The sequence below is a fragment of the Podarcis bocagei genome (assembly GCF_964188305.1).
Source record: "Podarcis bocagei genome assembly, chromosome: 4".
NCBI classification, from domain to species: Eukaryota; Metazoa; Chordata; class Lepidosauria; order Squamata; family Lacertidae; genus Podarcis; species Podarcis bocagei.
This window is the reverse complement of record NC_138128.1, coordinates 95,957,377-96,079,272: the sequence shown is the minus strand read 5'-3', so window position 1 is coordinate 96,079,272 and position 121,896 is coordinate 95,957,377. Positions and strand designations below refer to the sequence as shown.

Sequence of the window (121,896 nt, the reverse complement as noted above, 5' to 3'; positions counted from 1 at the left end):
CCGAGTGCAGAAAAACATGAGAGTTTTCCCCCCTTAATGATATAGAAATCTATGTATAACTAAGGGATAAAATAGAAATGACTAGCTACAGGCACCTGTTTCTTCATTCACAGTCCTTCTTTCTTATTGCTGAATTGCTATTAAACCAATATAGTTACAATGAAAACAAACATGAAAACCCAGGAAGGGCTGGAAGGGGGGTGAATGGAAGTGTGGGAGCTGTGTTGCAAACTCACATGTCCAGACACACCTGCACGCTAATCCAGAAAGAAAGACCGACAGACAGAATCGGGATTGATCAACCAGCTATTCCAGATGACCAGCTATGCAAAATTGAAGGTGGGCTGCATTGAGACTTGGAAGACTTACGAGTGCTCGGTTCCACACAAAAGGGGTTTTGCTCAATTTTCAGTATGTCTTTTTCCATTAAAAGGTCTCCAAAACCATTTCAGCAGCTTTGAACGGATCTGGCTTTGATGCCTATTCCAGAAATATATCGTCTTCTATATCTGAACACTGTAGCAACTAAAATCTGAACCGGATTTTCCCCTACTGTACCAATAAACACATAAATGCAATGAAACATCCGGAGTAAAACAGCTTATTCCAAACGGAAGAAGGCCGCTCACATTTTTTTTAAAGTGCTCATTTTGAGGAATCCCATCTTTTATATATTACATTAATGATCCACTTGGATTGTTTCTTGGCTTTGGTAAGTTTCTAGGACAAATATTTTAGATATTTCTCCTAGCCTTCTAAAAGACAAATTGGCAGCACTAAAAACAGTTACAAAACAAATGTATTTTTTTTTTAAAAAAAGAAAAACAAGCCTAAACTTAAATTGCAGGCTTATTAGCAGTGGACTGGAACAGTGACACAGGGACAGGATGGGGGGGGATAAATGGTAACTCTAATGGTTAAGCTGGCAGAACATACAGAAAATGAATATTATTACTAGTCAATGCTGGCTATAGCCTACATTGATTATTTTTGTTTTTGGGAGGAAGGGATACAGTTAAACACTATATATTTAATCTTATCATCAAGGAGTGGAAAAGCATGTACAGAAGTCTCAGCAACTTGGTCTAATTTCTTTTAACAGGTTTACTCCATGAAAGTCAGTGGATTGACAGTTCTGGGCGAAAAAATACCAATGTTACACAAAGATTTTACAGGCAACTTATGGAAGGCTGAAGAGGAACAGAAGTCACAAGCAGTCATGAAAACTGGTGTAGCCAATTGTAGATATCCATACTTTACTGTTTTTTAATTGGTGTTGTTTATGTGCATGCATATATATATATGTATATATGTATATACATACATACACATATACATACACACATGGCAGTTTTCTGGAATTTAATAAATAAGGACAACTTATAATATATAAAACAATATAAACATTTATATGCTACATGCATATCATATAATTTAGACATAATAATTTATACGACGGAGAGGCACAGACCTATGTTCGTCCAATTTTTCTGGATAATGCACACACACAAGAAGTGTCTATTCTTATCCATCGCCAGGCTACAAGTTTATTGTTTTCTGAAGTCAATGCTCGTACAAATGTTTGGGATGTTTTGCACTGGGAGTTCCAGTGCTTATCATCTATACCACGGCAGCCACTTTTGGCAGGTTTGGCTTGTTTACACTTTGTTTCATAAAAATATTGCTTGACTGGGGAAGGCCCTGTTCTGATTTCTCCCAGCACAGTAACCTGGTGTCCTCTAATGTCAATAGCAGAAGATTTGTCAGTGACCCATCGGCTCTCACTGTCACACACGGAATACTCCCCACGATGACTCTTGTTTTCAGCAAACCTCTTCTGCCGAGACGTCTGGTTTGCTGCCACAGAACTGCCAATGTAATCCTCCGTAAGGTATAATGGTGGGGGTTCCAATGGGGTATTGTCACTCAGGAGGACCCTGGGGGAGCTGTAGCGTTTCTGGTGTTTTAGTAGTTCTGTATCCATTGAGATAACCGGTTGGAAATCCAGTTTCACACTTTCATTGCCATCCATATCAGGCTCAGCAGTCTCTGTTTTCTTCATTGTGTCTTGAACACTATCCTTTATATCTGTGATTTGCTTGGAGATCTTATTTCTTAAGATGTCTGCTTGAATAAGTTTTATAATGAGAGAATTTATTGAATCTTCTGGTAAACTCCCTTGGTCCATGTTGGTAGACTGGATGCCACGGAGATAAGCAAGGAATATCACATAAAACAAGATGGACATCACCTTGTTCACGTGTAAGATCTGGGGGAAAAAACCAAGAGTCAACTTGGAGACAAACAAATGAGCTTACATAGTTAACTGGTTGGTGGTGGTTGTTTTTCTTTCCATCATTTTCTTTTCAATATTTTGCAGGTGGAAAGTTTTACAAACTGTGTGTGCAATACCAAACGGCCAATAAATTCATGCAAGCTTCCCCCCAAATTCATATGGTCATATGAAGCTTCTTTAGACAAACCATTGGCTCTTTACGCTCAATATTATCTACTGTGACTGGCCATAACCCTTTCCAGCCCAGCTGTTCTGGACCCCTATAGCTGGAGTTGCCAGGAATTAACACTGGGCTTTTTGCTTGCTTTCTGATTGAGCTAGGGAAAAAAATCTATGAATCTGCCTTATACTGTACTGAATAAGATCATATTGTCCGCTAGGAATGGCAGGAGCTCTCCAGAATCTCACATGGAAATCTCTCATATCCCTACTCTCTGAGATTCATTTAACTGGAGAGGCCAGGGATTGAATTTGGAACATGCATGTAGACATGAATGGCAAGCATATCATTCCTATTTTTTAAACTCTCAGAAAAATCTGACCTGCACCCTCAGGAGTTCTTGCTGTAAGGTTCTAATTCACACATACATTCCACTGATACCAGCTGAATTTTTACATGGCAAAACTGAATCCATGCACGATCCGTAAGCCTGTGTATTCACAGTGTCCCTCGTGGTGGAAACAGAGAAGAGCAAAGATGTGTGTGTTTATTACTAAGTGTACGGTCGGAATCAAATATTACAGCAGACTTACGACTACCACTAAAAACAAGAATCTCACACCATCTTCTTCCACTCTGCCTTTGTAACATCATGCAAGTTTCTCACTCCTGCAAATAGCAGCCAATGAAGTGGAGTGGGAAAATCATGTGTGATTATATAACGCAATAAGTATTTCAATAACAGGAGTGAGCAGAAGATAAAACCACTGGTGGGACACACCAGTGGACCAGCAGCTAGAGACTGCTGGTTGCTGGGATCTTGCAAAGAAGTCAGAGAATAGTAGACTGACCACTTCCAACACAGCAGATGTTCTAAGCTGAACATCTCAAGATGCCATATCCCGTATTAGTTATGCCTTAATAATGCAGAGACCCTGACTATGCACTTTTGCTCTGTAAATATAAAACTCATTTTTCTTTCTAGCAAAAGAAAAAAAGGGGGGTGAAGTAGCCTGTTAGCCCACAGTTGCCCTCATGTTTTTCGTAGCATCACTACTTTTAGTTGTAGACTCTGGTCCACAAAACTGTACAATATAGTAACAGTGCAATTTTAAGGATACTTATTCAGATGTCAGTCATACAGCGCTCCATAGAACTTACTCCCTACCAAGTGCGTTGAGAATTTCAGCCTTAATGTGTTAGCTTTTTGCAACTTGCATCTCTGGACCAGTTAGTAGAAGCTTTCTGCTCTGGATGGAGGAAGGGAGAAATTACTGTCAACGTGCAGGCTGCCCTTTTATGGTCAAGAAATGTGTTTTCCTCATTCCCATATTTTGTTATGAAATGAGCTCACCTAAGTCTAGACTACGTTTTCCTTAATACTTAAATGACAATTTCTTGCTGTTCTGTAAAAACAGAAGTCTGTGGAGAAAACATTGGGGTTTCTAACAGTAGATCACTAGAATGGAAGGACCGGCACTCTTGCTGAAGCAAGCTGCTTGCGAAATGGTAACCCAGACCTCACAAAGGTGGGAGGAAAGAGTGGTTAGAGCTTCTAGCACGGCTGATATCAACTGGAGAATGAAAATTGTCCAGCTGCTGTACTCCACCAAACTAAGCTTGTCCAACAGAAGGCATGGAACCATCAGATATCAACAGTTATGTCAAGTGTTGTAGACAAAGGTCAGGTGACCAGGCTTTGGTTGGAGTAAAACTGTTCCTCAACTATACAACATCAAATTTATCAGATTGCATTTTTTTTACAAAGTCCTTAAAAAAAGGCATTTATGCACATGCTTTTTATGAATGCTTTACCCCCAAATATACGCTCTTGTGCAGCTTTTGGCTGTCACAAAATTTGGAGGAGTGCAAATTTTGAAGGGCAGCTGCATTTCAGTGTGCAGTCTGCCTCAGGAAGCGTGAATTAGGTAAAATGCAAAGTGGACCAAGTTTCTCCTTATCCCAAGCTGCAGTCTGTTGCTTTCTATGTACAGGAATTTTTCTTTTCCCCTGTGGCGAACCATTTCCCAGTGCGGTCAAGTCCAGGGTCAGTTTTACTGCTTCAACCCCTGCCTGTGGCCTCTCTCAAATCTTTGCGCTCCACAGATAAGTGAATGCAAATAACTAATTAGGGATGAGCTTAATAGTCCAGTAGTAGAGGTCAGTCTTTTCCACTCTTGGCTGGATTGACCACAGGCTCAAAAGATTGGGAAGATACTTTGTTGTCATCGTCCGTCCCCCCCATTACAGAGAAAATGCTGCTATTGCTGTTTCACTAGTTTTGGGGATGTGTGTGTTAGTAATCTTCTCTTTTCTACTATAAATTAAGTTATTAAAATTTTACTGCTACTTTCCAACTAATATGGACACTTACTTCTTTGTAAAAAGAAGGAAGAAGGACATGGCAAAAGAAGATTCCCCCTTTCCGCCTATCCCCTGCCTCCATGGAAGAACAGCCATTGCATCCCCATTCCCAACCTCTAAGGAAGCTGCCTAGCTTGAGCAGAGGCGAGTTTATGAACTGGTTGCATAGTACAAAAACCAAGTGTGGCTGCTTCTGTTGCAGCACCTCTGCTACTGCTAGGAAGACTCTGCCAAAAGCAGAAGGGCAGCTGTAGATGTAACAGTCTTCTGTGTTCCATGGAGCCAAATCCAGTAGAAGCTGTCCAGCACCAATGGTGCCCTTAGGGCCGGAAAGAAAAGGTTGTCCACTCTTTTGGACTTCTTCCACCAATCTGCTGAGCAGCATCCAGGGGGAGGGGAGCTCACTGGACGACTGCATGTAGCATTTGCAAGATTACAAAGAAGCCGCAGAGACTGGATTAGAAGGAACAAACTTTACTCTGGAAGAATGGCAGATGAAGGTGATTGACTACATGGAATTGGCAGAAATGACTGGCAGAATCCGAGACCAGGGAGAAGAGATGGTGAAAGAAGACTGGAAGAAATTTAAAGACTATTTACAGAAATATTGTAAAATTAATGAATGTTAGAAGGTTGTTGGATAGAAACTAAGGGGTTTCCAGCTGTAATGCTTTAGGAGATACAAAAAAAAAAAAAAGGTTTACAAATGGGTAAAAGCTTAATGGTAAGGATTTGCTGAACTAACAAATTGAAGTGGAATACAAAGAAGGGAGGTATGAGGAGGTCTGGGGAAATAAGTGTAAGGAAGATATGTTATGGAAAACTATTTGTTTTTTAACTGTTTTTATGTTGTATTTTGTTTCTTTTTATTTTTCATTTTCATTGTTATATTTTAAAAAAACTTTAATAAATATCTTTAAAAAAAAAGAAGGAACAAACTTTACTTAGCAGTGTGCTGCTAGCAAACTTAGCTTTCTTTTCCTGCTGGTGACACCCAGAACTGATTCCTGCCTCCCTCCCCCCCCCCTCAATACAACCATTTCTAAATCAGTTTAGTTCCTGCTCACACTACAGCTGAAAGCTCCTCTGCAGGAGCTGTTACATTTGTGCAGCCCCAGTAAGCCCTAGTTTGGTTTATCATTAAAACAAACCAGTGTTTTCCAATCAAACGCAAATTGCAATAAGGAAAGTAAAAAGCCTGTCGGAAAAGCCACTTACTGATTGCAGTATCGCCATTTTGATTTAGCACCAGGCATTTCTTGTGCTTCCTTTAGGAGCAGAACGTCCAAACTGCAAGTTGGCAACTGATTAAGGACCATCTGCACAGGCCAGTAGGTCCGGAGTGAGACAATATTAAGAGCCTGGAAAAGGCTAAGGCCTTTGGCAGAAAATAAAGTGAGAGTCTACTAAGTGAGAGTCAACGTAAACACTGAAAGCTGATGCATCTGGAGAAACATTATCCTGAGCTTGAGATATTAAAAGGAAGGGAGAATGTTAGGAAGTAGTGATATCTAACCAGACCCCTGAGGATCTAAAACCTTTGCTTACACACATTTTATTAAAGTTAAACAAACATATATTGGGTGGGAAACGGATATGAACCTGAAACAGGAAATGGTCCAAAATGCAGAAATCCACACAGAGAGATAGGAAGCACTCTCCTCTCTCCATGAACAATTCTCAAACTGCATGAACACAAGAAACAAATAATTAAACACACCCAAGGTTCTTATCCAATGGGGGGGGTTCTTATCCTACCATATTTTTGCATAATTCGTTGTCTGGACTTGGCCCCTTCCAATCAACCTCTTCTGGAGAGTGATCATTCACTTGCATCAGGTGTGATTGATTGATTGATTGATTGATTGATTGATTGAGTTATTCCCAATGCAGAGATGCAGCAGGACCCACATTAAGAGGAAGCTGCTGCTATTTTCAGGAAAGACTACAAAAGTAATGGATTTAGTAACCTCTGCTTGAATCACCTCCTTCGAATCAAGAGGAATGCTCAGATCAGTGAACTGGGTGAATACAAAGAAAGCAGACAATTCTTACTCTTTGACTGAGCAAGAGCAAACTTTGGGGGGGGGGGGTATAAGAATGATGTGTCTTCATATGTAACTGCTAAAAAGTCTGCCCCAGCTATCAAAAGGAAAACAGCACTCTGCATGCTTCCAGACACGTCCAATGACTTATTTGGGTAAGGTCTTTTTTTAGAAAAACCTTCTTTCCAAATAGAAACGATCAAATCTCCCACCCAGCCCTTGCATTGTACACAAAATGTTCCTGCTATGCTTTATTCTTTGCTTTGCATGAAATTTAGTTAACAAATGAACATTGGCCCATACTTTACAGATGCAATATTCACTGTGAGCCATGGCTAAATACTAGTGAAATGCCATGGTTTAACTATGGCTTGAGATGATTTGTAAGCAGGGCCGATGAAATTAATGGACAGCAGGCCGAAGAAGGACAAAAGTGCTACAAACAACCCACTGTTATGGAATTCACTGCCGTAAGACATACTGCAGGGATTCTTAATGTAGGCGACTCTTTTTAAAAGATCAGACTCATTCATGTAGGAAATAGAATATTTGGGAGGAAAGTCCTATCAAAGACTATTCACTATCAGCTGACTGGGACCCTCCGTGTGAAGCAGTTTACCTAAATATCATCTGTTTCTGTTATGTACTGAAGTTCTCACCCTGGGCCAGCAGGGGGATACTGTAGATAGTTATGCAAATAAGGGATCGAAAGTGACGTTCAGTGATTGGATAGTTTTAGAAAATTGTTACAGTTACGTTGTACTGGAGCTCTATATAAGCAGGCTGGCTGAACCCTTCAGTTCAGTTCTGTTCTGGCCTGTGAATAAACAAGAGCTGTTTGAAGAATCTCTGTGTCGTCTGCTATGTCTACCCACAACTTAACAGTTTCCATATCAAACAGTCGGTGCCTATCAACATTTTTGCAGCATGTTCTCCTCCTTCGGAGGGGATCCCTATCACCATCACATGGATTGGTGCTGAACAGAGATTACTGTAGTTGCACAGTGCATTGCCCTACAACTAGCTCCAATAACAGTTCCCTTGTCATCATATTGATGCCTTTGGAGAACTAAGGGGAATCCTGTTCCCACAGTGGCCAGGCAAAAGCCTGTGGAAAGCCAGAGAAGCCTGCAAACAGCAGCAATCTCCTGCTCATGCAGACATATCATGGAGTGTAAAATCAGTGAGCAATCAAGAAAATAAAACCGGGTTCTATGGTAAGCCTTCTTGGAAGGGTTTTCTCAAAGTCAGCATATAAATGTTTTAAATGAGTTAAAATAACACCATAGCTGTCAACTTACAGATTTGAAAATAAGGGGCCAGCAGCCTTGAAAATAAGGGATCAACAATTACTTTGATAAAATACATATTTTGTTGTGTGCAAATGGCTTTAGATACCTATTAGGTCCATAAATTACCATATCACACATATTCAACACAAAAAGGCAACAATTTGTTGTTGGCAAAGGACAGCTGGAAATAGAAAGGGCCCCATTACCTTCAGTAGCTTATTTAAGGGACATCATCAATAAGGGACAGCAGCGGGACATGGCGCTGGAATAAGGGACTGTCCCGCCAAATACGGGACACTTGACAGCTATGAATAGCACAACCTTAACATATTTAAACACCAGAATTTCTTACCCTATCTCAAGATTCAGAGGTGTTCACAATGGCAAGGCTCTTGTTAACCTGCACCTGGCTGGAAGAAAAACTTAGCTAGTGAATAGGAATCGAGTCTCATACTAGGAAAACGGCACAAATGGTACTGCATAGCAATAATATCAACTCTGATTTATGCAACTGCGTAGATTTCAAAATACTGTTATGGGCTACCATGCCTGAATTCCTTCTAACACTGTATGACTTTGCAATTAAGAATGAATGCTAATTTACGGAAAATCACTGGCCATTTGAGAGATCAAATCATACCAGCAAGAGGGTGGGATGAAGTTATGAAATTTGTCTGTCTTAGTTGGGACCAAGATTCTTGGAATGGAGACTATGAATCTGGCCAGAAAATGATAGAATAGTTCTGGCTTTAAGGGTCTCAGCAAGCTACTGACTGCTGGTGGGGGCAGACAACCGACACAGTATGAGACATCTCTGCTAGAATATACACACTGGCTCCCATATGCTTCTGGCTCAGATTGGTATATAAAGCCCTGAAGAACTAGGGTCCCACATATCTTAAAGACCAATTGAACGCTTACATCACAGCTCAGTCCCTGAGAGCATCCAGATTTCCCCCATATCACAGAAGCTAAACTGGCTTCAAGTAGATACCAGGCATTTAATTTTGTTGCTCCCTTGCTACAGAATACTTTTCCAGCAGAAATTCGGCAGGCATTCTTGATTTTGACGCTGAGGCGTCTCTCAGTTATTTTTTTTATTCCGCCTGCAACTGCTTAAAACATTCTGAATTAGCAAGTCATTTTTCCGATTATGTTGTACTATTTCAAACGCAGTTTTATGTTTTATTGTTGCACACCACACTGATGTTTTACGATCTGGTGGCATATAAATACTTTTATAAATGAAAGAAACAAAGCACTACAGAAGAAACAGTGGGCAATATTTAATCATTCTCAGCAAATTTCAATGGGGCTGCTCCAAATATGACTTAGTTGTATATCACCCACTCAGTAAAGCAACATCTGCCTCCCATCCCAAATACCAACTTGGAACAAAAAGTTTCTGGAGGATAAGAAGAGAACCAGCGTGGCAAGCTTCCCTAGGGAGTGCATTCTGAAGAGCGGATCCCATTGCATCTTCATGCCACTCCCATACTTATGTAGGGTTTTTACTTGGAGCAGGTATTCTTCTGAAGACCTCAGCGTATGGGTTTCATTTTATTCTTCTTCCTGTAGTCTATCACTGCCACCAGACATCTGTTCTCAATTACCACTTCCTCACCCAGGCCTGGCAGAAAAAAGTAGAGCTGGGTGTAATCAACTTATTGGTGCCATTTTATCTATAGGCAGCTTTTTGCCACCCAAGTGGTGGTACGATCACGCCAGATCTCCAAATACACTGCTCCTAGAAGTTTCATGTAGATATTGAAGAACGTGGTGGACAAGATCAGATCTTGAGGAGCTCCACTAGACAAATTCCACAAAGCAGTGCAAAGCATAAATGCATCAAGATTATTTTCTGGGATCTTCCTAACAAGGAGACTCCACATTGCAATGCCTCAAAAGGTCACAACAGAGATCCAAGAAAATCAGCCTGCTTGGATAGGCCCCTATATATCTCTTGACATAGATCCAGTACTTAAAAAAAAAAATGTTTAGGGGTACTCTCATTTTCCTACTCATATTGAAATAAGGCCAAACTTAGATTCACAAAATGTTTACGGGTATGCGTACCCCTGCGCCCCTCCAGAAAAAAAGCACTGCATAGATCAGGGGTCAGTAAACTTTTTCAACAGGGGGCCGGTCCACTGCCCCTCAGACCTTGGGGGGGGGCGGACTATATTTTGAAAAAAAATAATGAACGAATTCCTATGCCCCACAAATAACCCAGAGATGCATTTTAAATAAAAGGACACATTCTACTCATATAAAAACACGCTGATTCTCGGACCGTCCGTGGGCCGGATTGAGAAGGTGATTGGGCTGGATCCGGCCCCCGGGCCTTAGTTTGCCTACCCATGGCATAGATCCACCAGTTAACCAACACAGTTGCCGACCAAAACTTAGCCTGAAGTCAGATTGATAACGATCTATATGATCATTTTCCTCCTGAATGTCCCAGAGCCAAACTGCTACCACCCCATCCTTTCAGAGGAAGGGTAAGGTAGAAATTTAACAAACAAACAAATAAACTTTGCCCATAAAACTGACCAGATTAGTTAGATTCAGGGGATAACTTCTAAAGTAGAAAACACACAATTGCCTCCTTCAAGAGAGGAGGATAGGAGTCCCTCCCTAAGAGAGGAAACCATCACAGAATGGACCAAAATGAGTAGCTCAACTTGACTAGCTACAGTCAGCCAAGAGTGTGTGTGAAACTGGCTAGAGACCCCCCAAGAACTCTGTTAATGTCCTCTGGGAAAATCACTCAAATTCAGCCAAGCAACTGCAGCCAGTGGAGGTCAATATGGCATTCGAGTTGTAAACTCAGGCCCCAAGATGTGGGGGAAGATCCAAAAGGCAAAGGGAAACACAATGAATTATATTTTTCATAAAATGTATATACTGCTTGACTATCAAAATAAAAACAAATTATGCTTGGCAGGTGAATTGCCATTTAGGCAAAAATGAGGGCGCATACAAAAAAGCAAAAAGATGAAAACAGCAATACATAATTATCAAAATCCCAAAGGCAGTCTGCGCATAGTAACTAATGACACAACTAATGGGCCATTTCAATTGGGATTTACACCCAGCTTTGGCACCTAAACTGCTTTGGTTGCCCTGTATGATGACCTCTGCCAGGAGAGAAAGAAATGCGTCCCTCTTAATTCTCCTTGACCTCTCAGTGGCTTTTGATACCATCAACCACGGTATCCTTCTGGAGCAGACGTCCGAGTTAGGCACCGCTTTGCAGTAGTTCTAGTTCTACTTGGGTGATCATTCCCAAAGGTGATGCTTGAGGAGTACTCTTTAGGCCCCTGAAGCCTTCAATGTGGAGTTCCCCAGGGTTCAGTTTTATCCCCTATACTGTTCAACATCTACATCAGGGGTCACCAAGGTTTACCATATATACTCGAGTATAAGCCAACTTTCTCAGCATATTTTTAATGCTGAAAAAGCCCCCCTCAGCTTATACTCGAGTGAGGTGGGCGGTGGCGGCGGAGGGACGAGCGGCCCAAAAGGAGCCCTCCTCGCCGCTGGTCCCACCGCCGCCCGCCTCTCACAAGGACAGGCACAGGAGCAGCGCCTCTCCCAACCGCGGCTCCTATGCCTGCTCTTGTGAGCAGCAGAGGCGGTGGCGGAGGGACGAGCGGTGCAAAAGGAGCCCTTTCGGGCTGTTCCTTCCTCCTTCGCCACCCTTGCCACCGTCTGCGATGGCGGCGGAGGAACAAGCAGCCCTTTTGGGCTGCTTGTTCTTCCTCCACCGCTGCCGCCACCACCAAGTTAATGGTGTGGTGAACCGGCTTATACTTGAGTGAATAAGTTTCCCCAGTTTTTTGTGCTAAAATTAGGTGCCTTGGCTTATATTCAAGTATATACGGTATCTTGCCTGGGCCGGATCGGTCCCGCGGAGATCCCTCCGTGGGCCGGATCGCACAGCCACCTGTGATTTTCAGCACCTGCATCTACACAGACATTATTTTTTGCGCCGCGGAAGCGAGTCCCTACGCCACACCGCACTGGTTTAGCGCAGCGCGTGAGCGGGCAGCTCAGTTCGGGAGCGGTTCATGGGCCGGTCAAACGACCTCCGCGAGCTGCTTCCAGCCCATGGGCCTTAAGTTGCTGACCCCTGATCTACATGAAACCGCTGAGTGGGGTTATCCATAATTCTGGAGTACATTGTCAGCAGTATGCTGAAGGCACACCGCTCTACTTCTCTTTACATCTGCAGGTGAGGCAGCGGAAGTGCTGGACCAGTGTCTTGCCTCAGTAATGGGTTGGATGAGAGTCAATAAACTGAAGCTCAATCCAGATTAAGACAGGGGCACTGATAGGCGGCAGTTCTCTAGACTGGATGGCTGGCAGGTTGCCTGCTCTTGATGGGGTTACACTTCCTCTGAAGGAGTGGGTATATAGCTTCAGGTTTCTTCTGGATCCATGGCTGCTCTTGAAACTTGGGTGGCCTCCGTGGCACTGAGTTCCTTCCATCAGTTCCAGCAGGTGGCCCAGCTGTGGCCCTATCTGGAGAAAGGTAAAGGTAAAGGGACCCCTGACCATCAGGTCCAGTCGTGGCCGACTCTGGGGTTGCGGCACTCATCTCGCTTTATTGGCCGAGGGAGCCGGCGTACAGCTTCCAGGTCATGTGGCCAGCATGACTAAGCCACTTCTGGTGAACCAGAGCAGCGCACGGAAACGCCATTTACCTTCCCGCCAGAGCGGTACTTATTTATCTACTTGCACTTTGACGTGCTTTCGAACTGCTAGGTGGACAGGAGCAGGGACCGAGCAACAGGAGCTCACCCTGTCGCGGGGATTCGAACCGCCGACCTTCTGATAGGCAAGCCCTAGGCTCTGTGGTTTAACCCACAGCGCCACCCACGTCCCGCCCCTATCTGGATAGGGATAGCCTAACGTCTGCCATCTATGCTCTGGTAGCCACTAGGTTAGATTACTTCAAATTATTAGACATGGGGCTGCCTCAGAAGACATTTCAGAAACTTCAGCTGCTGCAAGATTCAGCAGCCAGGTTACTCATTGGGGCAAGACGTTTTGAGCATATTACGCCAATCCTCACCCAACTGCACTTACTGCCAATTACCGTATTTTTTGCTCTATAAGACTGACTTTTCCCCTCCTAAAAAGTAAGGGGAAATGTGTGTGCGTCTTATGGAGCGAATGTAGGCTGCACAGCTATCCCAGAAGCCAGAACAGCAAGAGGGATTGCTGCTTTTACTGCACAGCGATCCCTCTTGCTGTTCTGGCTTCTGAGATTCAGAATTTTTTCCCCTTGTTTTCCTCCTCCAAAAACTAGGTGCGTCTTGTGGTCTGGTGCGTCTTATAGAGCGAAAAATACGGTAGTTTCTGTTCCGAATTCAAAGTGCTGGTCTTGACCATATAAGGAGAGCCGATTTAGATTTAGCAAGTTTATTTCTATTATATATGGTAAACCATTTAAGTCAGTGATGGCCAAATTTGGCCCTCCAGCTGTTTTGGGACTACAATTCCCATCATCCCTGGCCACTGGTCCAGTTAGCTAGGGGTAATGGGAGTTGTAGTCCCAAAACAGCTGGAGTTTGGCCATCACTGATTTAAGTTGTTTTAGCTGTTTTAATAAACTAAATTTGGCTTACTTTTATGTGGAGTTTAGAAATATTTTCTATATTGCCGTAAACAAAAATGAAAACTTTTGCCATATTAATTTTACATGCCATCCAAATGTCTCAACGGTCTAATCCAGTGGTTCCCAAACTTTTTCAGCCCCCACCCTACCCTGGCTTGGTTACATAAACTCTCCCGCTGCGCCACCCTAAAGAAAACCATTGTTTTGAACAGTAGTTTGCCTGACCCACTAAGGAAGATTAAAACACAATAAACTTCAGAACAGTAACAATTAATTGCACATTTGTTCAAAACCCAAATAAAACTACAAGACTGTAGCCCAGCGTGTCAGAACATTTGTTGTAATTTTATTGAGTATCCAAAACATTAGATCAGTGGAGGATGAATAATAATAAAGCCTTGAAGGGAAGGCAGAAATTGCATAAACACAAATTAAAGAACAAATAGCAGCAACAGAGGTTGCAGCCAGTGTTGGAAACTCAGATATACAAGCTAGGTGCAACACCTCTATCCTTAGCAGAGGCATTCAGTGTCTTCTGTTTAGCTATTAAAGGCACAAAAACTCGCCACCTCCCTCCTGGAGCCTACATAGGTTGCCACATCCCATTCACAGCCTTCCCATTAACTTCACTTTTAATGAAAAAATATTTTAAAGACATCGACAGCACATCTGGCTTTAGGATGGGCTTTGGATTGCTGTTTACCGTATTTTTCTGTGTGTAACACGCCCCTGTGTATAAGACGACCCCTATTTTTTGGGACACCAAATTAGGGAAATGGGGGGATTGCCCAGAGTTCCCTAGCTTTTGGGGGGGATTGCCAACAATCGCTCACCCGCCTGACCGCCGCTGCCAATTGCACGCCTTGCTGAAGCCACCAATCGTCTGCCCGCTCACCGCCAACTGCCCGCCCAATTGCCGCAGCAGCAGCAGCCAATCGTCAGCAGGCCTTGCCGCAGTCACCAATCACCCGCCCAATCGCCACTGACAATCTCCCGCTCGTGGCTGCCACCAATCGCCTGTTCCCCCATGCACTATCTGTGTATAAGATGACTCCCAATTTTTTACATTTCCTTACAATAAAAAAATAAATTGGAAAAATACAGAACTCTGCAACAATCCAAACTCTGCTTAGCTGAGAGCAAGTGTCACTGAATTCAATAGTACTTTCTTCTGCTAGACTTCTAATGTCAATTTTGGGACACGTTATATCACCCCACCAATCCTAGCATGAAACAGCAGTGGGTGAAATAATTTTGTGCAAGAACCTTTGCCCACCACTGAAGAGTGGACTGAGCCCCAGAAAGCACCATACCTTTTAGAAAGTGGTAGGAGATATTCAAAAGCTTGGGAGAAATCCCAGATCACAGGAACCCTGGAGAAGGCAGAACAGCAACTGCCTCAAGGGATCACAAAGGCACCACCCATCTTATATATGTTTACTCACAGAAGTAGGTTTTGCTGTGTTTTTTGGTGCTTGGACCCAAAAACAGGATCCAAGAATGGGAGTTGTTTTTGTGTGCCCTTGGGGCACACAATTCGCATTTGCAGGGAGATCTTTTTGGCTGGAATTGTAAAAATCAACACCAGAATTGAGTTCACTGTTGACATTCCAGGCTGAGGAATGAGACCATACTGGTGCAACAAGTTTAGCATCATCGTGGACTGAGCAACTGTGACACAAACTTGGAACACAAACCCAGTTAAGAAAAGTCTTGAGTCCCATCCCTATTCATCCCCAAGGGGAAATAAGCCCCAAACTTACACACACACAAACAAACACACACACACACACTCACTCACACACACACACACACACACACACAAACAAAAACATACCACCCTGTGAACCTTGGATGAAAGAAGAAGAAGAAGAAGAAGAAGAAGAGTTTGGATTTGATATCCCGCCTTTCACTCCCCTTCAGAAGTCTCAAAGCGGCTAACATTCTCCTTTCCCTTCCTCCCCCACAACAAACACTCTGTGAGGTGAGTGGGGCTGAGAGACTTCACAGAAGTGTGACTGGCCCAAGGTCACCCAGCAGCTGCATGTGGAGGAGCGGAGACGCGAACCCGGTTCCCCAGATTACGTGACTACCGCTCTTAACCACTACACCACACTGGCTCTCAATGAAATACACAAGTGATGATTAGAAACTGTAAACTAAAATGCTATGATAAACTTTGCACATTTCATAAGATAGCTGATCTAAGGAGGGGAGGGAGAGAAAAAGAAAGGGGGCCCCTCTTGTGTAATTTTGAATCATTTTCCACTGTGATCTATATTGGGCTGCAGTTTGTGTTCTTTCAAACAGGGTAATTTTATAAATGACATTCTTATTAGATTTTGTAAAAAAGGCAAAGATGCTTCCCTGGTGTGAGGAAAAGAGTTCTGATTGGAAACATATCATCAAGGTTGGGATTATTTTGTTACTAATACATTGTGGATTAGCATAAAATAATACTCAGTAAATTAAATTCAGAATAAAACTGAAAATTAAAGAAATGGAAATATTAAGTGAATTAGCTAAAATACACTCAAAATTCAAACACATTACAATTGTTTAATGATAGGCATTGGTTGCTGATTAGTGAGGTGTGGATTAGTGAGGCAGTAGATTGTATTATATTATATTATATTATATTATATTATATTATATTAATAGTTGTTGTTTTGTTGTTGTTGTTGTTAACACCTATTGGTTAGTGCCTAGTGTATTACTAGGGCTAAGTAGTACACTTCACCCCACTGCAACTATTTTTAAAGGGGGATGAATAATATTTGTTTGGTGAAATGCTATATAACTAATAACAAGAGCAGACAATACAAATGAGGCTCTTTAAAAAGGTGGAAACTATGCCAGTTCATTGATTTTGCAACACAGCAACGTGCCACCAGTTTGAGATTAATTTTCTTAAACATCACGTTCTTCATTAAGCAGAATATATCTGTCCCCTTCTAGCAACAGATCTAACATTGCCTGAGTTGTTAAAACATTCAAAAATGGTGACAGATTTGACTTGCCTACAAGCAGGGAAAGCTTCCCTTCACCTGAAACATCTTCATTATGTTTGTGCGATTATTAGACTATGGAGATCCTGGACTGAGTCATTACATCAGCCATGGGGACTCACTGTGAAAACCCAACATCTCACATCTTTTCTGCAGCTTTTATAATGAACTGTTACTTTGGATGGGAAAAACAAAAGGCCAAACTCCTGTGCACTTTGAGAGCAGAGTATGAAGTTCCTTCTACGGGCCTCTACCATAACATAGACCACAGAGCCACCCGTGTTCCTTCTAACCATTACGCCACGCTGGCTCTCCAGTGATTGAGCGGGAAAATCCGACAGGAGCTGAGAAGAGTCAGAATGAATCTTTCCCTGGGGGTGAAGGTGATAAAGCTGATGTACAGTTAATTACAGGAGGCACAGAACTAGGCATTGCAAATAAAAGGTCGCAGGAGAGCAACTGAGAGACAACTGCAGGCAAAAACCTAAGTGCTGCATGCAAGTGCTTATAAAAAGGTAAAGGTAAAGGGACCCCTGACCATTAGGTCCAGTCATGACCAACTCTGGGGTTGCGGCGCTCATCTCGCTTTATTGGCCGAGGGAGCTGGCGTACAGCTTCCGGGTCATGTGGCCAGCAGGACTAAGCCACTTCTGGTGAACCAAAGCAGCGCACGGAAACGCCGTTTACCTTCCCGCCGGAGTGGTACCTATTTATCTACTTGCACTTTGACGTACTTTCGAACTGCTAGGTTGGCAGGAGCAGGGACCGAGCAACGGGAGCTCACCCCATCGCGGGGATTTGAATCGCCGACCTTCTGATCAGCAAGTCCTAGGCTCTGTGGTTTAACCCACAGCACTACCTGCGTCCCTCGCAAGTGCTTATACACTAATGCTAAAAGCCTCTGAACCATGATAGGTGAACTAGAGTGCTTGGTTTTACAGGATGGCATCTAATGGGAACAATGGGAATGTGGTGGAGCACAGAAAACCAGTGGGACACAGTTGTGTCTGTGGACACAAAATCTACTGGAAGGGCCTATTGGAGGTGATGTCACTATGTACATCATAGAGAGCAGTGGGTCCAGCAAACTGGAAACCCCCAAAGGGACAGATGACTCCACATAATCATTGTGGTCACTGGTGCCAGGACCCATGAGTAATTTAGCACTGGAAACATGCTCTCATCCCCCTGTAATGCTTAGGAAGATCTTATACAAGGGTAGGCAAACCAAGGCCCGGGTGCCGGATCCGGTGCAATCGCCTTCTAAATCCGGCCTGTGTGTTTTTACATGAGTATAATGTGTCCTTTTATTTAAAATGCATCTCTGGGTTATTTGCGGGGCATAGGAATTCGTTCATATTTTTTTTCTTTCAAAATATAGTCTGGCCCGCCACAAGGTCTGAGGGACAGTGGACCGGCCCCCTGCTGAAAAAGTTTGCTGACCCCTGATCTTATAGAAGGCACCCCGAGAGTCATCTAGTCCACTTTCTGTAATGCAAGAATCGCAGCTAAAAAATCCCTGACAGATGTTGGATCACAGGCTTTGGAAAGCAGTGGCAAACACATGTGGCAGCAGCTTCAGAGGGAGGGAAGGTATAACTTGAGGTTTCTTGGAGACACTCCAACTCTGCTCTCTGAGTGTGCAAGGTGCATACAACCTCATTTGGCAGCACAGCTGAACCACCTATTTCAACACCCTGTTACAAGAACAATGCTTCCAGCTGCAACCATACTGCAACTAGGGATGGGCATTATCTGTCAAATCTGCTTTCTTATTTATGTGCATTTTTTTTTCTTTAAAAAAAGATCTCTACCCCTTTAATTAAAAATAAACAGCTATTTATTTGGTGTGTTTTTTAAGGGTTTCTCATTTTCGAGTCTTTCCAAAGTTCTGTTCTCAACATTAAAAAATAAGCATCATCACAAACTGGTATCAAAAAGTTCTCACGAAAATTCAGCAAGATTTTAGTGCAACTTTTAAATATACACAATTTTGCATGCAGTTTTTCAAATTTGGTGTATTTTTGTTCTTACTTCCACTAATATACATATTTATATGCACTCTTCCCCCTGCTACATGCATATTTGTACACATTACTAGGCTGGAAAACTGCACTGAAAAATTAGGAAACGTGTGAATTTTGATGGCTGGCTGTGTTACGGTTTGCAGATCGTTTCTGAAAGTGTGAGTTGGGTATGTTTGCCTTTAAACGCAAACTGAATCAAATTTATCCTCCATTCCTAGCTGCAGCCTCCACAGAGAAACAGCAACTGGAATTTAGAGACACCCCCCCCCCCGACTTGTTTGCTTGTCAGGGGCCTATAAATCTTCTACACGCTTCCAAAGCACTGTGGCTTTCCTTCAAGTTTTTATTCTGCCTTTGAAAAGTGATTGAAATTTTGCCAGATTATTTTATACGTTTGTGCATTCAAAACATTCCCACCATGTTGAGTCGAAAGCTCTCGAGAGGAACAGCTGCTCCTGTGAGAGTTCAGTAACTGGATAATTCACCCTTTCCACATTTGGCTCCTAGCCAGGCTTCAAGACTGCGCATTTTTCATTTGGTTCTGGGGGATTCAGATTTTGAACCTGCAACCATGTTACTGAAACCTGAAGAGGTCTGAGCTCAGACTGCGCTTTAAGATCCAATCTGCTTATGTAAGCGGAAATACACAGAACGGCTGGACAGACACTTTGTCACAGGGCAGAGAAGACTTCTCAACATGGCAAGCCCATTCAAATTTCCTTGGGACTTTCCATTCACCCGCTGCTAAGTAAGCCCTTCTTCCTCTCTCTCTGTGGCCGGCCACCTAGTTCAGCCTATTATTGCTCTTCATACACAGTTTCAAGAGCTCTGGCTAATGATAGCACAAAGTCTCATTCAGAATCAAGATCCAGTCCATGCCATGCGCGGCACTGTCGTCCATCAATCATGGATGTCAGTGCACATTACGTTTCAGGCAGAAAATGTTGGATTTGAAACACAATGCCAAATTCAGGAATGTGTCTTGTTCCCTACTAGGAAACACAGCTCGAGGCTTTTCAATTTGGGACGGAGGAAAGGAGACTAAGGTGTCTTCTTCGGTGGAAACAGGATATGCTTATAAAATTATTAATGTCGCAAGGAGAGTGTATAAAGAAATTTTTACTACCTCTCCTGAAAACAACTGAACTCAGGGTCACCAAATTAAACATACTGGCAATGGGTTCAGGACAGACAAAATAAAGTATTTCCTCATGCAATACACAGCTAAGTTTTGTAATTCAATGTTAAGACATGCGGTGATGGCCACTGGTTTAAATTACTAGAAGAAGCACAGACAAATTACTTATAAGAATAAATGCTGGTCATTGACCATAACAGGGAAAAATGATTTTGACTTGTAATATTTTTTATATAAACTGCCAACTCATAAAAAAAACCTTGAGGCAGTGTGCAATAAAATCATTAAACCATACAATGATAAAATACAAAATAAAGGACCAAATTGCTTCTTGCAATGCAATTTTTAGGATTTTAAGTGTTCGTTTGATTTCCAGTGTTCCAAATTACTGGTGCCATAACACTAAAGGCCTTGGTTCGTGGAGAAACGAAACCAATTTGAGGCATCTGTGAGAGGCCCCTTCTACATTACACATTTTTAAAAGTATCACACACCACAGTTATGGCTTCCCCAAAGAATACTGGGAACTGTAGTCTCTTAAGGGTGCTCAGAGATCTTCAATTCTTAGAGTTGCCTGGGAAGAGGGAAGATTGCTAACCCACTGAGAATTGCAGCTTTGTGAGGGCAATGCACACCAGGTTGGCCCCTCATCCAACGAGGCCTAATTATGGACCAAGCTGCATTCAATAACAATACCACAAAATTTAGGGGGCACAGTGGAAGAGCAACCAGAGTCCTGTGGACGAGGGGAAAATGGTGTGCAAGCAGCCATACCCTCATCAACCACAATTATCCTTCATTCCCTCACGGAGGGTGGCTCAATGAACAAGTAGTAGCTATGATAGCTACACGGAACTTATTGGAAGCAACCAACAGAACATTTTATCACAATGTGGTGGGAATGTAAAAAAGTGAAAAGCTTCTGGGAAATGATATATAACGAGATGAAAAAAATGTTGAAAGAAACCAGAAGCATTTTTACTGGGCATTGTAGGAAGTGATATACATAGAAAAGACTGTAAGCTGTTTTTATATGCAGCAACGGCAGCAAGAATATTATTGGCACAAAAATGGAAGCAAGAAGAATTACCGATGAAAGAAGAATGGAGGATGAAATTAATGGATATGCAGAACTAGACAAACTAACAGGAAGGATTCGAAATCTGCGGAACCAGAAATTCACAGAGGACTGGTGTAAATTTACAGACTATTTGAAAAGCAATTGTGATGATCAGACTACGTTTGTAGGTTTGCAAGAAGTTTTGTGAGGTGAATTATTGGAACTATTGCCAAAATGGATAAAGGGGAGGATGGTTAGTTAAGATAATTAAAGGCAATATGAATTTAAGAAATGCATAAGAAGTGATAAAAACGGTGGATCATCAGAGGTGCTGATGGAAGTCCAAAAAAGATTGTATAAGTGGTGAAGTTTTGTGGTATGTATTATAATTTATATATTAAAATTAATAAAAAAATATTATTAAAAAAAGGAAGCAGCCAACAGACAAAGGCCACGAAATCCATGTTGTGCTCATAGGCTTCCCAGAGTTATATTGTTGACCACCAAAGGAGACAGAATGCTGGGTTTTTTGGTCACAAAATCACAGAACCGAAGAATGCATTATAAGCTATCTATGATCCATACAGAAAATCCAGACCCAAGGCATCTCCAACAGATGGTTGCCCAGCCTCTGCTTGAAGACAGGGAACTGGTTCCTCTGTCTAACTGCTCTTACTGTCGAGAGGGTTCTCCATGCAGAACTTTGCATTTGTCTCTGCTGAATTTCATTTTGTCATTAATCCAAGTTCTCCACCCTGTTAACTTCATTTTGAAAATATATTTCTGTTCTTCCGAGGTGCCAAATTAGTCCTCCAAGCTTTATGCTATCTGTAAAAGTTTGTGCCATCTGCAGACTTTATGAAGATTCCTTCCACCTCTTCATCCAAGATAAAAATGTTAAAGAACATCAGGCATGACAGAGCGCTGCAGCACTCCACTCAAAATCTGCCTGCAGAATGAAGATGAGCCATTAATGAGCAGTCCATGTGTAGTTTTCCAACCAAAAGTGAATTCACCTGATGGTACTATCGCCTAACCCAGGCAGAGGCAAACTCAGCCCTCCAGATGTTTTGGGACTACAATTCCCATCATCCCTGACCACTGGTCCTGTTAGCTAGGGATCATGGGAGTTGTAGTCCCACAACATCTGGAGGGCCGAGTTTGCTTATGCCTGGCCTATTCTGTATTTAACGAGTTTGCTAACAAAATATCATGAAGGGCTTTCATTTCAAAGAAACCCCATAATTCAAGATGGCGACCAAGTTGGTGTCTTGAACTAATGCTTTCTATGGCTGTACAGTGGTACCTCGAGTTAAGTACTTAATTCATTCCGGAGGTCCGTTCTTAACCAGAAATAGTTCTTAACCTGAAGCACCACTTTAGCTAATGGGGCCTCCCGCTGCCGCACGATTTCTGTTCTCATCCTGAAGCAAAGTTCTTAACCCAAATTTTAATATTTCTGGGTTAGCAAAGTCTGTAATCTGAAGCTTATGTAACCTGAGGTACCACTGGACAGTCAAACAATTGAATTCTAGCCTGAATAACAAGAAAACCGCTCTCAAAGAAGAGTTCTATATTGGAATCAAAGAGAAAAAGCAAGGGGGACATAGAGGCATTGGGTCCAACTTGTGAGGGAGCTCTGAATGGGTAAATACGAGGCAGCTGCTGAAGAATTTCAAGGAATCACATCACTATAAAGTATTTATATACACCATGTTTGTGTTATTGAGTTTAGTAGGATAGAATCACTGGTAATCCTTCTGTTGACAGAAGATGGAAAAACCCAAGCCAGCAAATGAGAGGAAGCCTTCAACGTTTAGCCTCAGAAACTTGAATAAAGTGAAAATGCTGAAGATAATGAAGAAAGCAATGCAGGCCGACAGGGTCATTCTACAGCATAAAGGTTTACAAGGCCGGTAGAGAAGCAGACACTTGAGGATTTTGCCAACATGCAGGATCAGTGCTCAAGTGAGCTGATATTGCATTTGACAGAAACCAAGAAAAACAGAAACACATGCAGATTCACATCAGCGCAACAAATGACGGACAGCAACCATAGAGACGTCTTGGCAATGCCTGAGAAAGATCTTGCTTGCTCCCTTTTTATCACCGGATCTCACATTCATACCAGAACCTTGAAGTTGTTGTTGTTGTTGTTATTTAAACAATTTATCCGTGGCTTAAGTACTATAATCTCTAAGCGGTGTACAGTGGTGCCCCGCAAGACGAAATTAATTCGTTCCGCAAGTTTTGTCGTCTAGCGAATTTTTCGTCTTGCGAATCACGAAATCCCATAGGAATGCATTGAAAATCAATTAATGCGTTCCTATGGTCAAAAAAAGTCCAAACAAAGCCAAATTTGGTACAACAACAGTTTATTAACTGCTCTTTAAAGTCCCACATACTGTAAAGAGCAGTTCAAAAATTGAAGGGAAAATAAATTAACTTTATAAACAAAACATGTCTTTGTTTTTAGACAAAGGAAACAAAGTCGCGAGACGTTTTCGTCTTGCGAAACAAGCCCATAGGGAAATTCGTCTTGCGAGGCAAATCGAAAACGGAAAAACCTTTCGTCTAGCGAGTTTTTTGTCTTGCGAGGCATTCGTCTTGCGAGGTACCACTGTACAAGAAATAAGATGCAGGAAAGGTAAAAACTGGTTAAAACTACAAAACTCCAAGCTGCAATTAAAATGCTTCCGTGAGCACTGGGAAATCCCACAAGGAATTTCTGTCTGACCTCAGCTGGGCCCGTTGTTGTTCAACGTCTTTATAAACGACTTGGACAAAGGGTGTTCATCAAATATATCATCACTGTCTTGATACCATAAGATTGAATATCAGCCCTTACATTAGAGCTGTAAGAAAGCGTGCAGTGTGGAAAACCAAGCAGGAAGAGGCAGAGCGCCACACCTAATTTTATACTATATTGCTTTCAGACCAAACTTCCCCTTAACCATTATGCCTTCCTACTGAGATATATGGGAACAAATACAGTCCCAGCAGCCCTACCAGCCTTTGCTATGTCTTATAAAATTGTTATAATATTTGACTTCTATTATTTTGAATAATTTTATCATTTTGAAGTAATTAATACATTAGCATTGTTTTTTATGCATATATGAAATATGGACTGTAGAATTGACACACACCCACACACACCCAAGTGAAAATGCACTTAATTTTAAATCTTACAGTCACATCTTAATCTTATTTAGAAAATGTATTCATTTTTCTAGTGAGCTACGGCTGATTAAAAAGCGACCATCTGGAGCTCAGCACCGCAGACGAAAGGCAGCAAAGGCTATGGATCAAGCAAAGCCAGAGTTTTTCCTGAAATACCTATAAGAATATGCCTATATACTCTTGTTGAAACCAGCACTGAAGGAGCTGCCGTGGTGCTATACTACAAATGACACAAACTCTAAGGCAAAAAAATTGTCCAGTAGCACCTTAGAGGCCGAATAAGTTTGTTGTTGGTGTAAACTTTCTGTGTATCACAGGGGGTTGGCAGCCTAAGGCCCATGGGCCACAAGTGGCCCACAGGAGTTGTTTAACCGGCCCCCGAGCCGCCCGCTTGGCGAGTCCCCACACACTGCACTAAACCGGCGCAGCGCAGCAACTCACTTCTGTGATGCCGGATATAATGTCTGCACATGAACAGGTGCTGGAAATTGTGTCTGCGCAAATGCAGATGCCGGAAGTCACGGGTGAGTGCGCGCTCCAGCCCATGGAGGGATCTCCGCTGGAGTGAACCGGCCCAGGCGAGGTAAACCTTGCCAACCCGTGGTGTATCTGAAGAAGTGTGCATGCATACGAAAGCTTATACCAAGAACAAACTTAGTTGGTCTCTAAGGTGCTACGTGGTGGGACACGGGTGGCACTGTGGGTTAAACCACAGAGCCTAGGACTTGCGGATCAGAAGGTTGGCAGTTCAAATCCCCGCAACGGGGTGAGCTCCTGTTGCTCGGTCCCTGCTCCTGGCAACCTAGCAGTTCGAAAGCATGTCAAACGGCGTTTCCGTGCGCTGCTCTGGTTCGCCAGAAGCGGTTTAGTCATGCTGGCCACATGACCTGGAAGCTGTACACTGGCTCCCTCTGCCAATAAAGCGAGATGAGCACCACAGCCCCAGAGTCGGTCATGACTGGACCTGATGGTCAGGGGTCCCTTTACTTTTACCTAAGGTGCTACTGGACAATTTTTTATATATTTCGACTGCGGAAGATCAACACAGCTAACTACCTGAATCTAAGGCAGAAGTTTCACACATTAGACATATTTCTGGAAAACACACACAAGAGGAAAAAGAGGATGTAAAGCAAAATGAGAGTACTGAAAAGTGTGCAAAATAAGATTTTATTGTGCCTGACGGTGGCAGGCTACTGATAGGAGTTGCGTAGCTGCTGGCTCAACCCCAGCCAGGTCTGTAACTCAGTTCAAGCAGCAGCCACACACACACACACACACACACACACACACACACACACTTTGCCTCTTCCATCACTCCCTTTGGGTTGCTTCTGTTTGCTTAATGGGTTTCTTACTTGTGCTCTCCCTTAGAAATCATACATAACGTAAATACCACCAGAGAGGCTGAAAAGCAATTTTAGTCTCATATGCGGTATTAACTACCGTATTTTTTGCACCATAACACTCACTTTTTTCCTCCTAGAAAGGGGAAATGTCTGTGCGTGTTATGGAGGGAATGCCTACGGGTGGTGGTGGTGGGGATCTGCTGCAGTTGTGAGCAGAGGATCCATGGTTCCCCTTCCTTCCCTCCTCCGTGGCTCGCTTTGAAACAGCAAAGCGGGAGAAGAGCCGCTGAGTGGGGAGGAGAGAGGGACAGAGAGCCTGCTTGCTTTAAAGGAGCAAAGCGGGAGAGGAGAGGATCCGCTTACACGAGTGTAAGCGGCTCCTGTCCGGTTAGTTTCTTTAAAGCAAGCAGGCTCTCTGTCCCTCTCTCCTCCCCACGCAGCTCGCTAAATAGCAGCAAAGTTTTTCAGCTCGCTAAGCCGGGGATGAGCGGGAAGGAGGGAGAAAAGCAGAGCCTGCTTGCTTTAAAGGACCAAAGTGGGAGAGGAGAGGAGCCTTCTCCTCTTATACCCCTCTTCTTCATTATTAGCAGCATCCTTCTCCACACACCCCACTTGTGCTCCTTGTCCCTTGAGTGCTTTTCCTTCCCTCCCCACTTAAAACGTGGTTACAAAGCAAGGATCCACATGGATCCTCAGGATTTTTGCACTGGGTCACCCCAAATTCACCATCAGATCACATAGCATGCCCATGGCTACATCTTGCAACAAAAAAATCACGCACCCACTGTTGCCTGGGGCCGCAGAGGTGCAAAAATGTGGTTACAAAGCATGGATCCACATGGATCCTCAGGATTTTTGCATTGGGCTACTCCAAACTCACTGTCAGATCACATGTCTGTGGCCACAGCATGAACCACAAAAATCATACATCCACTGTTTCATTTAGAATATTTTTTTTCTTGTTTTCCTCCTCTAAAAACTATGTGCGTGTTATGGTCGGGTGCGTGTTATAGAGCGAAAAATACGGTAACAGCCTTGCCAACTTAAACACTGCTCTCACAATTGCAGAAATGGTGCTTAACCCCAGTTAAACTTTCATATATGCATAAACATACTTCATCAGTGTGCTGCCAGTGGTGGGGGACACAGGCATCTATAGGCACTTGTGGTGGACATGACTGACTGACGGTAAATTTGAGGGAACAAGCGTTTAATGAAATAAGTAAAATCACTCATCAGTATATCAAAAAGCCTCCAGAGCTTGCATTACTGAATCTGTATTTAAATGGGACTTGGGACTTGGGGGGGAAATCACTACAGTCGTACCCTGGAAGCTGAACACCTTGGCTCCCAAACAAATCGGCTTCCGAACGATGGAATCCCGGAAGTAAGTGTTCCGGTTTTCGAACAACTTTCAGAAGCTGAATGTCCGGCACGGCTTCCAATTGACTGCAGGATGCTCCTGCAGCCAATCAGAAGCCATACTTTGGTTTCCAAACAGTTCGGGAAGTCGAACGGACTCCCGGAACGTGTTCTGTTCAAAAACCAAAGTACCACTGTACTTGGATTTCTCCTAGTGGCAGCATTTTTGTTATACAGACACCCTGGAAAGACTTAAAGGTGCAAACTTGAACACTTGGTACAAGAGAGTATGGTTATTGCCCTTACAGAAGAACAAGCACAAACTGAGACTAGGAAGAGGAACACAGCATAAATACACCTTTGCAGGAGAATGGTGGACCTTTATTTCATTCACAAATACTCCAGAAAACCAAGTATCAGTTCCAGAGGTGAATCACTTACTAAGAACGTGTTTTACTGATGTATACTGTTACAAGTTGTGGTGTATTTTCTGGGGTCCCTGGGGAAATTTCATTGGTTTTGTTGGCTATGGGTTACCTTTATTTCCAGAATGTATATGTGATGATTCTGAAAATAATGCAAATAATTTTCTTTTAAAACCCAGCCTTATTGACTCATTGAAGTCGCCGAGTGATAAGGGATGACCTCTAAGTCACTGGTTTTCAACCGGTTGGTCAGGACTCCCTAGCAGGTTGCGGCCTGATCCAAAGTGGGTCATTAGAGGCATCAGCCCCAAATGTTTGTGATGTTAGAAAGGATCGTAGTTTCCTGTTCCATAATAAAATATGAAAGGGGGAAAGGACTTAGGTTGGTAGAAAATGAAATCACCATTAAACTATAGAAGAAGAAGAAGAAGAAGAAGAAGAAGAAGAAGAAGAAGAAGAAGAAGAAGAAGAAGAAGAATGCTCCTACTGGTCTGTGTCTCGGAAAAGGAAAGGAAATAAATCCCTTATTCCTCAAGCAAAAAATGGCTAGGCATATGCAGCTGCATTTGTGCAAGTCACTGCCTGTCACTCATTTCTCTTTTTGCCTCGTTTCCCTTCCCTCCCAAAGGAACGAGACCTTGGGGTCATAATGGATAGCTTAATGAAGAGCTTTACCCAGCTTGTAGCAGCCACCCAAAAGGCGAATTCCATGCTAGGGATCGTTAGGAAAGGAACTTAAAACAAAACTGTCAGTATTGTACTGCCATGATACAAATCTATGGTGTAACCACACTTGGGATGCTGTGTACAACTGTGGTTGACTCCTGTGAAGGATATTGATGGGGTGGAAAAGATTCAGATAAGGGCATCCAAAATGATAATGAAAGAGCAACTTCCTACTGAACTCAATGGGACTTACTGCTGAATATATTGAGATATATAGGACTGTGCTCTTAACCATCCTGCCATTCCTGTCTAGGCAGAGCAGCAACTCCATCAATCAATATCTGAACTCAAAACAAACTGTCTTTCGCACTTAGGGAAGAGAGATCTACAAGAGGCACTTTTAACAGTTGTGTAGAGAAGGCCATTTCAGCAAGTATGACAAACTATACCTGCAGAAGATCCCTTATAACTTTCAAAGATGCAGGAGCCCCGATCATTTCAGCCTCAACACTGAACATGTGAAAAAAGAGAATAATGTAATCCTTGCATGTGAGAATGGATTCTACAGGAAACTGGTCTGCCAACCAAAGCCACATTTTATATCTGTTTTGTTTGTTTTAAAATTGGCACTTTGCTTCGTTGATTTTCAGTGCCATTATACCAAAGTGGTTTGAGGATTACGGTCAACATTTGTGAAAGCAAAATAATAAACTCAGTCCACATGAGAAAAATATTGAAGACAGAAATGTCGGGGGGGAGGGGAATTGCATTAATTTGGAACACATGAAGACAAATGAGAAGGAATTCAAAAATGCAGAGCAAAAGAAAGAAACGGGAACGAGTAAACAATGCAAGGAAGGAAAGAAAAAGAAGGAAACACAAATATCAGATGCAAACTTGAATATATGCAATAAAGTCTTAAACTGAGCAATGAAATGATGCTACAGGGTGAAAAATGGGCAGCTCTTAGAATAAGGAACCTTTTCCCCATTGAGGACAGAATTCCTTCAAGAGGAAAGCAGTCGGGACCACAAGCCCCAAGTGGCCAAGGCCAGCCCCAAACAGGCCGGGGGCCAAATCACCCCCATCCACCCCCATTCTTACATACACAGTTTGTCACCACACATAACACTTCTCATTCATACACATCTTACAGGGAAGAGTCACATATTTTTCCTTCCGCGCTGAGAAAGGGCACGGAAAGCAAAACCATGGATCTGCCCACCCAGGATTTTTCCCGCCTGGGCAGGTCGCTTCAGGGGCCAGGCTGCAGAGGGGAGATGTTGCCTGCTACCATCTGAAATGATAAACCTATGGGAACAAAGCCTGTCAAGCACATTGTAGTTCTCAAAGTTACATCAGCACCACATCCTGTAAGACAGAGTTGTTCCGCCTGGCCTTTGGCTTGGAATCAATTTGATTCCCTCCCTCTCTTTCTTTTTTCCTTTCTCCTCCTGTGATGAGGCTGCATTTTCATGTTTTAATGTTGTATTGCAATCAACTTGTTTGTATTATTGGTTGTTAGCCACCCTGAGCCCGGTCTTGGCTGGGGAGGGCGGGGTATAAATAAAATTTATTATTATTTATTATATATCTAATAAGGGACGTGGATGGCACTGTGGGTTAAACCACAGAGCCTAGGACTCGCCTATCAGAAGGTTGGCGGTTCGAATCCCCGCAATGGGGTGAGCGCCTGTTGCTCGGTCCCAGCTCCTGCCAACCTAGCAGTTCGAAAGCATGTCAAAGTGCAAGTAGATAAATAGGTACCGCTCCGGCAGGAAGGTAAACGGAGTTTCTGTGCACTGCTCTGGTTCGCCAGAAGCGGCTGAGGGATGCTGGCCACATGACCTGGAAGCTGTACGCCGGCTCCCTTCGCCAATATAGCAAGATGAGTGCCGCAACCCCAGAGTCATCCGCGACCGAACCTAATGGTCAAGGGTCCTTTAATAAAGTAACTTCTGTGCAAATCAGCATTTGTACAAAGAAAGACACTGCTCTCGTTCCATGGGTGTTTTCCTGCCAGTGGGGAAGGTACTTAGAAGGGGAGTGGGTGAAGCACAGCCTAAGGACTCTGGGGGTCTCGTTTGGGGCCCAATCACCCCTCCCAAAGCGTGCTCCCTTATCCTGGGTCGTGGCAACAGCTGACTTCGCCCGCACTGCCCTCCTCCTCCTCCTACATCTGCTTGGGCAGCGGCAGAGCTCCAGGCAGACTGAGAAGGAGGAAAGTGGTTAGAATCAGCACCAGTTGGCTGGGACTCTGGATCCTGGGCATAGGGGCTCCAGGGCTGGAAGCGAAGCAGCTACTCTTGGGGTTTCTGCAGCCTCTTCTGGCTGGCCCTCCACAGCTCGCCCAGTCTGCCCACCCACTGCCTCTCACCCCACTGAGGTCAGCAGCAGCAGCCCCTGTCTACAGCCAAGCAAACTTGCATCATGACGACACGACTGCACATTGATTTAATGCAAAAAATAAAAGCCAGTTTTCTCTCTCCCCCCCATTTTATTGTTCTCTTCATTTAGCGTACAATCTTGACAACAAAAGACTTCACATCCAAAATCAAATCATATATGGCAAAACCTTGAGTTTCATGTTTTCATTTATACTAATCTCTTCTCAGATTCCATTACTTTAATATTCCTTCATGTTTGTCTCCTTGTTGTAATTCCTTATTTTCAATCCCTTCAATCCTATATATATATCTTTGACAATTTTTCAATTAGCACCCTCATCTTCCACCCTCCCCCAAGATCCATTGCTTCCCTCCACCCGGGTGCGATCTTCTTTACATACTGTAATTTTGTTGTTGTTGCATTACCTGCTGTTTATATTTGTTGTTCCATCTTTGTTATGATATTATCCTATCTCCTTGCACCCTTTAAGCTATTGCATATTAATTTTTAAGCTCCAAAACCAACTCTTTTTATGTAAACCTTTACACATTCCTTCTCTTTATAGATTTTTTGATTAGGACAACCTCTAATTGATGCTATTAACCTTGCCATTTCCACAAATTCAAACATTTTGGCTCTCCATTCTAGTAATTCTGGTATTTTGTCTGTTTTCCAATTTTTCGTCACTAATATTCTGGCCACAGCTGTTGTGTAAAGGAATACATTCCTTCTAAAAGGCAGTTTTCAATATTCCATATAACCCAGATGAGGTGCCATATTTCAAACCGTGAAAGGTTGTTGGCTTTCTGGCAAAGTTGTTGAGGGTTTTTTTAAAATTTTTGCCCTGTTGAGCTTTTTCCCATATGTGTCCGGGAAATTCCGGATGTACAGCAACCTTACCATACAAACTTTTTTCTCCACACTCTAGCATGACTCAAGAGTCTAAACTGGAAAAGTTGAAGTCCTTTATATAGAAGTCTTTGGGGGCCAACGGCTGAGACCGCAACTCTTCCAGTATTTTCACTGAAAAAAATTACAGATTTCAACAAGTAATTATTCTGAGAGAAAAGACAGTGTGGGGAATTAAGAGAGAATATGGTGCTCAAATTGTAGCAGCTGTTAATGGAACATGCTCACAACAGGGAACATCAGTAGTTGGAATACAGACCTAGGTTAACAAATAAGGGAAGAAATCGGAATATTTGTTCATGGAAATGTGTGATGTAGTGAACTAGGACCTTAGAGACCAGGGTTCAAGGCTCCCTGGGTGAGCTTGGGTCAGTCACTCACCATCTCTCAGCATAGTCCACACTACAGAGTTGTGGAGAAAATGTGGAACATTCATGTAATAAAAGGCAAATAAATAAATAACAGATAAGAAGAGAACCTCTATTCCTCATTGGGCCTTCAAATGGAGGGCAAATGTTACAGTGCATGTGGCCATTTTAAAAGTACAGTGGGTTACAAACACTTTGGGTTACAAACTCCGCTAACCCGGAAGTAGTACCTCAGATTGAGAACTTTGCCCCAGGATGAGAACGGAAATCGCGCACTGGCGGCACGGCAGCAGCGAGAGGCCCCATTAGCGAAAGCGCACCTCAGATTAAGAACAGTTTCAGGTTAAGAATGGACCTCCGGAGCGAATTAAGTTCGTAACCCGAGGTACCACCGTATCTCCCCACCCCCCAGGTATCTGATTGATACTCCAAGATTAGGACTTTTAAGCAAAATATTCTGGGCCTTACAGGAACCTAGTCACTGTATTAATTGGTAGCATGTTCAGCTTCTGCCCTAGGAATGCCCAGGAATGAACAGGTCTCCCAAGAAAGGGAGTGGAGAAGTAAAATACTGCACTTGTCCACACAGTCAACTGCCTAACCCCAGTGATTTGGCAGTCCAGCCCACATTAGGGACAATCACACATTTTATTATTTATTTAATGTACACGTCTCCTCCCTTGAAACATCCTGAAGTGCTTTACAATCCAACAATCCAATGTCTCACCTGCACACAGAGACGTCCTGCATCCCTTCTCCATCCCAGAGTGCCTTCACACTCCAGATGACGTACAGTCATACCTTGGTTCTCGAACGGCTTAGTTGTCAAACAAATCGGTTCCTGAACGCCGAAAACCCAGAAGTAAGTGTTCCGGTTTTCAAACATTTTTCGGAAGCCAAACTTCCAACACGGCTTCTGCAGCCAATCAGAAGCCGCGCCTTGGTTTCCAAACAGTTTTGGAAGTCCAACGGCCTTCAAAACGAATTAAGTCTGAGAACCAAGGTTCCACTGTATCTATGTTGGGCTTTTCAGGCAGGAAATGTAATAGTTGACCTCGCTTTCAACTGTGTGAAAATGTAATGGATCAACTAAACTTTAAAATTTGCCCAAGATTTCTAGGAGACATTTTGTAAAGGGGAAGTAAGTGTCAGCAATTGTGTGTAATATTTGAAAATTATATAGTGCACTAAAAGGGAAGCTTTTATGTTTTCTCCTTTTGTTTCTTTTCTTTTTGTACAGTTGCACGCTAGAATGAACATACAAAGGTGCATGAGGCACTAGCTGATGTGGTCGAAGTAGAACTCAATGCCGTTTAGCTGCTATGAAGTGGAAGCTGACTGTTAAGTCATTTGTGGTGGAAGTACAATTGTAGTAAGACATTTATTCAGGCCAGAAATCAAAGGAAAAATACTTGGATTACCCAAGCACCCCTTTCAGCCCTTATTTGACTGGTTTCCTAAACTGGATGAACACAAAACGGAACAAACATCCCACTTTCATCTAGACATACAGTCTTCCCATATAGCGTGTTCACATCAAAGAGAGCACGTGTTGCGGTTGGGGCCGAACAAAACCCCCATGTTAGTGACCAGGCCATAGATGGCTAGAGGCCTGGGAGCAGATTGGAGGATGTTGTTACTGGGGCAATTTGGATGTTGCCAATTTAGGGGTGGGATCAATGGCTTTATAAGCAGGGTCCACAGCTTTCTCTTTCTCTTTCGCTGTGGACACCGGATCTCCCGCCCGCCCTCCCTTGCTTGGGCTTGCGCCTTGACCTTGCTCTGCCTGTCATGGGGTCGTTCGCCTTGGTGCGGGGGCCCAGTAGGAATTTACCATTTGGCTGATTAGTGCGTGCCTTTTGGGTTTTGCCTACTGCTTAGCAAATCGTCACAACTTGTAAGGTTAGTGGTTAGGCATTGGTTTAAAATTGGTTGGTGGAGGGGTATGGATTGGCTGTGCCTGCCCCTCCAATGCTGCTGCTGACGGGTATTCCGTTAAAGGAATTCTGAAGCTTACCATCCCCTTCGTCCAAACCCTGACGGCAGGGTGCGGGCCGCGTAAGCTTCAAGGATCAAGCGCGGAGTAGCTGAGGGCCTGTGACGCAGCTCCAGCTGACTCTGTCCCTTGTTCTTCCGGGACTGACTAGGGAGTCAGTGCTGTCCCCCAAGGCGGGGGGTGACAGATAGTCATAACCAATGCCTAAGCAACCACTCTCAATTTGTATTCAAATAAAGTTGTGGCCAAAATTATGCCAAAAACCTTAAACAAAAATTATGTGTGATGTGTGAGTTATTGGGGAAGGGGGGTTTTGGTGGACCTCAACACGCAAGTACTATTATGATTTCTACATATGCCAACGTTTACGAAAACTCATATAGCGTAAGCACACTCCCTTCCCTTTTTTTGACCAAAATATGTATAAAAGACAGTTTCTCCAATATCAATAATAGGATCCAAATGATCACAAAGCGAAAGAGACAAAGGGGAAATGTTTAAAAGCACAAAAACTGTATTTTTATACAGTTATAAAACTATAAACTGATGTCTGTTTACAGACCCATTTCCAAGATGGAGATTGCAAATTTTTAAAAGTCCCTGCTAGGAGCTACAGACAGAAGCTTACAAACCTAGGGTCCTGTGTAGCTACATTCTGATGGGAAGGGAGCAGTGTGTTTTTTGAGGGGGTACTCAAAGGTACACAGTACCAGATCCTTTTTTTCTTTAAAAAAAAGCACTGGTGAGGAAGACAGGTCGTTTATCTGAGTGCCGCAGATGTCAAAAGTGAGTTTGGTGGGAACACAAAAGAGCCTTTTCAAGTCGTCACACCCAGATTTTGGAATTCTTTACCTTCGCTGCTTGGCCTCACACCTTTTGATGGCATTCGAGTATCTGACTGATTTTAATTCTATGTTTTCTGCTGCTTAAAGATATGATGAGGGGCTGTCTTTATTTTGGTTGGTTTCCTTGACTGTGATGTTTACGGTATATTTTAACTGATGTTTTTATAGCCACCTTGAGCAATGTTTTGTTGGAAAGGCAAGATATAAATATTCCAGACAAACAAATAATTGCAATTCCTCTTAATTTAAATAAGGGTGGTTTTCTCCTAGTTTCTATGTATACTACCTCACCGTCCTCATGCTTAGAAGGAAGAATATGATTGATTTTGACATAAAATGTAAGTAACAAAAACTAATTTATAAACATTCCCAAAAGACAGTCCAACATAAAACTATTATTGGACCCCAATAAGTTATTTCAGTCCCAAAAGGGCACATACAGAAGAGCCTTGTGTGCTGAGCATTTCTGTCACTATATATCAGAGTGCCTACTAGAAACAAATCTGTGGCTGCAGGTGGCTGCAGAAGAGATAAAACCCATCAATCCAGAAATTTTCATTGGGTTATCAAGGAGCCCTAGAGGGAAAAAAGAAATCAGGAGCCAAGAACAACCTAGATAAAATACTGGGCTCATAGCAAATATTGGAAGGGATCCGATAGAGTGGACCCTCTGGATATGAATTTAATTCGTTCCAGGGGTCCGCGTGCACTCCAAAAAATCTGCACCCAGAGGCCTGCTTCTGCACATGCGCAAGCGGCAAAACCCAGAAGTAGACTTCCAGGTTTGCTGCTTTCACAACCCAAAGTTTACGTTACTCGAGGGTAATGTAACCCAAAGGTCTACTGTATACCGTGTTTTTCTGTGTATAACATGCCCCCTATTTTTTGGAACGCAACAAAGATTTTTGGGGTAGAAACTGCCCCAAGTTGTTGAGGTTTTTTTTTGGGGGGGGGGGAGAGATTGCCCAGAGTTGTTGAGCTTTTACTGAGGGGATCACCCCTGCCAATCACCAGCATGCCGATGGAAGTTGCATGCTTTGCCGCTGACTATCTCTTGCTGGCTGCTGCTACCAACCACCTGTCCCCCCTCTGCTATCCATGTATAAGCCGAGCCAGAATTTTTGCCTATTATTCTAAGGGAAAAAATATTGTCTTGTGCATGGGAACATACGGTACCCCAATAGCCTAACAGGGTTCTCTCTTTTCAGAAGAACACAGCAATTAAGAAGTAATAAATGTGAATTGTAAGAGCACTAAGTCCCCTCTTGGAGCAGAACGTGGCTCTAATATACCATGCCCATTGCAGTTTGTCTCTGAAGCCATCTGTCTATGCAGGAGAAGGCGTACATGGACCGATATCCATGTTCTTTCTCATCCCCTACCTGAGATGCAGACATGTCAGCCTCCACCTGCCGTCTGAACCGATGTAGCTCCAACACACAGGCTTACATCCTCAGAACTAGGCTTTAATAATATTAAGGACTGTTCTGTGTGCCTTAGTAATTTCAGTGGAATTAAGCGCGCACACAGCCAACTGTGCTGGTATTCTTTTGGGAAATAATCATAGCATAACTATGTTTGATAGTGTAGCACAAGATAAAACAATTGGAAGTTGCATTCCATTTTTTAATAGGAATATTAACAGTGCTGATATACAGAAGTTCCAGTTTTAGGCAGTTTATAAAGTCAAAAACTACACAGGCATATTAACAACAGCTGCTACTGCATGTGGGATCAAGTGTTTTCACCGCGCCTGGGGTAAGCGACACTGGTGGGAAGCGCTTAAAATAAGCAGGGCTTACTTGCCACTAATATGAGGGCATCACCAATAAGATTAATTCTGTAACACTCAAGGGCTTATTGCTATAGATAGAAATAAAATCTGCCTTTTATTGAGCTCTCAAAAGTAACCAATAGTATGGGCACACTGTATCGAAATGAAAAAAGCAATAAAAGAAACAGAAAAGAGCAACAACCTTGCAGCAGGAAAAGTTGGATTATATGAATTAATGCACATTTATATGCATGCATTTTTTTTTAGAAAAACACCTTACTTTATGCATATTTTGTTCTGGTTTTGCTGCTCATGGAAAGAGGTGGGACACTGAAATCTGGAAACGGAAATCTTACTTAGCAAGTCCTCTAGCTTCTGAGATTTTAACAAACATAATTTTTTTAAAAACTACAGATGCAAGAAAGTTTCTGGCTTATTTTTTCATGACAATGCTGAGTTTTCAGAAGCCAAATTATCTCCCCCCCCCCGATAATTCAGCGGAATTACAGCCCCCATACTAACGCAGTGCAGATCCCCATCCCCAGCTTTCAAAATAAACCTTTGCTCTCCACACTTTCAAGGGGACCACAGAAAATTTGGTGAAACTGCAGGAGGGAGAAGGAGGTTGTACTTTTATTCTTAAATACAGATGGAAGAACTGTATGTTTCCCTTTTTGAAAACTCACTGCACTACCTCTCTGTGGTTCAGGGCTTTTCTCACAAAAGATTACCTGCTGGCGGCATTTTCTACACTTTCTGTAATGACTATATGGCCAGGCAACATCATGTAGTCACACGGTCATTACAAAAGTACAGCCGGGAGGTGATGCTTTGTGCCACAGGGAACGTGCCTGGGGAGTTTCTCAGCATTGTAAAAAGGAAGAAAAAGAGCACTCTGCCACCTCATAAAGTTTAAGAATGCAAGCATTGCCCCCCCCCACCCCACAAAAAAACCTCCAAAGTTCTCCCCTCACCCCACTGGCCTCTTTCCAGGGCACTTCTATTTGCCCCCACCCCACTGAACTACTGGAAAAGATTGGAAAGAAAGCTTTGGCAGAGCCTTGGGCTAAATGCTCAAGACCATGTTCAGAACAAAATGGAAGAAGAGTTCCTTCTTCAGATTTCTCTAATTTCACCCACTACAGCAGAATTCTAACTACACTGCCTACAAGTTTGAGCTATAGATAAATGCCATATGAGGGGCAGAAAAAAATTGATCCATTGGCTGCCTGCAGGAAGAATGGTGTGGCAGGATTTGTCCTGCCTTCTTGGCCTGACAGCAGCCACGAAATTAAAAGACACCTGCTTCTTGGGAGAAAAGCAATGACAAACCTAGACAACATCTTAAAAAGTAGAGACATCACCTTGCCAACAAAGGTCCGTATAGTTAAAGCCATGGTTTTCCCACTAGTGATGTATGGAAGTGAAAGCTGGACCATAAAGAAGGCTGTTCGCTGAAGAATTGATGCTTTTGAATTATGGTGCTGGAGGAGACTCTTGAGAGTCCCATGGACTGCAAGAAAATCAAACCTCTCCATTCTGAAGTAAATCAGCCCTGAGTGCTCACTGGAAGGACAGATCCTGAAGCTGAGGCTCCAATACTTTGGCCACCTCATGAGAAGAGAAGACTCCCTGGAAAAGTCCCTGAGGTTGGGAAAGATGGAGGGCACAAGGAGAAGGGGACGATAGAGGACGAGATGGTTGGACAGTGTTCTCGAAGCTACCAGCATGAGTTTGACCAAACTGCAGGAGGCAGTGGAAGACAGGAGTGCCTGGCGTGCTCTGGTCCAGGGGGTCACGAAGAGTCAGACATGACTAAACGACTAAACAACAACAACTTGGCCTGAACATTGTCACTTGGTCTGCTCACGGATCCGATCAGGGACGATGGCGGCTTTCCAGAGGAGGGACCACTCTCCAAGCCATAACTAGACATAACTACAGGCTAGTCCCCAGTTACACGGGGGTTACATTTCAAGGCACCACGTGCGCCAGCAGGAGACGCATAAGCCTGCCCCATTCTGTTCTGCCCTGCCCTCTTCCGGTGTTGAACAGAATGCACACGTCAGCGGTCGCACACAAACGGAGTGTTGCCTGTATTCAGATGCATTGAGAGCCAGTGTGGTGTAGTGGTTAAAAGCGGTAGTCTTGTAATCTGGGGAACCGGGTTCGCGTCTCCGCTCCTCCACATGCAGCTGCTGGGTGACCTTGCGCCAGTCACACTTCTCTGAAGTCTCTCAGCCCCACTCACCTCACAGAGTGTTTGTTGTGGGGCAGGAAGGGAAAGGAGAATGTTAGCCGCTTTGAGACTCCTTAAAGGGAGTGAAAGGCGGGATATCAAACCCAAACTCTTCTTCATTGCAAGAATGGTAACTTTTAAGAACTGTTGCCTGAGATTCCCTCCCCAACTCCTTTCTTCCCATCTCTTTTATATGTCATTTTTTTAGGCCAGTAAGTCTGGCAACAGGGACTGCTGTACTACTGGTTTCTGCAAGCAACTCTAAAGAACAGAGTAGAAATCCTTTAAATTAATAAAAACACAGAGCAGTCCAGAGTTTGCCAATCTTAATTCTCCTGATGCAGATGGTGGGGATAGCTTAGCAGATTGCACACTTGGACAGAGTACATTTCTCCTAGGGGATCTGAGGGTACAGCGTTAGAAACTGATAGGAAAGCTAGGAGCTAAATGGCACCTTAAAACCTAAGTTAGGGGCACAACAACTGAATGTCTAGGCATGCTTCTTTATGACAAGAATACAAAGCTGAAAATGAATGAACTGCAATATTATGTTCATTTTTCACATGGTCTTGTCCTTCCTCTGTCCACCCCACTAATATTCTTAAGGGGGTCTCTTCTCCAGTCTTCAGAGAGTAGCTGGAAGTGGGGAGACAGAAAAAGATCATCCTTGCCTTCCACTCTGCAGTTTTAATATGAAATCTTAGGCACAGTACTGCGCCCAGAGCGCAGAAACTGTTCGCCTTAATTTAATTCCCTGTTGCAAAATGCGCTGAGAACAAGGGGAGTTTTGAACACTGTGAGGGTATGGTCTGAAGTCTAGATGGATGACTGCCTAGGAACCATGTACACGTTACCTTGGATTCAGCCATGACAGAAAAAATTGAAATATAAATGCAAGAAAAGGGGGCAGGGACTATGGGGATAAATGTCCACTTACTGTTGCTGTCTGTGAAGAGCAACTCAAGGATGCTAGTGTCATAGCCATGCAAAAGCATCAGGGAGCTGCAACAGTTGAATTTTTTTGCTCAATGAAACAGTGTGGAAAAGGACAAACCAGTTTCCTGCGTTGCTCTCTTTCCTCTAAGACATGGGTAGGCAAACTAAGGCCCGGGGGCCGGATGCGACCCAATCGCCTTCAAAATCTGGCCCGTGGACCATCCGGGAATCAGTGTGTTTTTACATGAGTAGAATGTGTCCTTTTATTTAAAATGCATCTCTGGGCTATTTGTGGGGCCTGCCTGGTGTTTTTACATGAGTAGAATGTGTCCTTTTATTTAAAATGCATCTCTGGGTTATTTGTGGGGCATAGGAATTCGTTCATTTTTTTAAAAAAAATAGTCCGGCCCCCCACAAGGTCTGAGGGACAGTGGACCGGCCCCCTGCTGACCCCTGTTCTAAGAGCATTTCTCCTCTGTCCTTCCTCCAGTCACCCTACTCGGCTGCTTATCCATAGATGCTCAAAAGTATGCACTCCAGCAGAAACCCATCTCCTTTCCAGTTCTCGGAAATCCTTGGTAACTTACCCTAGCTCCTGGCTGCAGAAGGGGCGTCGCCCCCTCCCCCTCCCCGTCTCCCAAATCCATTTCTTACAGAAACTCCCGACCGATTATTTTGCACCATAGTACTGAGAAGCATGACTGCATGTGCATGTGTGACAAAGGAAAAGAAAGCACTTTATGGATGCCAGATGTTTTGCATCACAAGAAAGGACCCCTATTCCAGACCACAGCGCAGTCCATAGAACATAATTGGATACACATTCCCATGGCATCCGCTCTGCCCCCAGCATTCCAAGACCTGTTCCCCATTCACAGTATTTTATCAGACACAATGAAGTGACCGTTCCTCAGCTCCGGATAACAACAGTTCGGAGGGAATCCCCGTCTTCACAGACTTCTGTAAGGCAGCCCCTACAATTTGCATGTACAGTCCCACATATGCAGAGTATTCTGGATGTGAAAAGGAGGGAAAAAATGATTGTCGCCCCCCCCAAAAAAAATTACACTCCAATGCAGCATTCACTATCCAAGGACAAACTATTAATGTGAATAAAAAATTATTTGCACAGAACCCTGGGATATATAGATAAAAACACCCCTTTCTATGGTGGTGCCCTGGATTCTAAATACCGTAACCTCCCCTAAAATATTTATCTGGCACCAACCTTGACTCCTTTTCAACACCAGGTAAGACCTGGTCATGTTCCTTAGGGATTTGTGAATTGTTAAGTCTGCAATGCAATAAAATGGCAGTCAGCTCCTCCTTGCTTTAATATTGTTGTTGTTTGTTTTCTGTTGTTTATTTATTGTTGAGAAGGAAATTACTGTTTTAAATAAATTCTTGAGCTCAATTTGACATCTGACAAATTATAAATATTTTTAAATAATCAAAATACTGATCATTCAGTGGTAGAATTTAGCATTTAGTCCGGGTGGAGAATACCTTAGAGACAACTTCCCTTCATCAGACCAGAGCCAGCGCTATAGTTAGGCAAAGCAAGGCCACTCACCCCAGGCAGAGGATATTGTGATAGAATTAAAGAGAAGCAAAATGCAAACTATTTGGTTTATTCTTATATTTTTACTAAGGAGGGCATAATGCATGTTATGCTGCAGGCAGTAAAATGTTTTCAGTCCCCACTGTATCAAACAATGTTCAGCGCAGAGACTGCTGCCCTCCCAAGAAGCAGAGATTTTCCAACTGGTAGCATCCACTCTGTGGGACTCAGTGGCGTAGCGTGGGGGGTGCAGGGGGGGGCCGGCCGCACCGGGCGCAACATCTGGGGGTTAGGGTTAGGGGGCACAAATCCACGGGTTAGGGGGCGCAAATCCACAGGTTAGGGGCGCAAATCCACGGGTTAGGGGCACAAATTACTTGCCTTGCCCCGGGTGCTGACAACCCACGCTACGCCACTGGTGGGACTCACTGCCTAGAGAGGAAAGTTTCACTATGCCTGTTTGCATGGAATAATGATAATAATAATAATAATAATAATAATAATAATAATAATAATAATAATAATAATAATAATTTATTTGTACCCCACCCATCTGGCTGGGTTTCCCCAGCCACTCTGGGCGGCTTCCAACAAAGATGAAAAATATACTAAAATGTCACATATTAAAAACTTCCCTGAACAGGGCTGCCTTCAGATGTCTTCTGAATGTCAGGTAGTTGTTTATCGCTTTGACATCTGATGGGAGAGCCTTCCACAGGGCGGGCGCCACCACCGAGAAGGCTCTCTGCCTGGTTCCCTGTAACTTGGCCTCTCGCAGTGAGGGAACCGCCAGAAGGGCCTCGGAGCTGGACCTCAGTGTCCGGGCAGAACGATGGGGGTGGAGACGCTCCTTCAGATATACTGGACCGAGGCCGTAGAGGCCTTTTTTTAAATTCCAGAGGACTTCAGGGACACAAAGCTGACTGCTAGATCTTACGGCTCTGTTTTGAGCTCTTTAAATTCCCCTCACTATGACAGGCCAGGTTTCACTGTAGGGAGGACCTGTGTATCATAATAACAACAACAATAATAATAATGTATTATTTATACCCCGCCCATATGGCTGGGTTTCCCCAGCCACTCCGGTCAGCTCCCAACAGATTAATAACAATAAAGCATTAAAAACTTCCCTAAACAGGGCTGCCCTCAGATGTCTTCTAAAAGTCAGATATTTCCTTCACATCTGATGGGAGGGTGTTCCACAGGGCCACCACCGAGAAGGCCCTCTGCCTGGTTCCCTGTAACCTCACTTCTTGGAGGGAGGGAACCACCAGAAGGCCCTCGGAGCTGGACCTCAGTGTTTGGGCTGGACGATGGGGGTGAAGACTCTCCTTCAGGTATACAGGGCTGAGGCTGTTTAGGCCTTTAAAGGTCAGCACCAACACTTTGAATTGTGCTCGGAAATGTATTGGGAGCCAATGTAGGTCTTTCAGAACTGGTGTTATATGGCCTTGGTGGCCACTTTGTATATTTCGAGGATATCTTGAGAGTATGACAGCCCTCAAGCTGGGAGAAATTGTCGTCAGGGAAAACTTGGCCCTTACCTCAACAGTGTCCCCAAGTGAAGCATTTTACTTTGTGACATAGAAGTGAATAGTAACTTCAGTTGAGATTTCATTGCTGGGGGTTAGACTAGATGGCCAAGGGGTCCTTTCTAACTCTTCCATCACTGCACCTCTATTTGTTTTAAATGAAATTGTCCCTCATGCCCATTTGGCAATTAGCATTGTGTTGCATCCCTCCTAGTCACTGCATGATTCCATGTCATGGGGCAATGGTGACCATAAGCGCTGAGGAAGGGTGATGTGGTTCCACACCTTCTCTCCTTCCCTCGTATAAACACGGGTGACCATGGACACCTGTGCAGGTGGTTCCCTCCACAGGGCATTGTGAAGTTGGTGTCACTACAGCCTCTTCCAGGAACAGCCTCTGCCTTCCCCCTTATATTGCAGTGGCATGAGATACTGAGGTCTGGGGCTTGCTCTTGAACTCTGTTCTTCTGGGTCCTCCAAACACACAAACCGTCTCCCGGTGTCTCCATGGCACAGCTTGATATCTGAGAGTCCCGCCTGAGCCTTCTCCAAAGTTCTGCACGGCTATACACATGTCACACATTATTTAAGTCCTTGCAGTTGCTCGCCTTAGTGCTTACATGCAAGTATCAGAAATAAGGAAGACTGTTTTGAAATTAGGGCTTGACCATTTAAATGGCCGGCTGAGAAATGGGGGGCGGGAGTCACCTGCTTTCCAGAGCTGCATCTCGCCCTAAAGGCAAAAAGGAACAGCACCAAACAGGTCCATCCAGCTACCACCACCACTCCCATGTTCAAAGGTAACCGTGGCATATTGTTCACACTGCAATCACCTGCGCAAAAATAGCATCAAAGTAAACAGTCCTACACCAGCTTTTAAAAAGCGAAAACAACATAGCAGGTTGAATATTGCACACGAGTGTGGCTTACAAGTGAGGAAGACATTAAAGCTCTCCAGCTGCTGGGCTGTAACTACAGTGGTAAAGGTAAAGGTAAAGGTAAAGGTACCCCTGCCCGTACGGGCCAGTCTTGCCAGACTCTAGGGTTGTGCGCTCATCTCACTCTATAGGCCGGGAGCCAGCGCTGTCCGCAGACACTTCCGGGTCACGTGGCCAGCGTGACAAGCTACATCTGGCGAGCCAGCACAGCACACGGAACGCCGTTTACCTTCCCGCTGGTAAGCGGTCCCTATTTATCTACTTGCACCCGGGGGTGCTTTCGAACTGCTAGGTTGGCAGGTGCTGGGACCGAACGACGGGAGCGCACCCCGCCGCGGGGATTCGAACCGCCGACCATACAATCGGCAAGTCCTAGGTGCTGAGGTTTTACCCACAGCGCCACCCACGTCCCTAACTACAGTGCTACCTTGGGTTAAGTACTTAATTTGTTCTGGAGGTCCGTTCTTAACCTGAAACTGTTCTTAACCTGAAGCACCACTTTACCTAATGGGGTGTCTTCCTGCCGCTGTGCCACCGGAGCCCGATTTCTGTTCTTATCCTGAAGCAAAGTTCTTAACCCGAAGCACTATTTCTTGGTTAGCAGAGTGTGTAACCTGAAGCGTATGTAACCCGAGGTACCACTGTTCTGTACGATCAGCCTCAGTCAGGGGGGAAGGGGGCTGTTTTCCAGCAATGTCTGGGGCACCATGGGCTTCCCTACACTTGCATGAATGCAATCAACTAAGCTCAGCCTGGATAGTTCAGGCGGTTAGAACATGGTGCTAATAACACCAAGGTTGCAGGTTCAATCCCCAAATGGGACAGCTGTATATTCCTACATTGCGCTAGATGATTCTCAGGGTCCCTTCCAACTCTATGAAAGACTTGTTAATTTTATTATTAACAGAAGTATTTGCATACTACTAACCTACGTAAAATATCACATTCACAGCACAAAAAGAAAAAAAACACACAGCAGCAACAAAACAGAACAAAAATCATCTTTAAAAAGCTGCATAGTCCCATCAACATAAGAGGTCTTCAAGAGACATGTCAAAGTCAGTAGCCTGCCAAACTTCTGCCGGAAGAGTGCTCCACAACAGCCTGGCTTCCAGTTGAGGCCACTTGGGCTGCTGTGACACGGGAAACAGCTGGCAGCACTCTTCCAGATAATCATGATCAGTATGGTGCATAAGGGTTCGCCACAGCAGTGAGGCACTGGTCCACGGCTTGCAACCACTCCTGGTTCAGATGTTATGGAGAAACAGAGTGCTGCAAAACTCTGAAGGACCACTCCCAATGGGCTTTATGGCATCGGGTATGAAATGGTGCTTGTGGAACATCATGGCACAAATGTCAAGGGGAACAGAACACTCCACTAGTCCTCTCGTCTAGATTCAATCGTAAGAACAAAACCACTGGAATGTTGAGCCTTCACCCAGGCAATCCAGGAGAACACCTAGGACCCTCGTACTTACGGGACCGCCTCTCCTGGTATGTCCTGCAGGAGACCCTAAGGTCCAAGAATAATAATAGCTTAAAGGTCCCAGGCTCTAAGGAAGCCAGACTATCTTCCACCAGGGCCAGGGCTTTTTCAGTGACAGCTCTGGCCTGGTGGGATGCTCTGTCCCATGAGACTAGGGCCTTGCAGGACTTGATCTCCTTCCGCAGGGCCTGTAAGACAGAGCTATTCTGCCTGGCCTTCAGTTTGAATTAGCCTGATCCTCTATCCCCTTTTCCCTCCCCTTTCCTATGAAGAAATCCTTTCTGGGACCCCACATTTAAATTCTTCCCTGGTCTCCTTGCTGGCCCTAGTAGGACCAACTTGGCCAGTTAGCCCTGGTGATCATTTGGTGTCTACTGACTGGGTTTGTTTCCCCCCCCCAAAAAAAAATGACCCCTGGATTTTTGAATTTTATTGATACTGATGCTGCATTTTATGTTGTATTTTATGCTGTTTTATGCTGTTTTTAAATCGCATTTTAATCAATGTTTTATATTTGCTGTTAGCTGCCCTGAGCCCGGTTTTTAAACAGGGAAGGGCGGGGTATAAATAAAAAAATATTTTATTATTATTATTATTATTATTATTATTATTATTATTATTATTATTCCATGGCCAAAGGCCACTGAGAGAATAAGAAAGAGTTAATAGGTCACAATTCCTCATCCCTCTCTGAATGAAGGACACTCGCCAGAGCCACCAAGGCTGATTCAGTCCTGAAACCAATCCTGAACCCAGACTGAAGTGGATCCAGCTATTTAGTGTTATCCAGAAAGTTACCCTGTTCATAGAATTACAGAATCACAGAACTGTAGAGTTGAAAGGCACCTCCAGGACCATCTAGTCTAACCCTCTGCAATGCAATGTCTGCAGTACAATTACAGTTGCATCCTATCTTGAGTCTCTTGATAATGCTATATAGAGATGAAGTGTTGTGAGCCACTGTATGTGTACACACACACACACACACACACACACACACACACCACCTTTCTAGGCAAGAAATCTACTCAAAGCCCACTAGGTTATGATGGTGAAGTACTAAGTTTGAAAAAATTAATAAAATAAATATAAGTTATTTACTTATACACCACCTCTCAAAACATACTTTCCCAAACTGAAAGAGGACATTTTATAGAACAGTTATTCAAACAGACCCATTGCACACATGGGCAACAGAGCAACGAAGGGGACAGCCACTTCTAAAGGCTTACAAAGATACAGAGGTGTTAACATCTGCGCCAAGCATAGAAGCCTGAACTGTTACAAGCTTGTGGCATGAGGTCTGAGGCAGTAGAGGGGAACTGGGAGCTGGTGGAGGAATTCGAAAAGGGGAAATGACATGACCATACCCAAAGGCAAGAAAAAATGATCTCAGTTTACAACAGCGTTTGTCTGGAGGGAAGAGGAGGCAATGTGGGTGCATGGAAGCTATTAAAGTAATAAAATGCAGCTTTCAGACAAATGCAACCCCAGACACAATTTCTCTAATGCTGCAAGGCACCCACCCACCCACTCAGCACTCAAATGATGGGCAGCACTAAAGCATTCGCAGTAATGAAAAACAATAACGTCCCAAGACAGGGAGAGTGGTTGGGGGTATACCACAAGTATCAGAAGTTCCACTGGTATTTGTTTTAACAAGATGCAGAATTATTTCAATGTGACGAGGGTCAATGGAACATAGCTAAAATTTACAGACTGCATTCATCTGGGACACGTCGTAAACAATAGGGCAATAACCAGAAGAACAACAAGACAAACGGATCAGGGAAGGTTAAAAAAATATGGCTGAAAATCAAACATTCTAGGCTGGAAAAAATTTCAAACAAATACATATGAGAGAAAATAATATAAAACACAACCAGGCAAAATCTGTATGGCGGTATGGCAAAAAGAAAAAAAAAATTAGTAGGGAATAGTTGTCCTGGATATGATTCTGGGAAATGAATACTAGAAATGAGTTTCTAATGTGAAAATGGTTTGGAGGAAAAAAACCTCTGGCTCAAACTGTACGTTATGATAAATGCACAGGTGCCATCAGAACTGAAAGTTGCAAATCTATTTACTGTTCAAAGGTTCTTAATAGATCTGTTGGGACTCTGGACCATAATAAAGATTGTTGTTGTTGTTGTAATAGACTTGATCCCTCACAAAGTTCTCCAACATTGCATATTTACCTAACAACATTTTGTCCCTGCTTCTTAGGAATCTCTCAAAGTAGCCTATCATTATATCAATTAAGCAATATTCAAGTGACATAAAATCAAAAGCAACACAATTTAAACATTCTAGAAATATATACTGCTGAACCCGGTTTCTTCTGCAGCTGCTGTTCATTTCAACAAATCTTGCACAGAACAACTTCCAGTGTGCTCAATAGACCATTGCTGATGCACAATAAAGATGGGATATTGTAAGTGCAATGCTTAAATATTGACTTTTATAAATGTAAATTGCAGGCATTTCCTAGAAGAGAAACCAGGAGGGAATGGCTTATAAGGAAAAATTAGATGGTTACTGAAGAACTTGGAACCAAAAACGTGGATAACCAGAGAGGAGAACAGTTGCAAAACAGTAAACACCAATGTAGGAAATAAACTGTTTAGGATAACTAGTAAGCTGCATGAAGTAACAAGACCACTGTTGATTAAACAAATGCTCATTTATTTCAGCAGTGATAGTGGGTGGAAATCTAATAACAAATGCTGAAATAATTAAGAGTTGCAAAAAGAGAGAGCATTTTTAGTAATAAAGGTAAAGGTAAAGGTACCCCTGCCCGTACGTGCCAGTCGTGTCCGACTCTGGGACTGCACGCTCATCTCGCTGAAGAGGCCAGGGGCCAGCGCTGTCCGGAGACACTTCCGGGTCACGTGGCCAGCATGACGAAGCTGCTCTGGCGAGCCAGCACCAGGACAGCACACGGAAACGCCGTTTACCTTCCTGCTATAAAGCGGTACCTATTTATCTACTTGCACTTAAGGGTGCTTTCAAACTGCTAGGTGGGCAGGAGCTGGGACCGAATGACGGGAGCTCACTCCGCCGCGGGGATTCGAACTGCCGACCATACGATCGGCAAGTCCTAGGCGCTGAGGTTTTACCCACAGCGCCACCCGCGTCCCCCAATTACCTTCTACCAAAATACATTTGCCACACGTACAAGCCGCAGATGTAGTACTGTCATGCTTATTGAAATGCAGAGAAACCATTGGTCCACAGGTTGAATGTGGCCCATGACACCTTCCCGTCTAGCTCACAGCAAGAAGATGGAGCAAGCTTGTTTCCGCCTGTTCCGGAGGCTAGGACCCGAATCAATGGCTTCAAGTTACAAGAAAGGAGATTCTGACTAAACATCAGGAAGAACTTTCTGAGAGTAAGAGCTGTTTGACATTGCAACAGACTCCCTCGAGAGATTGTGGACCTTCCTTGGAGGTTTTTAAGCAGAGGTTGGATGGTCATCTTTCATGGATGCTTTAGCTGAGATTCCTCCAGCTCTCCAGGTCTATGATTCTATGAACCGCTCCTCAAAATGAGGAAGCAAATGTTCACCTTCCCCTCCCGCTTCGCTGCGTGCACACACCCCGAAACTGCCCTCACACTGCAATTAGGCTTGGGGGGAAAAGTCATCCGCTGGTTCCCGGAGTCTAATTTGTTCACGCCTAATTGTGGGGGTGGGTGGAATGTTCTTCCTGGAAAGTGCAGCTGGAGGGGGGAGGAATAACCCTCCTCCCCCAGCTGCGAGCTCCAGGATGATCACATGCCACCACGTGAGCAAATAGGCTTCAAAATGTGAAATATGTTTTTCAACCCGAAGTGCTGGGTGGGGAGAGAGAGGGCACGTTTGTGCACATGTGTGGGTGCACATGGTTTGTGGGTGGGTAGCCATGTCTTATGGGACGTGGGTGGCGCTGTGGGTTAAACCACAGAGCCTCTTGGGCTTGCTGATCAGAAGGTCGGCGGTTCGAATCCCCGTGACGGGGTGAGCTCCCGTTGCTCGGTTCCTGCTCCTGCCAACCTAGCAGTTCGAAATCACGTCAAAGTGCAAGTAGATAAATAGGTACCACTCCAGCGGGAAGGTAAACGGCGTTTCCATGCACTGCTCTGGTTCGCCAGAAGCGGCTTAGTCATGCTGGCTCCCTTGCCCAATAAAGCGAGATGAGTGCCGCAACCCCAGAGTCGGTCACAACTGGACCTAATGGTCAGGGGTGCCTTTACCTTTAACCATGTCCTACTTTTGTCTTGGCTACCTTCCTATTGGCAGGTTCCCCCAGTGGTCAAGAGAGAATGTGGCCCTAGGCTTGCAATAGGGCCCCCACCTCTGCTGCAATGTGATACACGTGACCCCAGCCTTGGGATGAGAAGGAGACTTATTTGCAGTTTTATGGGTTTCCTTCTCAGGAAATTCCACTGTCTAGGGGCTCTACGGGCCAGGAGTCAATGGAGGGGAGATGGGCCCTTCAGGATGGTGGGTGACAAACCCCTTGTTTTTTGCCTTGATTTGATGTGGAATGACCCCTGAGGAACTTTGCAATATTCTTGTCCCTCCACTCTCTCAACATCTGCCCCCTGCCCCAGGGAATAGCTATTAACAGTAACAGCATTTTTTAACATTAGAGCTAAGGCTGGAGACAGAATTGTTAATATGTGCAGTATCTATCTTTCTATCTGTAACTTTAAATTCAATTTTTTTAAAAACAGTTTACATGTGACATTTTGTTGGTGGGTAAGACAACAAGGGACGTGGGTGGTGCTGTGGGTTTAACCACAGAGCCTAGAGCTTGCTGAGACTTCCGGTCGGTGCCAGCGCTTAATGGCGGTCCTAGCTCCGAGCTCCGGAGAAGGACTGCTTCGCAAGTTCGGGTCTTACCCGCTACGGCAAGCGGGGGACCCCTAAAATCCCAGGCGCTGAAGCCTGAGAACAAGGAGACTCGGTGGGCACCTTCGCGCCCCCCGGTACCGTGAAAGAGCCTTTTTAAAGGCTACGGATCGACATCGGGAGTGAGCGCGGTGCTGAGAGTCGCTACCCAGCCTGCGAAGTGAAGCCGCGTCGCCATAAGCGGAGAGCGCCGATTCCTTCCTGAAAAGAAATTCGGACTGATTCCCCGTGAGTAAGAGCTGAAAAATAACCGGGACTTTTTCAATTTTAAAAATTGGGCTAAAAACGGGGGAGATTTAAACAAAGGAAGTCTGCCTCCCCCCGACCGCATGAAAGTGAAAGCAACGGAGCTCTAAACCTGCATCCGTTTAAATCCGTCCTTTGATCAGCTAAACCGGACATTTAAACCTTTGATCTCCCCTCTAGCAAGCAGGGCAGAGGGGAGGCGAATCTGACCATTAACTGCATGACTTATTTGGAGGAAAAAAACCTCTGCTGTCTCATTTGCTTGAAAGTACGAAACGGTCTGCCTTCTTAGTACACTGAACTGACTTTTCCCTGTGAAGTGATACTTTGATACAAAGTTTCCACACTGCCTGACTATTGCATATTATAAGAAGAAACAGTATAAATTGGGTAACTGTGGCAATTTGAAGTTACAAGTAATTAGTAACATTGACTTTGACTGTGTTAAGCTCCCTTTTTCTTACTTTTTGGATTGTCTCCTTTGTTTTGGTACTTGGAAATTTTGCTCTATGGCCATTTTGATTTGCTCCCTCTAGAGGACAAAGTAAAGTTTGGCACGGCTCAAGACAGTGGAATTTTCCAAGGGAGAACAAATCCCGTGGGAATTGACCTTGACATGAGTGGCCCACAAGAAGAGATAGTCACAAGAGCCAAGATTAAGCAACAACAGCAACAACAACAGTTGCAGCTGCAACAGGCAAAGAAAAGAGGCTCAATCTCAGGCGCAACAGCCGGATCAGCAGGAACAACAGGTCAAGACAAAGGAGCAGCCGTTTCTATGGAAGCTGTGACAGAGGCCCTGCTCAAGATAAACCAAACCCTGGAGTCTTTGACAAAACAGACTTCAGAGAACACACAAAAATTAACAGAAATATCAGCAAGATTAAACCAGAATACAGAATCTATAAATAGATTGGTAGAGGAGAACGCCACCACGCGCCAAATTGCCGAGGAGGCCAAAGCCACTGCCGGAGAGACACAGGAGAAGCTAGAGCCGCTTGCCAAGAAGGTCTATGAGCATGATGCAACTTTGGCCTTGTGGGAGTTGCAGAGGAAAGAGAGAAATTTAAAATTAAGACTGATTCCGGAGAACGAAAGTGACAGCCTTGTGGAATACTTGACACGGGAGTTTGCGGATTGTTGGGACCTTGAGGAAGACGAATTTAAAATTACGACTGCCTTCAGACTGGGTAAAAAGCAAGATAGAAAGACACCGAGAGACTGCTTGATTACACTCAGATCCAAGGAGGAAAGAGACAAAATATTAGGATTACACTTTGAAAAGGCCCTGCAAATTGGAAATTCAGCTGTACAGATCTTTAAAGATATCCCAAAATACATTTTGGATTTAAGAAACTTTTACAAGGACTTGGTTCTCTTGCTAAAGAAGAACACTATTCGATTTAGGTGGGAGTTCCCACAAGGACTGTCATTTGACTTCAAGGCAAAGAAAGTGAAAATAAAGACAATTCAAGATAAAGACAAATTTTTGGCAAGATACCAGGAGGATTTACAGAAGGGGACTGTGGACGTACTTGCAGAACAGAGGAGAGCACTGGACATCCTGAATCTCTCGTTTGGACAAAAACCACCACCATCAGAAGAAGAGCAACAACTTGGAGCTGTTGGAGGAGCCTTAAGAAAATAACAAGATGGCTCTGCAATTCCTTAGTTGGAATTGTAATGGGCTCAATGGGCCTTTGAAGAGAAGACAAGTATTTCATATATTGAATAAAGAACAATTGGACTTGATATGCTTACAAGAAACTCACATAACCAGAGCCCACAGGAGATTACTTTCAAATAAAAGGCTAGGACAAGAATTTATTTCATCAGACAAAGTTAAGAAGAGAGGAGTTGTAATATATGTGAAGGAGAAATGGGCTCCAAAAATGATATTCAAAGATGAACAAGGGAGATATCTGGCTGTGGAGATACAAGTACAAGGAGAAAAATTCTTAGTTGTTGGAATTTATGCACCAAATGAAGGCAAATCCGACTTCTTTAAGAGACTTCATGAAACTTTGACGGACTATTTGGATTACAATATGATAATTATGGGAGACATGAATGGCGTGGTCTCCACTAATATGGACAAGGCACAAAGACTAACAGTCACTAAAGAAGGGAGACTCCCTAAGACTTTTTTCGAAATGACAGAAAATATGGACTTGATAGACATCTGGAGAACAAGGAACCCTCTGGAGAGAGAGGGAACCTTTTTCTCCCAAGCAATGATGACCTGGACCAGAATTGACCAAATCTGGGTTACTAGTGGACTGGCTCCAAAGATCAAGAAAGTGGAAATCTGCCCAAAAACTTGCTCCGACCATAACGCCGTGAAGATGGAGATGAAACTCACAATAACTGGTCAATTTAGATGGAGAATGAATGACACCCTCTTTCGAGATAAGGAGATTCTCACGAAGGCCCAAAAGACCCTAAAAGACTATTTTGAAATAAATTTGAGGACCGACGTGGAGAAAAGAGTGATCTGGGATGCAAGTAAAGCGGTTATGAGAGGATTTTTGATTCAACAAAATTCAATAAAGAGGAAAAAACAAAATGAGAAAAAAGAGAAGATCTTGGAAATGATAAAGGAAGGAGAGAGGAAATTAAGAACAAAACCAAAGTCTCAGGACATTTTAAGAGAGATCAAGTTATATCAAACTCAATATATGGAATTGATGAACCAAGAGATTGAATGGAAGATAAAGCAAATGAAGCAAAAAACTTTTGAATCAGCAAATAAATGTGGTAAACTTTTGGCATGGCAATTGAAGAAAAGGCAGAAACTAAATACAGTTACAAGCCTAGAGGTGGATGGAAAGAACATATCTAAACCCAATGAAATCAGAAATTGCTTTTTAAGTTATTTCAAAAAACTCTACACTCAAGGCCCGCAAAATGAAGAAGATATAGACAAATTCCTTGGAAGATATGGATTACAAAACATCTCTCAGCAAAGTAAGATGGACTTGAACCAGAGAATCTCAGAACAAGAGATAGAGGCTGCCATTCAGAATATGCAACTGGGTAAATCTCCGGGACCAGATGGACTGACTTCTAGATACTACAAATCGCTGAAGGAATGGTTGATTCAACCATTAAGAGAAGTTTGTAATGAGATCCTTGAAGGAAAAAGGGCACCTGAATCGTGGAAAGAGGCATATATTTCACTCATACCAAAGTCAGAGACTGAAAAGACCCAACTCAAGAACTACCGCCCAATATCATTGCTCAATGTGGATTACAAAATTTTTGCAGACATTTTGGCAAAAAGACTCAAAAGAGTTTTGATGGAGATGATTCACAGGGATCAAGCAGGCTTTCTCCCTAAAAGACACCTGGCAGACAATGTAAGGAATGTTATAGACATTCTGGAAAAGCTAGAGGTGAATATAAACACTAAAGCAGTATTGATCTTTGTGGACGCGGAGAAAGCCTTCGACAATATTTCTTGGAGTTTTATGAAGAAGAACCTTCATAGGATGGGGGTAGGCCGGGGTTTTGAGAATGGTATGGCTGCAATATACTCTGAACAAAAAGCCAAACTGATTGTAAATAATGTTGTGACTGAGGAACTTAAGATAGAAAAAGGAACACGACAGGGGTGCCCGATTTCCCCATTACTCTTTATTTCAGTTCTGGAGGTGTTGCTGAATATGATAAGAAATGACCAGCAGGTTAAAGGTGTGCAGGTCGGAGCTAAACATTACAAGTTAAGAGCGTTCGCAGATGACTTAGTATTGACTCTGCAAGAGCCAAACACTAGCACGAAAAAGGTATTAGAAATAATACAACAGTTTGGCCAGGTAGCTGGATTTAAGTTGAACAAGCTAAAAACCAAAGTTTTAGGGAAAAACCTAACAGATATGGAAAAGGAGAAATTTCAAGAGGAAACAGGTTTGACTGTGGTCAAGAAGGTCAAATATCTAGGGGTTTATCTAACATCCAAGAATCAGAATTTGTATAAGGACAATTATGAAAAATGTTGGTCAGAAATTAAAAAAGATTTAGAAATATGGTCAAATTTGAAACTGTCAATGCTAGGCCGAATTGCAGTAATTAAAATGAATGTATTGCCTAGAATGCTATTTTTGTTCCAGACCTTGCAGATTATTGATAAGATGGAATGTTTTAAGAGGTGGCACAAAGATATTTCGAAATTTGTCTGGCAGGGCAAAAAGCCCCGAATTAAATTTAAAATATTGACAGATGCTAAAGAAAGAGGGGGCTTTGCCCTGCCGGACCTAAAATTGTATTATGAGGCAGCAGCTTTTTGCTGGCTCAAAGAATGGATGCTCCTCGAGAATACAGACATCTTGGATCTGGAAGGTTTCAATAACGCTTTTGGTTGGCATGCATATCTTTGGTATGATAAAGTCAACAGTGTCTTCAAAAATCACATTGTCAGAAAAGCATTGTTTAATGTTTGGATAAGATATAAAGATTTATTGGAAAACAAAACCCCTAGATGGGTGTCACCAGTGGAGGCTAATGCAGTGAAGAAACTCAATATGGAGGTCGGATGGCCGAAGTATTGGGAAATTTTAGAACAGGATGGAGATAAGTTCAAATTACAAAGTCAGGAGAAATTGAAGCATAAAGTGGAAAATTGGTTCCAATATCGTCAAATAATGGAATTTTTTAAACAGGACAGGAAAGTCGGCTTCCAGGTGGAAAAATCAAAATTAGAAACCGAATTGTTAGAACCCAATACTAAGAATTTATCTAGAATGTACAACTTGTTGTTGAAATGGAACACACAGGATGAAACAGTTAAATCGGCTATGATTAAGTGGGCTCAGGATGTTGGACATAACATTATGTCAGCTGACTGGGAATGGTTATGGAACACCGGTATAAAATTTACGGCATGCAATGCCTTAAAGGAAAACATTATGAAAATGGTATACAGGTGGTACATGACCCCAGTCAAGCTGGCAAAAATCTATCATTTGCCCGATAACAAATGTTGGAAGTGTAAAGAGACTGAAGGTACTTTTTATCACCTTTGGTGGACATGCCCGAAGATTAAGGCCTTCTGGGAAATGATCTACAATGAAATGAAAAAGGTGCTTAAATGTACCTTTTCTAAAAAACCAGAGGCCTTCCTCTTGGGCATTGTCGGCCAATTGGTGACAAAGAAAGATAGAGCTTTTTTCATGTATGCCACAACAGCAGCAAGAATACTCATCGCAAAGTATTGGAAGACACAGGACCTACCCACTTTGGAAGAATGGCAGATGAAAGTGATGGACTACATGACATTGGCCGAGATGACAGGCAGAATCCGTGACCAACGAAAAGAGACGGTAGAAGAAGAATGGAGAAAATTTAAAAGCTATCTTAAGGACTACTATAAACTTAATGAATGTTAAAATGTCGTAGTTTCCAGAAACAAAGGGGTACAGGGACATAAGGTCAGAGTGCAAGAGAGGACTAAGATGATAGAGATTGGAAAGTAATAACTGGGAGTTGCTAGTTGAATTATGGACATTGGGATGCAGAGAGGGAGGGTATGGGGAAGTCCTAGAAAGGAGGTTTATGAAAATATGTTTGAAACTATACGTGTATGTTTGTCATTTTTAATGTTTGTCTGTTTTTCTCAAAAATGTTGTAAAACCAATAAAAATTTTATAAAAAAAAAAAAAAATAGAGCTTGCTGATCAGAAGGTCAGCGGTTTGAATCCCTGTGATGGGGTGAGCTCCCATTGCTCGGTCCCTGCTCCTGCCCAGTTCAAAAGCACATCAAAGTGCAAGTAGATAAATAGGTACCACTCTGGCGGGAAGGTAAACGGCATTTCCGTGTGCTGCTCTGGTTCACCAGAAGCGGCTTAGTCATGCTGGCCACATGACCCGGAAGCTGTACGCCGGCTCCCTCGGCCAATAAAGCGAGATGAGCGCCGCAACCCCAGAGTCGGTCACGACTGGACCTAATGGTCAGGGGTCCCTTTACCTTTACGACAACAAGAGTTCAAGGTAGTATGCTAGAGTCATAATTACCGCCCAATATATGTATTTGAAGCACCACAAAAACCTGCAAAAATCATTTAATCATAGACCACAGTGGAAGAAGCATTAAGAAAAAGAGGCAGGAATCAGACAGTATATATGTGGACTGTTACTGGATAAAGTGACTTTTCTTCTTCAAGTTCTCCAAGTTCTTAACTTAGCTGAAGGTTGTCACCTAAACATCTAGTCAGTCCATCATTTGGAAAATAAAACTTTAGAGCCAAAATGGCAACTAGACATTCCGTTTTGGCGACTTTAACCCTGGTTTAAGGACCTATTTGGCACCTAGCTTATATATCCGAGTTTCTGACACTGCTAAGTGGTACACAAGAAGATCAATGCAATGAAAACAAAAAATGAGTTAAAACTATTAAAAACAGGGAAAACCAGCAGGACCAGACTTTCCTAAAGGAATGGAAGACGTTTTCAACATATCTGGAAAGCAATTGTAATCAATTGACATCGTTTGTAGGGTTTTAAAGAAGTTTTGTAAGGAGTAATTTATAAATTATTGTGAAGAGAATTAAGAATAGATGTACTGGAAATCTGAGTTTATAGCAATAACTATAGTAACAAAATGCATAATTAGAAAGACTTTAGAAAACCATCAGTCAAGGTTGAAGGAAGTCTCAGGCTGTGATCAAAAAAATTCAAAATGATGTTTAAAAGGATGTAATACTGGAAAATATGTGTAAAAACTAATAAAAAATTATTCGTAAAACTATTAAAATGAGAATGCCTGCTGGAAATTTTTTTAAGCCTTCAGTACTAGTGAGGGCATCTGTTTAACCTTACCTTGGCCCACAATTTCCGAGCACAATTCAAAGTGTTGGTGCTGACCTTTAAAGCCCTAAACGGCCTCGGTCCAGTATAACTGAAGGAGCGTCTCCACCCCCATCGTTCTGCCCGGACGCTGAGGTCCAGCGCCGAGGGCCTTCTGGCGGTTCCCTCATTGCGAGAAGCAAAGCTACAGGGAACCAGGCAGAGGGCCTTCTCGGTAGTGGCACCCGCCCTGTAGAACGCCCTTCCAGCAGATGTCAAAGCGATAAACAACTACCTGACATTCAGAAGACATCTTAAGGCAGCCCTGTTCAGGGAAGTTTTTAACGTGTGATATTTTACTGTATTTTTGGTTTTTATGGAAGCCGCCCAGAGTGGCTGGGGAGGCCCAGCCAGATGGGCGGGGTATAAATATTATTATTATTATTATTATTATTATTATTATTATTATTATTATTATACTCAATTCACAGCTCCTGGTGGAGACGAGGAGAGCATCCTGGTCAAATTATGGGATAGGCATGTTCCAGCAACACTAAAGTGCTCTAGGGAAGAACAGTCCAACCATTTTACCTAGCATAGAATTGTGGGTTGCTTCAAAAATAGAGCCCTTTAGTGCACCACGAAGAAGAAAGTCAAACTAAATTCTGTTGCTCTGAGAAAAAGACCTACTTTGCCGTTAGGTCTACTTGTATTTAAAGATCACATAAAGCAGGAGAGGCCACAGCCTTGCCTGTTCCACTCCCAATCTTTGCATGGTCAGCATAAAGGTCTAAGGAGGGATTCTGGACATCTTCAGTGCTTAGAATACCCCTTCAGGTCTTCACATTCAGTATGCAGAGATCTGAAGTGGAGCCTGTTATGTACTGAAGTTCTCACCCTGGGCCAGCAGGGGGATACTGTAGATTGTTATGCAAATAAGGGGTCGAAAGTGACATTCAGTGATTGGATAGTTTTAGAAAATTGTTACAGTTACGTTGTACTGGAGCTCTATATAAGCAGGCTGACTGAACCCTTCAGTTCAGTTCTGTTCTGTTCTGGCCTGTGAATAAACAAGAGCTCTTTGAAGAATCACTGTGTCGTCTGATATCTTCACCCACAACTTAACAGAGCCAGTGGGAATGTTTGTGGCAAGGACAGGATCTGTGCCCCTGCTTTCCCTCCATGCATTTGCTGAGCATCAGGAGACCAATGACTGGACAGAGCTGACAAAATATAGACCAAGACTTACCAAAAATTTAAAAAAAAAACTTAGACAAAAGCACATACCAAAGGTAGGTATTTTGACGGCACTAAGGAAGTGGTTGATTCTGATTAACAGGCAAGCAAATGAATTTAATTTACAGCGAAGTTTCAGGATGCATTCCTGTACGCCATTTGGTACATTGAAGTCCTACTGAACTATTTCCAGATCTAAAATGACTAACCAAAATGCTGTTTTGCTGGTAGGAAATAAAACCAAGAAGAGCATCTCATAAGGAGAAAAAACAATTGTCCAGACCAATAATGATATCTAATATTTGAATAATAATAATTTATTATTTCTACCCTGCCCATCTAGCTGGGTTTCCCCAGCCACTCTGGGCGGCTTCCAGCAGAAGGCTAAAAATACATTAAAACATCAACCATTAAAAACTTCCCTAGACCATCCAAAGCGTCAATACTTACAAAACCCTGCAGATGTAGGACTGAGGCTGAAGGAGTGGTAACATGCCTAATGTCACCTTGTGAGCACATGGCAAAAGAAATATGAACTTGAGATTTGTTTACCATCCAGACTTTCCCAACCCTACCGCACAATCTGAAGAATAATAGCTTTCTAAGTGATACACATTTTAGACCTTATCAAGGGTGGGTGGAAACTATTGACAAAATAAGGTGGCACAATCACAGATTAATATTTGATTTTTTTCCCCTCCAGGATTACAATCTTTGGAGAGAGAGAGAGCACTTACTGGATGCTGAGTGCAATGCTTACTCCTTTGGGAATAGGATAGCGGGGGGGGGGCAGCGGCTCAGCAAACGTTTGAGGCATACAAGCAAAATTTGGAAACTACACAATAAAATCTGCACCCCAAAACACCCCACCCAACCTGCTACAAACTGAACTCCCCCCCCACACTAAACAAAGCCAAGTATTTCCATAAATTTCATTAAAAACAACAACTAAGAAACCCAACGAACAAAAAGCATTGCCAATTTAAGATGAGCGTTAAGCGTCTCTCATGTTGGCTCAAGCCAATTCTTTCCACAAAGCTGGAAAACCGGAAGCCAAGCAGATGCTTCTATCCTCCATGGGCCCACCTTTCCCTCGGTCTTTCAGGGCCAAATCTATGTGGGAATGATGAAGTACCTGGGACTAGCAGACATGACCCCATATTATCCCGGTCCTGTAGTTCCTTAGGGAACCTCCAGACCTTACTGTTTTGCTAGAGCAGGGATATGGGACATTTTTCTCAGCTCAAGGACTGGATTCCCGCATGACCATAGCTGTCAACCGTCCCTTATTTGGCGGGAAACTCCCTTATCCCAGCGCCGTGTCCCGCTGCTGTCCCTTATTGATGATGTCCCTTAAATTTCCCGGGTTTCAAAGGAAGCCGCTCCTCTCCCTCCCTCCCTGCCAGCCAGGGAGGAGGGAGGCTCCAACTGTGTTGCTTGGCTGCATTGCTCACCCAATAAGGAGTCTAAGAACGACTGGGGGGTGGAGCTTGCATGCCTTGTGCCGATCAAATTGGCCGCGTTGCCTGGGGACTCGCCTTTGCTCAGTGCTTCCCAGCGGAGAGGTGACGGTGGTTTTCCTTGCTGCATCCCCTTTGCTGGGTTGCTGCGCTGTGGGAACCACCGCTTCAGGCTTCGTTTGGCTGCTGGCTGGGCTTTCTGCCTTTGGCTCAGAGGGGCTCAGAAGTTGAACATACCTGTGCCTGGAAAATCCCTTATTTTGGCTGCTGATCCCTTATTTTCGAGGCTGCTGGCCCCTTATTTTTAAATCTGTAAGTTGACAGCTATGCGCATAACCAACCTTCCAGGTGGGGGGAATTACATGTCAGGGGTAAAGGTAAAGGGATCCCTGACCATTAGGTCCAGTCGTGGCCGACTCTGGGGTTGCGGCCCTCATCTCGCTTTACTGGCCAAGGGAGCCGGCGTACAGCAAATGTCGGCTCCCTATGCCTGTAAAGCAAGATGAGCGCCGCAACCCCAGAGTCGTTTGCAACTGGACTTAACTGCCAGGGGTCCCTTTACCTTTATATACCTATATAAAGGACAAAGGTTTCAAAAGTTTCTGAAGCCCAGACCAGACATATTTACCCATCTCCATCTAAACAAGTTAGATTCATTATCATCGTTCAAGAACACATCCCTGCCAGGCAAGGATACTTGTGGAGCAAAACCATTAACGGGAGATCATTATCAGGATTTTTAAATGCTATAAAATGTTTTTTTTTTTTATTTTACACATTGAATTCTTAATGAGCACCTCAACTTTAGCTCCTGCACAACAGGGAACGTGTATAAATTTCTGGCAGATAATTTACACTTTGATTTGCTTTTGAGTGGGGAGGTTCTTTAACATCCATCCAAACTTAATGTGTAGTAGTTTCTGCAGAAAATAGCTTCTAGTGAGACCTGATTTCAGACAAGCCCACCACAGGAAAGACAAATCTTGGTTGCTAGCAAGGGAGGGAGGACAAACTGCAGTACAGATTTTGCAAGGATTATAAAAGGAATTGGAAGCAGGAAAGAAAAATGCACTAGAAGGAAGGAAGAAAAAGCAACACTTTAGCACCCCAGGGAGGGATTCCTATAACCCAGTGTCTAAAAAACTCACTTGTCAATCACAACTCTGCTTTCACTCATTGGCCGAAAGCACCAAAAGGGGTGGGTGGGGAATAGCCAGGCTGACTCATCACATAGCTGCCTGCACATTTTGTTTCATAACAGGGGTGGGGATCCTTTTTGGCTCCACAGACCAGATCCTTATCAGGACTGGCCTCTCAGGCCAAATTTGACAGGTGGGAGGCTCCACCCACCTCTCAAAATCCCTTGCACAGGTTTTCCAGCTGGCTTTTGGGCGCTTGGGAACCTGCAGTTCCTTCAAGGTTAGACAGTGCTTGCACCCCTGTGTGAGGCTCTGCAGCTTCAAACAGGAGCGGGAGTGCGGGGGGGGGGCTGTCTGAAAGCCCTTTGCAAAATCACTCTTTGAAGCAGCCTCCCCCTCCCTCCTGTAAACATTGCTCAAGTGATGTTTACAGAAGGGAGGCTGCTTCAAAGAATGCTTCTGCAAAGCTCTTCAAGACAATCTACGCACTCTCATCTGAGCAATGGGGCTCTCTTAAAGCGTTTGGCAAAAGTGCTATCTGAAGCAGCTCCAGCCTCCTGCTTTAAGCGGGTGGTGGGGAGGGAAGGAAGGAGTAAGAAGCTTGCATTATACAGACTACTTTGTCCTCTCACCTGCCTGCTTACAGGAGAAGTTGACACTGCCAGCCATGACAGCAAGTGGACATGATTTGGGGGGGGGGGTGTTATTTATTCTTTCATGTGATTGTAAAAAACCTCAAAGTGGTGTTAGAGACTTAAATTATATATTTAAAAAGCTAAGCATCTGGGGCCCCTTGCAGATGTGGGTTTTGGTGGAATTCCTCCAAATGAACCATTATTATCTGGCCATGCCCCTTGAGCTACTTTCCTGTAGGGATGGGGCTGGTAGAAGTGGAACCACTATTGCATCATGCCTCAAAATTCCCAACCACCTGCGTCATTCCACTGTCAATGGTGACAAAAGTTGCTGAGATATCAAGGGAAACCAACAGGGTTGACTCCTTGCATCTCTCTTCCGATAAAGGTTATAACCTATATCTTCCGATAAAGGTTATAAAGGTTATCAATCAAGGTAACCAAGGCTGTTTCGGTGCTAAAACTAGGCCTGAAACCAAGTGATGATGCGTCTGGATAAGCTGTTTCCTCCATGCACACCTGCAGCTGGCTGCCCACCACCCACCCCCTCATTTTACCAAGAAAGGGAATATTAATGACTGGGTAGTAGTTTTCTAAAACCTCTGGGCCCGGGGAGGGGTGGGCATAAATCCCTCCCATAGAAAGGCATTAACTAAACCAGGCAGAGGCAAACTCGGCCCTCCAGATGTTTTGGGACTACAACTCCCATCATTCCTAACTAACAGGACCAGTGGTCAGGGATGATGGGAACTGTAGTCCCAAAACATCTGAAGGGCCGAGTTTGCTATGCCTGAACTAAACCACAGACGCAGCCATTCAATCAGCTCCAACTAGATTTCATCTACCATTGTGGGATTTCATCCATCCCTTGTGGGAAGGGATCAAGAGGGCTTCTATCTGACCTTACTTCTGCAAGCATCGACAACAACTGAAACTGATACCACAGACTGTAACTAGTCAGTGCTCCAAGGACATCTATTAGCTGTGGCTTCCAGTTTGGCACAGATCTGGGGGATTTTGCCCTCAAAATATGTTGCAAATCTCTCCCAGCAGCCTATTAAGTGGTGTGTTGTTAATAACGCCACGCTGGTCTGAACTAGCAGGTTCCAAGCATAAATCTGCGGGTTAACTGGACCATAAAGAAGGCTGATCGCCGAAGAATGGATGCTTTTGAATTATGGTGCTGGAGGAGACTCTTGAGAGTCCCATGGACTGCAAGAAGATCAAACCTATCCATTCTGAAGGAAATCAGCCCTGAGTACTCACTGGAAGGACAGATCCTGAAGCTGAGGCTCCAATACTTTGGCCACCTCATGAGAAGAGAAGACTCCCTGGAAAAGACCCTGATGTTGGGAAAGATGGAGGGCACAAGAAGAAGGGGACGACTGAGGACGAGATGGCTGGACAGTGTTCTCGAAGCTACAAACATAGGTTTGACCAAGCTGCGGGAAGCAGTGGAAGACAGAAGTGCCTGGCATGCTCTGGTCCATGGGGTCACAAAGAATCAGACACGACTAAACGACTAAATCAAGAAACAGAGTTGCACATTTTCACTCGGGTGGTTTGGATTCTTGTTCCTGATAACACATGGTGAACTCTTACAGTATTATGCTCTGCCCCAACCTCACCCCACCCTGGAAATAGGCAGTCATTCTCCTTGCATCTTCAAGACAGCTCACGTAATACTGTCTCTTAAAATCCTGCTCTCCCTTCCATTCAATCCAAGCTCAAGTGCTTTTGGAAAAGTGAAGGATGCTTCTGGGACTCCACTGCACCAGTCAGCTGCAAAGCAAACTGCCTCACAAAATACCATGGCTCCCTTGGGACAACATCACTGCAAGGAGAGCGAGGATCAATGCTGCTCTGGGGTTCCCCATTCTGACCAGCAGCAGAGTGGAAATATGCAAGATGGCGGCAGACCTTTAGGCCAGACCCTTCAGTTATTACTGCCTTAGCTTCGTGCCTCAAACCCAGTACCTGCTCCTCCTGAACAGAACTATGGCTGCCAATGAAGCAAGTTCTGATATGAACTGCAGGGAGTGGATTCAAGCAAAGCAACTGAAGGGATTTTGAAGGGAGCCTGGGGCATTTTAACAGGATGAGCAAAACTTCTCAAGTGGGCTTTGTGCATCTTTCCATGAAATTTGACTCCTTTTGCCTACAAAACATTCCTCTCCTGTCAGGGAACTGCCATCAGCTCAGTTGGGTTACAGGGAGCCACCGAAGATCATGAGAAGCAGCTCATCCTCCAGGGAGGAAGGAAGCCACGCCTCCAGTGGAGAAGGGATACAGGGCTCGGAAGATGCAAGGGAGAGCCGCAACACCGAACCTGAGCAAAGCGGGGGGAAGGCAGGTCCCCCTTTGCCCACGCCCTCTCTGCACAGTAGGCTTACGTACAGAGAGGGGAGGCGTAGGATGGGGGTCAAAAGACTGCTATGCTGGGGGGAAATTAAGGACCGCCCACTCCCAGATTCTGCTAGCGACTGAGCAGACATGGAATTGAGACGATCTGCATTGTGAATGTTTGGGACAGATAATAAAGCCTTGAAAAGACCAGGGAGAGTCTTGCCTGTTTGCTCTCGAGCAACCACGCCAGCATTCATAACATGTCTCTCCAATTTCAGCTGGCTGAGATAGTAAATATATCATCTAGCTATTAGCTTCTAGTTCACCATCTACTATCCAGGCTACCAAATGCCAAATTTGTTTTTGTTACATTTGTATGCAGCATACATGGTTGTCCCTACCTCATAGGGACAACAACCCTGTGAGGTAGATGAAGCTGACAGAGAGAGTAACAGACGCATACTCACACCCTGTGAGCATCACTGGCCAGTGGAAATTTGAACTGTGTCTCCCCAGTCCTAGTCCAACACACCAATCACTACTTTGAGCTATTTTGTATACAGATGATAGATGTGTTAAAGGCTCGATGAAGCACACTGCAGTGAAATTTTAATATTCTACTTTATCACTCACACAAATCTGTCATGAAAAAGACTAGATTTGGGGCAATTCATATGTTACCAACAACAGCGTACAAGCTGCTTCCATTCAGAGCTCTGTGGCGCAATGGGTCAGTGGGTCCGGCTGTTAACCTGAAACTTGGTAGTTTTGAGCTCACCCAGGGACAGCTGTGGACCGGATTTCTGCATTGCAGAAGGTTGGACTAGATGACCCTCAGGGTCCCTCTCAACTCTACAATTCTATGATGATCTACGATGATGGCTTCTTCCCACACTAGTGATCCTGTTGGGAACATGGTTCCTTACCATCTTAACTGTCAGACAGATGATTTCTGCTTTGAATGGCTTTACAAAAAGAACTGGACAAAATTCACGGAAGACGCAACTTTCATTGATAACTCTGATACCTAACTCTGAATCTCCATGTTCAGAAGCAGTGGCCTTCTTTTGAGTACCAGATGCAGGGGGTAAAATGGCAATCATCTTCCTTGAAACATCTGACTGGTCAGTGTTAGAAACAGAATGCTCAGCTAAATGGACAGTCTGTTCCATCAAGGCAGTTCTTTGCACTTAAACATCACAGTTTTCTCTACCTTCACATTATGATGGGAAAATATTCTGACATCATAGCCAGGTTACCTCATGTTTTCTTCCTTATTAAATACCAGCCCAAGTTCCCATTTGGCCCTTTGTTCCTTCTTCTCCAGTACTAGTGATTGTTTATCACCAAACAAACTTCCTTCGCAAATATATTAAAATATACTTAGAATCATAGAATCATAGAATCATAGAGTTGGAAGAGACCACAAGGGCCATTGAGTCCAACCCCCTGCCAAGCATGTATTGCTTCCATGATGAAGCAATACATTATTCCTTGTTCTATTACCACACTTTGCCAGAGTTCACCATCTATAAAAGCAACTGCAGCTGGCCTATATCCTCAGATATCAACTATAGTACCACCATATCCTTTTAGTACACCCTGTATTATTACCACAAACATCTTACAACACAATGCCATTTGCAGCCTTGTGTGTCCCTCTAAACACAGGTCACCTGCAAATAGCCTCTTGTCCATAATTTCTCCAGAGAATCCATTACAGTCATACCTCTGGTTGCAAACATGATCTGTGCGGGAGGCACGTTCACAGCCTGAAGCGCCGCGTCTGCGCACGCGCATGACACAATTCGGCGCTTCTGCGCATGCGCCCAAACCTGGAAGTAACCCCTTCTGGTACTTCCAGGTTTGGCGTGGTCCACAACCTGAAAACGTGCAACCCACAGCGTTCGTGACCTGAGGTATGACTGTATAACAATATTATGAGGTAGTCAAAATAAAGAAATTCCTTACAGTAGCACCTTAAAGACCAACTAAGTTAGTTCTTGGTATAAGCTTGCATGCACACGAAAGCTTATACCAAGAACTAACTTAGTTGGTCTTTAAGGTGCTACTGTAAGGAATTTCTTTATTTTGACTATGGCAGACCAACACGGCTACCTATCTGTAATTATGAGGTAGGTTAGCCTGAGAAATAGCAACCTGCCTAAGTCATCCAGTAAGCTTGGTAGCTAACTGGAAATTTGGACCCAGATCTCTGCCATTCAAGTCTTCAGATACCATACCACACAAGCTCTCAGACTGATGCAGCAATGTTGCCATTAGGATTAGCAGTGAGGCGCATTGCAGGCCTCTAACTTCAAGATTACTCCTTAACTGGTTTTATCCTCCAGCGAACGCCAACTCAAGTCTGCAAATCAATTCACTGCAATTTGAATATAATGGACTTACCTGATGAAATAGGTCACTGCATGAAAGAATAAAATATGCCTATTATTTTCCAAGGTACCATGACACTTTCCCCCCAGGGTTTTCCATATCTTCAGGAAAAAGACTATGCCACTTCAGAATTCCAGGTCCTTACTTAAGTGAGAGAATCACAAGAATGAACATTTTCCTACATCCGAAATAATGTCCTGCTTCTGGAAAACTAATGTCATGTAAGGGAGACATGACAGTCTGTCAATTTATGTAGTGCAGTCTTTTTTACTAGCTTTGTGTGGAGTTGGGCTACAAACACACACACACACACACACACACACACACACACACACACACACACACACAGTGCTGCAGTCCCAGAAGACTACACTGGGCTTTTCTGTAAGCATAAATCAGGTCTTGAAGGCTTTCTTTTTGGTCATATTATTTAAATAGTAATAAATAACTTTTATTATTTGCATATTTATATTATTGTGTGCATATATAGCTACATACACCCAAGAAACTTAAAATTCAAGTTAATATCTAAATGTTACTATGCCTATGCAGCCACAGAAAGTATTAACTCATACCTGCTTTGACCACACTGTTGAAATGCAATCAGGATAATAACTGGTTTATATGCTTCCAGAGCATACTCAAGGAACAAGGGGAGTTTATTCTGCATATTAGTGGGGAACAAAGGATTAGCAAGTGAGTGTTTATAAATAAAAAAGGTATTTTCAGTACTAGAACCTAACACTATATATCACGCGAGCAACCTTTGTTCCCCAGTTGCCTTTACCTTCTCTTTCCATTCAATGTTTTCTTCCACTTACAAGCGTGGACCATTCCTTTCATTGTTCGTTCCCCACGCCTAAGGGAAATTTGCACAGATCTTTTAAGTGCTTTTACTACAAAGAAGACCACCCTTCCTCCGTATCCTAGCCTTCCCACACCCCCACCTTCCCTCCTGCTCTCAGAACTAATGCCCAGGGAAAGCTGTCCCTCATTAGCAAACAACTGTGGCTTGTCTTTGCACTGAACATTAAGGAGGGACATTAAGACACGCTCCGCGCAGGACTGAGCCCCAAGAAGCTCTTGGAAGTGCTACAACCTCCCTTGGTAGCATTCTCAGCAGTGTCAAAACATTCGAGTCTGAAAGTGTGTCCCTCCTGTATGTTGGATGCCAGTGAGCACACCTGCTCACTTTAACCTCCAGACCATAGCTGTCAAGCGTCCCTTATTTGGCGGTACAGTCCCTTATCCCAGCGCCATGTCCTGCTGCTGTCCCTTATTGATGATGTCCCTTAAATAAGCTACTGAAGGTAATGGGGCCCTTTCTATGTCCAGCTGTCCTTTGCCAACAACAGATTGTTGCTGGTTTTTTGTGTTGAATATATGCTATATGGTGATTTATGGACCTAATAGGTATCTAAAGCCATTTGCATGCAACAAAATATGTATTTTATCAAATTGTTGATCCCTTATTTTGGCTGCTGATCCCTTATTTTCGAGGCTGCTGGTCCCATATTTTCAAATCTGTAAGTTGACAGCTATGCTCCAGACCAGATTTGCACCATACCTCTCCAATTTCACTTTGCTTGCATGTCAGCCCCAACTACAGCAAGAATCGGTCCCACCTGTAGTTTCCTGCCACTGTCTTCCTGTCTTTAGGCTACCATCAGCTGGGGCAGACACCACAACCCAACCATATTTACTTTCTGCACGTAGTATAATGATAATGAGGTCAGTAGACTCCAGTGGCAAAGCTTCCCCGGAGTCAGGACAGCACCGCTCCAGACAGGAAGCAAGAGCTTGCCAGAAACAAAAAAACCAGACCTGTACACACAAATACGTGTGTGGGAGAGAGAGAAAAAAGGAGCAGGTGAGGGAACAGGATTCAGCCTAATCTTTTCCCAGGTGTGCCCTTTTTTATGCGCAGAGAATTTTGATTTTATTTGGGGGCGGGCGGGGGAGAGATTCAACATACAGAAACACATACACACATACCCTGAAATCTTCTTCCCTAAGAGGCGTGTTTAGAGATTGCAGATTACGTTGCATTATTGTGGTTTTGCAACAATGCAGCTGGATCCCTGGAATGTGTGTTTTTATATATATATATATATAATTGTTTTCGCAAAGCTTGCATTTTCCTGCACGCACGTGGTCTCCCCAACTGCCTGGATGCTGGGGGCGGTGTGTGTGTGTGTGTGTGGAAGACTTCTCTTGAGATACAGGCTACCTAAGATCCCCCATCGAGTCCGACTCTCCCGCACGCGCCTCGCCCCTGCTATACCGCGAGGGAGCTCGCGGGCGCAGCGCGCAGCCTCCGCATCGCAGGCGCTGGGAATGCTGCTCGCCTCTCCAAATAGCTGCGCGCAAAGTGACCTTAGAAGCCGCCCGCCAGCAAACTTCATTCAAACCCAAATCCTGCCGTCCGTCTGTCCGTCCCCCGTCCGTCCCCCACCCCCCGCTCTCCTCTCCATCTCGCGGCTATTTCGAGATCCAGACTAACTTTCGCCCTTTCCTAGTTTTATTTAAACGGGGAGGATTAAAGGGCTGGATCTGAAAAGTATCCAAACCATGTTAGGATTGCGCTCGCCTCTCGCCGCCTCTCCCTGCCCGCAAGCCATCGGGCTGAGCGTCTCCCGAAGAAGCTCCCGAGAAACTCGGCGACTTTTGCAGGAGGAGGAGGAGGAGGAGGAGGAAGGCGAAGGCTCCTCTCGCGCGCTTTCCCTCGGGCGCCCCGACGGGGGGCTCTTCCCCCTCCGCACCCGCGCAGAGGACGGGGCGCACTCCGCCGACCCGCGGCCGCGCAAAGCCTGCCTTTGATTTCCCGGAGAGGAGAATGATTTGCGCCATGCGGGACTGGTTTTTTTTTGGGGGGGGGTGTCCCCGCCTTCGAAAAAGGGGAGGGAGGAGACGGTCCACACCTGGAAGGGGCCGGGGGAATCGGAGTTACCTGGAGTAACAGAGACGGGGAGGGGGGTGGCCGGGGGGGGGAATCCCCCTCGCGCGTCTTCCTCGCCTGCTTTTGTTAGGAACCGAGCTTGCTCGAGGTCTCCTCCAAAGCTGGGGGGGAGAGAATCCAGGGGACCCCCCACCCAGACTTCCTCGCGCACATCCCGCTTTCCCTCGGAAGAGGACCCAGCTCCCCAACCTGGGCAGCGAGTCCGGCGAGGCTTTTACTCGCGAGTAGGCAAGCCCCGTGCCCGAGGGAGGCCCAACCTCATCGGGCCGAGGGAATGGGATGGGGGGGGGGATGTTTCGGCCCCCTCCTCGCCTCCCTCCCTCCCTCCCTCCCGCGACCCCGTCCCCTTACCGTGGCAGAAGTGAGCATGGCATCCGCGGGGCCGTTTGCAGGGAAGCCGACATGAAGAGAGCGAGCTGGCTGCGCAGGATCCGGCCCTTGGAGAGGCGTGCTTGCCCGCCGGCAGCAGCAGCAGCAGCAGCAGCAGCAGGGGGCCCCCCGCAACTTGCACGGCTCCGAGCCGAGAGACGAGCTGCAACCTCTGCGCCCGCGAACCTGAATCTGCGCGGCTATAAGAAACCCGCTCCGCCAGATGGCTCGCCGCCTTAACCCCTTGGCTGCCGCGCACTCCTCCGGCGCCGGCCCCTTGCAAATCCGGGCCGGGAAACACCAGCAAGAAACTCTCGGGGCGAAATTTTCTTTCTCAGGCTGCTTTTGGGGACGGAGGGCGGGCGGGGCAGTATTTGGATGCTCCTCTTGCGCCCCCGGGCATTAAAAGTAATTTCAAGCCCTCGACTGGCATGTTTTACAAGGATGGGAAGTGGAGTTGGCATGAGCAAAGCTTGGCCGGGGAGAAAAACGTGCGGTGCGTTTCCTCGGAAGTAATCCCCACTGTGTCCCAGGAGACTTGCACCTAGGTAAGTGCGTGCAGGATGGCAGCCTAGAGGCGCGTGCAAGGCTACCCGGAACTGACTTGCACTGCAGCCTGGAATTATTAGCATGGCTTTCAAGCGTCGAGGTTGCAATCCTGAGCCCGTTTACCTGGCAGAAAGCCCTACCGAATTCTCAGTAGGCATGCTTAGATTTGCACTGTTAATTCTCAGAAGAGATGCCACTGACAGTCCTATACCACGTCTACTCAAAACGGTCCCATCAGATTAAATGGAGTTTTTGTCCATTTAATGGGTATAGGATTGCAGCCTTAAGATCTCTATATTGACAGTGACTTACCTGCATCTACAAAAATGCACAGGGAGGGTGCAGATTGGTAGATTCTGTACATATCATATAAAGGCATTCAAAATAGTGGGGGTGAGAGGTGAGAGGAATACTGGAAACTTTCTCTCTCTCTCTTACAAATCAGATTTCAGCTTCTGGTGCCTTGCTTTTTCTCCTCTTTTGTTAATGCCTATAAGTCAAATGAATTCTACTGATACATATTTAACCAAAACTAGGCAAATGTTCAAGGTTTTACATGTAGGTGAACCCATTATGAAAATAGTGTGTGCAAAAGGAGTGAATTCCTCAGCATCAATAGCAAAGGCCACTTTGCACCTCATTTTTCCTTGAATTTATCTCACTAGCTCACTAAGAATGGAGATGGTAATTTTAGCTTGCATGCCTCTTTAATTCTCCCTCTAAATTTGTACATGCTTAAATCATCGGGTATGAGCGTGTGTGCGTGTGTGTGTGTGTGCATGCTCTTTCCTCAGCCAGATTAAAATAGAACGTGAAGAGCAAGTTACAACCAACATCTTTGAGGTCACAGAGGACGATTTGTTCTGAGCAAACTTTCCCACCCAAATGTTGATGCTACAGAAAGTTTGTGCGGTTTGCATCCTTACAGAATAATGTGGATCACCATACTTTCTTTCCTTCTTCCATGAAAAACTTTTATCCATTTCTTTACCATTTAGATTGTAGACTCCTCATGAGAGAGATCAGTCTTTTTGTCTTATCTCTGCCCTTTCAAGTACACTGAGAGTGCTATGGCTATTGCAATAATATATTGTCTAAGCAAACCGTCGGTAGATCTTTTCTGTCTCCCCTTCCGTTTAATTTCCTTGCCTATACTTTTGCACTTTTCATAAGCAACAGGCTTAAAATAGTTTCGCTTAGATGGTTGTTCACATCTGCACATGCAGGGGTAAAAAGGACTCCACCAGTTCAGATGGAGGACTTTTATTATTATTATTATTGTTTCCCTATGCTACAAACACCATGGAAACAAACACCAGCACAGCAGGCAGACATCTGGGCTAAAAGCTTTATGCCAGTTTTCTATTGTCAGGGAAATTCTTTATATAGGGAACATTTGAAAATGCCACCCCAAATCTGTAGCATGACACCGTAGCTCATTCTACTGCTGAGCATCAGTCCACTTTGCTTCATGTGCAGCCCCAGCTTCTCAGCACCCCCCCCCCATATGGATATCAAACAGGTGAATGTTGGTTCATTCTTAAGGTTTTAGGATGCCCAGTGTCAGAAATGACTCTGTCACAAGAGTTATTTCTCATTTCTACAGCCCAAGGTGTGACAAATGTCCTTTGAAAATGAAGATCACACTCTGACAATCACCATCTTTGAGACTTTGCAAAACACACACTGAATATAATTCATATATCAATCAGAAATTGCACACACATATAATAAATCATGCATATATCTAGTATATATATATATATATATTCCCCTATTAATGAATTAATGTTTACGCTCCATATTTTTACACATTGTACCTGCCTCATCATCATCATCATTTTCACTGCTTGGGTTGACTTTCACGGAGGAGGAAATCTTCCTTCGCTGATGCTTCTTAAGTAAACTTATTCTTCTGTCATTCTCTCCTTATCGTCCAGTCTGTACGGAAATTTATCCACTCAACACTTTGCATCTTCCATCCAGAATGTAGTCATAATAATAATAATAATAATAATAACAACAATAACAATAACAACTTTTTTTAAAAAAAATATGGTTCGCTTGGAGCAAAAATGTAATGCTCACAACAGCTCACTCCTGCATTTAAACTCCTGCAGGAAATGCTAGAATTAAAAGCAGCTCTTGTCCTGAGAAATATGGACAGCCAAAAGGTTAGCCATTTGACATGTGCTCACAGCCTGGGAAACTGTGGCCGCCAGTGCACTCTCAGTCCAAGCGTAAGGGAAGGCAGTAAAGAGAAGCCCCCAAATCAATGAGCCTGCAGAGAGGCTGGCTCCCAGCAACTTGCATTGTTCGCAACTGGAAAGGTTCCTGCCATTCTCCACTGGTGCCTGTGGCCTCCTGCGATCAACGCCTTGTAATTTGAGACGCAACACCTAATCTTGCCAAATATGCATCCCTGGGTGGGGTTGGGGGAGGCAGGGTCTCTCCTCACAACTCTGCAAAAGGGAGACAACCCGTGTTTCCTGTTTTCTCGGCTATAAATGAAAAGAAATGGCTTACTGCTTGGGTTCCTCCCAAAAGTTCCTCTCACTAAGAATCTTTCATTTTATTTTGTTTTACAAACAGTTTTGAAAGGTGTGGGTCTACAGCATTTTGAAAGATTGCTTTGCAAGCTGCAGAAATACTTGAATACATTTTAATAAGATGGTAAAAAAACCAATTGCAAAAATGGGGGGGGGGCGGGTGTGCCAGGACAGGGATCTAAAGATAGGAGCAGACTCCACTGTTTGGGTAACTAAGGGCAGGCTGCTTGTTTAGCATGCTTCTTCTTTGGCGATCACTCGTAGCCGAGTAAGATTGTCTTCCATAAACACAGTTTTAACAATGAGTCCGTAAGTGACTGTGGAGGCCAAATTCTGGACCCACACATCCTTCCACAGTGGGGACATTGGTTTCCGGGCGGGAGTTGATCACGGTGTGGATTTGCCAAGCGTGCCTTCCTCTTAGTGCGTTTCTCCCTTTCATCCTGAGTTTGAGTGTCTTCAAAGTCCATGACACCTTTGGTAAAGCTGTTCTCCAACTGGAGCGCTCGCAGGCCAGTGTTTCCCAGTTGTCGGTGTTTATACTACATTTTTAAAGATTTGCCTCGAGGCAGTCTTTAAACCTCTTTTGTTGACCACCAGCATTACGCTTTCCATTTTTAAGTTCAGAATATAATAGCTGCTTTGGAAGACGACGATCAGGCATCCGCACAACATGACCAGTCCAGCGAAGTTGATGTTGAAGAATCATTGCTTCCACACATGGAGTCCCTAGATGCACCTGTTTCAAATTCACCCATAAAATTGAATAGTTGTCGTTGACTTCTGGGGGGGGGGGAGTAAAGTGCTGCTCTTGGCGCTGCTGCAGTGAGAGCAATACTTGCTCACAACTCCTCATAATAGGTGACCTAGCCTCCAATGACTATAGAACTGATGTACAAAGCAGTGTTCATCTTTCCCCTTCTGAGGGCAGATAAGAGTTGGTGGATTTAGTGCAGGTGGGGAGTTGCTTTAGGAAAACGACAAAAACTTGCCATCTCTCCATTCCTCTTGCCCTGAAACTTAGTGGGCTTTTGTTTGCATTTCAATTTTCTCCTGGATAGTGAATTGTAAGAAATATCTTCCACATCTTCTGTTATAGCTATTGATTTTGATACACTGTCATCTGATTGTGTATCCTATATATATATATATATATTCCTATGGCTTAAGACAAGGACATACAGGAGAAATAGTATAAATAGAAATCTTGAGGGCAGTTGCCAGAGATTCCCCCTGATATGGAACCAACTGGAAATCTAAACAGCGTGGCAGAGGATCAGATAGTGAGAATTTGAGGTTAGGAAAATGGACACCACCAAGTATTTAAATTAATTGGCAATTAAAAGTTGTTGAAATAATGTGATGTGTCAATGTCGCAATGTAACACTAGGTGTCTGAAGTGTTGAGGTGGTGAATGGTTGGCTAGAATGAAACTGTTTGGGTTTATATATGTAGCCCTGATGCTTACAGGAACAATCACAATTCTCTTTTTGGTAATTGTTAGCTTTCACAATAGCACCGCTTTGTGGTTGAAATATTGCATAGAAACTGAAAAGTGGGGAATGATCTGGGTGTTGTGAGCATGTTATGAGTACAAGTTAAACAAGTCTGTTGTGTTTCCATGGTGGTTGGCACTGATACAGACAAGCAGGCAAAACATACACAGCTGCAATGGAAATTCTTTCATGAGAAGGGGGCTGCTGAATGATGAACAAACAGAAAAAAGTGTGATGATTGTGACTGATTGGGGAAGGAGAGGAGAGGAGCAGAGAATAGTTCAGGAACAGTTTTTTGGCTCTTCAATCATAATCAGTTTGAAAGATGGCTCTCAAACACTGACAGAAGAAATAGAAACCGTTGCAGAAGCTTAAAAGTAAAGAATGAAAAATAGTAAGTTAACGATGAACCTTTGAATATTAACCAGGGATAATTGTGCCATGAAGGTATCCAACCACATTCCATGGTTAATTTTTAGTTGAAGATATACCTGGGACAAGTCTGCCTAGGAACTCTAATCCTCTAACCTAAGAGACCTTTCTCATCTTTTTTTTTTTGTGTGTGTGTGATTATTTAGTGGCGAGGCAAATGTACTTTGCATTTGTTCAGGGATGTTTTCATGCATTCTTATTACATACGTTGCAGTGTGGAATCTTAGTACTGAAAACAAATAAAGGGTCTGAATTTTCCACTACTTTAACTCAGTAGGGATGGATACATCCCCTCAAATCCCAAATTAGCTGCATTCTGCCTAAGAAATAGATTTGAGGTTCTTGGCACTTGCATTCAATAATAATCCAAATCTGAGATCCTCAGTTGTGGTGTCTGCCAGTTCAATCACACCCCTGAAGATTAGTAAAAACTCTGAGCTCTCCCTGCTCACTCAGTCTCCCTGTTAAGAGATAGCTGCTTTCCCTGTCTTGAAAAGTGCATACAGCGGAAAGAGCAAGTTTATCAATGGGCCTAAAAACATCATATGATTCAAAGAGCCGAGGATCCCAATTCCAAGCAGCAAGAAAATTAGGCCACTTATTTTCCTGGCACAACAATTAATCTCCATGTTAGAAGAAGTGGTATATGCATGAATTTATCTCCTATCAGGAAGCTAGTTAGACAAAGTTCTTTTACTCAGCAGACAGAGTTTCCCAGGAAGGTAAGCCATTCTCCAAGACCATTTACAGGTAACCGGCTAAAAATAAGTTTATTGGGAAATAACAACAAAAAGAGCTGTAGCTGCAAGGAAAGGGATGTGGGGCAGATACAGTGGTACCTCAGGTTACATACGCTTCAGGTTACAGACTCTGCTAACCCAGAAATAGTGCCTCAGGTTAAGAACTTTGCTTCAGGATGAGAACAGAAATTGTGCTCCGGCGGCGCAGCAGCAGCAGGAGACCCCATTAGCTAAAGTGGTGCTTCAGGTTAAGAACAGTTTCAGGTTAAGAACGGACCTCCGGAATGAATTACAGTGGTACCTTGGGTTAAGTACCTAATTTGTTCCGGACGTCTGTACTTAACCTGAAACTGTTCTTAACCTAAAGCACCACTTTAACTAATGGGGCCTCCCTCTGCCGCCGTGCCGCCGGAGCACGATTTCTGTTCTCATCCCGAAGCAAAGTTCTTAACCTAAAGCATTATTTCTGGGTTAGCGGAGTGTGTAACCTGAAGCGTATGTAACCTGAAGCGTATGTAACCCGAGGTAGCACTGTAAGTACTTAACCCGAGGTACCACTATATAGCTGGAGAGGCCACTCTCTGAAACCCTGGAAAGCGATTGCTAATCAGTGGAGACAGAATCATAGAGTTGGAAGGGTCCACGAGGGTCATCTAGTCCAACCCCCTGCAACGCAGGAATCTTTTGCCCAATGTGGGGCTTGAACCCCACGACCCTGAGATTAAGAGTCTCGTGCTCTACAGACCTGTCCATGAACCAGTTGGATAAATGGCCTGACTCAGTGTGGGGCATCTTTCTACAGTCCTACAGGTGCCAAGAACATGCCCATGCCCTGCTCTTCCAGCTGTTTAAAGTTATTATATGGAAAACAGTTTCACTGCCGTTTTACCACTGTTGGTGATGCGTACTTTTGGTTGCCAATTTTTAATCTCAAAAAGAATCTGATCCCTGGATGGAATGCTGGGATTTTTAAGAGCTTGAGTTAGGACCAAACTGGACATGACATGCTGTTACATGCATCTTTCCCCCCCACAGTTTGGTTGCTATTTTTAAGAACCCCAAACAGATTCCAAAAGTAGCCTTAGAAAGTCGCTGGTTTGAGTGGAAGAACAACTGAGAGGGTGGGGTTAAGGGGTGCTTCGCTGTGTCACTGGGACCATTTTCTCACCGAAAGCAGCTTTGGGCAGACGCTGTTTTGTGTGGGAAAACGGCAAGCAAGAACAGCTACAGCAGACTCGCTTTCTCTCACTCCTACCCTGGCTGTTCCTCCACTCACAAGGTCCAAACCTCCTTTTGCTTAAATAGGAAAACACTGCAGGAAAGTTACAACTGAGTAGCTTTGATTGATTGATTGATTGATTGATATTTATTACGGCCATTGGCCCGTCACACGACAGTTTCCCACCAACATATATATACTTAAACCTCCAAATTTAAAACAGCCAAAAACTTACAAAAAACAGACAAGAACCAAAGCAAAATAAGCAAAAGACCAACAGCATACATTACAATAAATTTGCAACATAAACATCGCCCTCTGCTCATAAATTAATAAAAGACATCAGTGGTGATATCACCTAATTACATCCTAAAACATAGATCATGGTTTAAAAGGGTTATCCGAGCCACACAGGAGTCCGTTTTTCTTCTTTAGGGATAGGACGCTGATCAAGAATCTGGCAACCGTGAGTGATCTTAGGGGGTCTTCATCATTTAGTAGATATCTCAGTTTGGCTTCATTTGAATCATCGGTGATTCCCTTTAGATATGGATCAAGAAACTTGCTCCTGGCCGATGAGTAAAAAGCACAATCAAAGATTATGTGATGCAACGATTCCGGTGCCCCACAATTACAATCACATAAAAGCGATATCTGTCCATTGGAAAATCTATTTCTCAGCACGTTCGATGGGAAGGTGTTGAATCTTGCCTTTATAAATGAGCTGAAGAAGTTAAGGAATTCAAATAATTTGGGAGCCTTAAGAGGGGTAATAAAACAAGGTTTTGAAACTGAGTAGCTTTATTCGGCATTCAAAATTACAAGAATTATCACATGAGGCAGGAGAGCAGGCCATGCTTGCTCACCTCATGGCAGCCCGTCCCCAATCCTGCAGCAGGGCAGCCGACCAACATGCCTAGGCTGGCCCTCCCCTCAGCGCTCAGAGCTCCAGCTCACAGGGACAACCCAGATGTGTAGGCAGCCTTGGGAAGTGGCTGCTGCAGGGTGAATCCTAAAATTGTGGAGTTGGAAGGAAACCTGAGGGTCATCTAGTCCAACCGCTGCAGTGCAGGAATCTCAACTAGATCACACATGACAGGTGGCCACCCAACCTCTCCTTAAAAACCTCCAAGGAAGGAGAGAGTCAACCACCTCTTGTGGGAGTCTGTGCCACTGTCAAACAGCTCTTACTGTCAGAAAGTTCTTCCTGATGTTTAATAATAATAATAATAATAATAATAATAATAATAATAATAATAATATTTTTTATTTATACCCCGCCCTCCCCAGCCAAGGCCGGGCTCAGGGAGGCTAACAAGCAATAATAAAAACAAGTTGAATGAATACAACTTAAAAAGAGATTAAAATACAACATTAAAACATTGAAACATTAAAATGCAGCCTCATCACAGGAGGAGAAAGGAAAAAAGAAAGAGGGGGAGGGAATCAAATTGACTCCAAGCCAAAGGCCAGGTGGAACAACTCTGTCTTGCAGGCCCTGTGGAAAGAAATCAGATCCCGCAGGGCCCTGGTCTCATGAGATAGAGCGTTCCAGCAGGCTGGAGCCAGTGTTGAAAAGGCCCTGGCTCTGGTTGAGGCTAATCTAACTTCCTTAGGGCCCGGGACCTCTAGGGTGTTGCTATTTATGGACCTTAAGGTCCTCCATGGGGCATACCAGGAGAGGCGGTCCTGGAGGTACGAGGGTCCTAGGCCATGAAGGGCTTTAAAGGTTAAAACCAGCTCCTTAAATCTGACCCTGTACTCCACCGGGAGCCAGTGCAGCTGGAAAAGCACTGGGTGAATATGCTCCCATGGCAGGGACCCCGTGAGGAGCCTCGCTGCAGCATTCTGCACCCGCTGGAGTTTCTGGGACAGCTTCAAGGGCAGCCCCGCGTAGAGCGAATTACAGTAGTCAAGCCTGAAGGTGACCGTCACATGGATCACTAGCCAGAATCTTGTCAGAATCTTGCAAGGCTTTTTGCTGGTGCAATCAGAATAAGTTCCATTATTTGGCTATTGATTCAAAACCTTAAAATTTATTTTATATAATTGACTTCTTTCTATTCATACCCAGCCCCTTCAACCGTTCCTCATAAGGCTTTGTTTCCAGACCTTTGATCATTTTGGTTGCCCTCCTCTGTACATGTTCCAGCTTGTCAACATCCTAATAATAATAATAATTTATTTATATCCCGCCCGTCTGCCTGGGTCTCCCCAGCCACTCTGGGCGGCTTCCAACCAAATATCAAAAACAATACAGCATCAGACATTAAAAGCTTCACTAAATAGGGCTGCCTTCAGATGTCTTCTAAATGTCATATGGTTGCTCTTCTCATTGACATCTGATGGGAGGGCGTTCCACAGCGTGGGCGCCACTACCGAGAAGGCCCTCTGTCTGGTTCCCTGTAACTTCACTGCTCGCAATGAGGGAACCGCCAGAAGGCCCTCGGCGCTGGACCTCAGCGTCCGGGCAGAATGATGGGGGTGGAGACGCTCCTTCAGGTATACAGGACGGAGGCCATTTAGGGCTTTAAAGGTCAGCACCAACACTTCGAATTGTGCTCGGAAACATACTGGGAGCCAATGCAGATCTCTCAGAACTGGTGTTATATGGTCTCGGCGGCCACTCCCAGTCACCAGTCTAGCTGCCACATTCTGGATTAATTGCAGTTTCCAGGTCACCTTCAAAGGTAGCCCCACGTAGAGCGCATTGCAGTAGTCCAAGCGGGAGATAACTAGAGCATGCACCACTCTGGTGAGACAGTCCTTAAATTGTGGTGCCCAGAACTGGATGTAGTACTCCAGATGAGGTCTGACCAAGGCAGAATAGAGCAGTGCTATTAGTTCCCTTGATCCGAACACTATACTTCTGTTGATGCAGCCTAGAATAGCATTAGCTTTTTTGGCTGCTGCATCACACCATTGACTCATGTTAAACTTGTGGTCCACTAAGATCCCTCGATCCTTTTCATATGTACTACTGGAAAGCCAGGTGTCCCCCATCTTATATTTTTGCAGCAGGTTATTCCTGCCTAAGGTGGAACCTTACATTTGAATGTATGCAGTCCCTCTCTCCTGCCTCGCACAATCATGTGTTTTGAATGCCAAAGGCGGCTGGTGTCATAACTAGTTTCAGCCAAAGAGAGATACATGTTTAATACTGAATACTGTGTGGGGCAGAAGGCAGCTGGCGGGCCAGATCATTAACTGCCCGTCCCCCTGCAGGCCACGTTTGACCACTGAGTGGATTACAGGGAACAGGATATTAATGCAAGCTAATAAATATTAAATAATTTTACTTTCTTGGGCTCCATGATCACTGCAGATGGTGACAGCAGCCACAAAATTAAAAGACGCCTGCTCCTTGGGAGAAAAGCAATGACAAACCTAGACAGCATCTTAAAAAGCAGAGGTCCGTATAGTTAAAGCTATGGTTTTCCAAGTAGTGATGTATGGAAGTGAGAGCTGGACCATAAAGAAGGCTGATCACGAAAGAATTGATGTTTTTGAATGATGGTGCTGGAGGAGACTCTTGAGAGTCCCATGGACTGCAAGAAGATCAAACCTCTCCATTCTTAAGGAAATCAGCCCTGAGTGCTCACTGGAAGGACAGATCCTGAAGCTGAGGCTCCAATACGTTGGCCACCTCATGAGAAGAAAAGACTCCCTGGAAAAGACCCTGATGTTGGCAAAGATGGAGGGCACAAAGAGAAGGGGACGACAGAGGACGAGATGGTTGGATAGTATTCTCGAAGCTACAAACATGAGTCTGACCAAACTGCGGGAGGCAGTGGAAGACAGGAGGGCCTGGCGTGCTCTGGTCCATGGGGTCACGAAAAGTCCAACACAACTAAACGACTAAACAACACCAACAAAAAATAATTAAATGCATCAACGAAAACAACGATATGCAGCATGCAACTTTCAATTTCCTTACTACACTTGGTTGGGACATTAGGGTATATACGGGAGAAAGCAATATTTTTGGAAAACTGGCTCCCAGACATTACAGGCGTTAAAGGTTAAAACCAACACTTTCAAATTGTGCCCAGAAATGGCCCCAGTTAATTATTCATTTCTGTTTTGGTACATCTGTAGTCCAGACCACCTTAAAAGCAGTTGCATGGACAATACGTTGTCATATGCTAAGTGCCACGGACAACTAAGGCCAAGCAATCACCACCCAGGTATGGGCACAGCTGGTGTATCAGCAAAGGTAAAGGGGCCCCTGACCATTAGGTCCAGTCATGGCCAACTCTGGGGTTGCGCGCTCATCTTGCTTTATTGGCCAAGGGAGCCGGCGTACAGCTTCTGGGTCATGTGGCCAGCATGACTAAGCTGCTTCTGGTGAACCAGAGCAACGCACGGAAACACCGTTTACCTTCCTGCTGGAGCGGTACCTATTTATCTACTTGCACTTTGACGTGCTTTCAAACTGCTAGGTTGGCAGGAGCAGGGACACCAAGCAACGGGAGCTGACCCCATCGTGGGGATTTGAACCACTGGGCTTCTGATTGGCAAGCCCTAGGCTCTGTGGTCTAACCCACAGCGCCACCTGCGTCCCATCAGCAAAGGTAAAGGTAAAAGGACCCCTGACCATTAGGGCTAGTCGTGGCCGACTCTGGGGTTGCAGCGCTCATCTCGCTTTATTGGCCGAGGGAGCTGGCGTATCGGCAAAAGCTGTATGCAAAAGGGCACTTTAAGCTACAGGAGCCACTTGAACCTCCATTTGGCCCTTTCATAACAGGCTGAATACCACTCAACTTTGGACAGTTGAGGCTCAGGAGAAGCAGGTTTTCTCCAGTGAAAGCAAAGCAAGGCAAGGCACATACAGCCAGGTCACAGGGAACACAGTCAAGTCATGGCAAATCAAGGCAAGTCCAATCAGAGGCTGCCTTAGGCAAAGGTCAGGCAAAAATAAGACCTTGGACAGCTCCAAGTAAAGCCAACTGAAGCTGCACATAGGCTGATGAGACCCATAGTTGGTTGACTCCAGCTTCACTTCCCTGGAAGCACTAGCTGGGTTATTAAATGGTTTCCACATGATTTTGCAATGTGGGGTTTCTGCAATGCTGAGGAGGTGGAAGGACTCATCCTCCAAATCTGAGGGTGGTGGTAGGGCTGGATCCTCTGAACCAATGGTTGTGCCCCTGAGGAAGTGGCTTGAACCTCATAAGTGTCCTCTGTTGCACACTGTGGTTTCCAGGGTTAGGGGTCATGGCACCAGTTGATTGAATCACCCACCAATTGTATTCCCAGCTGGTCTGGCTTGAATGTCAAGTTTGTTCACTCTCATCCAGGCTGTTACTGGATTACAGTCCAGCAGTAGCCCACAGCATCACCTTCTGAAGCTGACCCTCCAAGTGTTGCCTCCCACATCTCCATCAGAGTGCATATTCAAGGGAATATGGTGGTTAATGGTACTGAAAGCTGCTGAGAGGTCCTCTGGAATCAGCAGGCTCACATCCTCCCCATCTCTCTTTCATCAAAAGCCATCCCACCGGGCTTCCTAGGCAGCTTTGATCCCCAAAACCAAGCCTGCAACTTGATCAAAATCTGTTTCCTCCTTAAAAGTGGAGTTGACCATGGCTTGACCAACACTCTTTTGAATATCTAGCCCAGATCTATAGGCAATAGATCTATGGTTGTTAAGATTATGGTTGTCCAGGTTATGTTTCTTCAGAAGTAGTCAATTTTATAATTCCTTTAAAGAAATCTGGAGCCATCCTGCACCCAACCAATTTCCCTTCCTCACTAGATTTAAGTCATGACAGGCAAAAGTGAAGAACACAAGTCACACAAAATCAACAAAGCTGGACTCCATGCAGGAGGGCCAGCTTGGCTCCGCACCCATGGCTGCCCAAGGCTGTGGGTGCCATTCAGTGATGCATGGCCCTGCTGCTGAAATGGTGCCAGGCCCCTTAATGGGGAATTTTGTGGAACCCAGGGAGCTGACACTGATTCCATGGACTAACTACGGAGCCCAAATCATGACATCAAAAACATCCTCATGTCTGCGACAATGGCCGCGAGAGTTTTCAAAGCACAAGGATGGAAGACTGAAGAAACCCCAACTAAAGAACCATGGCAAGAAAAATTGATGGACTATGCAGAACTGGCAAAACGGACATACAAGCTACGGGACAAGGATAACTGTGACTTTAAAGATGAATGGGACTTTAAGAATGTGACTTTAAGGATGAATGGGAACCCTTTACAAAGTATTTGAAGACGCAACAAAGCGAACTGGACTCCTTGGCTGGTTTTGAATAAACATTCACAAACTTTTTATTGATAATAATCAGCTAAATAGTTTGAGGATCTATACAACTGTGTAACATGCAGAAAACAGCATTTTTAGAGAAATCAAAGACTGGAACTGAGGGAAGTCGGGGGGTGGGGGTGGGTGGGTTCTGTGGGGGGAGGGAGGGGAAAAAGGGGAAAATAAGGATGATATGTTTCTGGATAATATGTTTTGTTTTAATTTTGAATAAAAACTTATTTTAAAAAAAACTTTATCCTCAAAGTGTCTTCCACATATGTCACAACTTGCTACCAAGGATTCTACAAAATCTCACATTGATACTGTTCATAGGCATCTTCTGCCAGATTTTCATATTTAACAATGCACTGCTTCACCCTTCTCTATACCCTGGAACTGTTTCCCCTGGTTTTGAGCATGTTGGGTGAGCTTATTTAATTTCTTTATCCTGAGCCCTAAGTGTTGGCATTGTGGTCAAGAGTTAGGGGTATATGCACATATGTGGTAGGAGTGTATTTGTGTAAAGGAATATTGGCAAAAGATTATAAAGGTTATCTCTGATGTATTTCAGGTTAAGATAGAAGTCAATACAGAAATGCTTATCTCAGGAATACTGGGGAATAGTAAAATAGAAAGAAAAGAGCAAGATTGGTATAAAATTATGATCTTAGCTGGTATGCTTGTTATTGCATTAGGATGGAAAGGAAAGGAAAAATGGACAATGGAAAAATGGAATGACTATGTTTTTGAATATATTCAATCTGATATTTTTGAACAGGTAATGACGGAAGATACATGGGAAAACAAATGTCAAAAGATTTTGAATAAATGGACAAGTTATAAGAACTGGATAGCACGGGGGGAAGCCAACCCAAGCATCCAAATTTGAATGAATAATCTGTGCACATGGTTAAAGATCTGAAGAGAGAACAAGTTTTGGGGGGAGTGGTTAAAGAGGACGGAGGAAGGGGGAAGGATAAATGAGTAGGGACAAAAGTATATATTGTTATGTATAACTAATAGGAGGAGGATTTTGATGCATGGTATTGTTAGATTTTCGACTGAATGATTTTTATTTTATTTTTGTAAGTTATTTGACATCCCTGGATGAAAGTGTGATCATAAAGAATGGGAAAAGAAAGAAAGAAAGAAAGAAAGAAAGAGAGAGAGAGAGAGAGAGAGAGAGAGAGAGAGAGAGAGAGAGAGAGAAAGAAAGAAAGAAAGAAAGAAAGAGAAATTAATTTCATTATCCAGCATAATGAAGAACAGAATAGTAACTGAGGTTAGCATCTTATGGAGGAATGGGAAGGGGCTGTGGTGTTCTGCAGGGTATTAAACACAACAAGCATAAGATAGTGATGCATAGCTGACAAGTAGCAAAGCCCAGCACATGAGTCATGAACATTTGTAACAAAAAACAGTAGAAAATAGTATTGGTCCTCTGATGCACCCACAGCTGTCTTAATTGAATGGACTTTCCATAATAGTTATTTTGGGATTTTCTTTTTCCCGTTAACAGGAAACAAAGCTGGCTTTCCCTTTCTTATTTTGAAATGCATTGTAGCAAAGTAGTCACAGCTGTTAACATATGTAGATGTCTACTCAGAGGAAAGCCCCTCAGAAGAGTAATGGTACTTACTCTCAGGGAGGTGCGTATAGGATTGTGGCCTGAAGCTGCAAATGTGAATCCTTTTTTTCTCATGAAATGCCAGTGCTTCCAGCCTTCTCTGCTACAAACTGATACCCCAATAGTAAAGGGATCCCTGATCATTAAGTCCAGTCGTGGACGACTCTGGGATTGCGGCGCTCATCTCGCTTTACTGGCCAAGGGAGCTGGCGTACAGCTTCTGGGTCATGTGGCCAGCATGACTAAGCCGCTTCTGGCGAACCAGAGCAGCGCACGGAAATGCTGTTTACCTTCCCGCTGGAGCGGAGTTCACATTAATGGTTCCAAATGTGATGGGATATGGCAAGAGTGCAACCTAAAATCCCAGGCGTGTGTGAACTGGCCCTTCAGCTATTAGAACAGATCTACTCCACAGACTTTAGGAGAAGACATGCGAAAACTAGAGTGAAATTGATATAACCTGTAGATGAGATTCTGCTCCACAAGTTATGTGGATCATATGAATGAACATATATATATATTTAACAACAACAGCAACAATAATACTGAAATATACTCAGAGTCGCAAAGTGATTTCATGCTCTTTATTCAGCTCATAGTGGTGAGGAGGAATGAATGCAAGTCCCCTCAAAGTATCTGCTTTATATACATTATTTACACAATGGGCTGCACATGATTGGTTAATTCTGGAATTCTACTGTAAGCCAATCAGGTTGTGGATTCACTTATATCTGGAGCATGATTGGGTGGTTCCTGCCAACCAATCATACTGCTGCATTGCTCTTGGACCAATCAGACTGCTGCATTCTGAATCCTATTGTTCTAGGACCAATCAGACTGCTGCAATTTGGATCCTATTGTTCTAGGACCAATCAGACTGCTGCAGTTTGGATCCTATTCAACTCAGTACATAACAAATACTTTGAATAATATAATGATAATATAATGATATGGATGGATATGATGGCAGGATTGTGGAATCCAAGCAGAAAGAAATTTCAAATATCCCACCAGGAAGAAAATCCCTAATAATAATAATAATAATAATAATAATAATAATAATAATAATAATAAATTTATTTGTATCCCGCTCTCCCCAGCCAAAGCCAGGCTCAGAGGTGCTAACATCATATAAATAAGACAATATGCATAATACAATATACAATATGCAAATAATATGCATATTAATATGCATTATATTAATATAATTGTTTTGCTTCATTTGTAAGACTACGTGTAAACAGATACCAGTTGCCTAAGAAAGCCATCTGGAATAGACAAGGCAGCTTATTTGTTTCAGCATTGCACACAAACATGATGCAGTTATAAACTGCCCTTCAAATATAGCTATTGGGGTGGGTCTTATAACCTTTCCTATTGCTTTGGGCTGAAAACTGTTCAAATCCCTTTTTCGCATGTAAACACACAGCATATATTTGCTTTTAAAATGCTTTGATCACCCATTGAAACTAAAAAATAATCATGTGAAGCTTAGAGAGCTTCACATCTTCATATGCGTTAGGGAGAAAGGATGCTCACAAATATGATAATTTCACTTTAATTTTTTTGAGAGATTGAAAAGTTTACATTTTTCTTTTGTTTCTATCCCTGTGTAATGTTTGTCACTTTACCATGATATGCCTCTTAAAAAACCAGCTATAAATCTAATAAATCTATCAATTAAAAAGAACTCATCTGGTGCTGATAATCAATCTATTTGAACCATCTAGCTGTGGTCACTACAGGTAAAGGGGCCCCTGACCATTAGGTCCAGTCGTGGCCGACTCTGGGGTTGCGGCGCTCATCTCGCTTTATTGGCCGAAGGAGCCGGCGTACAGCTTCTGGGTCATGTGGCCAGCAGGACTAAGCCGCTTCTGGCGAACCAGAGCAGCGCACGGAAACCCTGTTTACCCTCCTGCCACAGTGGTACCTATTTATCTACTTGCACTTTGACGAGCTTTCGAACTGCTAGGTTGGCAGGAGCAGGGACCGAGCAACGGGAGCTCACTGCGTTGCAGGGATTCGAACCGCCGACCTTCTGATCGGCAAGCCCTAGGCTCTGTGGTTTAATCCACAGCGCCACTCGCATCCCTAAGGTGATAGCAAATATGACCATGTCAATTTCCCCTGAACTGAATATGTAAAGCAATGGTTGCGTTTTGGATTTTTAGCTTGAATTACTTTAAGGGCCATCAGAATTTAACAGCGGAAGTTAAACATAATCCCATTAGGGAAAAAAACCCAGGGATTAGACACAGCTAAAGAATTGCAAGATGTTTCAACTTCCTTATTTCCCTATTCCATTTTGCACAAGAAGCCAAATTTGATAATTTCTCCGCAGCTCCCTTGTGTCGACTGATGTCATGCACAAAACAGGCAACGCTAGTTCTCAGTTTTAGGGGGTCAGTGAAACAGTAGCAGCAGGAGGCCTCAGTTTGGTCCCAGAGGAAGAGAAGAATGTGACTCCGGGATGGAAGGCAGCCATCGTTCTGTTGAGACAGTTTCCTGCTGTTGCTTTAGGATTGCTAGAAAGGGCTTGGCAAAGCAAACTCCTCTCTTTGTCGATTTGGCCTAATTAATACGGACGAATACTCAGAAGAAGAATCCTTAATTCCAAGCCATGTGTTGTGATCAATATTTCAGCATTAACCTGTTCGCGTTGTCAGACCTGAGACACTTCAGAAACGCTTTAGCCCAGAGGCACCCAAGCTTCTGACAGGTAAAGCTGCCATTTTATTTTTAATGGATTAAAATTAGAGGCCCACTTCATACCTAAAAAAGGTTTACTTTTGTATGCCACAACTGCTGCAAAGATTTTATTAGCCAAAAAATGGAAAACACAAGAACTACCAATGGTAGAAGAATGGCAGATGAAGATGATGGAATGTATGGAGCTGGCTGTTCTCACTGGGACCAGAAAGAAGAGGAAGATCAAGAAGACTGGAAGAAATTTAAAGACTACTTGAATAAATATTGTAATATTAAAGATATGTAATCACTTGAAAGAAACAATTAGGCCTAGGATTAAAATGGAATTAAATTTATAAATAAGAAAATGTACGATAAGGAAAGTCATGTAATATGATTAGGACTGTGATATGGTCTTTTAAAACACTGATATTGGAAACTGCTACATATAATTACTAAGAAATTCGGATGGAAGAGATTCGGAGGAGCCTTCCGAAGGCTGGCGCGGGGAGAAGGGCTTTTCTCCCCACTGCCAGCCTTCGGAGGAGCCTTCCGAAGGCTGGCGCGGGGAGAAGGGCTTTCCGCCCCACCGCCAGCCTTTGGAGGAGCCTTCCGAAGGCTGGCGCGGGGAGAAGGGCTTTCCGCCCCACCGCCAGCCTTCAGAGGAGGTCCGAGGACAGTGGGGAAGAAGCGCTGCGCTTCCCCGCTGTCCCGGAGATTTCCCTATGGGCTTTCGTCTTGCGAAGGAAGCCCATAGGGAAATTTGTTTTGCGAAGCACCTCCAAAACGGAAAACCCTTTCGTCTAGCGGGTTTTCCGTTTTGCGAGGCGTTCGTCTTGCGGGGCACCACTGTATTAAATTGGATAGCTTGGTTTTTAAACCCTTGCTTGAGGCACACACTGCAGGTATGGCAAAAGTGGGGGGAAATTATTGCATCGGAACAATCACTGTTATCACCTATAATATTCCATCCGTTGTTCTATGCAGTGCTATTTTTCTAGAAAAAGAGGTGCTGAACTCACCATGAACAGGACCTCTTATAATGCCAATTGCACCTACCCAAGAGGTGCCAGAACTGAGTTCTGACAAGTTCCAGCTAAAAAAAGCTCTGGTCCTATGGAAATTTTAATATACTGCACTTTAAACAATGGGAGTCTAGAGGCCTTCCTGGGGTGAGGGGGCTAGTCAATGGGTTGGACTCTTAAAATTGGGGAAGAACCAAAACATCAGCTCCAAAACAGACAAATGTCATGGTTCCAACTACATCATAGTTTCCATTTTAACAATAATAAGATGGTATCAACTAAAAGCACTAAGCCCAACTAAAATGGAAAAATTATTACCAGAATATTCTTCAAGTCTTAAAAGAATAATTTCTTTCATCTTCAGGATCCTTACCAATCACTCAAAATGATTCCAGTTCTAAAAACGTTTTGGAATCAGATTTCAATATTAACATTTCAGATGCACAATGGAATGTCCTATTGAGTAAAAAACTACGGAAATTTGTTTCTGCATGCACGCATGAAAACACACCAAAACTGATCTATAGGTGGTACTTGACACCTGTTCCATTGAACCACCACAACAAATTGATGTGCAAACACTAAGGAACCGTCTATCATATGTGGTGGAATTATGTGTTAATAAATCAATTTTGGCAAAAAGTCTTGGAAGAAATGGGTAAAAAAGTAGATTGCAAGCGTCAATGTATTCCTCAGTGTCGTTGTCCATATTTTTGATAGTGTTGGCTTGTCAGGCGGTTAGTAAACACTGAAAAACTGGTCTAGGATTAACAGTATCCGGGTGGTATACAAACATTTGACAAATTGCTTTAGTTGAAAAGTTAACCAGGTTACATACGCTTCAGGTTACAGACTCCGCTAACCCAGAAATAGTGCTTCAGGTTAAGAACTTTGCTTCAGGGTAAGAACAGAAATCGTGCTCTGGCGGCGCAGCGGCAGCAGGAGGCCCCATTAGCTAAAGTGGTGCTTCAGGTTAAGAACAGTTTCAGGCTAAGAACAAACCTCCAGAACGAATTAAGTACTTAACCTGAGGTACCACTGTGTGTGTGTGTGTGTGTGTGTGTGTGTGTGTGTGTGTCTGTGTGTGTGTATTACGACTTTGACACAGTTTTGTTTTATTTCACATATCTACACAACTAGCTGTCTTTAAATATGCCCCGGGTTTGAAAACAATGTTCACTTTTAACAACAACAACAAAAATGAATATTTGTTAAAGACGGCTGGTGCTCACATAGAAATCAACCATCTTCCCAGGCTAACAAATGAGTGAACAGCTGCAGAGCTCGCTTTCACATTCAATTATTACAGAATTCTCCACCATCCTTATGCTTGACGCTGAGATTTTGCTTCAATAAAATATATGCTAATATTTTTTTGGGGGGAGAGATTTTGTACCAAGAGAATGTAAACTTCCTGAGCAGATCCTTTTACAACCCCAGAACTTTACTGACCCCTAATCTGTACTTTGCTACTGCGTAAACCATGAAGAAAAGAATGTGCAGCCTGCCTTTGTGTTGGCAGAGATCCATCCTACTCATTGCCTGTTGCCTGAATTAATTTGCCCCTTTTCTTTGCAGAAGCAAATTATGCTATTGCTCTTGGCATATGGAGTGGAAATTGAAACCAACGTGCGGTTTTTGTAATCACCACTTGAAGATTTCACCCTTCCTTTAAATAAACCGCTAGCTCTTTCCATTTGAATAGGTAGGTATCTCTCATTTGCTTCTGGCTTGACAAAGATCTCCCTCTGCATAATGTGCACAGTATACGTCTATCTACTGATCTAACTAACTGGAATTAATATTGCCCAAATAGGAATTTGCTTGTTTAACCTCTTAAAAGCATTATACTCAGGGATGTGCAGAAGCTTGCCTGAGTACTCATAAATCCCAGGTTGTGCCACCTGGCGGCCCTGATTCCAAACTTTCATTGTTATGGTTGTTGTTAAAAAGGGAGCGAACGTGCAGGTAATAAAAAGTAATCTTGACCCCATCTTGCACCCACGGAATGGAAGTTCCTGTAATGATTGCCTTTGAATACTGCAGTGCCAAAAGCAGAAATTATATGTGGTAAATGATTAGATACAAAACTGTTGCTGTACCCAAGTTGTCAGAATCTTAAAATGGAAGGAAAATTCAGTACATGACATGAGTCAATTTTCCTCTGGATTATTTTGCTGGCATCTTTCACCCGTTACATTTCCTAGTTATCTTTGCAGAACTGCAAGAAAAAGGCAAGAAAAAGACACATACTGCTTCTTTCACCTGTGGTGGAACTGACCTAAAGCAGTCACTTTCTGAGTCAGGTATTTGAAGAAATCCAACAGGTTACCCACTTGGGTGATTTTGAACATCTGGGGTGGTCAAAATTTCAATAGTAAAAACAAATAACTAATTGGCTACTTGTGGATCGAGGGCCCGACCCCGCTATGTGAAATAAATACACAAGGACACGTGATATAAGGTTAATGGGCAAGAAAAGGCCACAACTTTATTGATTACAGCAGTGAAAAGGTATTGGCTTAGGCATTGGATGACTATAGGTGGTGGGTTTATTCAACAGTAGGTGGAGCCTGTTGATGCTCATCCAACTATAGGCTCACCCCCTGATGTCACCGAGGGTCGTGCCATGGCCTCCCGCCAAGCAGGCATCGGACGGAATACACGACCGCCAGATTCCTTTAACGGAATAACCCACGGTAGATAGCATAGGCGATGGCCACACCTAGCCCTTGACACAGCACAACACATGAATCCAATGCCTAACCTACCCACCAATACCACAAAAGTTGTGACGATTGCTACGAGGTAGGCGAAAAAACCAAAAGGCCTAATGCCAAATGGAAAAATTCCTACCAGGCCCCCCAGCCAACCAGGGCGACCAACCTAAGGTCCATAGCAAGGCCAAAAACCTATACCCTGAGCTAAATGGGAGTGGAGGGTGGGTGACTCGCTGAGGGACGACGACGAATGAGGAAGAGGTGGAGCTAGCACCACAGCATTAAGCTGCTACACACGCCCCCCGGAGGCACCTGGTTGGCCACCTCCGGTGGGCGTGGGCGCCAGCCAGGTAGGAGGGGAGGGGGCTTATGCCCCCTACCAGGGGCGGGGCTCGGTCTCCCGCCCACAACCACTCCCCTCTCTTCCAGGGAGGAGAGTCTTTGCTAATGACAGCTAGACTGGCGATTACACACTTCTGAAAGAGCATTGGTAAACTCACAGCGGAAATTTGTTATGGTAAACTCATGTCTCTGCCTATTTCAGAAAAGCAAAGGCAAAAAGTTCATTTATACAATAAAATATATCAAGTAAAGAAATCTTTTATCTAGTCCGGTTTGACTTATAAATGAGGGAGCAGGCACCCCAAATATACCAGCAAGATAATGCTTTTTTTTTACATATGCCAGGTGCAATGGTTTTCTTTTTTTAAGGTGGGGTGGCCAAATTAAACTAAATTCAACTAAAAATCTAAATTAAAGTAACTTTCATTTCCTTTTCCTTTTCTACAGGCTGGTCTGAAATACTGGGTTTTGCTGGAATTTCATATCATCCTGACCATCTTAAGTGATCAAGTGAGCAATTCCTTTGTGAGTAATGTGTTTAATGGCTCTATGATTGCAACTTACCTTGGAAGTATATCACAGGTTCAATATATTTATCTGCCTAAAATAACAATAGGAAAATGCCTTTATTAGAAACCATCTAAGGAGGACGCAATGTGAATTCATTAAAAAACATCATTATCAGGGCAGATGTTTAGCAAAAAGTAGTACGTGCTGTAGGGTCTTTCTAAAACTAATACAATCCACAGGTCTTGGGCTTTTTATTTGGTCAATATCATTCTTTTCTCAGGGATAATGTTTTTAAACAACTGTCCTGATCCCCTAGCCTACCTGGCAGTCAGATAGCATGCCTAAATCCGAGGGTCGGTGAGCATCCGCAAAGTCCACAGTCCGATATCCAAAGTCGAAGGCCAAAGGTCAAGAAATGAGGTTCAGGGTCAATCAAAGTCCGAAGTCAGGATGCAGTCCAGCATCAAGCCGACAGTAGAAACCCATGGAGGTCCAGGTGGAACCAAGACGAGATCCCTCAACATGGACAGTTGAGCTCTGCTGCCTTCTGATACTGTGCCTGCTGACTGCAGCATCTGGGCTTGATGAGGCAGGTGACCCTCACCTGCTCCCCACTTGCCCCAGCTAAGGAATCACATGTCTCCTTCCCCACCTGGCCAGCTAGTGAACTGGGCTGCAGGCCCTGCCTTTCTTTGCTTCCAGGAGTGCCCTGCCCGTTGTTCCCTACACCCCAGTGTTTGTGGGGAAGGGGCCCCCTCTGGCTCTGGCAAGGGTACCCACTGCTTGGCTTCCTGGGCACTGGCCCTCAGCTCCTCATCATCCTCTGTCACCCCAGGAGTACTACCTACATCATCCTCTCCTTCCCCATCCCCAGCAGACAACCATGTGTCCCACTCCCAGCTGCAACCCTTGCCAAAATCCTCTTCCTCCTCCCCGAATTCCTGCCAGTTCATGACACCATCCATCAGGGGATTGAGTTTTCTTGAAAACTTGCTCTCTTTTATCAGGACCGACTGAAAGCCACACAGGTCCTAGTAAAGGTATTAGCCTGCTGTTAGATTTTATCCCCGGCTTCCAAGGGATTAACCAAGCTACCTGTGTTTGTATTTACCGTATTTTTCGCTCCATAAGATGCACTTTTTTCCTCCTAAAAAGTAAGGGGAAATGTCTGTGCATCTTATGGAGCAAATGTGTGGTCCCTGGAGCCGAATTGCCCAGGGGCAAAAAGCAGATCATGCCTTTTATTTTTTAGAAAGAGGGAAGGGGGTGTTGAAACAAAACTTCTGAGGAGCTGATCAGCAAGCGATCGGGGGGATAAGGGACTCTAGATATAAAGGAGGCTGCCTGGGAGGGGGGAGGTAAAAGCAGATGGATGATCAGGATTTTTGCACTGGGTCACCCCAAATTCACCATTAGATCACATAGCATGTCCATGGCTATAGCCTGCACCAAAAAATCACACATCCACTGTTTTTTGGGGCCGCAATGGCACGGATCCACATGGATTCTCAGGATTTTTGCATTGGGCTACTCCAAACTCACCATCAAATCACATATCATGTCTGTGGCCACAGCATGAACCACAGAAATCATACATCCACTGTTTCGTTCACAATATTTTTTTTCTTGTTTTCCTCCTCTAAAAACTAGGTGCGTCTTATGGTCGGGTGCGTCTTATGGAGCGAAAAATACGGTTTTTTATCTCAGCCTGAGCTAAATGGGAGAGTTTTATCTAATCTGTTTAGCAATGACTAAACCAGAGAGGTTTCCTAGCGATGCGACCCAAGATCTGTCAGCAAGAAATGCATGGCATTGATTCCGCCGCTTTTGCTACCATGCCCACTTAAAAACACTATATGCATTTGTAACCGCTGCAACAATATGGAATGCAACTTCGTACACATTTTGGTGGCTTAAACCTCATTGCCTTCTGTGGCTTTTAAACAGCATAGCTGCACAAGGGATCATATTCTGCATTTCTTAGGTTGCAAAAATAGGCCTGAGCTGAAAAAGAATCTGTTCTTTTTCAGCTCAGCCCTATAAAGTTATCAGATCCATAAACACAGTCGCCGTCTGCAGCTTAAAACTCCCATATGTGGCTTTACAGGTGTCAAAGATGTGGGGTGGAAGATAAGCCACATTTGTTGCCTGTTTAACCTAACCATTCAAATGTATATATACTTTTTAATCGTGTGTTTACATATAGATACCACATATTTATAACGAAGCCTTCGTCCCGTTCCCCGCATTATTATTTTTTTTTATGTGAACCTGCCAATAGGTGACGTTAGCTTTGTGGGATTGGTTCCAAAACAGAACTGGGTGTTGTTTGGCTGCAAAGTCTTCCATCTTTAAGATCTTAAATGGAACCGTGATGTGCTAGGCTAGAGCATGGGTCAGCAAACTTTTTCGGCAGGGGGCCACTCCACTGTCCCTCAGACCTTGTGGGGGGACAGACTATTTTTTTTTGGGGGGGGAATTAACAAATTCCTATGCCCCACATATAATCCAGAGATGCATTTTAAATAAAAGGGCACATTCTACTCATGTAAAAACACGCTGATTCCTGGACCGTCCGTGGGCCGGATTGAGAAGGTGATTGGGCCGGATCCGGCCCACGGACCTTAATTTGCCTACCCATGGGCTAGAGAGTGATTGTTTGTAATACATACACAAAGGTTTTCTGCAGAATAAGAGCTTTTACAGACCCATCCTGAACCTCTGGCACCTGATCTGGCACATGAATGCCAGGGTGGCACATATAAAGAAAGGTCAGATAACTGGTGATAGCTCCTAAAAGTAGCTGGAAGGAATTCTGAACAGTTGATCAGCGTTGAACGCAATACATGACATAACCTTAACAACCAGCTTGGAGGAAGAACGTGTCATTCAGCTCAGATCATCATCTGTGCCTCCACCTGAATTTGGATACTGCTGCAGAGTTGGTGTGCCAATGGGCCTGGTGCCTGAAGCCAGCTCCCCATAGACCACGTCCTTGGGGATCCTGCCATCTTCCTTTCTGTGGGCATAACCAAGCCGGTGTAGACATTGCTGAGACAGAAGGGTGAACATGCTGGGAATATCGACTTGGGAGAGCACATCCTTGTTTGAGACTCTGTCCTGCAGTACTGATACTGAATTGTGTGAAGAATCATGGGGTGGGCAGCAACCAGGCAGCACCACCATCTACATCCATCCACCAGAAGCAAAAAGCTGTGAATACGTTTTTGGTAGTGTGTAACGCAGGTGGCTCTGTGGGTTAAACCACAGAGCCTAGGGCGTGCCGATCAGAAGGTCGGTGGTTCGAATCCCCACGACGGGATGAGCTCCTGTTGCTCAGTCCCTGCTCCTGCCAACCTAACAGTTTGAAAGCACATCAAAGTGCAAGTAGATAAATAGGAACCACTCCAGTGGAAAGGTAAACGGTGTTTCCGTGCGCTGCTCTGGTTTGCCAGAAGCGGCTTAGTCATGCTGGCCACATGCTCCCTTGGCCAATAAAGCGAGATGAGCGCCGCAACCCCAGAGTTGTCCATGACTGGACCTAATGGGCAGGGGTCCCTTTACCCTTTACCTTTAACCACTACCATATTGTCTTATGCTCAAGTATCCATGTACTTAAAAATAGTGTTTTGAATTTTGAGGACTTTGCCTGCCGGGAAACACTGGAAGCCATCACCCAGAACAGACCTCTCTCAAGGCCCTGTGATTCATCAGCAGACTCTTATCTTCCAGTTTGACTGCCTAAAGTTTGAGTGGCTCTGGCTCAGGCAGTGTGAACCTTCAAAAAAAGTGCTGGGGGACCTTGCTGACATATAAAAGAAATTGTACTAACAAACTCTGTGGGGGCACATGGAAGGGCTTTGTGCGGTGGTGCACAAATGGTTGGAAGCAGGAGCCAGATGCGTCTTCAGACTTTTTCTTATTCTCCCAGTATTTGCACATTAAAAAGACAGGTAGCGGCACTCAATATTATTCTAGAATGTGAAAGCAAGAGGTCCATTTTTCATAGAATCATAGAATCATAGAGTTGGAAGAGACCACAAGGGCCATCGAGTCCAACCCCCTGCCAAGCAGGAAACACCATCAGAGCACTCCTGACATGTGGTTGTCAACCCTCTGCTTAAAGACCTCCAAAGAAGGAGACTCCACCACATTCCTTGGCAGCAAATTCCACTGTTGAACAGCTCTTACTGTCAGGAAGTTCTTCCTAATGTTTAGGTGGAATCTTCTTTCTTGTATATATTTGAACATGGCTATCATATCACCCCTTAACCTCCTCTTCTCCAGGCTAAACATGCCCAGCTCCCTTAGCCGTTCCTCATAAGGCATCGTTTCCGGGCCTTTGACCATTTTGGTTGCCCTCCTCTGGACACGTTCCAGTTTGTCAGTGTCCTTCTTGAACTGTGGTGCCCAGAACTGGACACAGTACTGGACACTCAAGGTGTGACACTTACTAGTTTATTGATGGTTCATTGATTTCCTAATTGTAATCTGAATTAGGCTCTGAATGCCCTGGTAGAGCTCCCCTTTGAACCTATGGCCAGGGCTCTCCTTCAGGAGCTGATGCTGAAGACTCTTTTCCAGGTAATGGTTACTTCAGCTCATAGATTTTGAAATGGGTGCTCTGTTCTCAAACACAGAGCTATGCATTTTTCACTGGGGCGAGATGATTCTCTGCCTGGACATGCCTAGGATAAAGTCAGTCTTTCATAGATCATAGATTGCAACAAATTGTTCTTTCATCCCTTTGTCCAAACCCAGTTCATGCGCAGGAAAAAGTACAGTATAAACCCGATGTTCATAGTAAAGTACAAGAAGTCTCAAACTTCTTGAGTGTCTGCCACTTCTTGAGTGGCTATGTCCTTGGCATTTTGAATCAATGTTTAATAATAATAATAATAATAATAATAATAATAATAATAATAATAATAATAATAATAATAATAATAATAATTTATTATTTATACCCCACCCATCTGGCTAGGTTTCCCCAGCCACTCTGGGCGGCTTCCAACAAAATATTAAAATACAATAATTTATCAAATATTAAGAGCTTCCCTAAACAGGGCTGCCTTCAGATGCCTTCTAAAAGTCAGATAGCTTATTTCTTTGACATCTGATAGGAGGGCATTCCACAGGGCAGGCGCCACCACCGAGAAGGTCCTTTAGATGTTTAGAGCATCCACCTGGGCTTTGGTCCACACATTTACTTGTCAATACCTGATTGGCATCAGGTGATCTCCAAAGGGAAGTTTACTCATGACCCACTTGGCAGAGACTGCTTTTTATATACCGACTGCATTTCCTTCCACAAATATCCTGTTTGGGAGAGAATAAGAAGGGGATTTGACCCACCCTATGCTATTTCATGCAAGAGAATACTGTTAGCTAGGGACTCCTGGGAGTTCCGTTCTGTGTTAAGCACTTTCCCCCACCTTATGTTGATTCATGGAAAAGGCCTGGCATGTTTGGGATTTTGGTTGCTAACGTGTTTCTTTTTGAAAGATGTCCCTGCTCTTTCTAGTCAAGTCTCAGGATAGGGAATCCTCCCTGGCAAAGGATTCAAAAATTGAAGCTCACCCAGCCCCCCGCTCTAAGGAGGGCCAATTCCAAAGGGTGGTGTGTGTTTTTAATTCTGTTTTGAGAATATGTAGCAAAAACCATTATATATCGAACACCCTTGCTTCTCCTGCAAAAAAAAGGAAAACAAGTGAAATAAAAAAAGTGAAGAAAACAAGAACAACAAGGAAATTACATGTGAAGAGGGAGGAGAGACAGCATATTATAAAAGACCCAACCCATACCACCATGAATAAATTAAAAGCAAAAGCATCATCATTTACTTTGTCATTCCAGAAATGTGAAGACAAGTCCCACCGTGCAAATTCGTTTTCTTGATTATTGACTATTGCGTTTATCACATATGTAAGTATCATTAAGACAGTTTGCCAGGTTTCCCTTAACCAATCAGCAATGGTAAAGGTAAAGGTAAAGGTAAAGGGACCCCTGACCATTAGGTCCAGTCGTGACCAACTCTGGGGTTGCGGCACTCATCTCGGTTTGTTGGCCGAGGGAGCCAGCATACAGCTTCCAGGTCATGTGGCCAGCATGACTAAGCCGCTTCTGGTGAGCCAGAGCAGCACACGGAAACGCCATTTACCTTCCCGCTGGAGTGATAACTATTTAACTACTTGCACTTTGATGTGCTTTCAAACTGCTAGGTGGGCAGGAGCAGGGACCGAGCAACGGGAGCTCACCCCGTCGGGGGTATTTGAACCGCCAACCTTCTGATTGGCAAGCCCTAGGCTCTGTGGTTTAGACCACAGCACCACCCACGTCCCTAATCAGCAATGGTAGGGGTTCTTTATTTTTCCATTTTTGTGCAATATACTGTTTTGCTGTTTTTCTCAGCATAGTATTCAGTTGTAAATCAGTATTAATGACTTCAGGATGAAGTATCAAAAGGAGAGTTATTTTAGAATCTCCTGGCAGATCATAGCCTGTTGTTATTCGCATAATATTCAGGGTTGGGTTTTTTCTTCAACTCCAGAAGATATGTATTAAATCCCACTTAATTCCACTGCACCTCCAGCAACACATTTCAACCATTTTTTTCGCTAATTCTGTGTGGGGTTAAATACTCTTGGAATAGTGTTTTAAGATAGCTATCTTTCGTATTCACATTAATTAAGCATTCTTGGAATATTTTTAAATGCCCACGTCCATTCTGCTTTGAAGATTGTTAACCCAAAATTTGCTAAATCCTGTCCCCATTTTCTTTTTATATGAAGCACGAAGAGATTGGTTTGCATATATTGAGATTATTAATAGACCTTTGTTATTACTTTAGTTTTATCACTTTCCTCTGGACTTTCAAATGAGGTTTTTTGATGCGGTAATCCATATTTTGCTTTCATTTTCACGTCTCAGCTGAAAACAATTGAACTGTTGGGGCATCTGTGCTTGAGTATTATTGTTGCCTGTTCATATAAAATAATTTGGTCCTGCACAAACCAGCTGCCATAGTTAAACAAATTGTTCCAATTTTTAAAAAACTGTAAATTGCCAAAAATGGTTATCTACAAGATCTTTTTTTAAACTGAGGTCCTTGGGGAGAATGTTCTCATATATATATATATATATATATATATATATATATATATATATATATATATATGCTTTCGTAGATTTTCACGGGTACAGGAATGCAGGTTTTGGTGTCTTCGGGTGTCTTCCCGTGTAAGAGTTGGGGTGTCTAGGCGACGTTTCGACGAGGTCTCACTCGTCATCTTCAGGCTGGTGCTTTCGGCTTCTTGTTACTGGAACAGAGCAGGATCTCAGTGTTTGAGTTCCTATAAATACTGTTGAGGGGGTGTGGTGTATAGCCTCCAACGTTCTGGGCAGAGAGGAAGTTCCTAGGTTAATGTGCCTTTTCTTCTTTTGTTCATTAATTACTTGAGGGATATCTTGAGTGATTACTTGAGTGATATTCTGAGTACCACTTAGGAGGGTCATTAGGTGTGGATTAGTTGCTAAAGCTTTCGTGTCTTGACCTCTTGACCTTGTGAAGAGTTTTTCTGAGAAGATGGCTGTACTGCACTTAGTTGTGCTCTGGCTTGGCTTCGTGTATAGGGGCGAGCTGTGGTTTTGTGCCCTGTGCCAGCCAGATCTGTGTAGGGATTGCAGGGGGGTGCAGCATCCGGAGGTGCCACTATGGTTTGGCTACTGGATGGTGTCTGTAATTTATCTGTGGAGAGGGTCTGGGTTTGGGTCTGGTGTGGTTGATTGGAGATGGCGTTCTGTGTGCCTCTGGTTCTGGTGTCGGTTTTTGTGGGGAGGGCTAATTTCCAGATGTCTGGCAGGCGGGACGTGTCGTCACGCTTGTTCATGTTGTGAGGGTGTTTCTCTATCTCGATGGCTTCCATGATTATTCTCTTGTGGTGATGTTCCATGTTAAAGAGCAATTTGGAATCTGCAAAATTAATTTCGTGTCCTGTTTCTTTCATGTGTTGGTAAAGAGAGGAAGTTTTTTCTTCTTTTTTGACGGCATTCTTGTGTTCTGCGATACGTGCATTTATTCGTCTGTTTGTTTGTCCAATGTACGTGGCTGGGCAGACTTTGCAGGGTATTTCATAGACCCCTTGGTTTTCTAACTGGATTTTATCTTTTGGGTTTCTGAGGATATTGGCTATTTTTTGGTTGGTGCAAAAGGCTGTTTTGATATTGTGTTTATGGAGGATTTTGCTAATTTTATCTGTAGTGCCCTTGATATAAGGAAGGAGGGCCATGCCATTGTTTTCTTCTGTGTCTTGGTTTTTGGGGGGTGTTTCTTTTTGGATTAGCTTCGTAACCCTGTTTTGCTGGTATCCGTTGGCGATTAACACATTTGAGAGATTCTGTAACTCAGTTGTCAAGTGGTCTTTGTCAGCCAGGCGTTTGGTTCTGGAGATGAGAGTCTTGGCTACGGAGTTTATTTGTGCAGGGTGGTGGTGTGATTGTGCATGTAAGTAGCGGTTGGTGTGTGTTTTTTTCCGGTAGATAGTGTGTCCTAGGGAGCCATCAGGTTTTTTGTAGATTAGGACGTCAAGGAAGGGAAGTTGGTTGTTGGCTTCTATTTCCATAGTGAATTGTATTTTGGGGTGTAGGCTGTTGAGATGTGTGAGGAAGCTATCTAGTTTTTCCTTCCCGTGTGGCCAAATTACAAAGGTGTCGTCAACATATCTGAGCCAAAGTTTGGGTTTGTGTTCTGACTTGTCTAAAGCATTGGTTTCAAAGTGTTCCATGTACAGATTTGCGATGACCGGTGAGAGGGGTGATCCCATAGGTGCTCCTTCTATCTGTTTGTATCTTTGTCCATTGTGGATGAAGTACGTGTTGGTTAGGCAGTGGTTGGTCAGGTCCAGGATGTATTCGGGGGGATTGTATTTGTTTTGAATGGCTGTCAAGGCTTCATTAATGGGCACTTGTGTGAAGAGAGATACAACATCGAAGCTCACAAGTAGGTCATCGGGATGTAGGTTTTGCTTCTTTATTGTTTCTATGAACTGGAAGGAGTTTGTAACGTGTGAAGCGATAGATTCTGCATAGGGCTGAAGTTGCTTAGCGAGAAATTTAGCGAGATTTTGTAGAGGTGAGCCTATGGAGCTGACTATTGGTCTGAGTGGTGTTCCTTCTTTGTGTATCTTGGGGAGACCGTAGAGTTTGGGGCATCTGGATGATTTTTCTCTGGGGATGATTCTTAGCTGGATTTCTTCACTGATAGGAGAGGCTTTTATTTTCGATTTGGTGGTTTTTTCCAGATAGGTGGTGGGATCTGTTTTTATAGGTTGGTAGGTAGGGTCTTGGAGTAGATTTGATAGTTTTGCTTGGTAGTCCGATGTGTTCATCACAACAGTGGCATTACCTTTGTCTGCTGGGAGAATGATTATGTTGTTGTCTTTCCTCAGGTTGGTGAGTGCTTTCTGTTCTTCTTTGTGTAAATTGCTTCTGGGTGGTTTGCTGGAGCAGAGGATGTTGGTGACTTCAAGTCTGATTTTATTGACTTCAAGTCTGATTTTTTATTTACTGTAACAAAATCCACCCTGCACTCTGGGACAAATGCAAACAACTAGCCGTTTGGAGAGCTGAAACAGAGTCCTCACATAAGACAGACATACACACCAACAAACTCCACAAACTAGAGAAACGCCAGAAGCCCAGCCACCCTCCACAACAACCCATGAAACAAACAGTACATAACATATCAGACAGGATCCTCACCTCAACTGAAACCAAAGTACTCTCCAAAGGTTTCAACTTTGCAGTCGCCCCGAGACGCATCCCCACGGAAAACATCATATGCGGAGTCGAAGCTAGCCTAACCAAAATCAACCCAGATGAAGCCAATAAAATCAGACTTGAAGTCACCAACATCCTCTGCTCCAGCAAACCACCCAGAAGCAATTTACACAAAGAAGAACAGAAAGCACTCACCAACCTGAGGAAAGAGAACAACATAATCATTCTCCCAGCAGACAAAGGTAATGCCACTGTTGTGATGAACACATCGGACTACCAAGCAAAACTATCAAATCTACTCCAAGACCCTACCTACCAACCTATAAAAACAGATCCCACCACCTATCTGGAAAAAACCACCAAATCGAAAATAAAAGCCTCTCCTATCAGTGAAGAAATCCAGCTAAGAATCATCCCCAGAGAAAAATCATCCAGATGCCCCAAACTCTACGGTCTCCCCAAGATACACAAAGAAGGAACACCACTCAGACCAATAGTCAGCTCCATAGGCTCACCTCTACAAAATCTCGCTAAATTTCTCGCTAAGCAACTTCAGCCCTATGCAGAATCTATCGCTTCACACGTTACAAACTCCTTCCAGTTCATAGAAACAATAAAGAAGCAAAACCTACATCCCGATGACCTACTTGTGAGCTTCGATGTTGTATCTCTCTTCACACAAGTGCCCATTAATGAAGCCTTGACAGCCATTCAAAACAAATACAATCCCCCCGAATACATCCTGGACCTGACCAACCACTGCCTAACCAACACGTACTTCATCCACAATGGACAAAGATACAAACAGATAGAAGGAGCACCTATGGGATCACCCCTCTCACCGGTCATCGCAAATCTGTACATGGAACACTTTGAAACCAATGCTTTAGACAAGTCAGAACACAAACCCAAACTTTGGCTCAGATATGTTGACGACACCTTTGTAATTTGGCCACACGGGAAGGAAAAACTAGATAGCTTCCTCACACATCTCAACAGCCTACACCCCAAAATACAATTCACTATGGAAATAGAAGCCAACAACCAACTTCCCTTCCTTGACGTCCTAATCTACAAAAAACCTGATGGCTCCCTAGGACACACTATCTACCGGAAAAAAACACACACCAACCGCTACTTACATGCACAATCACACCACCACCCTGCACAAATAAACTCCGTAGCCAAGACTCTCATCTCCAGAACCAAACGCCTGGCTGACAAAGACCACTTGACAACTGAGTTACAGAATCTCTCAAATGTGTTAATCGCCAACGGATACCAGCAAAACAGGGTTACGAAGCTAATCCAAAAAGAAACACCCCCCAAAAACCAAGACACAGAAGAAAACAATGGCATGGCCCTCCTTCCTTATATCAAGGGCACTACAGATAAAATTAGCAAAATCCTCCATAAACACAATATCAAAACAGCCTTTTGCACCAACCAAAAAATAGCCAATATCCTCAGAAACCCAAAAGATAAAATCCAGTTAGAAAACCAAGGGGTCTATGAAATACCCTGCAAAGTCTGCCCAGCCACGTACATTGGACAAACAAACAGACGAATAAATGCACGTATCGCAGAACACAAGAATGCCGTCAAAAAAGAAGAAAAAACTTCCTCTCTTTACCAACACATGAAAGAAACAGGACACGAAATTAATTTTGCAGATTCCAAATTGCTCTTTAACATGGAACATCACCACAAGAGAATAATCATGGAAGCCATCGAGATAGAGAAACACCCTCACAACATGAACAAGCGTGACGACACGTCCCGCCTGCCAGACATCTGGAAATTAGCCCTCCCCACAAAAACCGACACCAGAACCAGAGGCACACAGAACGCCATCTCCAATCAACCACACCAGACCCAAACCCAGACCCTCTCCACAGATAAATTACAGACACCATCCAGTAGCCAAACCATAGTGGCACCTCCGGATGCTGCACCCCCCTGCAATCCCTACACAGATCTGGCTGGCACAGGGCACAAAACCACAGCTCGCCCCTATACACGAAGCCAAGCCAGAGCACAACTAAGTGCAGTACAGCCATCTTCTCAGAAAAACTCTTCACAAGGTCAAGAGGTCAAGACACGAAAGCTTTAGCAACTAATCCACACCTAATGACCCTCCTAAGTGGTACTCAGAATATCACTCAAGTAATCACTCAAGATATCCCTCAAGTAATTAATGAACAAAAGAAGAAAAGGCACATTAACCTAGGAACTTCCTCTCTGCCCAGAACGTTGGAGGCTATACACCACACCCCCTCAACAGTATTTATAGGAACTCAAACACTGAGATCCTGCTCTGTTCTAGTAACAAGAAGCCGAAAGCACCAGCCTGAAGATGACGAGTGAGACCTCGTCGAAACGTCGCCTAGACACCCCAACTCTTACACGGGAAGACACCCGAAGACACCAAAACCTACATATATATATATATATATATATATATATATATATATATATATATGAATGACACCACATTTTATTAATCACTTAAGTAGAAGCCAAAAGGTCTGCATTTCGCTGGTTGCATTCTGTAAAGTTCTTTGACTGCTTTCAGTAATGGTTCATCAGTATCACTGGTGCTGTCAAGTTTTGCTGCCTGATATTATCTTATAAAGTTTGACAGGGCTTTTTTCCCAGCTGGAATTCACTGGAACTCAGTTTCGGCAACTGACTGAGGTAGGCAGAGACCTCCAGGTATCCCACCTGGGGGGAGGAGAAGCCAAGCCTGTGCTAATGGTGCCACATAGGGTCCAGGGGGCTGCGCGCGACCACGCAAAGGGTGCCCCCCATTTAACGTGGAGAGCGGTCATTGTAAGAGAACAAGTTCTAGCACCTCTTTTTCTAGAAAAAATAGCATTGAAGTTTGGTATTCTAATGCCTCCATAATTTTTCCGATCTAAGCTTTTATTTGCTGTCCTGTTTGGTTTATTTGGCTATATGAACCCAAGTCACATGGTCAAATAAACCCAATAGAACAGCAAATAAAAGGATGCTCTGTAAAGAATTAAGTTTCAGATAATCTGTTTCCAATGATGGAGCAGAGAATAGAAATAACAGCTTGAGTGGAATACAGTGGTACCTGGGGTTACATACGCTTCAGGTTACAGACTCCGCTAACCTAGAAGTAGTGCTTCAGGTTAAGAACTTTGTTTCAGGATTAGAACAGAAATTGTGCTCTGGCGGTGCGGCGGCAGCAGGAGACCCCATTAGCTAAAGTGGTGCTTCAGATTAAGAACAGTTTCAGGTTAAGTACGGCCCTCTGGAACGAATTAAGTACTTAACCTGTAGTACCACTGTATTCACAGATGTAGCTGATCTAAGAGAGTTGTAGCATCTGCCACCTTACAAGATCTTCATCTTTTTGTGTACTTATTTTATTAGAGTTATGATCAACAATTGTTTGTGAATATAAGTGCACCCAAACTCCTAAGTATTTGATTGGGCTATTTTTAATTGAGATCCAAAGTTTATACAGAATGTATTTGTCACTTGAGTTACTGGATACATTCAAAAAATGACTGATTTAGTAATATTAATCTTGTAACTGGATGTTTTTTCCAAAAGTGTTTATTAAGGTCCACATTCCTGACAACCTTGAAATTATTAGCTATAAGAGTGTGCACCTGTTGTACATTGTTTCAAAAATTCTTTTAAATAGATTTTTATTTTATTTGTGATGTTATTCTTTTACCACTCTTCCGTTTGCTGCCCTGGACTCCCTTGGAAGGAAAAGTGGGATAGAAATTTAATATCAAGATAGATGATGAAATACCAAGGGTGGGGAGGGGAGAATAATTTTTCTGTATGCAAGTACAGCTGCTAGAATAGTGATTGCTGCTAGGTGGAAGTCACAAATTCTACCCACAAAGGAGGAATGGATTTGTAAACTGAATGAATATTTAATTTTGGCAAAATTACCTAACTGCTATAATAAGAAATCAGTTGAATCAAAAATTAAAAAAGGAGTGGAAATGTTTTGATGAATATATGGCAAAATATTGCTCAAAAAAAAGATACACTAATATGCCTAGATTAAAATGTGAAGTACTGGATGGAAGAAAAATTAGTAAGGAAAGATAATAAGAATATATAGATGATTTGAGAAGGTTGTAGAATGCAAAGATTATTGTAAATTGTATAATGTGGAGGAAATCGAGTGGGGGGCGGAGGGAAGTGGGAGGAAGGAGAAAAGAATAATATGATGGATTGAAAAATAGAAAAGTAAATGTATGGGGGGATGGGGAGGAAATGGTGTTGGCTTTGGTACATTTGTATTGTAATGTAATATGTGAAAACCAATAAAAGTTCATCTCCAGGAAAAAAATAAAAAGAAATTTAATATCAAGAACAACAACACAGCCAGACTTTGAGTGGAGGGCATAATGAGAAGGTACAAAATCTAAGGTTGCAGAATTTGCAGTGAATAGTTTCCAGCATGAAGAAAAAAATAAGCAAAATAATGGAAGGTAAAATTGCTTGCAAATTTCACATAAGAATTTATCAGAGACCTAAAATACATGCTTTGGATTTTTATGATAGCAAAGGCATTTTCCCATGAAGCTGAGACGCGGGAGCCAAGAAGGAAAGCTAAGACGGATTTCATTGTCACAGAAGTAGCAAGAAAGAAAAAGCACGAGGCGCGATGGGCTGCTCAATGTGGGACATTCTTTCCACTGGACAGATTTTGGCACAGAAGGACTCACTCAAAGGCTAACGTTGCGGCTTGGAAAAAAACGACAGCCAATCTCACAGCAAGTGAGCACGTATAATCACACCATGGCTCACTTCCAAAAATACTATGGCATATTTGTAAAAAGGGAAACCTTTCCTCCCAAAGTTGACCGTGTAATTTTAGTGGGGGGGGGGGAGTGGCACTGTATTCTGTTATAGCATAAAAAAAAGAATCTCTTCACATAATTTGCAGACACTGTTATCAGGGCTCTCTGGCTCTTTTCCACAAAGCAAAGTGTTCTTTGGTGAGTGATGATATCATAGAGAGACAAACATATTTGTGGCAACTTGCTGCAAACGAAAGGTCAGAGCCCAGTTCTTTTGGTTAGTTTGCTGTTGATTTCAGTGTAGGTCTTCGGCTAAAATTACAGTGGTGCCCCGCAAGACGAATGCCTCGCAAGACGGAAAACCCGCTAGACGAAAGGGTTTTCCGTTTTGGAGGTGCTTCGCAAAACGAATTTCCTATGGGCTTGCTTCGCAAGACGAAAATGTCTTGCGAGTTCCTGTGGGGGTTCCCCCCCCCTTTTTCCCAAGCCGCTAAGCTGCTTATCAGCTGATCCTAAGCCGCTAAGCCGCTTAACAGCTGATCCGCTAAGCCGCTAAACCGCTTATCAGTTGATCCGCTAAGCCCACTAAGCCGCTAATAGCGCTAATCCGCTAAGCCGCTAATGGGCTTGCTTCGCAAGACGAAAAAACCGCAAGACGAAGAGACTCATGGAACGGATTCTTTTCGTCTTGCGAGGCACCACTGTACTTGGATTTTCTCCATGCCCGTCCATATTAGGTAGGGACAGTATTTTGCTTTTGATTCATTCATTTGAGGAATTTGTATCCCACCTTTTACTACACACAATAAAATGGTAAACTAAACACCACGATAAATTAACAAAGCCATCAGGAAACAGATATAAAAAATAGAAAAGTATAATTTAGGAAAGAAGATAGTGCAGCTAAAAGGCTATTGAAATAATAATAATAATAATAATAATAATAATAATAATAATAATAATAATAATAATAATATAGTGTATTTTAAAATGGGGTTTCCGAGTATTTAGGGGTTTTTGAAGGTTTTATGTAGTTTTATGTAGTTTTTCAATTTCATTGTTCTGCATGGGACAATGACAATAAAGATATCATATATCGTATATCGTATTATTTATATCCCGCCCATCTGGCCAAGCCTCCCCAGCCACTCTGGGCGGCTCCCAATCGAGTGCCAAAAAAATACAGCAGAAATGATATGAAATGCCATTAAAAGCAGGATGGACTTTTCCTGGCATCCCTCTCGGAAGACAGTTCCGAGAAATTTGGGCACTACCTCAGAAAAGGCCATCTCTCCAGTGGTCATCCACCTCACTTTCAGAAAGCCAGGACACCCAGAGAAGGGTTTCTGAAGAACTGCTCAAGAACAAGCTACAAGGAACCCTAACTGATGATGCAATAAATCAAGTAGAATGGCCAAGCAGTGAGACGGCAAGTAACAACAATGTGTTGTTGGTGGCAAGGAAAAAATATAGTTATATAAAAAAAAGAATTACCTAGATCCAAGTACTCTTTGGAGAAAGAAGCCCAGGAAATGAAGTGTAGAAATATAGGCTGTTAGACCTTTAAAATATGCCCTTGTGAGTTCCAAAATACAGTGGTACCTCAGGTTACATACGCTTCAGGTTACAGACTCTGCTAACCCAGAAATATCAGGTTAAGAACTTTGCTTCAGGATGAGAACAGAAATCGTGGTCCGGTGGCACGGCAGCAGCGGGAGGCCCCATTAGCTAAAGTGGTGCTTCAGGTTAAGAACAGTTTCAGGTTAAGTACGGACCTCTGGAACGAATTAAGTACTTAACCCGAGGTACCACTGTAGTCCCCTCTTCCTCCAGCATGGGGGGGGGGCACACGTTTGGTGAGTTAAAAATGGTTTACTTGCAAACTCTTTGATGGCCAGATTAAAATGCTTTTCCCTACGTCAGTCAGAAAACAAAGGCAGTAAAACTTGAGTGGTGAAAATTCATAATTTTTTGGCATACGAACTCAAGAGAGACTTGCCAGAGCCATGCGTTCTGAGCCTGGGGCAACCAGCTCCAACATCTTTACCCGCTGAGCTTCTCAGGTAGACTGAAGGGAAGAATCAACTTGATTACGTTCCTCCAAAGGTGAGGGTGTGTGACCTAGCTAAGCTTGGCAGGACAGATTACTCTGTGATCTTAACCCTTTCATGTGTTAATTAGACTAAGCATGTTGGTTAAGTAAAAGGTAAAGGGACCCCTGACCATTAGGTCCAGTCATGACCAACTCTGGGGTTGCGGCGCTCATCTCGCTTTATTGGCCGAGGGAGCCGGTGTACAGCTTCCGTGTAATGTGGCCAGCATGACTAAGCCGCTTCTGGCAAACCAGAGCAGCACAGAAACGCTGTTTACCTTCCCGTCGGAGTGGTACCTATTTATCTACTTGCACTTTGACGTGCTTTCAAACTGCTAGGTTGGCAGGAGCAGGGACCGAGTAACGGGAGCTCACCCCATTGTGGGGATTCGAACCGCCGACCTTCTGATCAGCAAGTCCTAGGCTCTGTGGTTTAACCCAAAGCGCCACCCGCGTCCCTATGTTGGTTATACAAGGCTGGTTATCCCACATGTCTTTCATTATTTAATTAAAGTAACAGCTCAGACCAATAAGGACACAGCAAAACCACTGCATGGGAGGAGCCAAATCTTCTACTGAGGCATCATAACTCAGGAACTAAATTCTTGGGGCAGGAAGCCTATGGAAACCTAGTTTTCAGTGTTATCCTGAGAGGAACTTTGAGGGACCACAATAGACTAAGCCAGAGTTTCCCAAACTGTGGTATGTGGATCACCACTGATCTGTGAGCTTCATGCTGGTGGGCCACAGCGTGTCTTTGAAGAGGAGAGGAAGCAGCAGCTTCTTCAATCATGATCTAAAGGTAAAGGTAAAGGGACCCCTGACCATTAGGTCCAGTCGTGACCGACTCTGGGGTTGCAGCGCTCATCTCGCTTTATTGGCCGAGGGAGCCGGCGTACAGCTTCCGGGTCATGTGGCCAGCATGACTAAGCTGCTTCTGGCAAACCAGAGCAGTGCACGGAAATGCCGTTTAGCTTCCCGCCGGAGCGGTACCTATTTATCTACTTGCACTTTGAGGTGCTTTCGAATTGCTAGGTTGGCAGGAGCAGGGACCGAGCAACGGGAGCTCACCCCGTCACAGGGATTCGAACTGCTGACCTTCTGATCGGCAAGTCCTAGGCTCTGTGGTTTAACCCACAGCGCCACCTGTGTCCCTAATCATGATCTAAGCCTCTAGCAAACCTTCAGTGTCACCCTCTTCTGCCCAGTCCTAGCCGCAGTAGCTGAAAAAGGCCAGGAGCCAACATTTTCATCAGCACCAATGTCATCTCTGGTGGCTCTTAGACTGCCTCTCTCTCTCTTGTTGCTTGTGCATGCCTGCCACAGGTCTATCCAGACATGGAGTCAGTCTGCCAAGCCCACCCTTACCCTATCCCAACTGCTTCTGTTTCCCCGTACACCCTTCATTTTCTCCTCCCCCAGTTTTGTAGCCCCCTTAAATGCCCCGGCTTGAAGCGGAAGTCTCCTGTCCCACTCAGCAGCCCGAGAGATACCAGGTAAGGAGGAGCGAAACTAAATTTCCTTTTTTGAAAAAAAAATAATATTTATTAATTTTCCAACAATTTAAACACTACAAAAAAAACAAAAAATACAATACAATACAAAAACACTACAAAACACTAACACATAAAACTAACAAAACAAAACAAAACCATTTAAAACACATCAAACAATTTCAATATCTTATCTTTCATTCACTTATTTCCACGACCTCCTCACACCTCCCTTTTTGTATTCCACTTCTGTTAATTGTTTCCTTTCCATCTTCCTCTGTTTTCTATCCTATAATTATCTTAACACATTCTAACCTTATTTTTCCCTTTAATACTCTATTAATCTATTTATACTTAATTCCTTATAACATTTCTACTAAAGCCATATAACGTCATTCCAACATTTTTCTAACATTCATTAATTTTACAGTATTTCTGTAAATAGTCTTTAAACTTTTTCCAGTCTTCTTCCACCGACTCTTCTCCCTGGTCTCGGATTCTGCCAGTCATTTCTGCCATTTCCATATAGTCCATCTGCCAGCGAAACTAAATTTCCGGGCTGCCAACCATGGTGCTTACTTTCACTTAAGTAGAGGCACAGACCTATGTACATCTACCATTGATCTCGGTGAGGTTACTTCTGAGTAAATATGCAAGGGCTGAGTAAATATGCTGAGTAAATATGCAAGAGTAAATATGATGAGCTTCGGGGAGGGAAAAAAGAATCAAAACTGCAATTATCTTTGGGAGGGAAATGGCGAAGGAGGAGAAGGAGCAATATGGGCAGATTTTAAGAGATTTTTTGTAGATAACTGAGATCATGTCTGTGGAATGCTTTGAGTACAAGCCTTTTCAGCTCTTTCCCACCTTAGAAAGATGACCTGCCCTTCTGCAACTAATCCCACCTACACACACACAATCCCTCAGTAAATTCCTCCCATTTCTGTTCCTTACGCTCATGGTGCTAGTTGTTAAATCTTCAGGGCTATTTAAATTTAGTTTAATACGCCCAAGTTGTCATTATCATGTTAATTATAGTGGAGGAGCTAATGGAGCAATGTCAAGAAGCCAGCTACGTAAGTGTTACTGAGATGATTGCCATGAATTAGGGACAGGTAACAGCTGATCTGACATGCTTTGGGAACTTTTCAAGAGGATTTTACTGTGAAAGTCTTAAACGTGTGGGGATATAATGCATTTTCCATGAGCAAAACAGTTAGGGCTGTGGCTCAGAAGTAGAGCATCTGCTTTACATACAAAGGTTTCCAGGTTTAGTCCCCGAAATCTCCAGTCAGGAGACCCCATTTGAAAATATGATATTAAACACAACCTGGACTTCTAAAATTATGCTGTCTATAATATAGATACCAACAAGTACAAAATAACCCCTCTGCAGCATCACAAATCCAACTCAATGGTGTAACGTTGGAAAATGTCAATCACTTCTCCTACCTAGGCAGTTATCTTTTCATAAGGGCCAACACTGATGCCGAAATCCAGCATCGTCTGAGCTCTGCGAGTGCGGCTTTCTCCTGATTGAAGTGCAGAGTGTTTGAGGACCGGGACATTTGCATGGAAACCAAAATGCTTGTTTACAAAGTACTACCAACCTTACTATATGCTTGTGAAACATGGACCACTTATAAACGCCATCTCCAACTTCTTGAAAGATTCCATCAACGGTGTCTCCGAAAAATTTTACACATCACTTGGGAAGACAGGCGCACTAATATCAGTGTACTGGAAGAAGCAAAGATTACCGGTGTTGAAGCAATGATTCTTCAACATCAACTTCGTTGGACTGGTCATGTTGTGCGGATGCCTGATGATCATCTTCCAAAGCAACTACTCTATTCTGAACTTAAAAATGGAAAACGTAATGCTGGCGGTCAACCAAAGAGGTTTAAAGACTGTCTCAAGGCAAATCTTTAAAAATGTAGTATAAACACTGACAACTGGGAAACACTGGCCTGCGAGCGCTCCAGTTGGAGAACAGCCTTTACCAAAGGTGTCATGGGCTTTGAAGACACTCAAACTCAAGATGCAAGGGAGAAACATGCTAAGAGGAAGGCATGCTTGGCAAATCCACACCGTGATCAATTCCCCCCCCCCCCCAGAAACCAATGACCCCACTGTGGAAGGACGTGTGGATCCAGAATTGGCCTCCACAGTCACTTACAGACTCATTGTTAAAACCGTGGTTATAGAAGACAATCTTACTCGGCTACAAGTGATTGCCGAAGAAGAAGAAGAAGAAGAAGAAGAAGAAGAAGAAGAAGAAGAAGAAGAAGAAGAAGAAGAAGAAGATATAATAATTAATGAAACTAGATTCTTGGAAGCAAATATGGGAGGGTGATCAAAGGACTGGAATAGAACAGGCCAACTGGTCCAATAGGTGGGCAAACAAAACAAAACAAAACAAAACCCATGCAGTCTCTTTCTACAAATTGCCAAAAACATTATTTCAAGTTGCATCATCGTTGGTACTTAATGCTAACCTTTTTCCGTTCTTCACCTTTCTGCTGGTGGAGATGCACTGAAATGGGACCATTACACAGATGTGGTGGAAATGTGATAAGGTACAAACAACCATGGCTACTAGTCCTTATGGCTATGCTCTACCTCCACCTTTGGAGGCAGCAACACTTCCCAGTACCAACTGCTGGAAGCCACAGGAGGGAAGAATGTTCTTATGCCCATGGTCTGCTCCCTGTTTTCTCACCGGTATCTGGCTAACCAGTGTAAGAACAGGAAGCTGGACTAGATGGGTCATTGGCCTGATCCAACAGGCTATTCTTACGTATTCTGCTAAATATGTGCTTTCTACTTGGGCTGTAGGGGGTGCATTGTTTATGTTTGCTTTTTTCGTTGATGTACCAAATACCTGGATGCCAGCATGGTGTAGCGGTTAAGAGCAGTAGTCTCGTAATCTGGGGAACCGGGTTTGCGTCTCCGCTCCTCCACATGCAGCTGCTGGGTGACCTTGGGCCAGTCACACTTCTTTGAAGTCTCTCAGCCCCACTCACCTCACAGAGTGTTTGTCGTGGGGGAGGAAGGGAAAGGAGATTGTTAGCTGCTTTGAGACTCCTTTGGGTAGTGATAAAGCCGGGTATCAAATCCAAACTCTTCTTATCTCGGTGTCGTGAACCCTGGTGTACTCTGAGGTAAGTCCCGAAAGTGCACACAGTCCCAAGGGCAACGCTAGAGAGGAGTCAGTGGTCAAATACAGGTTCAGGTCCAATGCAATGAAACAGGTTCAGAGTCAAACCACAAGGCCTGGTTCCCATCTTCAAAGAAGATCCAGGGTTAGAATCCTAGGGTCAGTCATGTGTTTCTGAAGCAGCCAGGCCATTAATGGAGAAAGTGCACTTCCTGCTGTCCCTGATGCCTCAGAGCCTGCCATGTTCGCAGAAATGGGGGCACCTCTGGTCCTGGTGATGTGTCCACTTCCCCTGGCTCCTGTGAACTGATAGCTGCCCCTTTGACATCCTCTGGTGTCCCTTGGGTACCTCCTAAGTCCCCAATCTCCCCTTTCCCATCTTCAGCTGGTTCTAGTGTGTACCGATTGTGACTACACCCCTTCTCCTTCCTCAGTCAGTGTCCTGCCAGTTCATGACACTCTGTAAGATCATAGAATCATAGAATCATAGAGTTGGAAGAGACCACAAGGGCCATCAAGTCCAACCCCCTGCCAAGCAGGAAACACCATCAGAGCACTCCTGACATATGGTTGTCAAGCCTCTGCTTAAAGACCTCCAAAGAAGGAGACTCCACCACACTCCTTGGCAGCAAATTCCACTGTCGAACAGCTCTTACTGTCAGGAAGTTCTTCCTAATGTTTAGGTGGAATCTTCTTTCTTGTAGTTTGAAGAAGGAAACCATCCCTATGACAACCACAACGCGTTCTTGGACCAGCATGAGATACCTGGATGAGGATGAACTTGGTATCAGTCAAATAGAACACCTCAAGGTAGATTCGCCAAAAAAAGGAGTACTGATCACTAATGTTAGCACGCTGCACCCTTCAACTGATTCCATTGAGTACCTGGGCGATAACACATCTATGGACATTGCCAAAATGAATGAAATCCAACCAACAGATAAAAAGATAGGCCCAATAAATCTTTTAAAGGCAAATTGACTAAGATCAATTTCTGGCAAGACAACGTGCAACCTTGCCTTGCTAACTTGGAATATTGCAGGTTGGCAAAAGAGGGTTTCTGACCAATCCTTTGTTAAATATATTCAGAGACATGATATTGTGTTTCTCCAGGAGACCTGGAGCACAAGTGAAGTGGAGTTAAATGGTTTCTCTGCGTTCCCCCTCCCAGGTCTTTTAAGTACTAGAGGGGGGCGAGTTAAAGGTGGGTTAGTTACTTTAATCTCAACAAGGCTAAGGGCCATATTTAAAAAACTAGACCCACTAGACCATCTGGCCACAGCTGTGCAAGTACAGTGGAGAACCCACAGCTTGCTGCTGATTAATGTATATCTACCCCCACAAAGAGAGAAAAGATTGATAAGAAATACTTGGGCTCAGTTAGAACAGTATCTTGATAAACTACTAAATCTTTTTCCTGATGCCTCTGTAGTGGTGGCAGGCGACCTAAATGCCAGAACTGGACAATCTGATGAGGCTTTGTGTGCCCATTTCCACGAAACAGTCCCCATTATAGAGGAAACCCACCCAATACCAGCTAGAACCTCAAAGGATAAAGGCTGCAATTATGCCGGCTTATGCCTATTACACTTGGTCAATAAGTTGGACTTGGTTATACTAAATGGCCGTACAGAGGGGGAGAAGGTCGGAGAATTCACATTTATATCTAACAATGGCGCCTCCACAATTGATTATATAATCGTGTCGTATGATCTTCAAAACAAAGTTCTGGAATGCAAAGTGGAGGAGCGCTTAGACAGTGACCATCTGCCATTAAGTGCACTCGTAGCTGCGGGAAAGGATTCATCCTGCGCTGAAAAAATCGAGCATTCGAGCCCTACAGCTTTGGAGCTCAGATATTCGCGCATCAGATGGACAGATGAACTGCATAAGGAAATTTCAAGTAGGCTATGCTCAAAGGAATTCCTCACTAAGAGAGAAAACCTTATAACTTCCTCAAGCCATGAATTAAAGATAAATTTATTTCAGGAGTTAATTTTACTCCTTCAAGACTCCCTGAAGGAAAAAAGGAACAGGCCAAGTAGGCAATCCCCAGTATATAAAAACTCCAAACCCTGGTTTGATCAAGAATGTCAGGATATGAAGTTAAATTTACTGAAAAAATACAAGAATTATAGATCTGCCAATTTACCCCAACTTCCCACGGGCTGGTTTGAAGATAAACGAAATTATAAAATTTTGATCAAAAAAAAAAAACTCCTGGCACAGAAAAGAGATTGGAAATGCCTAATAGATGCATCCAGAGAGAGAGATTCGGCCACCTTCTGGAGACTGGTAGCAAATGGAGTGCGATCTACTTCCTTAGAAGTGGAGTATACTATACCTGCAGGGACTTGGGAGGCATTTTTCCAATCTTCATATTCAGCTCTGCCTTTGACACAGCCACTAATACAGTGTGCGGCAGGTGATGAGTGGCCTCCGGTGTCGGTCGCGGAGATTAGGAGGCTTATTCAGGCACTCAAACACAGAAAAGCCCCGGGAGCAGATAACATCTCTCCTGAACTTCTCAAAGCCAATATTGACTGGTGGGCCCCAGTCCTTGCCACCCTTTTCACCAGCATAGATCAAACAGCAATAATACCAGAGGACTGGGGATTGGCAATCATCGTTCCCATATTCAAGAAAGGCTGTAAACTTGATCCAGCCAATTACAGACCAATCAGTCTCTTAAGCATCATCAGCAAACTTTATGCAACTCACGTGAAAAGTTCGCGGACTGGCTGGAACAGGAGCACATCCTAAAGGAAGCCCAGGCTGGTTTCAGGGCACATAGATCAACTCTAGACCAAGGATTGGTATTGCAACATCTAGTGGAGAAATACACCTCAAAGAAAGGAGGCTCTCTCTATGTAGCCTTTATAGATTTCAAATCAGCCTTCGACTCGATACCCCGGCACAGACTTTGGGAAAAACTAAAGGTCACAAACATCGATAGACGTCTTTTGCTTCTTATCCGTAGACTACATGAAACTACTCGGATCCGTGTTAGATGCGACCGTTATGGGAACCTATCAAAGGAAATCCAAAGTTTCCATGGTGTTAAGCAAGGCTGTGTTCTTGCCCCTATTCTTTTTAACTTCTATATAAACTCCCTAGTCGGAAAGATGGAGGAAGCAAGTACTCATTCCCCAAACCTAAATAATACACCAATCCCGGTCCTTCTGTACGCAGATGATGCGGCACTTATTTCCTTCTCTTGTGTGGGTCTAAGAAAACTTTTACGAGCCCTTACAGAGTATTGCGAAGCTGAACACCTAATAATAAATTACACTAAATCAAAAATTATGGTGTTCTCCAAGAGAAAACTCCGGCATAAATGGAAAATTAATAACCAATCTATTGAGCAAGTAACATCTTTTAGATACCTTGGAATAATTTTTGATGAGAAGGGATCTTGGTGCCATCAGATTAAGAATTCCATTGTAAATGCGCAAAGATCTTCTAGAGCTATCATAAGATTCTTTTACAGAAAAGGAGGTCAATATGTTCCTGCTGCCTCCCAGGTCTTTGTTGCAAAAACACTTCCACAATTGATGTATGGCACCCAGATATTTAATTGTCAAAAACTCAAGTCCCTGGAATCTGTACAAACTAAATTCTATCGTTCCCTATTAGGGTTACCTACCTGTGTCTCTAACACTGCCATTAGGCTGGAGGTGGGTCAACTCCCTATTAATGCCAGGATATGGATCCTGAAGATTCACTTCTGGCTAAAACTCATATTTTTCCCAGTGGGAGTGGCTCCATTGACTCTACTAGACCCGTTCCAGTCTAAATGGAGATTGTCGCTTTATGAAAAACTGAGGGGCCTGGGGCTTTCCCCACAAGAACTCATAGCCTCAGGTTTTGAAAAGGCTAAAATGATGGTGAGACAGCGAATAGGAGATGTAGAGCTTCAGGACCATATGAGCAAGATAGATAAATACCCAGCTATCCAAGATTATGGAAAAGGGTTTAATCTAACCCCATATTTGTTGGACCTACAAATCGCAAAATATAGGCGGGCGTTTACCCTTACCAGATTTGATGTATTGCCATCTGCCTTACTAAAGGGCAGATACGAGGGCACACCCTATGCTGAACGAGTTTGCCCATGTGGTCTGAAGGAGGTGGAAACGGCTTCACATGTGTTGTTACACTGCGACCTCTACGGGGATATCAGGTTACTGTTTATCTCCCCTATCGTTCAGAAATTTCCAGGTCGATCTGAATCTCAGCGGCTGAAAATCCTACTAGGAGATAAAAATCCAGAAGTAACACTGAAAGTGGCCAAGTTTTCTGCGGCCGCGATCAAGCGGAGGGCATTAGCTGTAAAAAAGTAAAAGATCTGACCCCTGGACAAGCCCCCCCCCCTTTTTTTTCTTTTTTTAAGCCCATACATATACTGTAGTGCATATATGAGTATATATATGGGTGTGTGTGTGTGTGTGTATATGTGTATTGTTTTATGTATAATTTTACAACTTTTAATTGACACCATCATTCCCTCGTAAATTATTGCTGCCTTTTATGTTTTTTTCTTTTCTTTCTGGTCTATGACCGTAATAAATTTATTCATTCATTCATTTCTTGTAGTTTGGATCCATTGAGTGAGGCGCAGGGAGAGAAATCAGAAGTGGATTTCAGTTGCATACATGGGTGGAGTTCGCTGCAAGTCACCCATCACGTGGATCCCTTGAATACCTTATTGAAAATTCAAGAAATGTATATGTGTGTGTGTGCATAGAAACCTTCCATTTTAATACAGAAAAAAGAGAACTTCTGGTATCCAAAGCGTAGAGGGTTCATTGCCTCTCCTTTCTTTCATCTGTGATAATGGAGAGCGTTTGCTTGAACATTACTTTACTCCTCTGTTTTATGCATTTCAACTCTGGTGAAGGTCTCTGCAATGAATCTCCTTCTGTTGCCGTTCTGTTTAGTTTGCTAATTGCCCCCAAGGGATAATCCATCTTCTTCGCTAGGTGTTCAATTAGCCAAGATTTTGAGAGCTCCCACCTCCCATCCCTTTCAGCCTCCAAAGTCATCTTTCAGGAAGCAATATATTGTGTGCTCCGTTTAACATCTCTGGCTCCCTGCCCGTTCTGGAACTTAAATCCCCTTTATTGTGATGTGGGGACAATGGATAAAGCAAATCTTAAAAAGCCGGAAGACAATCTAATGAATTCCTCTTTAAGGGTCATACCACGAGTGTGACTTAAGTCTACCAAGAGAAATGCTTCAGTTAAAGAACCAAGTGAGGTCCTGGGCCTGTCTCCTCCTAACTGGGCTCCTCTGCGGTCTCTCTCTGCACCTGGAGTGACCAACCGCAGTGCCTGGAGATATGACCAGCAGCCATCACCACTGAGCAGCTGATGCTGGAGAGGGAGTCCCATGTGGGTGTCGCATGCCCCTTACAACAAATTAACAAATTTCTTCATGCATGTATTGTCCTCAGCTGTTGTGGCTCGTAGGACAGCATTGCTCCCCTGGCTTCTCAACCCTGAGCATTGCTGCCAGTTACCCACAAGGAGAAGGGCAGGGGAGAGGCAGAAGGGAGCTCAGCATGGTTGGGGGTGTCAGGTGGGTTCTTCATCTGTGCCCACCCCATGGCAACCTCCCTGATGCCTTGCCTCTCCTCCTCAATAACCAGCTAGGATCCTGACCATACAGCCTATCAGAAAATATTGACAACATCTGAGATGGGTGTGGTGCGATTCATTTTTTGGTCCAATATTTCAACAGCTCTCTTTGATTCAGTACTTTCGTTATCGCCATTAAGTTGTTCTGTTCTCCGTGCTTCACACTGCAGAATAAAGGTTTTCTTTCCATTTCACTACAGTATGCTGTTGTGAAAAGTGAGAGACCCGGGCACAATTTTTTTCTTAAATTTCTGCCATAATAATAATAATAATAATAATAATAATAATAATAATACAGTGGTACCTCGGGTTAAGTACTTAATTCATTCCGGAGGTCCGTACTTAACCTGAAACTGTTCTTAACCTGAAGCACCACTTTAGCTAATGGGGCCTCCTGCTGCTGCTGCCCCGCTGGAGCACGATTTCTGTTCTCATCCTGAAGCAAAGTTCTTAACCTGAAGCACTATTTCTGGGTTAGCGGAGTCTGTAACCTGAAGCGTATGTAACCCGAGGTACCACTGTAATAATAATACCTTTATTTTCAATGTACAACCTGCGTACAATGAAATTAACCAAGCCTCCCTCCCACACACACACTCAATCTCATTGCACTCTGTGTGCTTGTCGCACAACACACCAACTCCAAAAGTCAGTTGCACTATATTATTTTCCGTTCAGCAGCCTAACAGCCCATGGATAGAAACTGTTTTTTAGCCTGTTGGTGCAACTGATTATACTTCTATATCTTCTGCCCGAGGGTAGAAGATTAAAGAGGTGCTGGCTGGGGTGTGAATCGTCCCTGAGAATTTTTCTCGCTCTCCTAAGGCAACGATCCCTTGCGATGTCATCTAGCGGGCTCAGGGGACAGCCCATGATACCATGTGCTGTGTTCACCACCCTCTGTAAAGACTTTCTCTCTGTGGCTGTCAAGCCAACGTACCACACTGTGATACAATATGAGAGGACGCTTCTATTGTGGACCAGTACCCCCCAAAAGGGACGCAGGTGGCGCTGTGGGTTAAACCACAGAGCCTAGGACTTGGCGATCAGAAGGTCAGCAGTTCGAATCCCCGCGACGGGGTGAGCTCCCGTTGCTTAGTTCCAGCTTCTGCCAACCTAGCAGTTCGAAAGCACATCAAAGTGCAAGTAGATAAATAGGTACCACTCTGGCAGGAAGGTAAACAGCGTTTCTGTGTACTGCTCTGCTTCGCCAGAAGCGGCTTAGTCATGCTGGACACATGTTCCGGAAGCTGTACGCTGGCTCCCTTGGCCAATAAAGCGAGATGAGCGCCGCAACGCCAAGTCGGCCATGACTGGACCTAACAGTCAGGGGTCCATTTACCTTTACCTACCCCCAAAAATGTTGTTACATGTGGAGTATGTGTTGCTTATATACCATATTCCTGTGGACATCTGTTTGACCACTATAAGAACAGGACTGTAGATTAGATAGGCCTTTGGTCTGATTTAGCTGGACTCGTCTTACATTCTTAAAGCATGCAGTGGTACCTCGAGTTACAAACGCCACAGGTTACAAATGCTTCAGGTTACAAACTCCGCTAACCTGGAAGAGTTACCTCGAGTTGAGAACTTTGTCCTAGGATGAGAACGGAAATCGTGTGCCGGCAGCGCAGCAGCAGCAAGAGGCCCCATTAGCGAAAGCACGCCTCTAGTTAAGAACAGCTTCAGGTTAAGAACGGACCTCCGGAACAAATTAAGTTCATAACTAGAGGTGCCACTGTATTAAAGAGGCACATGGACAGCTAGTTGTTTTCATGCGAAGTCTTTTCCTGCAAAAAAATGAACTTTTCAATTGGCCTAACACTGTGGCACATTGGTGTCAAAGAGAGCTTTCCCCTCATTGCAAAGGGCAAGTTCAAGGGAAGAGAGGGCCAAACTTCTCCCAGCTGCTGTGATCCAGTATTTATTGCATACCCTCCAACATTCCTCTGATGGAAATAGGGACATTTCTCACTCCCCTCCAGCTGACCCTCCTCAACCCCCCATTCCACCCCCCACTCCCCACAGAAGGGCAAGTGCCACCACCACTAAATTATTGGGACACAGCACACACACCCCCAGCCGGGAAAACCCCTTGATCCTGATTTGATTTTATTCTTCGGTAGATTTACAAAAAGAAAAACACACACCAATTAATAAATTTCAGAAAGGGGCAAGATAAGATGCAGATGCACAAAGATTTTTTTTACAAAAAAATAAAAATCAAGACGCCTTGCACTCTGCTCCGCTCCTCCTTTCTTCCGGCCCTCTGCCTGCCCTTCACAGCTGGTGCATGGAGCTGGGCCTCGCCTGCTGTGAAATAAGGATTGCTGGTCATTGGCCATGCTGGCTGGGGCTGATGGGAGCTGGAAATGATTCCAATGGCATCTGGAGAGCCACATCCCTGTTGTAAAGGACTAGAGCATTATATTTACAGCCCCACATCCCTGCTCTACATTGGAGTTCGCTGACCTAGTGTACTATTGAACTACCTCATTGAACAACTGCTATTTTAGCTCACTTTATACACTTTATAAAGGGACACGGGCGGCGCTGTGGGTTAAACCACAGAGCCTAGGACTTCCCGATCAGAAGGTCGGTGGTTCAAATCCCCACGAGTGGGTGAGCTCCCATTGCTCAGTCTCTGCTCCTTCCAACCTAGCAGTTCAAAAGCACGTCAAAGTGCAAGTAGATAAATAGGTACCGCTCCAGCGGGAAAGCAAACGGCGTTTCCGTGCGCTGCTCTGGTTTGCCAGAAGTGGCTTAGTCATGCTGGCCACATGACCCAGAAGCTGTACGCCGGCTCCCTCGGCCAATAAAGCGAGATGAGTGCCACAACCCCAGAGTCGTCCGTGACTGGACCTAATGGTCAGGGGTCCCTTTACCTTTATACATTCTGCTATGGACCTGAATTGAGCTAGACGTTTATATTTTAAAAACTGCAAATCAAACTTCCATCAATGTTTTATTTCAGGGTTGGTCCGCACTACATAAAGCATTAGACAACAGCACATAAATGGGGAGGAATAAAACTACTTGGCTACCTCATCATACAATAATTTTAAACAGCTGGACAAATAGAAAAGATTTTGACAATGTCGGAATTTGTAAGTGCCCTCATTCATGAGCAAATGAATGAAGTTCTCCCGTGTCATGGTAGACACGATCCATTGCTAGCAGATAAAAGGTCCGCTTTCTTTCTACATGCATAACGCACTTCAGAAGGGCCACCCCTGATTATGTTATTGCATGGGCATGTTGTTACAGGAGGAGGCACTCCTTCAGAAATATGGACCCCAAGGCGTTTAGGCCTCTAAAACAAAGTACCAGCAACTTCAGCTGG

The 121,896-nt window shown here is 43.8% G+C and overlaps 1 protein-coding gene across 6 annotated transcripts; it reads right to left on the bottom strand.

Annotated features, from left to right (window-relative positions):
* Positions 1 to 1,089: 1,089 nt before the first annotated feature.
* Positions 1,090 to 72,016, bottom strand: NTF3 (neurotrophin 3). 6 transcript variants are annotated; one of them, XM_081191898.1, is made up of 3 exons: positions 71,804 to 72,016; positions 8,510 to 8,563; positions 1,090 to 2,269 (listed from the first exon to the last, which is right to left on the bottom strand). In XM_081191898.1, the coding sequence occupies exon 3, from the start codon at positions 2,246 to 2,248 to the stop codon at positions 1,472 to 1,474; it is 777 nt and encodes a 258-aa protein (XP_081048024.1). In that variant the 5' UTR covers positions 2,249 to 2,269; positions 8,510 to 8,563; positions 71,804 to 72,016; the 3' UTR covers positions 1,090 to 1,471. The 6 variants fall into 6 exon arrangements, with proteins under 6 accessions (XP_081048024.1, XP_081048022.1, XP_081048025.1 ...); XM_081191896.1 differs by lacking the exon at positions 8,510 to 8,563; XM_081191899.1 differs by lacking the exon at positions 8,510 to 8,563 and having other exon boundaries at positions 71,808 to 72,016.
* Between the last annotated feature and the right edge of the window lie 49,880 nt (positions 72,017 to 121,896).

Coding starts and splice junctions, on each gene's coding strand:
- NTF3 (XM_081191896.1), bottom strand. CDS start 71,824: ATGATGATGATGATGAGGCAG. Junction 2,270..71,803: donor TGATGATGATGATGAGGCAG/GTACAATGTGTA, acceptor TTTTTCCCCCAG/ATCTTACACGTGAACAAGGT.